Genomic DNA, 121,896 nt, shown 5'->3' on the forward strand with positions numbered 1-121,896 from the left:
AGTGTGAGCACACCCAACGGCTCCAAGTATCGCTCCACTTCTTCGATTAACCCCAAACGGCCCATATCTTCCCAATTAATTTGATAGGGAATGGCGAATTTTTGGCTCTTCAATTCTAGGAAACGCTTGCCTTCCTCGTCGGAGCGGATCTCGAAGGGTGCTTCATATTTCCTTGTGAGGGAACCCGGTGTGTTGGGTCCCACAACTGATGCACCGGAGGCGGTCTTCTTCTTTCCTCGGAGAGGTCTCGGAACGGGGGCGGATGCGGTGGCGGCGGACTTTCCTTTGCTTGCCCTTGAGGTTCCAGCCATGATAACTATAGGCAAAAGGGTGGTTAAATATGTGTTTAGGTTGAAGTTTGGTGGTGGTTTAGGTGGTGATAGGGGGTGGCCGAATTTTTACTTGAAGAGAGAAGAAGTTATGGTGTTTTGCTTGAAATGGAAAAGATGAAGGAAGAAGATGAAGTGTTGGGGTTTTTTAAAGATAGAAATTCAATTTTGAATTTTGAATATTCCTTGAAAATGACATTCCCTTTCTTGTGCTTTGTGTTTGATGTATCCAAGGGCCTAGAATGAACCACCTCACACCCCCATGTGCAAATGTTGGACCTAGGGAAGACAAAATTGGCAAAAAATTCGAAATTCAAATTCAGATTCTTCATGCTTCTCGATCGAGAAGCACCATTTAAACTAGCTTCTCGATCGAGAAGCTCCTTGAAGGAATTCCCTGCCAATTTTCCCTTATCTTCTCGATCGAGAAGCACCATTTAAACTAGCTTCTCGATCGAGAAGCTCCTTGAAGGAATTCCCTGCCAATTTTCCCTTATCTTCTCGATCGAGAAGCATAGGCAAAAATGGCTTCTCGATCGAGAAGCCCCTGATTTCTGCACAACTTCTTTCAAAACTTCAATAAGTCTTGTCCAATGCTTCCCAACTCAAATTAGCTCCGTGCTTTTCTATTTTCTACACATCAACAACATGAACACCCCGGCATTAAAGAGAACAAAAGATATAAACAAAACTAAACTAATTCAAAAATGAAAATTTCTCAAAGTAAATAACTAAAACGAAAGAAATAAGTAAAAATAAAGAAAATCTAACCGCTTGGGAATGCCTCCCAAGTGCGCTTGTTTTAAGTCAAAAGCTCGACCGTTCTTGCTTGTAGAACTCATGAGGCGGGGTCGAGATAACATTGTTCCCCCTTTTGATCCGTTAAAGGCCCCAAGTAAGGCTTGCAACGGTGTCCGTTGACCTTAAACGTTTCACCTCCTTGATTCTCCAACTCAATGGCACCATGATTCGCCACACTCCGAATCTTAAATGGTCCACTCCATCGGGACTTAAGCTTTCCCAGAAACAATCTTAACCTCGAATTATACACCAATACATACGTTCCAACTTCGAAAGTTTTAGGGGAAATGTGGGCATCGTGCCATCGCTTGGTCTTCTCCTTGTAAAGCTTTGCATTCTCATATGCCAAGAACCGGAATTCCTCCAATTCATTGAATTGCAACAAGCGTTTCTCCCCCGCCGCTTTTAGATCAAAATTCAACTTTTTAATCGCCCAATAGGCCCGGTACTCTAATTCCAAGGGTAGATGACATGCTTTCCCATACACAATGCGATAAGGGGTCATACCTAATGGCGTTTTGAATGCCGTGCGATATGCCCATAATGCATCGTCAAGCTTCAAACTCCAATCCTTGCGAGTCCCATTCACCGTCTTCTCCAATATCCGCTTCAACTCCCGGTTAGAGACCTCAACTTGCCCACTTGTTTGCGGATGATAGGGGGTAGCAACCCGGTGATACACATTGTACTTTTTCATTAATGCATCGAATTGCCGGTTGCAAAAATGAGATCCACCGTCGCTAATAATAACTCGTGGGGTACCAAACCGATTCATCAACCTCTTGAGGAACTTCAAAACTACCTTGGCGTCATTGGTAGGTAGAGCTTCCGCTTCCACCCATTTCGATACATAGCATACGCCAACTAAAATATATAAGTTCCCATGCGACATCGGAAAAGGACCCATGAAGTCAATCCCCCAAACATCAAAGATCTCTACCTCTTGCACGGAAGTCAACGGCATCTCATCCCTTTTAGAAATGTTCCCAACTGTTAGCAAAAATACTAACTTGTAGTAATCCGGAAATACGGAATCGATCCCACGAAGACAAGAGGTTTAAAGTGAGCGAACACGTAATTGGAAATTCAATTCGGAAAGCAACGATCAATTGAAGGTTCAAGTATCCAATTACTAACTAAGAATTAAACTAACGTGAAATTGCAATTTAAACAAGTAAAGAGAATTAATTATCAAGAATCTAATTCAATAAAAGGGGAATGTCAAGGAGTTAGTAATCCAACCTAGGTTATGCAATCATGATTGGTCAAGTGTAAACTACTAAGGACCGAGCGAGGCCTAAAACGTCATTCCCGCTCTCTCGAGCCTCAAGGAATGCCAAAACCGCTATCTAGTCATTCAATCACACCAAGCTCACTCTCGTGTTACAAGGCAAACTAAATCAATATCAAACGATTAATCAATCCGCTCCAAGGTCACCTAGGTTCAAACCCACTCTCGTGGAGCTCTAAAATCTAGGTTTTCTAACCTAAAGGTCGATCTAATCAACCACCTCTCGGTGCGTCAATCAAACTATGACATCGATTAAGGTAGCTAATCCTAATCAAGCAATGAGTAATAGGAAAGAAACAAAAGCATACAACACTAAGGACCAACCAATCAATCAAACCCCTAAATTATCATACTAACCCCCTAACAAAGGAAATTTAGCTACTCATATTTAGATTAACACAAACAATCAAGGAATGAGCAAAGTAGAACATTAAAGTAAGAAGAATTACCTTGATTAAATAAGTAGAACAGACAAACATAAAGATAATGAAGATTCACAATAAGTAGCTTGTAATAAAAATGAAGATCTTGTTATCATAAAGCAAATAAAACTTGCATCAAGCTCCAACAATGGAGGAATCTCCAAGGAGAAGATGGCTAATCTAAAAAAGGTAAAAACTAGAGAATAATCCAAAATGTCTACAACTTGTTGTATCCTAAAAAAGATAATGTGCTATTTATATGGGTTACAAATGAGGTAAACAAAGGACACCCTTCTAAGGAGTGTTGGGCCTAAAATAGAAATTGAGCCCTTGAGTTTTGTCTTGTCTCGAAATTCAAATTCTGAGCTTCTTTTTAAGGGGCTCGATCGAGCCATCCACTTAAGAGTGAGGGCTCGATCGAGCCTTATGCCTTGAAGAAACTTCTGGACAGCTTTGTTCATAGGGCTCGATCGAGCCTTCCTTCATAAGTGAAGGGCTCGATCGAGCCCCTCCTTTAAACGCCCATATCTTGCTCGTTTCTTCGCTCTTTCAACTCGCTCCTATTCCGATACTTGATTTCTTCATTCTTTAAGCCCAAAACACTTCGCATTGCTTCATTTTACCTGAAACACTAATACACAAAATAAGCACACCAATACGGGGAAAAAGCGCTTCAAAGTATACTAAAAACAAGCGAAAACAACTCCTAAACATAGGTGTAAAATGCACCTATCAAACCTCCTCACACTTACCCTTTGCTTGTCCCCAAGCAAGAAATGAATCTTACTAACAAAACAACATTAACAACCTTGGTGATTATGAACTCATGTCAACAACCGAACTCCCAATCAATGAAGACACAAAAACAATCAACTAGTATTATCAACCACAAGCGATGCAAACAAATGAGGAATGCAATTATAATGACATAGTCCAATGACATTGAGAATACTATCGATATGGCATCATGTCAAGCAATCTCAAAGTTACAATCATCTACGGGACATGCACACATTGGTCCACAAGAATTGGCAATTCATGGCATATTGTTCATAGACATCAAGCAAAAGCAATTTAATTCTCTCAAGATGGCACTCCAACACTCAAGTGTTTCGGGTAAACAATTAGGCTCACTACATGCGAAAATTCACCATAAGCTTGCTCTTAGTCCCGAACTCCACTATTTGATTCGGTAATCAACAACTATCATATGGACTTGTGTAAGGGTTGTAGCTTGGCTAGGGGTTAGGGGTAGGAAAATTTGGATAATTGGCTAAAACTTGACTTGAACAACTAACTTATTATGCACTTTTTGACCTAACTCAGATTTTCAACACTTGTAAATTTTTTTTTTCTTTTTTTTTTCTATTGCCTTTGTTTATTCTTTCTTTCTTTTCTTTTTCTTCATTTTTCCTCTTTTTTTTTTAATTTTTTATTTTCTTTTTCTTCTTGATATTTTTTTTATTCTTTCTTTCTTTTGATTTTCTTTTTCTCGAGGCAAATTCCTATTCTTTGAGCACTTTCACATTTTCTTCCTAATCATCAAGCTAGTGTCACAATCTTTCAAAATTAAGTTATTCAAATCAAATTTGGGTGTTTAAGAGGTAAAATGTTGAAGGATAATGGTGTATAATTGGTGTGTATCAAGGAAGGGTTTAGGCTCAAATGGTGAATTCTAAGGGTGAAGGGTAGGCTTTTAAAGTGGTCTTATCCGAAAATGGGGTTAGTCCTAATGCCATACTCATTTAGCTATTGACACTCAACCATATAGTCTCGAACGGACACCAAGCAAGTTCTAGGAATTAGCAAGCAAACGACACTCATCAAAAATAATTAGGCTCAATCAAACACTCAAATAAAGGTGGTGTCATGCCAAATACTTAATTCCTATGAACACATGCCAATCATGCTATCACATTTCAAAATGGCACCAATTTTTACAATTTAAAGCACATATCATGCATCCGCATTAAGTACCACGAAAATTGCCAAAATCACAACAGCCAACTAATTGAATTCACCCTAATCTCATTGAAACATGTCATACACATTGCATTTCATTAAGCAAGCATCAACATTTGATTGAATAAACTAGAAAACACACTTGATGACTTCATTGATCGGGAAATACATTAGTTGACAAATTCCAAAAATACACCAAGGCCACTAATCATGCTTTCAACAAACTAAAGCCAAAGATTTCGTGCTTAAGGTGACTCTAAACAACCCAAAATAAATAGCGCAAACACTAAAAACAACTAAAAAAAAAAAAACGAAAGCATAAAACATAAGAAAAACATAAAAGCAAGATACAATTTCACAACCAACCCTCCTCACACTATTTCTAGCTTAGTCCCGAAGCATGAAATAGAGAAAAAATAAAGCGTGAAATTGAATAAGAAAGAGTTGGAGAAATCAAATCTTGCTAATCGAATGTCGGGGGTTCCGGAGATGGTGTGGGCGAAGGGTAGCGTGGCCCGCCTTGGGCGTTGAGATAATCCCTCAATTTCTCCTCTTGCCTTCTTTGCCTAGCCCGAAGGTATTTCATCATATACCTTTGTTCCTTCATGAATTGGCGTTGTTCCGCCTCAAAGTCACTCGGGGCTTGTTGATGACTAGCTTGGGCTCCTTGGAACTCGGTGTCGGGCCAATTCTCCCATTCGGCACCTTGCTCTTCTCCGTGAGCGCTAGTCTCCGCTACACCCTTGTCTCTCCTCCGCACTTGTTCTTTTTGAGGCCTTTGCTTCGGCGCCTCAACTTCTTGCTCTTGTTCTTGCTCGGTGTCTTCTTCTTCATCACTCGGTGATGGAGGTCGAGCACCATGTCGACTCACATAAGCGGCTCTTCGATAGTAAGGCACAATTTCTCCTTTTTTGACATATGAAGCCGCCCGCAAGTGCTCCATGTTGATCATTTTCGGCTTTTCCCACTTGTAGTCACCGAATTCCAACGTCTCACTCTTTGCTAGCATAGTGACAAACCACCCAAAACCAATCTTCTTCGTACTTAGCTCGGGTATTTCACCAATATTGCGCATGAGCCTATACGCCGAATTAACTCGGTATGCTTCCACCTCCGGGTGTAACATGGCGTTGAAAGCCAAAAGATCCTCCTTAGCCAACTTGCTATATTCGTTTCGACCACAAAAAGTGTGACCGTACCATTTGAGGACTACCACATGTGCGGTATCCATCACTTCGTTGGTCTTGGAGGTGTTGGAGTTGTAATGATCCAACCCGGAGAGTTCCTTCCAAATGGCGTGCTCATCAAAACCGACCCCCGGAATGCATTTCAAACCTTCATTGCTCATTTTGAAATCCCATGTCAACTCATCCAATTCATAATGAGCTTGCCTTCCACCCAATCAAAACTCAAACTCGGTAAGCGATTCTCCACTTGTTTTCAAAGTTGTGAAAAACTCATAAACGAGAGCTTCACAATAGTCATGAGGGAGTTGTGCCAATTCAAGCAAGTCTAAGCGCCAAAGAAGCTTCTTCACCATAGCTTCAATCCCTAATTTCTTCATGGTTTCCCAATCAATTTGGAATGGCTTTGTAATACCTCTTGCTTTGAGTTTCTCATAGAGCAAGCCTTCCTCTCCGGAACGGATTTGAAAAGGTGCGTTGAAACGTCTTGTGAGAGATGCCGGAGTGTTAACCCCTACTTCTCTTGCTCCGGAGGCGGTAGTTTTCCGGCGAGAACGAATGGTGGAGGTGCGTGGAGCTTGTTCTTGAGGTGGTGGATTTTTAGCGGACTTGGATGATTGCCCAGATTTTCCCATTAGAAGAGTAAGGAAAAGGGTGTTTGAAAGCGTGGTTAGATTTAAGGTTCGCCGGAGGATGGTGGGGGTAAGGTGGTGGCCGAATTTTTTGAAGAAGAGGAGGAAAGCTATGGAGTTTTCTAAATGGGGTAAAAAGAGTGAGGAAGAAGATGAATGAATGTGGACATTTATGGCAAAAATGAGGGGGAAACACCTTTGATTTTGAATTTTGAATTTGAAAGATTAAGATGAAGCCACCTCACCCATCCATGTGATATGTGTTTTCTTTTAATGGCTTGAGATCATGCCACATCATCAATCCAAACCTCTATCTTTGAACCAATCAAAATAAAACAATCCCATTCTTCCTTAATTGGCTTGGCTCAATCGAGCCCTTGAATTTTAGTGGATGGCTCGATCGAGCCCTATGTGGGAAAAATTCCCTGCCTCCATTTACAAAGGGGGCTCGATCGAGCCCTTCACTTAAGAAGGAAGGCTCGATCGAGCCCTATGTGTAAAAGGGGGCAGAAAATTTTTCCTTTCCACTTGATTCCTACACACCAAAAACGAAACATACCCGGCATCAAATCGAACATAAATAACAAAAAGATTAACACAAAAACACAAGATTAAAAGCTAAGAACATAAAATAAAAGGTAGAAAATCGAACCTCTCGGGAATGCCTCCCGAGTGCGCTTGTTTAAAGTCGAAAGCTCGACTATCTCGCGGTGAATTCAAGTAGGAGTGGTGAAAGAAACTTCATCTTCCACCCGATTGATCAATGGCCCAAGATATGGCTTGCATCTTTGTCCGTTGACCTTGAAGGTCTCACCCTTAGAATTCTCCAATTCTACCGCACCGTGATTTGCCACGTTTCTGATTTTAAATGGGCCACTCCAACGGGACTTAAGCTTTCCCGGAAACAACCGCAAACGAGAGTTATAGAGAAGGACAAATGAACCAACCTTTAGCACCTTGGGGGCAATATGGGCGTCATGCCATTGCTTCGTTTTTTCTTTGTAAAGCTTGGCATTTTCATATGCCATGAATCGGAATTCATCCAACTCATTCAATTGAAGCAATCTCTTTTCCCCCGCCTTCTTGAAGTCAAAGTTTAACTTCTTAATAGCCCAATACGCTCTATGTTCAAGCTCTAGAGGAAGATGACACGCCTTCCCATAAACAATGCGGAATGGTGACATACCGAGTGGAGTCTTGTAGGCCGTCCGATATGCCCACAATGCGTCATCCAACTTCAAGGACCAATCTTTTCGGGATCCATTTACCGTTTTCTCCAAAATTCTTTTCAACTCACGGTTCGAAACCTCAACTTGGCCACTCGTTTGGGGGTGATAAGGTGTGGCGACCCGGTGATGCACATTATACTTCCTCATAAGAGCTTGAAATTGCCGATTGCAAAAATGCGAACCTCCGTCACTAATAACCACTCTAGGAGTCCCAAACCGATTCACTAGCCGCTTAAGAAAACTCAACACTACTTTAGCATCATTAGTGGGCAAAGCCTCCGCTTCTACCCATTTCGAAACATAATCCACACAGACCAAAATGTATTGGTTTTTGAATGAAACCGGAAATGGCCCCATGAAGTCTATACCCCATACATCAAATATCTCCACTTCTTGAACCGAAGTCAAAGGCATCTCATCTCTTTTCGAGATGTTGCCTACACGTTGGCACCGATCACAATGGTCAACAAACTCTTTGGCATCACGAAACAAAGTTGGCCAAAAGAACCCGCTCTCAAGCACTCTAGCGGCGGTTCTTGCCGAACCATAATGTCCGGTCTCATGACATGAACTCAAAATGGGCATCATTTCTCCCAAAGCCACACATCGTCTCAACATCCCATCCCCACATATTTTAAACAAGAAAGGTTCATCCCACAAGTACCTTTTAACATCGGATAAGAACTTCTTCTTTTTGTGAGATGTCAAATCCGGAGGCATGACTCCCGAGGAGAGGTAGTTTGCAAAATCGGCATACCATGGTGTCTCCACTTCCCGAATCATCATAAGCGTTTCGTCCGGAAACCGCTCATTAATCTCCACACCAATAGGAATTGGTTCCGGATTCTCGAATCTCGAAAGGTGATCCGCCACCACATTCTCCGTACCCTTCTTATCTCGGATTTCTACATCGAACTCTTGCATGAGAAGAATCCACCGAATAAGCCTAGGCTTTGCGTCTTGCTTAGTGAATAGATACCGTAAAGCGGCATGATCGGTGTATATGATGCATTTCGACCCAAGCAAGTATTGTCTAAACTTATCGAGAGCAAAGACAACCGCCAACATCTCCTTTTCGGTAGTAGTATAGTTGAGTTGTGCTCCCGCCATAGTTCTACTAGCGTAATAGATCACATGCACCCGCTTTTCCTTTCTTTGCCCCAACACGCAACCCAATGCTTGGTCACTAGCATCACACATTAGCTCAAAAGGCAAACTCCAATCCGGAGATGAAATAATGGGAGCGGTCACAAGTGCCGACTTTAGCTTCTCAAAAGCATCTTGGCAATCCCTTGTGAAGTCAAACGACGCATCTTTTACTAGCAAACTTGTCAAAGGTCGTGCGATAGATGAAAAATCCTTAATGAATCGCCGGTAGAAACCCGCGTGGCCCAAAAATGCCCGAACTCCTTTGACCGTAGTCGGAGCGACTAATTTTTCAATAACCGCCGTTTTTGCCCTATCCACTTCAATTCCCGCCTCCGATATCCTATGCCCGAGTACAATGCCTTCTTCCACCATAAAATGGCATTTTTCCCAATTTAGTACCAAGTTTGTCTCCACACATCTTGCTAAAACCCGCCTTAAGTTCGATAAGCAACCATCGAACGAATCGCCAAACACGGAGAAGTCATCCATGAACACCTCCATAATATCTTCAATCATATCGTTGAAGATTGAGGTCATACACCTTTGAAATGTGGCGGGTGCGTTGCATAGTCCGAAAGGCATTCGCCGGTATGCAAAGGTACCGTAGGGACATGTGAAGGTCGTCTTTTCTTGATCTTCCGGGAGGATTAATATTTGATTGTAACCCGAGTACCCATCAAGGAAACAATAAAACTTGTGTCCCGCTACCCTCTCTAACATTTGATCGATAAATGGTAACGGAAAGTGATCTTTTCGGGTTACCTCGTTGAGCTTCCGATAATCGATGCATACTCGCCAACCGGTTACCGTCCGTGTGGAGATTTACTCTCCTTTTTCATTCTCCACCATTGTCATACCGCCCTTTTTAGGAACACATTGAATGGGACTAACCCACTCACTATCCGAAATCGGATAGATTATTCCGGCGTCGAGGAGCTTGACGATCTCTTTGTGCACTACCTCCTTCATATTCGGATTCAATCTTCGTTGCCTTTGAGCCGACTTCTTTGACTCGTCCTCGAGATTAATCTTATGCATCACAATTTGAGGACTTATTCCTCGAATGTCGGAGATTTGCCAACCCATTGCTAACATGTGTTCTTTCACCACTTGCACAACCTTCCTTTCTTGATCCTTAGAGAGCTTGTTTGAGATGATTATCGGCAAGGTCTCATTTTCCCCAACAAAAGTATACCGGAGGTGTGGCGGAAGCGGCTTCATTTCAACCTTCGGGGGCAACTCCGAAGATGGTGGAGTCACACCATTGCTCTTGTTTAAACTTTCCGGCTTCGGTTCATCCTCTCTAGTATATTCATCATCCCCCGACTCGGAATGAAACGAGACTTGGGAAATGTGTTGAGAAAAAATTTCTGCCCCCTTTAACTCATGGGGCTCGATCGAGCCTTTCATTAAAAGGGAGGGCTCGATCGAGCCCTTAGTGTTAAAGGAAGCAGAGATTTTTTCCTTTGAGAAGCTTGCCAACTCAAAATTTTCAGAAATTTCCCCCTTTGCTTGATTCAACACTTGCACATTTTCTTGAAGTTGTTCTTGCACAATCTCTTCAATCAAGTCTATCCTCATGCAATCCTCCTCCTCGATGGCATTCCGCATCACTCTCTTCATATCAAACTCCACACTTTCCTCATCAATTCTCAAGGTGAGCTTGCCGGCATGAACATCGATGAGAGCACGCCCGGTGTTCATAAAAGGGCGACCAAGGATCATAGGACATTCTTTATCCACCGCATAGTCTAAGATCACAAAATCCACCGGAAAGATAAATTTATCCACTTTAACAAGTACGTCTTCCACTATCCCATACGGCTTTTTGAGAGAGTGATCGGCAAGTTGCAATACCATCGAGGTGCGCTTTACCGGTTGATCACCAAACAAAGACCTAAAAAGAAACAATGGCATCAAGTTAATACTTGCCCCAAGATCACACAAGCAATTTATAGCATTCATATTTCCTATAGTGCAAGGTATAGAAAAACTCCCTGGATCCTTAAGCTTTGTTGGTAGGGTGCTTTGGATTATGGAACTACAATTTTCCGTGAGCGGTATTGTCCCACCTTGCTCCCAACTACGCTTGTTCATAATTATATCTTTCAAGAATTTTGCATATTGGGGCATCTCCCTTAGTGCGTCCGCCAAGCTTAGATTAATTTGCAACTTCTTGAAAATCTCAAGGAACTTATGAAACTTTTCGTTCCCTTGAGCTTTCCTTAACCGGCTTGGGAATGGAACCGGTGGTACAAACGGTGGCGGCGGTGGTGGCCTCACATAGGGCTCTTCAACCTCGACAACCACTTCCTCACATTCCTTTGGCAACTCTTGACTTGAACTTGCTATGTCAATTACCACTTAAGGCTCATCCTCCTCGACAACTTGCCTCTTTCCATTGGCTTTCTCAAGGTTTCTCCCGCTTCGGAGCTCTACCGCCTTAACATGTTCTCTAGGGTTGTTCTCCGTAGTAGATGGCAATCCCCCTTGTGGTCTACCTTGAAGATTGATAGCAAGTTGAGAGATTTGAGTCTCAAGCATTTGATTAGTGGCGGCTTGATTCTTTTGAAGTTGCTTCATCTCTCTAAGCTCATCCATCAACTTAGCAAGCATATTCCCTTCATCCATGTTTCTTTGAGGTTGAAACCCGGGAGGATGTTGAGGTCTAGCACCCGCATTGTTGCCATGACCTTGATTGTGATGGTAATTTCCTTGTTGTTGGGGAGGTCTATTTCCACCTTGGAAGCTTGGACCCGCTTGATTAGGCCCTTGAGCATTGCCTTGTCCTTCTTGATTTCTCCACCCGAAGTTTGGATGATTCCTCCATCCGGGGTTGTAGGTGTTAGAGTAGGGGTCATTAGCTTGCCTTTGTCCCCCGATGTAGTTGACTTGCTCACATAAGGCTTGACCCGTAACTAAGCATTCTCCTCCCGAATGGCCAAAATCACCACAAAATTCACAACCTACTTGAACATAAGCCACCGGAGCGTTTCGTTGCATAGGAGCGACTTGTTTCTTGAGAGCATCCACTTGAGCTTGAAGCGAAGCATTTGCGGCTTTTATGGACTCCATCTCCCTCACTTGATCAAGAGTCATGAGTGACTTTTGAGTAGGTGGCGCTCTTCTTTCCATAGGACTCCAAGTACTACTAACCACGGCCAATTTCTCCACCAATTCAAGGGCTTCCTCATAGGTTTTTTGCATAAGTGAACCCCCCGAATCCGCATCGATAGTGGCTCGGGTAGTGACATTCGTCCCATCATAGAAGATTTGTATAACATGCTCTCTATTGAGCCGATGATGGGGTACACTTCGTTGTAAATCCTTAAACCGCTCCCATGCCTCATGAAGTGATTCTCCTTCAAATTGGACAAACTCAAGTATGTCTTTAGTCAACTTTGTAGTCTTGCCATGAGGGAAATATTTGTTAAGGAAGGCTTGAGCCAACTCCCTCCAATTGTGAATGGACTCATTAGGTAGAGAGTGCAACCAAATGCTAGCCTTGTCCCTCAAGGAAAAAGGGAACATCCGAAGTTTAATTTGGTCCGCCGTTATCCCATGAAGCTTGAATGTGTTTAGAACACCCAAAAACTTGGCGATATGCTCATTAGGATCCTCATGACTCAACCCAAAGAAGGCACAACGATTTTCCAAAAGTTGAATGGTACTTGGCTTGATCTCAAAAGTTGCCGCTTGAACCGGCATTGCGAAGCATCCAAAAGTTGCATTGTCCACATCCGGCAAGAAAAACTCACCCAAAGTTTGTCTTTGTTGGTTTGGCACTTGTGCGTGCGCTTGGGGTCGATCATCCCTTGGGTGGTCTTGTTGCCTTGGTCGGTTCACATTCCCTAATGGAGGAGCGGGTGGATATTGTTGTTCCCCTCCATCCATTAGAGGATTGAACCTCCCCTCTTCATCATAATTGTTTCCCTCGTTATTCATAACTTCGGGTATACGGGCTCTTCTTCTTACACCTCTTTCGTAGTTACCGAGGTTATCTTGGAACGGTTCTAGTGGTAGATTTGCTCGTCGCGTATTGTGCATACACAAAAATCAAATTCCCTACACAAACAACAACAAGAAAACCGAGTGTAAACCACGAAAGATAATTAATAACAATAAACCAAAAACAGAAAATAACGCTAACTCGACCGAATTTCACAATACTTTCAATCAATTAAACGCAACCTTGTCCCCGGCAACGGCGCCAAAAACTTGTTAGCAAAAATACTAACTTGTAGTAATCCGGAAATACGGAATCGATCCCACGAAGACAAGAGGTTTAAAGTGAGCGAACACGTAATTGGAAATTCAATTCGGAAAGCAACGATCAATTGAAGGTTCAAGTATCCAATTACTAACTAAGAATTAAACTAACGTGAAATTGCAATTTAAACAAGTAAAGAGAATTAATTATCAAGAATCTAATTCAATAAAAGGGGAATGTCAAGGAGTTAGTAATCCAACCTAGGTTATGCAATCATGATTGGTCAAGTGTAAACTACTAAGGACCGAGCGAGGCCTAAAACGTCATTCCCGCTCTCTCGAGCCTCAAGGAATGCCAAAACCGCTATCTAGTCATTCAATCACACCAAGCTCACTCTCGTGTTACAAGGCAAACTAAATCAATATCAAACGATTAATCAATCCGCTCCAAGGTCACCTAGGTTCAAACCCACTCTCGTGGAGCTCTAAAATCTAGGTTTTCTAACCTAAAGGTCGATCTAATCAACCACCTCTCGGTGCGTCAATCAAACTATGACATTGATTAAGGTAGCTAATCCTAATCAAGCAATGAGTAATAGGAAAGAAACAAAAGCATACAACACTAAGGACCAACCAATCAATCAAACCCCTAAATTATCATACTAACCCCCTAACAAAGGAAATTTAGCTACTAATATTTAGATTAACACAAACAATCAAGGAATGAGCAAAGTAGAACATTAAAGTAAGAAGAATTACCTTGATTAAATAAGTAGAACAGACAAACATAAAGATAATGAAGATTCACAATAAGTAGCTTGTAATAAAAATGAAGATCTTGTTATCATAAAGCAAATAAAACTTGCATCAAGCTCCAACAATGGAGGAATCTCCAAGGAGAAGATGGCTAATCTAAAAAAGGTAAAAACTAGAGAATAATCCAAAATGTCTACAACTTGTTGTACCCTAAAAAAGATAATGTGCTATTTATATGGGTTACAAATGAGGTAAACAAAGGACACCCTTCTAAGGAGTGTTGGGCCTAAAATAGAAATTGAGCCCTTGAGTTTTGTCTTGTCTCGAAATTCAAATTCTGAGCTTCTTTTTAAGGGGCTCGATCGAGCCATCCACTTAAGAGTGAGGGCTCGATCGAGCCTTATGCCTTGAAGAAACTTCTGGACAGCTTTGTTCATAGGGCTCGATCGAGCCTTCCTTCATAAGTGAAGGGCTCGATCGAGCCCCTCCTTTAAACGCCCATATCTTGCTCGTTTCTTCGCTCTTTCAACTCGCTCCTATTCCGATACTTGATTTCTTCATTCTTTAAGCCCAAAACACTTCGCATTGCTTCATTTTACCTGAAACACTAATACACAAAATAAGCACACCAATACGGGGAAAAAGCGCTTCAAAGTATACTAAAAACAAGCGAAAACAACTCCTAAACATAGGTGTAAAATGCACCTATCACCAACCCGTTGGCACCTATCACAATGGCTCGCAAAGTCCTTAGCATCACGGAATAAGGTAGGCCAAAAGAATCCGCTCTCCAACACCTTGGCGGCGGTCCTCGCCACCCCATAATGACCGGCATAATCGGATGTATGACAAGCCTCCAAGATGGGCATCATTTCCTTCAAAGCGACACAACGCCGCAACATTCCGTCTCCACACTCCTTAAACAAATACGGCTCATCCCAAAGAAACCTCTTAGCATCGGAAAGGAACTTCTTCCTTTGATGGTGCGTCAAATCCGGAGGCATTACCTTAGATGAAAGGAAGTTAGCAATGTCGGCATACCATGGAGTTTCCATTTCCCGGATTACCATAAGCGTTTCGTCCGGAAACCACTCGTTGATTTCCATACCGATAGGAATTGGCTCCGGATTCTCGAATCTTGACAAATGGTCCGCCACCACATTCTCCGTGCCCTTTTTATCCCGAATCTCGATGTCGAATTCTTGCATTAGGAGGATCCATCGGATTAGTCTTGGCTTGGCATCTTGCTTGGTAAAGAGGTATTTCAAAGCGGCATGGTCGGTGTAGATGATACACTTGGACCCAAGCAAGTATTGCCGAAATTTATCCAAAGCAAAAACTACCGCCAACATTTCCTTTTCGGTAGTGGTGTAGTTGAGTTGGGCCCCCGCCATTGTCCGGCTTGCATAATAGATCACATGCACTTTCTTATCCTTCCGTTGACCCAATACACATCCCAAGGCTTGATCGCTTGCATCACACATAAGCTCAAAAGGCAAGTTCCAATCCGGAGATGAAATAATAGGAGCGGTCACAAAGGCCTCCTTCAATTTCTCAAAAGCCTCTTGACACTCCTTGGTGAACTCAAATGGGGCATCCTTTACTAGCAAACTCGTTAATGGCCTCGCAATGGATGAGAAATCCTTGATGAACCGGCGATAGAAACCCGCATGGCCCAAAAATGCCCAGACTCCTTTAACCGTCACCGGAGCCACCAACTTCTCTATAACCTCCGTCTTTGCCCTATCTACCTCAATACCCGCTTCCGAGATTCTATGCCCGAGCACAATTCCCTCTTCTACCATGAAATGGCATTTCTCCCAATTAAGCACCAAGTTGGTCTCCTCACACCGTGCTAGAACACGCTCAAGATTTGCCAAACAACCATCAAACGAGTCACCAAAAACGGAAAAGTCGTCCATGAACACCTCCATTATATCTTCCACCATATCATTGAATATCGAGGTCATGCATCTTTGAAATGTGGCGGGTGCGTTGCATAAACCGAAGGGCATTCGTCGGTACGCAAAGGTACCATAGGGACATGTGAACGTTGTTTTCTCTTGGTCATCCGGAAAGATCAAGATTTGGTTGTAGCCGGAATATCCATCGAGAAAGCAATAGTACTTGTGACCCGCCACCCTTTCAAGCATTTGATCAATGAATGGTAGCGGGTAGTGGTCCTTCCGAGTCTCCGCGTTCAACCTTCGATAGTCAATACAAACTCTCCACCCGGTAACCGTTCGTGTAGAGATTTGTTCCCCTTTCTCGTTCTCCACTACCGTCATTCCTCCCTTCTTAGGTACACATTTAACCGGACTAACCCAACCACTATCGGAGATCGGATAAATAATCCCGGCATCTAGAAGCTTTACTATTTCCTTGTGCACAACCTCCTTCATATTAGGGTTCAATCTTCTTTGCCTTTGAGTACAATTCTTGGCTTCATCCTCAAGGTGGATCTTGTGCATCACCACTTGAGGACTTATGCCTCGAATGTCGGAAATTTGCCACCCCATGGCTAACACATGCCCTTTCACTACTTGCACAACCCTCTTCTCTTGTTCCGTAGAAAGCTTGTTGGAGATGATTATCGGTAAAGTTTCATTCTCCCCCACAAAAGTATACCGGAGATGAGCCGGAAGTGGCTTCATTTCAACAATTGGTGGTAACTCAGAGGATGGAGGAGTCACACCATCGTTCTTGCTCAAATTCTCCGGCTTAGGTTCATCATCTTCGGTGTATGCGTCACTAAGATCATCGGAATGGAAGACAACCTTTGAAACTTGCGTCATCTTCCCCCTTTCTGAGCTTCTCGATCGAGAAGTGGACTGGGAGTTGCTTCTCGATCGAGAAGCTCTTGGTTGGAAAACTCTGCCAATTTCACCTCTTCTTCTCGATCGAGAAGCAAGGTGTAATTGTGCTTCTCGATCGAGAAGCTCCTGGGCATAGGTGAAATTGTCAAATTTTTCCAACGTTCCCCGGTTGAATGCTTCCACGTTTTCCTCGACTTGATCCCTCACAACTTCATCTACCAAATCAACCCTCATGCACTCTTCTTCCTTGATGGTACTCCTCATTGCTTTCTTCATATCGAACTCAATCGTTTCCTCATCGATTCGCAAGGTCAATTTCCCACCATGCACATCAATCAAAGCTCTCCCGGTGTTCATAAAGGGCCGCCCTAAGATCATTGGGCATTCCTTATCCACCGCATAATCCAAGATCACAAAATCAACCGGGAATATGAACTTATCCACTTTCACAAGCACATCCTCAACAATCCCATACGGCCTCTTCAATGAGTGATCCGCTAGTTGGAGTACCATCGAGGTGCTCTTCACGGTTTGATCTCCACATAATTCCCTGAAAAGAGTTTGAGGCATAAGATTAATGCTAGCACCAAGATCACATAAGCAATTTATAGAACTCATAGTGCCAATAGTGCAAGGTATAGAAAAACTCCCTGGGTCCTTCAACTTAGCCGGTAGATCATTCAAAATGATTGAGCTACAAACTTCCGGAATGGGAACCGTTGCACCACTATCCCAACTCCGTTTGTTGGTAATGATATCCTTCAAGAATTTGGCATATTGCGGCATCTCTCGGAGTGCATCCGCCAAGCTAAGGTTAATTTGCAATTTCTTGAAAATCTCAAGGAACTTATGAAACTTTTCGTTCCCTTGAGCTTTCCTTAACCGGCTTGGAAATGGAACCGGTGGTACAAACGGTGGTGGCGGTGGCGGTCTCACATAAGGCTCTTCAACCTCAATAGCCACCTCCTCACGCTCCTTTGGTACTTCTTGGCTTGAGCTTGCTATATCAATCACAATTTGGGGTTCATCTTCCTCCACAACATGCTTCTTCCCATTTGCTTTCTCAAGGTTTCTCCCACTTCGGAGCTCTACCGCCTTAACATGTTCTCTAGGATTATTTTCCGTCGTGGATGGCAACCCTCCTTGAGTTCTACCTTGAAGTGAGATAGCCATTTGAGAAATTTGAGTTTCCAAATGGTGAATAGTGGAAGCTTGGTTCTTCTCCCTTTGCTCCATTTTTTCTAATTTCTCAAGCACCTTGACAAGCACATTTCCCTCATCCGTATTCCGTGGTTGTTGAAAACCGGGAGGATGTTGTGGTCTACCACCTGTTCCCATGGTTTGGGTTTCCTTGATAGTGACCTTGTTGTTGTGGAGACCTATTATTGCTTTGAAAGCTTGAACCCGCTTGATTAGACCCTTGAGCATTGCCTTGCCCCTCTTGATTTCTCCACCCGAAGTTTGGATGATTCCTCCACCCGGGATTGTAGGTGTTGGAATAAGGATCATTTGCTTGTCTTTGACCCCCGACATAGTTTACTTGCTCACTCAAAGCTTGCCCCGTAACTAGACATTCTCCCCCCGAATGGTTGAAATCACCACAAAACTCACATCCGACTTGAACATAAGCCACCGGAGCATTTCTAGGCGCAACTTGTTTTTTCAAAGCATCCAATTGTGCTTGGAGTGAAGCATTCTTTTCCTTGATGGCCTCCATCTCTCTAACTTGGTCAAGCGTCATTACCGACTTTTGACTAGCCGGTGCCTTTCTTTCCGTGGGCCCCCATGTGCTACTAACCATGGCCAACTTTTCTACCAACTCAAGAGCCTCTTCATACGTCTTTTGCATCAAAGACCCCCCCGAAGCCGCATCAATAGTGGCTCTAGTGGTGACATTCGTTGCATCATAGAAAATTTGAATCACATGCTCCTTGTTAAGCTTATGATGGGGAACACTCCTTTATAAATCCTTAAAACGCTCCCAAGCTTCATAGAGCGACTCCCCGTCGAATTGCACAAACTCAAGAATGTCTTTGGTTAGCTTTGTCGTCTTGCCATGTGGAAAGTATTTGTTAAGGAAAGCTTGAGCCAACTCCCGCCAAATATGGATCGATTCATTGGGTAGAGATTGAAGCCACAAACTAGCTTTATCCCTCAAAGAAAAAGGGAACATCCGGAGCTTAATTTGGTCCGCGGTTATCCCATGAAGCTTGAATGTGTTAAGGACCCCCAAGAACTTGGCTATATGGGCATTTGGGTCCTCATGCTTCAACCCAAAGAAAGCACAACGGTTCTCCAAGAGTTGGATAGTACTCGGCTTGATCTCAAAAGTTGCCGCTTGAACCGGCATAGCAAAACATCCAAACGTGGCATTATCCACATCCGGCAAGAAGAATTCGCCCAAAGTTTGCCTCTGTTGATTTTGCACTTGCGGTTGCACCCGAGGGCGAACTTCCCTTGGTCGCTCTTGTTGCCTTTGTTGATTCACATTCTCAAGTGGAGGAGGGGGTGGATATTGTTGTTCCCCTTCATCCACTAGAGGATGGAATCCTTCCTCTACCTTATAATCATGTCCGTCACCCTCCATAACTAAAGGAATCCGGGCTCTTCTTCTCACGCCTCTTTCGTAACTACCGAGATCCTCTTGAAAAGGTTCTAGTGGGAGATTAGCACGCCGTGTATTATGCATACACAAAGGGTAAATTCCTACACAAACAACGACAAGAGAACCGAGCGTAAATCACGAAAACGCAAGAACGAACAATAAAAGTAAAAACAGAAATTAACGCTAACTCGACCGAATTTCAAAATATTTTCAATCAATTAAACGCAACCTAGTCCCCGGCAACGGCGCCAAAAACTTGTTGACAAAAATGCTCACGCAATAATGCCAACTCGTAGTAATCCGGAAGTCGGATGTCGATCCCACGGAGACAAAGGGTTTAAAGTGAATGAAATTGACTTTGATTTTCAATTCGGAAAGCAAAGAGTAGTTGGATTCTTGATTAATAACAGCGGAACTAAAATTAAACAATCACTGATTAGACTAAGAAGCAATTAAGAATTAAACGACTAATTGATTAAAGGATTAAAAACAATAATTAAAAGCGCCTAAGGGTTGCTAATCATGCCATCGAGATTCCTAGGTAATAGGTCGGGTCAATGGGTGTTGGTTCGGGTCGAGCCATTCTAAGGTATCTAAATCCGCTCTCTCGAGCCGGAAATTGACGAATCGACAATTGATTAATGAGTCGAAATCCAAATCACTCTCGCACAAGTGGATGTCGACTACAACAATCAATCCGATTAATCCGCAAACTCAACAACCGCTAAATCCCTAAATCACTCTCGCGCATTTAGGTCTTAAGCTTATGCTTAACGAGGTCTATTCAATTAGCTTAACTCTCGTCCTCACTAATCAAACACAAATCATCAATTAAGGAGCTAACTTAATCCAAGCATTAAGATCATTAAACACAACAAAACCCTAACCCATACAACCCTAACCAATCATCTAACAATCATACATAGCAATCATAAACAACCCCTAGACTAGGAGTTTAGCTACTCATGATTAAAGTAAAAACAACAACTAAGCAATAGTAAATCAACATAATAAAAGTGAGATAGCTTACCTCAACTAACAATGAAGAACAATAAAACATGAACAAGATAATGAAGATTCAATAACTAAGCTTGTATTAAAGATGAATTTAAAACCCAAAATCTGGAAATAAAAGCTTCAAATCCTTAACAATGGAGGAATCTCCAAGAACAAGTCACACAAAACTAAGAGAATAAATGCTAGAGTAATAAATGTTGCTACAAAAAGAGGCTTGCCCTAAAATGTGACATAAGGTGTCCTAATATAGTAAAGCCCAAAAAAGGAAATAAAAAACATCCTATTACAAGCTTGTTTGTCCAAAAGTGGAAGTGGGCCAAGAGAGCACAAGACCCAAAACTGATTTGAAATGCTGAATTCTGGCCCTTCTCGATCGAGAAGCTTCATTTAAGTCACCTTCTCGATCGAGAAGCTTGATGTCCAAAAACTCTGCCGATTTTTGCTCTTCTTCTCGATCGAGAAGCAAGGTGTAATTGTGCTTCTCGATCGAGACCATGCAGGAGAAGGGCTTCTTTGATCTTTACTTCGCCCCTTGCTTCAATCCATCTCTCGACTTCCACATATCATCGATTCTTTGCTCTTTTGGACTCAAAACCCTTCACATACGCTCCGTTTATCCTGAAACACTAAAACACGTAATAAGCGATATAATCACTCGAAACATGCAACAAAAGTATACAAAGCGATGCGAAAGAGACTCGTAATATAGGAGTATTTTACTCCTATCACATTGTCATCGCTAAAAACTTCAAATTGAACCTGTAAAATAAACATAAAAACAAAATATTAGGTTTATATATTAATAATTAATTTATAGAAAATTAAAAAAAAATTAAAAAGGGGACGGGGAGGCATTTCTGCAGGCGGAAACGTCCTCGCCGGACGTTTCCACCGGTTTGGGCCGTCCTTGGTGGACGTCTTTGACAAGTTGGAACGTTCGCCAAGGACGTCACTGCACCTGCCGGACGCGATCCGGGGGCGTCCGGCAGGTGAAAACAGCGGAAAAAATTTCGAAAAACGAAAAAAAACGTAAATATTATCTCGGGAGAAGCCGAGAAATTTGTTTTCAGTTCTTGATACTCAAATCTACACGAATGTGAAGCGTTATCGGTCTTGTGATTTTGAGATTCGAATAGGTAGAGAGAATGTGTTTTTTTTCTGTTTTTGATAAAAGGGCAAAATTGTAAAAAATAGTGCGGTAATTAGTATAATTAGGGCAGTATTGAGTAGCACCCATGATTAATCCAACTCTCGAACTTATATCTTGAGATCAAATAGATCACCTATTTCTTTTTAGGTCAATTGTATTTTAAAATTTGCGTCTCAGAGCTAAATAAGCAATCTTCAATTTTTAATCAATTAGATTCCAAAATCTGTGTCTCAGGATGAAATAAATGACGCGCCGACGTATTCAGATTACGGTTATCTGACCTAAATTTAAAAGAGTTTGAGATCAAATCTGATAAAAAAAACTAAAAGTGATTTATCTGACTCCTCGCGAGATACAAGTTTTAGAATTTTTAAAAGAGTTAAAAATAATTTATTAATTTTAGAATACAAATTTAAAGACCAAATTCACCCTTGATCAAACTTAAAAGACGACGACATTAGGGTTTGAAAAGTCGTTGCATTGACTAAGGTTCTGTATGATAACAATGAGCTCAATGAAGGTGCTCAACTCCAAGTCACATAATAGAAAATTCAAAACATATCCAATTTTAAAATTAAAAATATCATGAAATTCAAAACTCGGAAAATTCAAAGACAGAAAATAAAAGATTAATAGTGTTAAATATTACAAAATTCATGCAAGACTCTTGGTTGACTGGTTTATAATAAATTACTTTTCCACAATTATAAGATAAGAATATATTTTTATAAGAAGGATACTAACAGAAAAGCATAATAAAATATTAACAGACGTCTTTAAATATATGAAATCAAAGGGACAATTCAATAGGATAGTTTTACCAAGTGCTTATAGTGGGAATTCAAAGGGACAATATATAAAATATTAACACATGTCTTTAAATCATGACTATCAGTATTTTCTTCTTCATATATTGGAAAAATAACAAAGGTTCAGTTTGGCTCCTGAATTTGGCATAAAGATCCATCAAAGCTAAATTCATTATTTTATAAAATAAATACTATGAGTTTGATATTTTAGCCCGTTTTATCCTTTCAGATGAAGTGTTCAAAAAAATTATAGTAGCATTTTACATATTGGAGCTGACGCGGCGGAATTTTTTTGGATAATTTAAAATTCAAAGAATAAAATGAACTAAAATATTAAAATTATAATGTTTTTGTTAAACCGTAAATTTGACATTAATGATCTTTTGTGTCATGTTCAGAGGATAAAAATGAACCTTTCTTGGATCAAATATATTACATGGAAAATCATCCTTGTTCCGATTTGTCACGAGTGTTTATCCCACGCAACTGTTGTGTCACGTCATTTTTACAATAAGTCAATGGAAATTTGCGATAGGGAATCTTTTAATTATCACTTATTTTTTTTATCATTAATTTTTCCTCATGGCCGATTAGTTTATTACACGAATGACATGGCGTAACGGTTGTACCCAATAATTATTCGTTTGTCACATATTCAAGTGTGAGAATATTTTAAAAAAGTCAATTTTAAAAATAATATCTAAGGTGGAGTTTTTTCTTTTGCCCCCTAAAAATAATAAATAAAAACTATATCCACCCAACGAGCAGTATAAACAAAAGGCTTGATTTTTTAAAAAAAACTCACCTTGCATTTTTTTTTCGTTTATACCCTGATCTTATAAAAACATCATTTGTACCCAATTTTGAATTTTTATGTTTCATCTCTACCCAAAAGTATTAAATTGTACTCTTTTCATTTAAAAAAGAGTTTAAAACAATCCTTCATTTTTAACTTATATACTAATTAGATATTAATGTTATTAATATTACAAAAATACCATCTTCTTCAAAAAATTAAAAATAATAATAATTTTTTAAAAAAATATTTCTGAATATTTCTGAATTTTTTTAATTTTTTTTTAATTTTTTTTAAATTATTTCCTACAAAAAGTTAAAAATAATAGTAAATTTTTTTAATTTTTTTTATTTTATAAAATTAAAAAAATTAATTAATTATTTGAATGTATTTGATTATTTTTTAAGTATAAGGATTTATTTGTATTTTTTAAAATATAAAAAAGTATGTTTTAAACTCTTTTTTAAATAAAAATAGTACAATTTAATGCTTTTGAGTAGGGATGAAACATAAAAACCCAAAATTGGGTACAAATGGTATTTTTATAAAGTCAGGGTATAAACGAAAAAAAAGTGCAAGATGAGGTTTTTTTAAGGAACTAAGCCTAAACAAAATTATAGTGTTAGAAGTTTTTTCTATTTCAATAGAAATAGCTCTGCATAGTTTTTTTTCCTCCAAATAGATCTGATCTACATAGGAGTGGGCAAAAATGTACCGGAGTCGAAAAATAAAACTAAACCGATAAATTTAGTTCGGTTTAATTTAGTTGAAATTATAGCAAAACTTTAGATGTTTTCAGTTTGATTTTGAGCTTAAAAAATTTCAGTTAGATTTTAACATAATAACCAAACCAACAATAATTAAATGGTACCAAAAAATTGACTAGATTGACCAATTTGGCTCAACTTTAAAATTACACTTTTTAAAAATTTAAATTTGATTTAATTTTATAAATAAAAAAATATTCAATTTGATTCGATTCGGTTTGAATCAAAAACAAAACCCCAGCACGATATGCAAAACCACAAAAATGTGAAGATAAATGTATTCTCTAAAGAAGTGTGATATACAGCAAAGATCTCACTGAAACTCACATCATCCTTTGCATCATTAACACAATTATTGAAACTTTAAAAGCATTTTCATGGATTCCACTAATGTTCCCCCTCTTTAATCTTTCTTTTTTCTACCACTTCTCTTGAAATTTTAGGAGAATATTAAGAATATTCCAGCAGAGATTCCTCAGAAAAATAATAGAATAAATAATTTCAAAAATCCTGAATTTTAGCGTCTTCGACAATTTAAATATAAATTTTTATTTTATCAATTTACAACGTTAAATATCATTTGTTTGTAATTTAAAAGACCAAACAATTTTTTTTTAAAAAAATTGATGTTTATGTAAGCAATTTTTTAGCATATATTGTTTGGCGTTTCAATTTGTAAAAATTCAAAAACTGATGTCCGATATATAAATAAAAATTATATAAATATTTTTTTATTATATTGATGCGTGGTCTATTATTTATAATATTAATCAACAAACATCTTACATATATAATTTTTTTAATAAAATGATGAAAAACAAAACCAAAAACAATATGTTAAAATAATAAATGCAAAAATAATTTTTACGTTCTAATAAAATTGTCCACTTTCACTTTTTTACACAGTTTAAAAAAACATAGTTAATATTATTGATGTTTACAAATTTAGATCAACTTTCATAAATATACCCTTATTTAATGATTGATAAAAATGAATACTTATAACAAATAGTTGATGAGTGGAGTATCATAGAATTATATAATATAGAAATATACATTATAAAAATTATCATTTTATAAGAAGTAAATAAGAGTTTAAGAATAAAAAAAATTGTAAAAGTGAATATTTATTGAGACAAAGAGAGTAGTATTGATAGAATGACAATTAATAATGATGTGTTCCTTGGTGTTAAAATTTAGCATGTGTTATAGAGCAGTTGGTATCAAATTAAGTTGACACGTAATATAACACATTCTAAATGTAGCATTAACTATAACATTGTATCAGAATCATATTTTAAAATTCAATACTAAATTATACTTATTGACATTCCATTTTAACGTTCCATTAGTGATGCTCTTAGGAATGTTTATCTTATACAACCGTTACACCACGTCATTTTACAACAAGTCAATGCGCATTTATGACAGGAAATCTTTTAATTGTTACTTATTTATTTTATCATTCAATTTCTCACATGATTTGCTATTGTTTTTTTACACGAATGACATGATAAAAGAGTTTGTAATGTACTATAATTTTCCTTCTCTTACATGTCACATCAAGTTTTATTAAAAACATTTCAAATTATTATTAAAAAAAATCAGATTTTGTTATATTCTAGTGAGATATTGCTAGAATCCCACATCAAACTATACTAGGGACAAAATAATCTCTAAAAATGATTATTTCACCACTCAAAATCTCTCAACACCCTACTGATTTAACAGAAAATATATATTTGTCACCTGTATTGGGGGGACTAAATTGTTGCTCGTGCTTGAGTTGGCTATTTATTCTCTCATTGTCGAAATCATAATGACCGAGTCTACCACATCATCCGTAGACTAAGCCACTCATAATGCAATATCATAATAATTATACAATAAATACAATCAAATCTTAATGGTGATATTACAATATTGCCATCATTTTAGTGAGGTGTTATATTATGACTGGTTCAATCTACGGATGACGTGGTAGACTCGGTCTACCTAAAAATTTCTCTTTGCGGAAAATGAGATGCTACAAAGTCAAGACTAAATCCTGGTCCTTACCATAATGGAATATAATGAAGCATTTCGAGAAAGTGATTGCCATTTTAGTTTGTGAAATCTTGACATTTCATACACTCTCACATTTTAATGTTTCTAATGATAATTGCATTTGAATTTTCATTCATGTCATTTCCACCATATAATTCTATCTACCATTATTGCCTCTACTGAAATTTACTCATAACAACCTTTCAAATTTTAAAAGGACAACAATTTTTAGGCTTAATTACTTAAAAACCACCCACCTTGAACTTTTTTTTCGTTTATACCATGACTTAGGAAAAAATTCATTTATACCCTGACGTATGTGTTTATGTTTCATCTCTACCCCGAGACACTAAATTAATCTCTTTTCATTTAAAAAAAAGTTTAAAATGATCCTTCATTTAGAGAAAAATTCATTTTTAATTAAACTTTAATTAGCTTAGGTAAAAAATGAAGAACTATTTTAAATTTTTTTCTTAATGAAAAGAGATTAATTTAGTGCCTCGCGGTAGAGGTGAAACATAAATACATACGTCAGGGTATAAATGAATTTTTTCCTAGGTCATGGTATAAACGAAAAAAAGTTCAATGTGGGTGGTTTTTAAGTAATTAAGCCCAATTTTTAAATCCATTAACTTTGATATTTAAATTTTAATAAGACCTTTCATTATATCTAATTTCAATTAAAGTCCTACAGTGAAAAACTGATAACCAAGACCCCTCCAATATCATCCCATTTTATTAGGATTTCAGATTAGGATTAAAGTTTAGGATTTCTGGCTTAGTAGAACAGTTCAACAAAGAAGCAATGGTAATCAATAATTCGAACAAAAATACAAGGCTTAAATGCTCCAAAAATCACGAACTTTCGCGTGTTTTTGGTATTTAACACAAACTTTTAATTTTGGCGTAAAAAAACATAAACTATCTAATTTTTGCAATAATAACACCGGTTGAGATTCCGGTATAAATCTGCTTATGTGGCACCGGATAATGCCATGTTATCCCAACAAGTGCCATGTATCTTTAAAAACAAACATGTGTCGTTTTTATTGGGCCCCCATCTTTTTTTTTTCCTGTCCAATTTCATCTTTTCTTTGAAAGGCCCAATTTTATAGGTTTCTCTTAAGGTTACTCCTCCATCACTGCCGCTGAACATACCACATCGCTGCCGTTGAACATACCACATCGATGCCTGAACCGTTGAACATCGCCGCCTTCTCCATATAACACCTCCTCCTTTGTCGTCCCGTTGCGTGTCAATTGCTCGCTACTTCCATCGAGAACGCCAAGCTTCTGCCGCTGTCAACCGTCTATTGCCGGAATGGGAGACATGCTTGGTGGTGGCTCGTGAAAAGCGCAAGTCACTGGAACAATGAAATTAAGAATTGGGTTTGGTTTTTCTTGTTGCTTTGATTCTTGCAACTGCTAAAGATTTTTTAGATTTTTTTCTTATTGCTTTGATTCTCGAGCAGAGCCGCCGGAAGAGAAGGCGGAGACGATGGAGGTGTCGGCTAGTAATTCTGAAATTGTTCTTGTGTCTAATTTTGAGCAATTTTATTTTTGTGGGTTATTTCCAATTTTGAGCAATTTTATTTTGTGGGTTATGTTCTTGTTTTTCCTGTGTCCAAACTCTTGTTTGTTTACTACTGCAATTTAGAATTTGAAAAAGAAATGAAAGAAAGCATGGAGGTTGGGAGGAGAAGTATCATCGGGGAAGAAGAGGAATAGGTGTGGGTAGAAGATGAATATAAAAAATGCAAAAATAATCCCTGTATTTTTAGATGTGTTTAATAAAGAAACAAATTTAAGATTCAAAACTACAACGTTTTGATGACAAGGATGAGTTCTGCCATGGGTTGAGACAACATGGCATTATTCGGTGCCACATAAGCAAATTCATACCGGAATCTCAACCGGTGTTATTATTGTAAAAATTAGATAGTTCATGTATTTTTACGCCAAAATTAAAAGTTCGTGTCAAATACCAAAAATACACGAAAGTTCGTGATTTTTGAAGCATTTAAGCCAAAATACAACGAATCATGCATTGAAGCAGAGAATGGGAATGTGTATACTTAAGGAACAACCGCCCCTACTATAAAAATACCCCAAAATTTTATCTTTTTTTGATTTTTTTTTCCGGCGAGGAGGGTTGGCCGACCCTCCCTAGTTCTGCCCCTGCTCATAGCAAGCATCATAGAGAAACAAGAAGGGAAGCACCGCCATTCAGCTGATTGATGGTTCGTTTCCTATAAGTTCACGGGATCAATCGGCCGTTAACTTCGTTGAATACATTGAGGCTAATGCCCTCATATGGGTTAAGAATATCATATCCCGGAGGAAAATGAACCATATAGTGGGCACAAAGGACCAGAGCAGATTGTGCACATTCCATAAAGACTACGAGCATATAGAAATTATTACAGTTTGTGTAATATGTGACAAACGATAGAGAGTCATATATTACACAAATTTACAGGGGCGAGAAAAAGAGGCATTTAGAATAAAATATCTCAGGTCAAACGTTTTCAACCCCACGTACACTTCGACCCCCCGGTTATAGCCTTTGGGCTAGAAAACAGATGACACATCTCGAAGCTGTGCAATGATGCCTTGTTGGTGAAGGAATCATAAACAATTATATGGTGAAGAAGTTACAGATAGACAAGGGAAGTATGCTCAATGTGATGGCTTGGGATAGAGTATGTCTAAATTAGAAAAAGGATTAGTTTAAACACGAACACGACACATTATTAATCGTGTTTGTGTGATACATTTATTATAAGGTTACACGACATGACATGTATAAATACATCTATACTTCTATCTGTATTATATATAAGAGTACGGAGGAGGAGGGGGAGGGGGACAAGCACATTTACGTTAATCATGTAGTTTTTAAGATTAACATGCCTACCTACGACCCATAATGCCAGGAACGATCAATAAAATAACCTATGCCAAGTGTTTTTGTAGGTATGCAAAATAGTTCCTGTCTTTCATTTGAATTCTCAATCTTTGCTTTATGAATTTACTTTTCAGCTAATTGTCCTGAAACAAAAATAAATTATCAAATAAAAATTGGCATTAGATGCGCATATGTTGAAATTTACAGTGACCAATGCGACTATTAAAATAATAGTTTGCCAATCTAATATATATTGGTTAAACTAGGGGCGGACCTAGGAAGAGTTTATGGTGGGCAATTGACCACTTTATTATTTAAAATCTTCAAAAAATATAAATATATAGGTTAATACTATAGTTTTTTTTTTAAATTTGAAGCATTGACCACCTTAAATTTTATATTTTGTCAATTTTGTTCATCTTATAAACTTTTGGTTGAACCTTGCCCGCCTTATAAGTGAATCAAACTCTGTCATATCATTGAACACTTCTACTGTGAATTTTTCGAAAACAATTAGCAGGATTACCAAATTTATTTATCGGTGTATTGGTTTTTTTGGTTTTCTCGTTGCAAAAACTAAACAAAACCTATATTTTTTATTCAGTTCTGTTTCCGCACGCCCTTGTAATTTCGGTAATTGTCTAATCTTATAGTCGAATCACAAAAAGACACGGTGAAGAATATCCATGATGCATGATTTAATTTTAACTGAGAATATCATTTTAGATTAATAACAGGTTAGAGTTTTGAAGGGCTTCGTTCGTGCAGAAGAGAAATTTACGGAAGCGGGATTATAAATCTTAACTGAAGAGACAACATGACATGATGAAGATCCAAAATCAAACAAGTTATGATATCTACTACAAAGTGTTGAGTGAATGAATAAACAGCACCTGCACAACATTAGCACGGCTAAAACGACTAATATTCAATGTTGGAAAATACAAGAAAATATATACGAGATGGTGGGTGTAAAAGGTGAAGCACATTTAAGCGGTAAGAGACGAGAAATTAAATATGGGGAAAATCAATTAAATGTTCTTTTTGCCAGCCTGCACGTTCCTGATGGAGTAAAACACGAGGACATTCTTAAACCTCAAATAATTCTACAAGAATAGGAAGAATGCATGAGAAATTTTGAACGTCAGTTACCTATCAATTCATGGTTCCTAGCAGAAATCCCGCTTTCTAGAATGCAGGCTTCCGTGAATGTTCTTATACTGGATTCGCAGCTAGAAAACAAGCCTGATCAAAAAGGAAACTGAGGCAATGAGGAGAACATAGGGAAGTTACAGTAATTTCTGGAAGAGAATTAACAGAAACCTTTGTATTCAAATAATTCTTGAAGATTTGCTTTTCTTTCCTAGTATTTTTTAAAAAGATCATTAGTATCTTGAATTGATTTAATTAGTTGCATTCTTCTCTCCCAGTATACTCATTCCTTTCACTTATATTGTTATGGCAGCGCTGCTCCGGAATCAATTACTGCTCACACTTTTAAAAGAGTCACTAGTTTCTTCTGTTTCTCATTCTAGTCAACCATATTGTAACCTCCAATTCTAAATAATGGCCCTAAGCCTCATAAATTATCAGGATAAAGACAATCCCGTATCAATCTCCCCACATCAGAAGCATAGTGAAATCACAGAACAATTATCATTATATAAACACTTTATTTATTATTTATATCACTAAAGTAAAAATAAATAAATAAATTGAGAAGGCGCCAATATTACCTACCTGATAACATGAGACCACAGATACGTTTTTCGATGTTTGAGGAAGCAAGTTTCACAACTTCTCCATCTATGTTTAGCCAACCTTTGGAGTGTAACCTAACCTTTTCATTTCATCATTCAATAATTGATATATTTCTACTGAATCATGATGCAACATATCACCAGCATGAAATTCATGAACTTGAGCTCCAAACTCAACCCAGCTACAGCCAGGGATCTTAGTGACACCCCGCTGTCTCATCAAAACCCTCATGTTTGCAGAGTCTTCCCATCTTTTTGAATTTGCATAAATTTTAGAAGAGATGATGTAGTTTCCAGAATTTGAAGGTTCCATGAGTAGGAGTAGTTTAATCACTCGTTCACTAATATCTACATTTTTGTACTTCTGACAGGCACCAAGTAAGGACCCAAGAATAATTTCATCTGGTTTTCCGGGCATCTTCTCAATGAAGTCCCAAGCTTCATAAAGAAGTCCTGTACGTGCCAAAAGATCAACCATACAAGAAAAATGCTCAATTTTTGGAACTAATCCAAATGATGATTTCATTGAATCAAAGAATTGGCGGCCCTCATTAACCAGTCCAGCATGCACACATGCAGAAAGTACACCTATAAATGTGATATCATTTGGCTGGGCAGTGCTATCAGTCAGCATGCGCCTGAATAGCGATAAGGCTTCCTGAGCTCTCCCATGAAATGCAAGAGCAGAAATCATAGCATTCCAAGAGACCTCATTCTTATGAGGCATATTTTCAAAAACTTTTAGAGCATTGTCTAAGTTCCCACACTTCGCAAACATATCAACTAACGCACTGGCAACATAAACATCCTTTTCAAAGCCTCTTTGTGATGCATATGTCTCAACCCATTTTCCGACATCAAGCGCTCCAATTGAGGCACACGCAGAAAGCACCCCAACCAATGTGATTTTATCTGGATTAATGCCTGCCTCTCTCATGACATTGAATAATATAATTGCCTCATTCGACGCTCCATTTTGTGCATACCTGTTACATTAATAGAGAAAAATATTAATGAATGGTCAAAGCATCCAACTCATGCACTTAGATGCATCAACTGATGTCCTTAAAGTTTAAGTACAGATGTGGATTCCTGGGTAAATCATTCATAAGCATATAAGATAACAATACTAATAAAGTAGCTGAAATCTCAAGGGTTTGAGGGAAACTTGTCATGAATTCAGAGCAGAAGGTATGAGCATGAAATATCTCCTGCTAAGTGTATCACAAAGTTGCATGATCTCAAAGATAGCTCAGAAAGAATGACTGGCCGAGTATTCAATCATTTTTTAAAACGATGAGCAATCACGTAATTAAGCTGAAAACACAGAAAACAGAGTTAACTACCCCGTGATCATGGCATTCCAAGTAACAATATCTTTCTTCGCCATTGCATCAAAGACTCTCCTAGCCGACAACAAATCCCCACACTTACAATACATCCCAATCAAAGCCGACCCAATATAAGAGTTCAACTCCACATTCCTCTCACTAACAAAACCCTCAATCCACCTCCCCAACATCAAATCTCCCAAGTCCCCACAAGCCCCAAGAACACTAACCAAACTCATCTCATCCGGCTCAAACCCGTCCTCCCTCATTTCCATAAACAGCCTCACAGCCTCTTGCCCAAACCCCATTTTCGAATACCCCGAAATAATAGAATTCCACGACACCAAATCCCTCTCAAGAATTTCATCAAACACCTTATACGCATAACCCAACTGACCACATTTCGCATACATAGTAATCAAAGAATGACTCACATGACTATCACTAACCAACCCCAACATAAACACAGTACAATGAGCAATCTGCCCATGATGTAAGGCACAAAGATTCCCACATGAAATGAACACGAATGGGAAAGTAAAATTGTCGGGTTTTACGCATAACGATCTCATTTGGTAATAAAATTGTATAGCTAAAGGGTAGTTTTTCCATGTGGTTGTTAAGCCTCTGATCATTATATTGAAAGAATAATCATTTGGGTTAGGAATTTGAGAAAAGAATAGAGAGGCATAAGTGAAATTTTTGAGGTTGATGATCTTGGGGAGAAAATAATTTGGTTTTTGAATTGAGTTTATTAACATTTGTGTGTGAATTTGTTGTAATGACTTTACAGAAGTGCATCTTTTAAGTAGGTTTAAGAGGGTTTGTGTTAGATTTGAAAGTTGGTTAGTGTTTGTAATGGCGATTTGGCGGGAAATCAGGTTTGAGTAATTTTTTGGTTTGAGCATTTTTGTTTTTGCTGTATCAATGGCAGTTACTTTCTTTTAAAGTGGATTTTAATTTAACTGAAAGATTACCGAGATTGATAGATTTTAAAAATATATAAAGTAATTTATAACGTTTTTTTGTCATACCCAACAGCTCATTTTATTTACATTCACAACCCTACCAATTGCTTTAACACTAAGATCTTGAATTTTGCCTTCTGTGTTCTTGATTCAATTATGATTATTGCGATGTTCTTTGACAAAAGGCCTGTCAATGTAAATGCAATTTTCCGTTACAGCGTTTTCCCTTGTACCATTTCAAAAGATCTCTGTGCCAACAGAAATCCAACAATCCTCATTATGTGATGTTGAGATAGACGACTTTCTTTGGAGGCAACAAGGGCAGATAAACACCGACAACAAAAACTGAGATCGCATGACCCATCATATAATATCATCAGGGCAGCGCTAGAAGCAAAGCTCAACTATAGAACGCATTCACCATATCAGTTCACAGCTTTATAAAGCAATACTATAACTAATGATGAGCCAGAAATCTTTGCAAACATGAATGACTTCAATGAAACCAGCTGATTCAAGAAGTTAAACTCCATAGATACATATCAACGAAAAACATAAACAAGAAACCTATCCTAAAAAAATACTATCAAACAATCAAAGAGCACAAAACTTACTAATGCCATTTCATTAAAATCCTAACACATACATATAGATTCGAAAAACTGTATCTATCTCCCACGAACCAAGTATGATGTTATACAGATAAAGATCAAAGCTTTTCTTAAGCTAATCTACTGATTTTTTTTCCACTGACGAGGACTCACCGCTCCGAGCCGAAGCTGATTACTGTCAAATCCCGGAATGTGGACCGCCCGCAAGCCAACATACCTTGTATTTGGTAATATCGGGATTTAAACTTGCGACCATGGCACCCGAATAGCTGAGGTTTAGACTACTAGACCAAATTCACACGGACAATCTACTAATCCATTTCTCATATAAAAGAAGAGAAAATGTTCTTTTTTAAATTATTCAATAACAATTATAAAGTAATCATCAATTATTATCAAAATCAAAGACATAAAACACTACAAATGGACCCAATTAAGTAAAAAATTCAATTCTGCATTTCGATTTCATCAGAAAGATAAAAGTAAATACAAATGGAATTCAGTACCAAATCAATTAATAATTCTTCTTCTTGTTATATCAAAAGACAAAAAACACAAAGATTTTAATAATTTCTGTTCCAATATATTTAATTTCTCAACTAATTAAAAAACACAACATCAATTAGTTAATCAACCTCCTTACAAGAACTTGCCCCATCAGATTTATGATCATGATTATGATCGTGATCATGATCATCGTCTTCATCGCTGTAATCCTCATCGAACGATTTTTCTTTGTGGAATATACAACACTTTTTAGAGCTTTTCTTTTGCATAAATTCGTTGTCTATCGTGTCGTCCTTCCAGGTAACCTTCTTTTCCCTCCGTTTCAATCGTAAAACTAGGGTTTGTGATTGCTGTGGAAGCTGATGCTGTTGTTGTTCGGCGTTGTTTTCTACGGTGACGGTGGTCGTCATGGTCGCCGATGAAGGCGTCGATGATGAAGAAGATGGTCTCATGGTGGAGATGTTGGTGGTCATTGGTCGAGACATTTTCGAAATTGGGAATTAGGGTTAACTGTAAATCGAATCGGTATTTTGTCAGCTAAAATATATTATTCGATTGAACCCTTTTAGACAACTAAAACAATCAGATAATAGAATTCTATTATTACAAAACAGATCCAAAATTCTTAAAAACATTCAAAATGAACCCTCTCTTAGTATATGAGAAAAGACAAAATATCAATTTCCTCCTTAAACTTATAACACTTCACTAAATAATCAAAAGTTAAATTGTTTAGTAAATTGATTTAATATTTCTATTTTGAAAATAAGGATTAAATATAAATTAATTCATAAATTTTATCATGTTTTGCAATTATATTATAAATCTTAAATCTCAATAATGTCATACATGAACTATTAATTTTTTTACAACTTGAAACGGGAACCTATTTTATGATAGAAAGTAATGATGTGGGTATTAAAATATTGTTGTTCTACTAACTATATTAGCTTTTTTATATTATTCACGGGAATAAATGTTCTAGTTAAGTTGTGTATATTTTCTGAGTTGAGATCCGAAAAATAAAGAGAACAAGTGAGATTAAACATTAGAGTAATTTTATAATTTTTTCAAGAAGGGAATTGCAAAACAAAAACTTTTTTTGGAATAATATAGTATTATCTAATTGGATTTAAAAATGAACAAAGGATCAATTCACCCCCTCAACTTGGCAAGAAATATTAAAAGAGTCATTTTGAACGGTTTTGGATCAAACAAATCCGCAATTATGTTAAAGTGCATCAAATCAGCCTCTCTCTCGTTTTTTTCTCACTCTCAACCTGTGTTTGAAACACACTCTCCTGATTAAAAGTCTAAAATAATCCCTATTATTTTAAATTTTATAAATTAATACCTATATATTAAAAAATTAAATTTTTGGGGGATCTGCTCCTTGCCGGAGGAGCTGAGGACTCCTCAAAAATTAAAAAAATTAATTCGAAAAAAATATTCTGGTGAAATAAATAAATCTGATGGCTGTTTCTGGTGGAAAATGAGGGTGGATTGATTTGGTTTTACAAAGTTTAGGGGGGGGGGGGTAATATTTTCACTCTCTTTAGATGTTTTTGATACGAAAATACAAATTGCGGGTTTGTTTGATCCAAAATTGCCCAAAATGATTTTTTTGATATTTCGTGCCAAGTTGAGGGGGTGAATTGATCCTTTATTCATTTAAAAATATTCCAAAAGAGAAGGGTATGGCTGATATTTGAGTACGAACTCAGGGGCAATAATGTAACCGAGCCGTCAAAAGAGGCTTCCAAATAGTCTTCTAAAGTGGACCAGGTTCTTGTCTATCTTTTACTTTATAGCCGACTTAAAGTTTTCTCTTTTGCTTTTCAACAATTCTTTCAAATAACAATAAAATTACCAAAATATTCATATTTTTCTTCATCTGCGTTAAAATCTTGTTCTTAAAGTGTGTTTGCAAGCTAAGAAGCACGTAAACTTCGTTAAAGTTGCGTTTCCTGTTTTGAAAACGTTTCGGAAACCGGAAACTCTTGGACACCCGTACGAAACATTTCGGGCCATTTCCGTAAATAATAAAAATTAAAAATTTGTAAAAAAAATAAAATTATTACCCACAAATAAAAAAATCTAACTAGTTACCCATAAATTTTACATTCGCATTGCCCACAATACATCAAATATACTTATTTGTGTTGAATTATATTATATTTTTTATATATTTATAAAATCTTAAATATTTAGTATATTAAAATGAATTATTTTGTTAATTATCATAAATATTTAGATAATATTTTTATATATATCCCTATATTTTTGTTATTTGCACGTTTCCCCCACGTTTCGTGTCCTTCATTTTGAAAAAAATTCGTTTCCCCGTGTCCGTTTCGTATCGTTTCCGTTTCCCGTTTCCGTTTCCGTGCTACCTAGTTTGCAAGTACATAAAGAAAATATATGTGATCATGCATGTAATCTCAAGGCGCATTATTAAAGTTTCGAAAGTACAACACTCTCTAATTCGCTCACACGAGAATGTTCTCATTAAATTCTCGCGTTAAAATGATCTTCTATATTCCTTTCGATGATTGGAAACTTCTATTAAATTTTCGTTCCAAACTAATGACTGATTGATCGAATTATTGTCGTAAGTTATTATTGTTTGATTATCTCTTGCTTGCTTCAAAATGTTAGATTGTAAATATTTGTTCAATCTCAAAACTAACATTGAGTTGTTGTTGCAAGACTTTTAAATTTCGTTGCATGTGTGATTCTACTCTTTAACAGATAAATTCAACTATATTGTCATAAATTATTAAACAATCAAACAAAAACTATACTCATTTACAAATTTCAAACATTATTGATGGATACCGAATCCTATTCTACTTATAATGGAGCCGAGTCGCAGGAGATCTATTCTCAGACGACACCTGACTCCCGCCCAAAGGGCCGAATCCACCGGATCCTCCTTGACCGAAATATATCATTCGACATCATAAAGACCGAATCCCTGAGGACTCGGACAAAGCACGTCGACCCCGGGATTCGGATAAGATCTCCAAGATCTACGCAATATTCGGAGTATCTGTCCTATTTGGATACAAACTCCAACTTAGGAAGATAGCCTCCAATTTAGGAAGACGAGACTATTTAGGAATATCTTCCTAAATAGGACTCCTGTCTGAATAAGGAAGGACACTCCTAATCAAGGTCAAACCCTACTAAATAGGAATCACTTTCCTACTACAACACTACTAGGTATGCAATCATCTACTATAAAAGGAGCTTGAGGTATGCCTAAACACACAACTTATAACAAATACAATTATTCTCCCTTAAGCCTAAATTGACTTAAGCATCGGAGAGCTAATCGGACAAACCGTCCGATTGGCCATCTACACTGTTTTGCAGGATTAATGCCGTCGAGATGCCAGAATCCATCAATTGGCGCCGTCTGTGGGAAAAGCTTAAACTCAACTTCAATTTGAATGAGCTTTTCTGAACTCAAATAAATTCTCATTGAAGGATGGCATCCGAGGGGACTAATCTAAAATAATAATCTAATCGATCGAAAGAGGCAGAAGCATCAAGAATTATTATTGATCAAATGATTGATTGACCAAGAAAAAAGAAAACGAGCGATCATATATTAAAAATGGAAGCAGGTTCATATTCGGCAAAATTGGAAAAAGATCACGCTGTTTGGCTGAATTGAGAGAATAATGAAGTAAAAGAAAAAGATGGATTGGCCAAGAAAAGAAGAAGCAGGCACGTCAATTGAATTAAATTGGTTGCCAAAAAGCATGATGATGGAAGCAGGTTTGGCCATGATTACAAAATTACAATGGCCATCTAATATTTTGGAAGCATATCAATTTGCTTGCTGGATGAGACAATGACTCGCTTGAGACGTTTATATCTCGCTTGAAACACCGCGATAAAAATTATATTCGGAATTGACGAATCAGAGATATTATCTTATTATCAAAGGAAGTTAAATCACGATAAGTCTTTCTTTCTTGAATCTATTTATTTTTCTTATCGGTTATTGATTTTGACTCCAAAATCAAAGAGAAAATAAAATATAGTTTAAATTTCACTTTATAAGACTTTAAGTATATTTTGTTTTTAAATTAAAATTTGATAAATAAATTATACGATTGGAAAAAGTATAAAAAAGAAAAAATTAAGCGGAACCCCAAGAGAAAAAAAAAGATAGATTCGGCCGAATCCTAAAGAGAGAGATTCGGCCGAATCCTAGAGAGAGATTCGGCCGAATCCTAGAGAGAGATTCGGCCGAATCCTAGAGAGAGATTCGGCCGAATCCTAAAGAGAGAGATTCGGCCGAATCCTAAAAACCCCAAGAGGGAAAAAAGAGATAGATTCGGCCGAATCCTAAAGAGATAGATTCGGCCGAACCCTAAAGAGATAGATTCGGCCGAATCCTAAAAAGAGATTCGGCCGAATACTAAAAAGAGAGATTCGGCCGAATCCTAAAAAAAGAGAGAGATTCGGCCGAATCCTAAAGAGAGAGATTCGGCCGAATCCTAAAGAGAGAGATTCGGTTGAATCCTAAAGAGAGATTCGGCCGAATCCTAAAAAGAGAGATTCGGCCGAATCCTGAAAACCCCAAGAGGGAAAAAAGAGATAGATTCAGCCGAATCCTAAAAAGATAGATTCGGCGGAATCCTAAAAAGAGATTCGGCCGAATCCTAAAAAGAGAGATTCGGCCGAATCCTAAAGAAAGAGATTCGGCCGAATCCTAAAGAGAGAGATTCGGCCGAATCCTGAAAACCCCAAGAGGAAAAAAAGATAGATTCGGCCGAATCCTAAAGAGAGAGATTCGGCCGAATCCTAGAGAGAGATTCGGCCGAATCCTAGAGAGAGATTCGGCCGAATCCTAGAGAGAGATTCGGCCGAATCCTAAAAACCCCAAGAGGGAAAAAAGAGATAGATTCGGCCGAATCCTAAAGAGATAGATTCGGCCGAATCCTAAAGAGATAGATTCGGCCGAATCCTAAAAAGAGATTCGGCCGAATACTAAAAAGAGAGATTCGGCCGAATCCTAAAAAAAGAGAGAGATTCGGCCGAATCCTAAAGAGAGAGATTCGGTTGAATCCTAAAGAGAGATTCGGCCGAATCCTAAAAAGAGAGATTCGGCCGAATCCTGAAAACCCCAAGAGGGAAAAAAGAGATAGATTCGGCCGAATCCTAAAAAGATAGATTCGGCCGAATCCTGGAAAAAAAAAAAAAAAAAAAAAAAAAAAAAACCCAAGAGGGAAGAAGAGACGAGATGTCCTAAATAACAGAAAACTAGGCGAACAACGCCCAACAAAAAGTAAAGAACGAAATGGATCGAGAGGCGAAAAGTGAAGCGACCCAAGACGCAAAGAAGGAGATGTTTCGAAAGACAAACCGAAGGCGAAACAAACATATAGATGAAGAAATGGTCCAAGAACCGAAGGTTAAGATGTCCCAGAAGGCAAAGGAAAAAATCAAAATTGAAGAAACGATCCAGAAACCAAAAATTAAAGATCAAAAAATTAGAGGAAACACCACCGGAAAAATAAAGAAGAAGGGCGTAATACCCCTAAAAACAACAAAGCAAACGAGGAAAACGGAAGGAATGAGGAAAACAAAGGCGAAACGCCAAAAAATCAGAGTATAGATTTACTCTAAAATAAAGGCGAAACGCCCAAAAACCAGAGTATAGAATTACTCTAAAAATAAAAGCAAAACGCCAAAAACAGAGTTTAGATTAACTCTAAAAGCGAAATATCAAAGATCAAAATCAACTCGAAGCAAAATAAAACGAAAGGCGAATCAACTAAATAAAGCACAATAAAGCGACAGACGAAAATGTCAAGTAATAGAGGAATGCGAAAGAAAGAAAAAACGCCGAAAAATAAGAGAAATGCGAAAGAAAGGCAAAATGCCAATCAATAGAGGAATGCAAAAGATCTCAAAACTGAAGACCGAGTCTAAAATGATTCAGGTAAAAATAAGGCCAAGTGCTCAAATAAAGGCGACTCGTCCAGAACAAAAGAAATAAGGCCATAGGCCCAAAGCAACAAATAAAAGGCAACTCACCAAAACCAGAGGAACAAATCTTAAAAAGGAAGGCAACCCGTCCGAAAATAATCAAAATCAAGGAAAATCGACGAAATAAATTGAAGACATGATCTCAAAAACGGGCATAAATACCCTTTGAGATTAGTGTATTTATGGAGGGGGTCGAAGGACTCATAACTCTATCAGTGAATTGCATGAAAGAAAACAAGAAGAAACACCTTGAAGAAAGATAAAGACGAACACAAAAAAGACAAAAAAAGAAATGAAATGAATATCGCCAAACAGGGATTCGCCGAAGAAGAAGGAACATAAAGAATAAAGAGGAATAAACAATAAACTTAAAATCACAAACAACGAAGATCAAAGTACTTGAAGACAAAAACACAGCAAACCAAATGGGAAATAATGAGCAATGCATTAAATAAAGAAAAGACTCAACCGAGTCCTAAACAAGAAAAGTTCAAAATCAAGAAGAAAAAAGAGAAACGCCGAAGGATGATATATTAGACAATCAAGATAAAGAAGAATCTATACGGATTCGCCATAATAAACAAAAGATGAAAAATGAAACAAGTCATGCAACAGTTTAAATATAAGGAAAATAAAAACAGACACTTGTCTTAAGTTCAAAAGCAACGAGGAATAGACGAACGATACGTGGAAGAAAGAAGAAAAATAGGAATCTTGCTGGAGAAGTAAAACGACTCGCCTCAAATAGAGCTGAAATACTCCAAGGCATAAAATACCATGACTTCAGCTCACTTGCGGGGGGGCTAATGATGGATACCGAATCCTATTCTACTTATAATGGAGCCGAGTCGCAGGAGATCTATTCTCAGACGACACCTGACTCCCGCCCAAAGGGCCGAATCCACCGGATCCTCCTTGACCGAAATATATCATTCGACATCATAAAGACCGAATCCCTGAGGACTCGGACAAAGCACGTCGACCCCGGGATTCGGATAAGATCTCCAAGATCTACGCAATATTCGGAGTATCTGTCCTATTTGGATACAAACTCCAACTTAGGAAGATAGCCTCCAATTTAGGAAGACGAGACTATTTAGGAATATCTTCCTAAATAGGACTCCTGTCTGAATAAGGAAGGACACTCCTAATCAAGGTCAAACCCTACTAAATAGGAATCACTTTCCTACTACAACACTACTAGGTATGCAATCATCTACTATAAAAGGAGCTTGAGGTATGCCTAAACACACAACTTATAACAAATACAATTATTCTCCCTTAAGCCTAAATTGACTTAAGCATCGGAGAGCTAATCGGACAAACCGTCCGATTGGCCATCTACACTGTTTTGCAGGATTAATGCCGTCGAGATGCCAGAATCCATCAATTATGAATTATTTGAACCAAAAATATTAGTATAAAATAATTTACCAATAAATTAAGACTATAGATTTTCTATTATTACAAATATAAAAATAAATTAATCTGATTCTTCTTACTTGGATAGTTAAACTGTCTTTTTTGCCAAATTGGAGAACTAAACTTCACTCACTACTCTATATATAATTCATAAAAATTTAATTTTTAAATTGTCTATTCTTATTTCTAAAACCAAAAGTTAAAAGAAAAATGATTATATTATTTAATATTTATACCAAAGCAACATTAAAATTTTATTTTTATTTTATATTGATGGGTAAAATTTAATTACGATAGTTGTTTACTTAATAGTTAGTTGCTCGTCGTAGATATTAAATTGTCTTTAAACCACTTGCCCTTACTAAAATCTGTAGCCAATAACTTCAGGAATGCATTTGGAGAATCTAGCTACTTGAGCTAGACCTCATTGGTTTTAGAGTGTTTATCCCACACAACGGATGTGCCACGTCATTTTTATAACAAGCCAATAATCATTTGCGATAGGGAATATTTATTTATTACTTATTTTTTTATTATTAAACATTTGCACATGGCTAACGCCTCATTGGTTTGTTACACGAATGACGTGGCGCAACCGTTGCGTTGTATAATTATTCTTGGTTTTATATGTAACTTGGCCTTAATTTAAAATCACTATTATATATACTCTAACCAAATGAGATTGAAAAAACTTATATTTAGTAAATTTTGTAATTAATTAAATATAAATATTGCTTAAAAAAATTAATCTTGTAAAGTTTATTGACACAAAACATATGTTATTAACTAAAATATAATTATACGTATATAAATTCAACATTTAGGTGAATACACCGAAAGCACCCAAAAAATTCCTATTATATGCTCATATAATTTAAAATATTTTGGATAATATGAAAGGAATAAAAAAGAACAGGGCACAAAAGCCAATGGCATTAATAGAAATAAAAGAGAAAGATGAGGGTCATTAATTACAAAGCTGTCCTATTCGATGCTTCCTAATCACATCTCTTGCATTCTCTTTTCTGTTAAATACTTTAAATTTTTAATGTTTTTTTTTTGTTTTCTTTATGTTTTTTTAGTTTGTTAGGTTTTTGACCGTTGCTTTACTTCCTTGTCTCTCTGTTTTTTGGTTACACTCACAGCTCTCTCTTCTCAGCCATTTTTATTCTCTGCCTCCTCCATTACCATCACCACCGCCACTCAACGGTAATAAATTTTCAAATTTCAACAGATTATACCTGACATTAAATTCTTTATTTGTTCTGTTCAAATTATTAGCTTCATTTAGTTCATATTTTATGATGTTGCTAATTGTATAAGTATATGAATTCTTAAACAAGATTGTATGTTAAAATATTTATTTTTAAAAATTTGGATGATTGTATATGGTTCATCTCATTTGCATGAATAATTTTAATTTTATATGATTATCAGTCAATATTTTGTTGCTCTTTTTGTATTTATTCAAACCTAACCTGCTTTAGATGATGATAATCAATACCTTTATCTTCTTTTCTTGTTCCTTTAAATTTCTTTTGCTTTTTTTTTTTGTCATAACTTATAGTATTAAATCATTACTTGTAAATATTTTTTCTATTATTGCTTACTTTTGTTGCTTTAATCATTGTAAAATTTTAATTTTCTGGTTCTGCAGCTGAAAAAAAATCGTAGTTATTTTATAAGTAATTTAGAAAAAAAAAAAATCGCAGTAGTTCTGTTATGTACAAAAGTAGAAGTATTTTTTCTGTTTACTTAAAACTAAAGAAAAGAATACAATTATCTCAATTGTTTTCTGAGTATGAAAGAGAAAAAAAATCATAAAAATGTACTTGGTTTCACATGAAATTCTTTTTTTGATCATGAAGTTCTTTGTTTATTTTCTTGGAACAGATTAAGCAGCAAAATACATATGAATTTAGACTTGGTGACATATTTTAAAGGGTATTGTTGTTTTGATTCAATAAACTGAAAAAAGTATGGGATGTTCTATGTCAAAGCTTGACGATGAAGAGGCAGTGCAGCTTTGTAAGGATCGGAAACGTTTCATTAAGCAAGCTGTTGAACATAGAGCGCGTTTTGCTACCGGACATTTAGCTTATATTCAGTCTATGAAGAGAGTTTCGGCCGCTCTTCGCGATTATATTGAAGGGGATGAGCCTAGAGAATTCTTGTTAGATTCGTTCATAACACCGCCTTTTACGCCGGTTAAGAAAACTAGTTCGGGATTTATCTCGATTTCTCCGAAATCATTCTCTCAACCGGCTATTCATTTGGGGCCCAATTCGACTTTGAAGGTGAATTACCTTAGGTCTGGTGGAAACCAGGCTGTTTCTGTCGAGGAAAGACCTCAATCTCCGGAAACAATCCGGTTGCAAGCTTATTCTCCAGTGCGTAATTATGGCTTTGATGGATATTATGGAATGCAATCATCACCAATGTATTCATCGTTCTTCTCTTACTCGCCAAACAACCGGCCTAATTTGCCTCCACCTTCGCCTCAAACTACGCAATGGGATGGATTTTGGAACCCGTTTTCTTCGTTAGACTCGTATAACTATTTTACTCGTAGTAGTCTTGATCATATGTTTATGGATGATGACATTAGAGGACTGAGGCAGGTTCGAGAGGAAGAAGGGATTCCCGACTTAGAAGACGAAACTGAACATGAAGAAATGGACAGTGAGGTAAATGCAACAGAAGGGCAACATAAGGTTAATGGTAGTAGTCATGCTGCTAGAGAAGAAGTGCTTGTAGAAGATGTTGATGAGGATGATGAAACAGATTGTGAAAGTGAATGCGAATGTGAATGTGAAAACATGGGACTACAATCGAAGGTAGAACTATCACGGGTACAAAATACAAGGCAAGTTGAAGTTGGCAATCAAGAAATGTCAATCGATAAAGGAGGAGAAGAAGGTAAAGCAGAAACACCGGCTTTTACTGTCTACGTAAACCGAAGGCCAACGAGCATGTCTGAAGTTATCAAGGATCTTGAAGAACAATTCACAATAGCTTGTAATTCAGCCAAGGAGGTTTCATCCTTGTTAGAGTCTAGCAAAGCTCTGTACTCATCAGCGTCAAACGAGCTCACAGGTTAGACAATTTTAAGCTTATGTTTTACATTATTCTGCCAGATTTAGGTTATGATACAATTACCATTATAACTACATTCGTTGAGTTCATGAAGGGATGAATTTTTTGTCAAGAATTTCTTATAGTTTGTATATTGAGACTGAAAACAATGCAGAACCTTGACGTTCTTCAGATCAATTCGTCCTTGCACGATTAAAAAGCAAATAGGGATTCGTTATTTATGGTATTATACGCGTAGATTTTGTAATAATAGCCATCTTAAATACTTTTGCCTGTTCTGGATATCAAATGAGATGTTTTTGCTCCTGCAGCTATGAAAATGCTGAACCCAGTAGCTTTGTTCCGCTCAGCTTCATCTCGCTCATCTTCGTCAAGATTCTTGATAAACTCCTCAAATTCTAGAGATGAAGGCTATGAAAGCAGCAGTGACTTCTCTGAGGAATCCTGCGTTCCCTCTGGCAGTCACCAATCGACGCTGGACAGATTATATGCCTGGGAGAAGAAACTTTACGAAGAAGTCAAGGTATGCTGCTATCTTATGTTGAAGAAATGAAAATTTGATTTAACCTATTCTCGTAAAAGACTATCGTTTCCCTGTTTCCTGTTTCAACATTTCCGGAAATGGAAATGAAATGTAGGACTCGAGAAGTTCCCATGCAACATACCTGTTACCCTTTCTGCCCGGCGATTTGGAACTTATATCAAATGTATTAACATATTCTTAGCGTAGAATTTGTTAAAACTTAACCTGATAATTAGAAATTGTTTGTTAAACAGTCGGGAGAAAGAGTTCGAATTGCATACGAGAAGAAACGTATGCAACTGAGGAACCAAGATATAAAGGGTGAGGATCCTTTCGTGGTGGACAAAACGAGACTAGCCATTAGAGACCTATACACACAGTTGCAAGTTTCTATACACTCAGCTGAAGCTGTTTCAAAGAGAATAGAAGCATTAAGAGATGAAGAATTGCAGCCTCAACTTTTGGAATTGATAAAAGGGTATACCACTCATCCCGGAAGAATTCATTATTCTCGACAAAGTTGAGCTTCAAAACCGTGTTTGAATCTTATTTTTTTTACACGATGCAGGTTATCAAGAATGTGGAAAGTAATGGCTGAATGCCATCAGTCACAAAGACAGACATTAGATGCAGCCAAGCTTCTACTAGCGGGGTTATCTTCAAAATTGGACGCGAAGAGGCGCTCTTCAATGTCAATTGCCAATCCTCAACGACTAGCCAGGTCAGCTTCCAATCTTGAGACTGAATTGAGGAACTGGAGAGCCTGCTTCGAGGCATGGATCACTTCTCAACGATCCTATGCACACGCACTAACTGGCTGGCTCCTTAGGTGTTTTAGGTCAGATACTGACACATCAAAACTGCCATTCTCTCCTCGTCGGTCTAACGGGACTTTTCCAATGTACGGACTTTGTATTCAATGGTCAAGATTTCTCGATGTGATCCAGGAGTTGCCAGTGCTTGATGGACTAGACTTTTTCTCTGCCGGGATGGGATCTCTCTATGCACAGCAGCTAAGAGATGATCCTACTAAAGCCAGCTCAAGGCGACATGGCGCTGGTTTGTTAAATGAATCCGGCTCAAATATGGAACTGGTCCAAGTAGGTGATGTAGAAGATGTAATGACTGCAGAAAAAATGGCTGAAGTTGCCATCAGAGTACTATGCGCTGGAATGTCGGTTGCTGCAAGTTCACTAACCGAGTTTTCGATTAGCTCTGCTGAGGGATACGCAGAACTCGTTAAGCAATGGGAGAATGTCAGATTGCCGCATAGTTCTGGCGCGATAAATAGGTAGCTTATGATACTCAATGGAAGATAGTTTTGATATGGATGACAATGTAATTATCTGTCATAGTACATTGGACAAAGGAATTATACAGCACTGCTTCTAGGGTGTGCATTCGGTTCAAACCAACCCTTACCGAAAAAATTTCTTCAAAACGGAACCAAACAGAAATCCAAATGAATTAGAAAACAGAATGCAAAAATTAATTAGTTAGAAAAAATATATTAAATTCTTGAAGCCAAAAGTTCCCTTATGAACACAGGGAACATCATATGATATCATTTGGCTTCAATTGTGATTATTTTGAAGAGAAAAAAAAAACGTCTCAATGAAATAATATCCAGTTTTGATCCTTGTAATTTTGAGTGTTTTGTTTTAATTCTCAAACTTTATATTTTCAGAATAATATAGAAAAAAATCTCTCTCTAAGGGTTCTTATATCATCTATTAAGAGAAAGCTTATACATAAAGTGGAACTAGAGAGCTATTTAGGGATAGTTAGTTTATTCTTTTTATAATCTTTTAGCTAATACTAAATGAACTTGCGGACATAACCTATTAAAATTACCTATTAAACTAACTTAATTAAAATTAGGTCAATTTTATTATTTTGAAACCCTGTTATATCACATTATTTTAAAAAAATTATTAACCTCGTATTAAGGATTCAAAAAATGGATCAAATTGAAAATACTTTTTACATCAGAACTAAAATGTAAACTGACAAAAAGTTGCAGAATTAAAATTTGATTTTTTTATAATCATTTTTCTGTTCGAGTTAAAGTAAAAATTGACGTTACACATGACTTTGCTGTTATAAACTTATAACTCCCATGGACTGTGAATGAAAATTATTCAAAAAGAAAACATCCACTTGATGCCGTTTATCGTTACCAGGCCATTGATGAGGGAAGATATTAACACAACTCATAGGAATAATGCCTTTTTCAGTCATAACCATAGTCTTCACTATCATCGCCCACCTCGTCGTCGGACAAATTACGTCCTCCGATAACAGAAAGAAAAAGTAGTATCGCAACTGCCTGAGCTGCCACAAAGAATTTTGCCCTTCTTTTAAATGTTTTCTCCTCTTCTGTCTTTTCCTTCTTCGCTTTTCTCCTCGGCTTTGAACCTAATAACAAAAGATGTCGGCATTACTTCAAAATAAATGCAACTCGAAAAGTTGAAAAGTTGAATATGTCTTACCAGAATTTGAAGGACCTCTCCTCGGAGTTGATGAAGAGTCTGATTGGAGTGGTGGGGCAGAAGAAGATGAGCTCGCTTCCAAGAAATTTGTCTTCAGTTTTTCAGCATATGTTACGAGATTAGCATGCTCTACAAGCGCATGCCGAAGAACTGATGTTTCCTAATACCATAGAATTTCATGGATCAGCCTTATTTGGTAACTAGACTTCATAAAAAATATAAAACCACTAAACTTTTAATATTTTTAATTTGAGGGTCACTGCTATCAAATTCCTATCAGTTCGACGAAACACGAATTACTCATATTTGTAAAATTAATAACATAACTTACTTGCCTGCAAAACTGAAGTTCTAGTTTTGAACGTATTAAAACTACAGTTCAATAATATGACACAGACACAAATGCAATATGCTTCTAAGTACAATGATCAAGAAGAAACTCACCAAGTAATTCCTCTAGAAAACATTTGACAATCGCAATAATAAATCATTTTGTAAATGATTAAGTTTCACATCTGGACTATTATATCATTTACGACAGTTTATAAAAGAAAACAGAAACATTGAACACATAATTACAGGTTAACTTTCATGGTTGCTTTTTCATTCCAATTGTCGATTTAGTAAACATTTGAGAAATTGGGAAAAATGCATAGGATATGGCTATAAATTGAACATCGCAGCTGCTACAAAATATCACAAGCATAGCTGCCAATGCTGTTCTTAAATATAAGTCCATTGAATAAACAATAGATATAGACGCCCAACTTATACGCCTCTTCTATGATCTACACTACAAAACACTCAAATTATCTTCATTCAAAAATCCCAATTAGTTATTCTTTCTTAAGATGAAGCTCTCTCTCCAAAGACAACCTCCTCTAAATAATATTAAGAAACAAGGATTAAAGTTAACACAATAAAGCTATCATGCATCATTTAACATCAGAAACTGATACCACCTTGGAAACCCTTAATAAGTCGAAGTCGTCAAGAAGCGAGGACAACAATGTGCCAATGTTATCACATTTGCACAGGCAAAACTTACCAAAAAGATCAATTAGCTCCGGTTAATGGCACGGCCTAGGGTTGATTGTTGGGCTTCTGTTAATTTCCTTCTGTAAATTCATGTATTATACATTCTTTGACAAATTTTGTACTCCATAGATAGGACTCCTATTCTATTAAGTCCAATATCTAGATGAAATAACTCCGTAGATGTGCAAAGTAGAATGCTTCAATAAGTGACAAGCAAAGCTTAATCTCAATTTTCATGGACAATGATCAACATTAAACTTCATGATTGGGTTAGTTCTAATTTTGCAGTACCTGATTTTGATCGTATTTCTATTTCTATACACAAATGGGTCCAATTAGTTAGTTCATCCAACAACAGAAGCCATTCATTAAGATGATATTTAATGGACATTCAAAAGGTTTGAGCTTATTTTTAGTGGAATTGATCATGTAATGATCCAATATCCAAACAGAGCTTCTAAAAAAATAATTACAAAATTTGTGAAGGAACTCACAGGTAAAGCTTGAAGAGTGAAAAGCACATGCGCTAGGAACAATGCGTCCAAACTTGACGGCCTACATGAAAGTAACAATAGAATTAGGAGTGTCACAGGAAAAATTTAAACCTAAACTTTAAATGATAATAGATATACAGAAATTAAGATAAAATGTCCAGAAGAGTCACCGATTCTCAAAAAGAAACTCATCTTCCCCTAATCTGGTTGACAACGCGGCATATGCAATTTTTGCTCTCTTATAAATCTGTCCACAACCGACATATACATGTATGAGTATTATCCCGAATAAATAAATAAATTTAAGGAGACAGATTATGGAAGACTAAGGTTTATTGTCTCTCAAGTGCATGATTTTCAACTCCGGTGCACATACGAAAACTATAACATATGCCTGGGTGTAAGAGTGAACATGTGAAGGTAGGATGAGTTTATGCAAAAATCCTAAGCTTGCCAAAGGAAGGTCAATAATAAAGGCCAACCTCTTCTTCCCTTCGTTCTGCATTTTCTTTTGTTATCCCAAGTCGCTGCTTAACAGTATATACTTGCTTAGCAAACAGAGCTTTCCCTATTACCCAAGGAAGGTCAGAATAATAAATCTTGACAGCAGAACTGCCACCAGAGCCCAACCAGAGATCATATGTGATTGCATCAGCCAGCCATGAGCTAACCATTGCTTCCATTGATACCCATTCTGGAACTGAGCAGAATTCGGAGTCCAAGTTAGCTACACCATCTTCCTTTAGACGTTGAATAACCCCGCCATTTTCATTATTGTAGGCCACATAAGTACCACATTCAACATACGGAATTTGATCTGGCATAAAAGGCAGAAAAGAGTATGATTTTTATGTTGACACTATGTATATCAATAATCAAATATGCAAACATTTTCTCATAAACACACAGTCACTAGCATATAATGTATATTTGAAGTTGACACTAAATCTCTTCCATGATTTTTATCTTTAGAGATTAAATAATCCACGCTTCAGGGTATCAATTTTATCTACTCCCTTAAATTTTAAGATTCATGCCTTAAGTTATCAATTATATCTAATACCAAAGTAGAAATCATTACTCATCATCCGTAGACTAATTCTTGTATCATATGACATATACAAGAGATATCTTTTCAGCTATCAATCTGACCATACCAGACATAAGAATTTTCTTAAGGTTGACTAAACGTCTCACCATCGTCCACTTCTATTTTTAACCCACTGGCATTGCAAATAGTGCTTGTTGTATCCTTTATGTTGGATAAATTGCAATTAGAAAAAATAGTTCTAACTAAACAAACTAGACAATAAACCGTTCATGAACTTGCTCGGGATTGTTTCTGTCGCTCAAAGCAAGTTTTGTAACTTCAGCTAAAAAAATCAACCATCTTAATGGACAGCATTAGTATCAATACTTAACAACTCAATCCAATAAATGCACAACTGGGTAACTCTATTTTCATTAGAAACTAACTTATCAAACAGCTAAAATTTGCAGTTATTAACACACAAAAAGAAACACTAAAAAAATAACTAGACTAACAAAAAGATTAAAATTTGAAAGAGGCCAAAAAGCAAACCTGAATCAGGGTAAGTAGAATTGAAGTCGAATCGAAAAGGGAAGCGAGCTAACTTGAGATAGATGTAAACAGGTAAGCAAATTGGGCAAGCGGTTGGTAATCCAAAATAGGGTTTTCTAGCAACAAGACTGTACTCTTCTCTCTCTTGTGATTCTTCCATTTCCTTTTAATTGCAGAGTTCTGCTTCCGAATTTTGATCTGTGTTAGGGTTTTGGTTGAAAGTTTTTATTTTTTATTTCTTGTCTTTCAGGTCATGTTAAAAGGTCACACTCATTCTTTTAGTGCTTCAACTTTTATAATTTTCAACCAAGTCACTAACATTTTTAGTAAATTTTAAAATTAGGAGTATTACATTTAAAATGTTTTAAATGTCTCAAGATTATATCTTCTAGGGTTACGCAGCTAAATCACCATCCGTCATTTCCCAAACAACTCCACTGTTCCACTACGTTAGATCAGTAGGAGCAAGAAATCCAGTCACAACGTCGGAAAAACACTAGAATTACAACAAAAACAGACTCATCGACGGCAGCCGCGCTCTAGCCTGCCCTAGCCATGACGCCGGAGGAAGTAGAGCGGAAGCTCAAGAAAGAAGAGAAGGCTAGAGAGAAAGAAGCCAAGAAGCAAAAAGCAGCTGAGAAAGCTGCTAAATTCAAGGTTTTAATTTAAAATCACTAGCTTTTTTTTATTGTTAATTCAGTCTTGGCCGATTAAATTCTTGTTAATTTATAATTATTGGTGCTGCTATAATTTACAGGAACCACAAGAGTCTAGCAAGAAGAAGAAGAATGCCAGCGCCAGGCGAGACGCCTCGACCGATGAGAATCAGGAGGATTACATTGACCCTCACACTCCTTTAGGGGAGAAGAAAAAACTTTCGGCTCAAATGGCCAAGCAATACTCTCCGAATTCCGTGGAGAAGTCGTAAGTTCTTCAATGCTGTTGTTTTTATTTTTGAAATGTTTTTGCTGCTCAAATGATGACTCTTGTTATTAAATTAAATCGTGTTAGATGGTATGATTGGTGGGCGAAATCTGATTACTTTAAAGCTGATGCAAAGAGCTCTAAACCGCCATTTACTATTGTTCTTCCACCTCCAAATGTGACTGGGGCCTTACACATAGGCCATGCTCTCACTGCTGCTGTAGAGGTATAGCAATGTGTTTCTTTATTCCTACATTGTTTTTCCTTCTGCATAACCTATGACCTCGTATAATAAACAGGATACAATTATTCGATGGAAGCGAATGTCTGGATATAATACCTTGTGGATACCTGGTGTCGACCATGCTGGGATAGCAACACAGGTAATAGTTTGTAAGTTGTTACAATTCGCTTCTCCTAGATACATTTTATAGCCAGTAAGGATAGAATGTAATACCTTTATGATTGTCAGGTGGTTGTGGAGAAGAAGTTAATGCGTGAACGTGGTTTAACCAGACATGACGTTGGTCGTGAGAATTTTGTTGCTGAAGTGAGTTATTTGAGCTTTTTTTTCCTTTACTAATGCTCAGCTTATTGATAGCTACATATATTTTGTTAAAGCTTCCCTGCATTCTCCTTTCTCATATCATCTTTGATATTCTTTTTAAAAGGTTTGGAAATGGAAAGAGGAGTATGGGGGCACCATACTTGGACAGTTGAGAAGGTTAGGTGCCTCTCTTGATTGGTCTCGTGAGTGTTTTACAATGGATGAGCAAAGATCAAAGGCTGTGATAGAGGAATTTGTCAGGTTATACAAGGAAGGTCTCATCTATAGGTATGCTTCATATGACACATTATGTTATCCATCCATAATTGAAGAAATAACATTCCCCTTTTCTGGAAATGAATTTCTGTCCTTTTACCGGCCATGTGACTGATACATTGTATTCAGATCAAGTGTGTGGTTATGATTCAATGCTGAGACTACTTAAAAGCATCCTACCTAGCCATTCTATGATGTTTAGAAAAAGCTAAGGGTTGGAGCCTTTTTCTTTAAGATAAAATCTATGTGTTTGGTTCAGTTGATAAACTTGGTCATTGATATATTTGCTGCTTGAAAACAAATAACCATAGAGGCTGTAGATTTAAATTGATAGTAAAATTAAATAAAAATAGACGATAAAAGTGCTTTTTGACTACCAATTTAATATACTAAGGATTGAATTGCTGTTTATGTTCTGTTTTGTGATCGGAATTGTTCTTAGGATCCTTTATTAATACAATGTGCAGGGATCTTCGATTGGTGAATTGGGATTGCACATTACGAACCGCTATATCTGAAATTGAGGTAAGCTGTTAATATAATTGGTATTTTGTTGACTGTTTGGTATTGTATTGATTATTCTTGTACTCACCTGAATATTTTTTGGTTGTAGGTGGATTATACTGACATCAAAGAAAGGACACTGTTGAAGGTTCCTGGGTATGAAAAGCCTGTGGAATTTGGCCTTTTAACCTCATTTGCTTACCCTCTGGAGGGAGGATTAGGTGAAATTGTTGTTGCCACTACTAGAATAGAAACAATGCTTGGTGATACTGCTATTGCTGTACATCCTGATGACAAAAGGTACAGTCATCTGCATGGAAAATTTGCAATTCATCCATTTAATGGTAGAAAACTCCCAATAGTTTGCGATGCGGTTCTTGTTGATCCCAATTTTGGGACTGGTGCTGTCAAGGTAAGTATGTGATTCTCTAAGTTTAGTTTATTTATATCACCTTTTGCTAAGTCAGTATCCAATATTCTATTGTTTTCTGCAGATCACTCCAGCACATGACCCAAATGATTTCGAGGTTGGGAAACGACACAATCTTGAATTTATCAATATCTTTACTGATGACGGTAAGATTAATAGTAATGGTGGTTCTAATTTCACTGGGATGCCACGTTTTAAGGCCCGTGAAGAAGTGACCAAAGCATTGCAGGAAAAGGTACTTACTACCTTCAGTCATAGGCATTAATTCATATTCAAGATATCTTTCTGAATAAGACCAGTTGCTCCCTGTTGCTTCTCTTCTCTCCATAGGGCATACATGGAGACAGATACATCTTTAACTACATGCACAGCTATAGTCAGTGTTATGTAGAAAAATATCTCTGCTGTAAAAACGTAGCAGATAGACCGAGCTTTTCATGGTGAAGGCCCTTATAGGAATAATGTTCTATCAGATATAATCAAACAAATTTTAAAGTATGTTTTGCAAATGCAATTTTCCCAGTGGTTTGCAGCAATTCTTGTCTCTCCCGTTACCCCACCACCCACCCTCCCTTCCTTTATGTTGGTTATTATGTATTAGATAATATCTGTTTCTTTTTTTATCTTACGGAACATCTTATTTCTTCTAATTTTAAATTAAGTACTTGTATTAATCTTATGCAATATCTTCTTTCTTCTACCTTTCAATGAAGTACTTGTAATTCTTGCTTGCAGGATTTATATAGGGGTGCTAAAAACAATGAGATGCGACTTGGCTGTTGTTCAAGAAGTAATGATGTCATAGAGCCAATGATAAAGCCCCAATGGTATGTTGACTGCAGTACTATAGCAAAACAGGCTCTTGATGCAGCTATTGATGGCGAGAATCCAAAGCTTGAATTCATTCCAAAACAATATTTGGCCGAATGGAAAAGGTTCTCTTACTTCTATCCCTTAAAATCTTCATGTAGAGCAAGAAAATGATCACTTTGAATTGCGGGATAGAGCACAACAAAACCAATATTGATAGCTCACATAGAGATACCTTAATGCGCATTGCCCCAGCACACTGCTAAGTGTTGCTGCGTGTATGTGTTTTAATTGAAGATCTTGGGGAATTGAACTAATTACGATTTAAACTATAGATGTAACAGTACAGGCATCTGTTTGATTTTTTTTTACTTTCATATATAATCTGAAAGTACTTTTTTTGTAGAAAACTTTAGGCATAAGGAATCTTATCGCTCCATGAACTCTATCTGGTCTGCTCTGCTTGTGCTTTTCATGACATTATATCGATGATTAGTAGGTGAAAGTAGATATTCTAGAGTGTTGATTGATTCTCTATACAATAAAGGAAGATTGCCTTTCAGATTTTCTGTTTACATCTACTTGTTTAATCGTGGACCTGTTCTGATACCATTTTTGAAGATATTCCTTAAAATTCTGTGATTGCTTTTATATTTTATAACATTGTTTCTTTAAAATAGTATTTATGTCGAGGAAATGTGCATCTTAGCTTAATATCATTTTCTGCTTTCTTTTGCATCTTTTAACATATGCAGTTATCTCCGGAAGTTTCTTGCCAACGGTTTATTTTATCATGCTGTTTCCTTTGTTACTTGATTGTGTCAGTATTGATATGTCTGTAAAGTATCACAGGTGGCTTGAGAATATACGTGATTGGTGCATATCGAGGCAGCTCTGGTGGGGTCACCAAATTCCTGCATGGTATGTTACACTAGATGATGATGAATTGAAGGAACTCGGTGCCTACAAGGATCATTGGGTAGTTGGTAGAGATGAGAAAGAGGCTCTAGCGGAGGCCAGCTTGAGATTTTCTGGAAAAAAGTTTAAGATGATTCAAGATCCTGATGTTCTTGACACCTGGTTTTCTTCTGGTCTATTTCCGTTGTCTGTACTGGGTTGGCCAGATGATACTGAGGACTTGAAAACATTTTACCCAACTTCTGTACTTGAAACTGGGCATGACATTCTATTTTTCTGGGTTGCTCGGATGGTGATGTTAGGAATTACACTGGGAGGTGATGTGCCATTTAGGAAGGTGAGCATATTCTCATCCAAAAATTGCATTTGACCACTTTAGTTATTTTTCTTGTTGATATTGGATGTATTGTTTCTGTCCAGGTTTATTTACATCCAATGATTCGCGATGCACATGGCCGTAAGATGTCCAAGTCCTTGGGAAATGTTATCGACCCTCTTGAAGTGATAAATGGGATAACCCTTGAAGGCCTTCACAAGAGACTGGGGGAAGGTAACTTGGATCCAAATGAGCTTGCTGTTGCAAAAGACGGACAGAAGAAAGACTTTCCTAATGGTATAGCTGAATGTGGTGCAGATGCTCTCCGATTTGCTCTTGTTACTTATACAGCTCAGGTTGATGTTTCTTCTTATCAGTATATTCATAATTTACTGCTTTAGTGCCTTTATTCCCCTCTAATCTCTTATTGATGATGTTGCATTGTTACTTCTTTTCAGTCTGATAAAATAAATTTGGACATTCAAAGAGTTGTTGGATATCGTCAATGGTGTAATAAATTGTGGAATGCTGTTCGGTTTGCTATGAGTAAACTTGATGTTGATTATTCACCACCACAGAGTCAACATATAGAAGCTTTGCCTTTTAGCTGCAAGTGGATACTTTCAGTTCTCAACAAATCCATATCCAGAACCGTTTCGGCAATGGACTCATACGAGTTTTCAGATGCTGCCAGCACAGTGTATTCATGGTGGCAATATCAATTTTGTGATGTTTTCATTGAAGTAATCAAGCCTTATTTTGTTAGGGATAATCCAGAATTTTCCTTTGCAAATAAATCTGCACAAGACATACTTTGGGTCTGTTTGGACAATGGCTTGCGATTGCTTCATCCATTTATGCCCTTTGTTACTGAGGAATTATGGCAACGTCTTCCACAAGCTACACACCAAATAAGAAAAGACTCTATTATGATATCTGAATATCCATCAGCTGTAGAAGTAAGTCATACTTTTGCAATTCTACTGAGAAATTTTGGGTCTCAGTAGTCTTAATTTTATTATTTAAGTGCTGTTGGCTAATGACCTTGGCACAAGGACCTCATTATTTCCAAAACATTTTGTTGTCATAAATAATTTGGCGCTGTTGAATCTAATTGAAGTCTAGATGGATGTCATCATCAATTCGAAGTTTGATAGTTAATAAGTTTTATGCAACTAAATATACTCCCTTTTCTCTCTATAGGCCTGGACAAATGAACAGGTTGAATACGAAATGGATCTCATTGAGTCTACCGTGAAGAGTGTAAGGTCTCTGAGAGGTGAGGTGCTTGGCAAACAGAAGAATGAAAGGTAATTGTTAAAAATAATTATGTTATGCATGCAACTTGGTTTACTGTATTGCGTTTTCTTGAATCAATATTGCTTACTTGCAATTGTGGGTTGTGTTTCCATCTGCCATTTCCCTGTTTATGCTGCGTACATATAGCTGTTTTCTCCTTGTGTAAATCAAAAAGGAAAACTTTTTTCATTTCTACATAGTGCAATTGCATTAAAAAGGACGTCACCAGTGCCTAAGGTGCGGCTAGTTTGCTTGATATTCATTTAAAACTTGGAAGAAAGATTATTCATGTTTGACGTGAGCACATTTAATACCAGGCCATTATACCTGCATCATTTTTTTAAAATTATCCCTGAATAAGTCAAACTTTTGAATGGTTTTTAAGGTGACATAAGGATCATTCTTTTATATAGGAAATATATTTTGGAAACTGTCTTGCACATTTTCTTCATATGTTTGAAAAGACTAATATCTTTTTTGTGTTTATTTGTTTTTGCAGATTACCAGCTTTTGCATTTTGCCAAAGTGATGCAGTAGCAGAAGTTATTAGTGGCCATGAATTGGAAATCTTAACTCTTGCATCCTTATCTTCTATACAGGTACGCTAATAAGTTGCAACTTTCCGGGTCTTAGTTTATTTTTCTACTTGCTCCTCTTTGTTTGTGTTTATTTCTCTTCTGATGCTATTGACTTGTAAAGCAACTTTTATGCAAATTTGATTCAATTGGAGATGTATAGTGTTCCAAATTTTAGCTTGTAAAAGTGAATTTTGCTAGGAAAGTAGAAATTTTGGTGTGTTGACGGTCTGACTTGTTTGAGAAGTTATGTACAGGAAGACCCTGAATCATACTTTCTAAAGTTGGGAGACTTACAATAATCTCCATTATACTAGCTTGATTTTTATCACTAGGACCATTTGCATAAAAATAAAATTCTAACACTGTAATCCACAAATGACATGGCAGTTTAAGCTTTAAGACTTAATATTATCTAACTTGTGCTATACTTTATTGTGGTTCTCAAAATTCTTACTCTCGATATCCGGGAGTTTGAACTTCTTAGTGGTGCATGTATGATTTTTAGCCTCTTATTCTTGGTATAGTATAAATAAACACGATTTCAATAAAATTTCTTCTTTCCAAATCGAGTATATACTGGATATCAAATAAATTATTTTACTCTCTCTGAGCTCTTGTTTTTTCTTACTTTTGGCTTATTTATTGCAACTACTCTTGAATAGGTGGTCTATAGTTTTTCACACAGATTTATAAATGTGACGTTATTTATTTAGATCAAGAAATTAGAAATTTCCATAGACTTCTGAAATGTATTAGATTTAAATTTTAATAATTTATGAGTTATTTTTATTAATATCAGCCAACTCCTTCAAACTCTTCAATTCTATATTGATTTTTGCAATTTTCACAAAACCCTCTTGGGTAGCGGTCGTCCATAACGTTAGCCGTTTTATTCCAGATAGCAATTATGCCAGAGAGTATTACTATGGAGAAAATCTCTGGATTGTACAACTTGGATTAGATTGATAATAATTGAGGTGCTGAAACCAATCACATATTCCTTTTTTTTATTACTGAAAAAATGAGACCTCTGGCCCTAGAATGCCATTCTATACTTATAAACAACTTGATCTCTGTGCTTTATCACCAATTTTTTCCATTATGTTTCTTAAATCATTTAGCTTTATATTTTTTTTTTCAACACTCCTACCCTTTTTTATTTTTCTTGTTTGTTAAGACTATCTTGTGGTCCTAAAATTTGTCTTCTTCTTCTGCCAGTGGTACCTATATAATTTGGTGTATATGAGTTGCTGTCTATATTCTCAACCATCTTTAAGATATAACTTGTTTCTGAAAATGTTTATGTAACTTAATTCTGGTGTATTTTTTGTCTTGTAATCCTAATTGAATGAAAGGACCTATAGCCTGGACCGAGTCTTTTGGTATTGACTATCTCTGTCAGATTATTCTTAACATATCATTAGAAGTTCGCATTTTCGTAATTTTATGGACTTAACTTGTAAAGCACTTTACTTACTGGTCTCTCAGGAATTGATGATTTGCTGATCTAATTTCCGAGAAGATCTTAGTATTCTATCCCTATTGACATGTTGAAATCTAGGATATGTTGAGTGTCGCCAAATATCTGCATGTTGTGCAATACTAAGCTGTTTTTTTTATGGTGGTTGGTACAATGCAATATTGATAGTATTGAAAGTTGTACGCCTTTTCTCTAGCTACATCTCATTTCCTATTATCTTTTTATTTTACAATAATCATTTTGAATATATAAAAAATTTCAGGTATTAGTGAGTGGGAGAGATGCTCCTCCAGCTGGATGTGCATTTGAGAATGTGAATGAGAATTTGAAGGTCTATATTCAGGCTCAGGGAAAAGTTGATAGAGAAGCAGAGCTTTTAAAAGTCAGAAACCAACTCGAAGAGAAGCAAAAGTAAGTCTTTGACTTCTCAATTAAGAATCGCTGGTTGTTTCTCTTTTCTCCTAATTTATAGTAATTTATATTATATTATTATATTTTGCAGGCAATATGAAAAATTGGAGAAGAAGGTGAATGCGTCGGGCTACAAAGAAAAAGTGCCTGGTAATATTCAAGAACAGGACATGGCAAAGCTGACCACACTTCTTCAAGAACTCGATTTCTTCAAAAACGAGAGCTCTCGAATTGAAAATGAGATTAAGAAAGAGGGTAACTAGTTTAAAGGCCAAACCCATTTCCAAGTCCTGCACTTGGGAAGTTTTTTAGTTGCCGTCTCTATACAAAATGGTACTCGAGGTCTTGTGCTTGGCATTTTTTCTCTCCCCAAGTCCTTAGGTGGTAAATTGCACTGAAAAATATCCAGTTTGGTTCTTGGATATTTTATTTTTGTTGATGAGATACTTGTAGTTTATTCTTAACAATTAAATACTATTGATCAAATTTTTTATTTATATCAATTGAGTTTATGAAGAATTTAGACAGATTTTCTTCAGTTGATTCGGCTTCTTTTGCTGATTATATCCTTGTTTCTCTTGCAGCTACTTTTTTTACAATAGGAAAAGAACCAAGTTTTATGGAAGAGTAGTGAATCAATTATCAAAAATACACTACTAGCATTTAAATAAAAAATTGGATAATACAAAACTTTTCACATATCCTGAATCAAATATCATGAATATACTTGTAACAAGTGAACTATTACACAACTGTGTTTATAAAATTTGTCAATTAGAAAAGAAAAAAATCTAAACATTAGCATTCTTGTGGAAGCAAAAGATGTGGACACCTTTTTTCTTAAACTTGGCATTTGAAGCCATTATCAACAAAATATCCCATTAAAACAGTAGCGAAGCAACTACTGCATTTGTAGCGAATCATTTATTATGCATACTTTTGCAGCTACTGACCCAAATTTCATAATCGATTCACTAGCTTAAATGAGTTATACGTGGTGACACATATAACTCATTTGAATTTCGTATTGTATTTTGTTGACCCTAATCGAGCCAATAAAGTGGATGCACAACTCCTTAACCCGTTTTGATACCCATATTTTTATACATGTTAATTTAATGAGATAAATGTAATATATGTTGGCGTTTTTATAATACTACTATTGCTTTATATTTCACTCGCTCGTAAATTAATATGTTATTACATGTGTGTTATATTTTATTTAGTATAAAATTAAAATATTAATTGATCATCAATTACTTTTTCTCTATAATTTTGATGTATTGTGTATTAGTAGACGAGCTCACTGCTGAATGCTATTGAAAACAAACATGTGAGTTCTTCGAAACGACAATTTATATAAAAAAAATGAAAATCGTTGTTTAAATGGAATCTAAACACAGGCATACCGTCTTCTTCAAGTACAAGCTTAAAATTTTGTGCCAAAACCTTCAAATCATAACAGATTCGCTCTTAATTTTGTATAATCTTTTCCGAGCAATGATTTCCCCAATTTCTAACCTAGGAGAGAAGTAAAGAAAACTTAACCACCCTTATACAACACTCGATAACTCACTTTCTTTCCAAATAGCATGTTGTGTAAATCCAGTAAAGAGGGGAAAACAAGGCAAATTGTCAAGTTCAAAATGTTTTTTTTATCAAAGCCATTTCTTAAATGATCTTTTTGCACCAAATTTAAAAGGCAAGATGAACCTTAACTGCTTTAACTTCATAGATCAGTCAGACAGTATAAAAGTGAAACCACAATTCATTATGCACTCATAGTTCACTTCATTACTAGCAGCAAAATCAAAAACACTCAACAGAAAAGGCTGACACAGAAGAAGATCGAAGGCACCTGACAACCATAAACATAAGCAACGCATATATATAGGGGATATGATTACGTAAACTGACGAGAAATATAACATTGGAATCTTTTAGAAGCTTTTCATCATATAATAACAAAGAGTTCTCAAATCGAAAAAAATCTAATTCACTGAATCTAGCAAAAGAACCCAAGTGACAAAACTCAGATCAAAATAAAGATAGCAATAGCTGAAAATATTACTCTAATCAAAGAGAGAGAATCCCAAATCATCATCACTTTCCTCAGCTGGCTCTTCTTTCTTTGCTTCCTCAGCAGGTGCTTCAGCTGCAGCCGCTGCTCCGCCTCCTGAAGCTGCTGCTGCACCTCCTGCTGCAGCAAAACCTCCACCACTACCACCACCAATAATCACCTGCACCACATAAAGCCAACACATTTAATATCATCTCACACAAAACAAAACAAAACCAACCCAAACACATCAACAGTCTAAAATAACTCATTTGATGCAAACGGGTATCCATCAAACATAAGCTATATATATGTACTACATTATCACAAAACTAATGCCCAAGTATATAAAATATCCATTACATAATATGGTGTTCATCAACAATCAACGTGTCCCGTTTCGGAACCATTTCGAACACGAAATGTTATATTTTACATAGAAACTTTAAAATAACATTGTTTCACCATATCAATGTGCAAGTGTCCCGTTTTCCCATGTACATGCTGCCTAAATCTATCATTTGTACAAATATGGGCAATGTTTTGTTTCCCAACAATCAAATTAACTAAAAGCATCCAATTGGCAAATTAAAAGGCCCAAATGAAAAACCAATCCTAACAGTAAACTTTTTTAAATTCAATCAAATCAACTAAAAGCACAATTAAACTACAGTTATTAATGCTTACATACAGAAAATAAATGAGAGTGAAATAGTAGACCTGAAAAACGGCAGACTTGGGAGTGATCATTGAGAAAGATGACTGAACGCCGCCGGAAGAGTCGGTAGCAGAAGCAGACTGGACAAGCTTCCTCTGGAGATCGTAGGAGTCGGAGGCGGAGGCCTCTAGGTCACCGCCGGATAGCTGCTTGGCGGACCACTCGGTACCTGAGAGTTTGCATACGAATGTAAAGACTCCCATCGTTTGTTGGCTTGTGATTGTGAATCTGATTAGGTTAACAAAGGTACGAGATGATGGCTTCTTCAAAGGTTTTGTTATGTCTGTAAAATTTATATTTACACTGCAACCCTAGGGTTTCTTTCTTTTTTAGTTGACAGTTTTGTCCTTGTATGAATACTGTAATTCCACTATTGCCCTCCGATGGTAGGAAGAAATTCACTTGAGGTGTTGGAACTTTTCGATTGCTATGTTTTTTAGTGTTTGAACTCTTTTTATGTTCATTTTGGTGTCGCAACTCGTTCTTGACTCGCTATCAAAAAATAAAAATATTAGTTTATTTTAGGTAGACCTGTTCATGGGACTGGTTATTTGGTCCTCCTGCCCAGGTTCGTTCCTCTAGGGTCGGACTTGGACACTTATTATGTGTCTCAAGCTCGGCCCGAGCTCATTGGCTTCCATCTTTTTATAATTTTTACGAAATTAAAATTCGGCATGAGCCCGAATTTGTAGAATGTAAGGATCGGATTTGGGTAGAAAATACGAAATCCGAACTGGATTCAGACTGGGTTTGGATTACATAAAAATTAATAAACCCGTCAAAACCGTCCCAAGCCAGTCCATAAAATATGTCTACTTTTAGATCCTTCAAATTTTGACAACCTTACAATTTAATTCTAAATAAATTTCAATTCGATCCAAATCTTTAAATATTAGGATGTCGATAAACATCGTTCTACCGTTTGTTTAACGAATTATTTAAACTTTCGTTTATATATATTTGTTAAATAAATGTGTATTTGGATGGCTCATATTGTAACTACAAAGTCCACTTATTATTATTTGTCTAAAGAATGGCTCATTTCCTTCATGGGGTGGTCATTCTTTTATATATTTATATATTGTTATCTCTGGCAAAAAAAAAACATTGTTTGAAAGTTAATCTATGTAAAATAGCTATATAAGGTAGTTTAATAGGTAATCAAATCGAAAATTTAGAGTTCAATACTCTATCAAGACTTAGGCGATTTCCCAAAACAAGAAAGAACATTATTTTAGCAAAATGTTATACGCATTTGAAAGAGAAAAGAGCATAAAGAAACTAAAATAATAAATAACTGAAAAATATATTATTAAATTGAGAAAAGAAAAATTAATCCGTTTTATTAAAAAACTCCAAATCTGTCAAACTCGTTCCGTAAAATTCTTCCGAAAGAATCGAATCCAAAAATATGAGACACGATAGCAACAACATCAGCAAGAGTAATAATATCGTGACCCAAGACGATATAAAATCATTAGATAAATAATCTTTGAAGTTTATTTTATAAAATAAAATTTAATGACTAAAGTTGAGAAAACTAAAAATTATAAGGACCTAAAATTAGATGTTATTTTGGGTTAGAAACCTACTATATCCGGAGTAAAGGCACCAAAACGTTAGATATGCAAAAGTTCAAACACCAAAACAATAATTCTCTCTTTCGGAACAAACTTAAAAACCTTGTATGGTAGTAGGATACAACGTTTTTCTGTAATCAATCCTGTAACAAGATTTCAAGGTAACTCACCTTTATGTCTTCTGCTCAAATTTTAATTAATTTTTGTGTTTTCAATTGTTTTACTCTGTTTTTTTTTAAGATTCTGAAAAACTTAGTAATCAGAAAACAAAATTATCTTGTTTTCTTGATGATCACTGCTTTTTGATTTTTTTTTATAGCCCAATTTCACTCAAAAAAATAATAGTCAGTGGGTATTAATTTCTATTGAGATGAGAATTAGATTCAAGAGATAATCTATAATGGCTTATCTGTACCAATTAGCCATTGTGGAATTGTAATCGATGCTAAAGAGAATTTATATTGAGACTAAATCTAATTTTATATTTTCTTTGTACTACCCGAGTCCGATTCAATTTTCTCAATTAATCTATCAAGTTTGAGCTCTAAAAGTGTAGCTCAATTTAGTTTTATTAGAGTTATAGAGACGAGTCGAGTTCGACTTTGACAGTATGTGGTCTCAACTTATCTCGATTGTATCCATGATTTCAGTTTCTATGTGTGCTATATTAGTTTGGCCATTTCACCTATGGCTATTGTGAAGCTTGCATTTTTTTCGCGTATGTGGAGGTAACTCACGTTCCAGTAGTAGCAGCATGTAATTTTATTATAATGGGTTTTTTTAATCTTGTTGTGTGAGAAAGATGAAAATTTTATGGAGGCATGTTAATTTAGTATATGTTTTAAAGCTAAACTTTCTGTTTAATTGAAGATATGAACTATAAAAAGAGTTTTCATTGTTGCTACTGCTTATGCTTTGTATACCAGCCACTATTCCTTGTGGTTTCTGGTTTTTGTTGAATTATATAATATTCTTACCACGTTTGTATGAAAATTAGTTGATACAACTTTTGCTTCTTCCATCTATAGTTGGTAAAATTATAAATAATGCAAGTGAGAGATATAGATAGAGACACGGAGAAAGCAGGGAACCCTCAATTAGAAAATCTTGACTTTTTATCAATTGATGGTCTTAGTTGGTGGACTATGCTTCCTGGGCTTCTTTTGCTTATTCCTCAATCGGTTGTCAACTTGTTTTTTGTGTTTCCGAGGTGCTTAATTTTTTATGTATACTTAGATGATACAGTTTGCAACTCTCGCAACTTGGAAAATGGTTATTGTTTATGTTATTGAACTCAAAAGATTTATAAATGATTATTTTGGTTAATAGAAGTCTCCCTTATTTTGATTTACTGAGATAATTGAGTGTTAAACTTGTTTTCTTTCTTGAGGTTTTGGAGGCACGTAGTATGTTTGACAGTATCAGCATGAGAATAAAACTTCCAATTGTTTAATGAACTTTATGATCATGCTTACTTATTCCCTTCCATTCTACAGCTTGCTTGAAGATCAGCACTCTGTTGTGTGTTTTATGGCGTTTATGAGAGGAGAGCCGTTAGTGGCGAAGCTGGCTACAGTCGCCAAGTACGTTGTATTACCAGGAACTATGGTGGCGGCCCTGATATATTCTCCACCTCGATATGGTTCCTCATCCAAAGACAACAAATCCCCTAAATGAGACCCAATCCGAATCCTCCTTCCTTGCTCTCGGTTCGTTTTTCATTTTCTTTTTAAATTTCTCGTTCTAATAGGATCTTCACTTCTCTTTCTCACTAGTGAATTTACAGTTTGATTGAATAGGTGATATATATGATTAAATCACAAAAATCGAAGATCTGGCTTTTCTTTAAATGTTAAAATGACTTGTATCTTTTTAACTTTGATGGCTTGATGAATCACAATTTTCTTATCATTCAGATAAAACTGTCCTTGTTAAGTAGATTATGAAGTTGAGTAATTCTGGAGATGGGCAACCGATCAAACTTTTAAAATGTTACTGTGATAATCGCTTGCTTTTGTTCCTTGTTACTTAAATTCTATAGTGTTCAAGACTCCGTTTCTAGCTATGCCTTTACTTGCTAATCACAACATTTAGATATCTTTTAGTTTATTTTATTTCAAGGCTGAGCTTACTTTCTCCTTTGGAGTAGACTAGGTATTGCCTCACTTCTTGTGTAAGGCTCTAATGAAAAGGTAGGCATTCAAGCATTCCCGGTTGTGTAGCTAAACAGGAGGGTGGCATTGCAAGTTCTGTTGTGATTTTTGGAAAAATGACTGCTTGGTTACATAGACATCGCAGTATTTATAACCGAGTAGTTGGTATAAGCTTGTTAGTTGTCACTTGAGTTAGGCACTTATCAAACACCAAACATAGAAAAAATTGGTTGTTTTTCTTTTATTTTTATGCAAATTTGTTTTCCAAAGCAGGTAAGTTTTTCAGTAAAGAAATGTTGGAACTGCAGTTTCTCATATGTCGTATAAACTTTGCTAAGATCAACCTGAAATGGTATTTTGGTGCAGGGGCAGCTTTGATGTGATTTCGCATGTAATAATGCTCGACTCAGGCAGGACCTTGTCTTTCGGTTTCCTTGAGTAGCTGTTTGCTGGTGAAAGTATGCTATTGTTATTTTCTTTTGCTAGAACTTTGAGCTGTATATTTTTCTTCTCATAACTTGCTCACTCACTGTACTACATCAATGCTCTGCCCTCATTAATCATATGGCTTAGTTTTTGGAATACAATTTTGAGCTCAATTATTCTCGATTGCGGTCTTTCTACAGGCATGTTTAATTTAGTTGTTGGAAATTATCAAAAGACTAAATAATTCTTTTTAAAAATGAAATAAGCTAAAATTCAAATTTACACGCAAATGCTCTCTAAAAACAGAATAATACATAACGGAAAATTCATAGTTTCAACTTTTTTATGTTAACTAATGCAAAAGCCTTCAAAATCCTACTCCAAATTTAATTTGGCTATAAGGAGTTAAATAATATATCAAGATCATTATTATTAGAGTTTCATTCATCAATCAAATTAACTTGTTCAAAATACAAATTGAATTAGTCACAATGAACTACTTGCCAAGCTAATTTAATAAACAAACTGCTCATTTGATACCACAAGTAGCATATATTTAAACCTTTAAGCAAGTCTGGTAGAGTTTCTGCATTTTTTTTTTCTGCCTCTTCTCCAACCGCTCTTCAAGATCGTTCGCTAATTTATGACTACTCTTCATCGATGGTACCAACCCGAGTTATTTCTGCGACACCTCTCAATTACAAAGCTAGCAAAGGTGGGAACACCGGGAAAATCAGAGCTAAGAGAACCCTTAACTTGCTTCAAAACTTCAGTCCAGAATGAATGGCTACCACTCCCCCGACCATGTTTTCATACTCAACTTTCTGAAACCCTGCATCTGCTATCATTGAAGCAAATTTGTCCTGCATTCATGAGTAAGAACACATCATAGAATAACCATATTGAGCAAAAGTGACTCCAACATATTATCCATATCACCTTATTAGAATAATCTATAACGAGTGTACTATGTTGCACACTGAAACTGAAAACGGCGAAACAAGTATTTTTACATGGATAGATTATAAATTTAAAAGTTTCAGAATTTCAAAGGCGTTTCCGGTAACAAAATGCCTAGTAGGACTCGACAAGTTCTCATGCAACATAGACGAGGTAATTCATTTGTCAGATAGACTTGCAGGATTTTGCATTTAGGGTGGGAAGACGACGCATCAGAGATGCTGAACTTCAAAAGCTAGCCAAGTTTAACAATTTTTCGGGAGAGTGAAAACGTAAGAACGATGTTTTCAGATGCACAGAAATCATGTGCTGTATTTTCCAATTAGCCAACAAAGTGGTTAATTTGTTCAGACTGATGTTCGAACTTATGTAATGATGGAAGTAAAAGATAATATTGAGTTGAAACATATGAAAGAACAGTAACATAACTGAGTAAGTACCTCTAGTTATAAGTTGTCTAAACACAGAACTAACAGAAATAAATTTGATAACAAAGACTTCTGGGTCATGTTCTTTCACCCCAGCACAAGGGACTTGCTATTATTCACGCTTCATCTAGACAGAATACATATTAAATGCACAACAGAACAGCGATTTGCTTATACAATGAATTTTCAATAAAGCAATTTTTAATTCTTCCATCTTTAGTGGCATGTAAATTCAAAATCCACCAGTTACTATCATAATTACTGTACATTTTTATAGTGACGAATAAAATAAAATGACAAATGTTTAGGAAAAAGATACTTCAACTGTATTTCAGAGAAATTGCATAGGGACCAAGGTATCACCTGAGGTGGAAATCGACGTATACTCTCAACTAAGTATTGATACGATCCTCGGTCACCCGCAACCAGCTCTCCTAGGGCTGGAATTACTGAGAATGAATAATATTCATACCTGTAAGAGAATAGAAGCAACCCTTGAAAACAGATTAAGAAAACAGAAAACCAGGATAATGTAGCTAATACATCAATAAATAGATAATTTTCAACACCAACTCGATATACACATACACCTCATGGCACAACACCCATTTACCAGATTTTTAAAACCAGAGGAAACTGGCTGATTAAATCGGCGATCAGACCAGTCTTGGTGGGGTTACTGATATTAACAAGAAAACTACCATATGGTAAATAAGTTGGCAAAAATACTTAAAAACCCCCCACCTTTGACTTTGTTTTCAATTGCACCACCATGTAGGAGAATTTTCAATTATACCCTATTTAGGGTTTTCAGTTTTTGTCTGTACCCCAATTGACTAAAATGACCTCTTTTTATTTAGAAAAAAGTTTAAATTAATCCTTCATATACTAATTTATTTGTTTTTTTCAAATGGAAAAAATAATGATACAATCCCTCTACTTAGTTGGTTTTAATAATTTTATCATTAAATTAATTAAATTATCAATTTTTTTTATTTTGGGGTACAGATGAAAACTGAAAACCCTAAATAGGGTGCAATTGAGAATTCTCCTAGGTGGTGGTGGAATTGAAAAAAAGTTCAAAGGTGGGGGAGTTTTCAGTATTTTTGCCAAATAAGTTTAAATAATTGCCAAGGATGTGAACCTGATGTCACTTAATTGTGCCAAGAATACTTACAATTCTTTAAATACCGGGACTTCCACATGGCTCAATTCAAGGCAAAGAAATCTCCCCCCTCTTTTCAATACCCTAACAAGCAAAAATAACAAAGCTTGCATAATAATTTTTCAGGACAATAAATATGAGATAAAAAAGAAAGTTTCTAAAACAAGAATAAACTGAATAACCAATATTTCAACAGAGGAATATAAATACCAAAATTCAGAACAAAAGACATTCTACATCTTTTTAACCACACTGAAAATGTATTCATATTGACAACAGGCAGCAGCACAGTTGCATTTGATGTATAGGGTTAGTATTTTAACAGAATAAGAAGAAATTAAAGCTCCAACATATATTCCATGATCAAAGATATTTAATTTCTGAAATATCTCATTGGAGAATAGATATTAAGATTCTCACAACAAACAGTAAACCCCATGTTGTGTAACTAGCACAGCAATCATTACTCCTAAATAAGACCGAGTGCTATTGCATATTGTTATTTTAAATAGAATTGTATTTTTTAATTTACCCGTAAATTAAGTAGGATTTCTAATAAAAACGAAAATAAAAGACATTAAAACCCAAAACATTTCAACAAAGTACATTTCAACGAATGTGGAAAATAACAAGTTACCTTCAAATCCCTATAACTATAGATAAATAATAAAGCTCCAGCTAATTGAATTCATCAGGTCCAAATCTTAGTTCCCTATGACTGAATAAAACAAATTTACGCTATGGCTAAGTGATTTAAATAAATTAATCAAATTGAACAGGAAAAACTTTATAAGCGCCAAACTAACTTTATACTAAAACAACAAAAGAAAGTTTGCTCATTATTTTTCTGTATTGAGGGCTTCTCAGCTGCATCAGCATTCATGGTAATACATTCATTACTAATCATCCAAAACACATATCTTAGCTTGGCATTTCAAGTCCCATACCCTTTCTCATCCATAAGACACTGATCAAGACAAACTAATACATAATTTTTTTTTCCAACTATCGGTCCTATACATTCACCAAATAGAGGTAATAAAAAAATTCTAAAGCTGCATGTGTATACTTTGTCAGATAATTAAAAATTCACTAAATTTGGCCAAAAAAAACTTGTCTAATAACACAAACTATGCTTAATCTCCTCTCTGAGATCAACTTGGTACTACTAACATGTTACTTTACATGATCCTCTTCAAGAAATGCAACAAGGTGCAATAAATCCACATACCTAATTTAATGCACTGTCATCTTGTATCCATGTAAAATCAAGACAAAAAATGCATATGTGAAACCCATATGAATGAAGGAGGAAAAGGAACCCACTGGTTACTCGAAAATGTTCTTTGTTAGGGAGATTGGTCCTTAACTTGATAAACATTATGTAAACCAATTGGATTTTGCCAAAGGACAAGCTAAGAAATTATATGCATACCTATGAGCTTCAGCAAGAACTTTCTCTATATGTGTAACATTCCTAATTCCAAATGCAATTGTGTAACCATCCATTGAATTATCTGGAAAATTCAAGGCCTCAGCATCTCCTTCGACCCATACAAGAGATTTATCTTCTCTAAAACCTACAAATGGAAAACAAATAAACAAATTCCCTCAAGCAATATTTAGAATTACTCAACGGATTCTCAAAATAGCTATGCAGATTATATTTAACCTCTCTCTATCGAACGCTTTCTGCCAACATTCAGCATGTTTGGGTTGATGTCACATACATAGATCTGAGTTTCTTCTTGTAAATGATCATTCTGAGGATCTTGAACTGCTTTATATCTGATGCTGTTTACAGTTTCTAATATCCTAAAAGCTATATCCCCTGAATTAGAAACAGTCAAAAAAATTAGGATCTATCATTTTCCAACTCTCAGTTCTAAAGTAAGAAGTCCATGACTTACAAACAATTTTTTTAGTTTACATTGTATAATTGAACACTCAAACCTATAGTAAGGGGAAAGAAAGAATGTGATTTCAATTAAATTTTAAAAAATGCATCCATAATCACCCCTTTTTAAAGAACAACTATAAAACTAGCATGGAGAATTCTTCACTCATACCAGTAAATTTAAATACCATTAAGAAAAGTACCCAAACAAAGAAATCTTACCTCCTAAAAATCTCATTCAAGTTTTATAAACACTAGCTGCATCATCAATCATTTATTTTGAGCATCAATTTTTCCACTTCAAGTCATAACCTTCCTTAATGCAGCCGATAATTTTTTTTGTTTTTAAAGTGTAGTAACTACTTTGAAAGGAATGATTAGGTAGGTAAGTTCAAATCGGAAGAATTCAGATTCAGATTCATTTAAAATGCATCTATGGAAGTTAAAAGGAGAAAAATTTCAGCGCCATACAAAGAATTTCTTTGATAAAATGCTCGAGGTCTGGTCAACATCAAATAAGGAATAATATTGCCTCATTGATACCCATCAGAGCTCAAATTCCTATGAAAAGGAGATTTAATGAAAGCCGGAGACATACATATTCATACAAGTGTGTCTATGCATACACCCGCAGCTTTAAGAAACAACCTTGAAGGAAAAACTATGGATTTTACTCCAAAACAATTTTGAATGCCACCATAAGAATTACAATATTCAGCTTTGAATTTTAAAGTTGTTCTCTGTTCAAGAATATCATATGCCAAGTTTCTAGTCCATAAAAAAAGAACACGAGACAGAATCATGAATAACAAAGGGGTACCTACCTGTCCCACCAGCCACGTCGATATGCTTCATCCCAGGAAATGGATTTAGTTTCGAGACCAATCTGAACGATACCACATACAACACATGTAAGCATGAAGGCAAAGTAAGGTAAGGTCTCTATAGCGAAAATTTAAACAGTTACTAAAAACACCCTCAGCAACTAACCTGTCCTTCCACAATCTATGCAATCCACCGCTCATTAGATCATTCATACGATCATAATTCGAGGCAACATTGCTGAACACATTACTAACCATTCGACTTTTTTCTTCTTCCCTTACCTCTTTAAACCCTGGACATTATATCCAATATGTTAATTCAATCTAATATCTGTCAATATGAAAAAACAGGCACTTCAATTTTGACATTAAATCAGCTTAATTAAAAAAATGAAATTGACAGTATAACCAAACAAAATTGGAATGAATTGAACTCAAATCTAAAATCAAGAACTCGGCTAATAAAAAGGACTAGAGTGAAAGTACCAAAACTTGTAGCGTGCGAATGTAATTCAGCAGCTGAAGAAAGCATATAAAAGCATTTGCGACCGCCAAACTTCCTGCTTGCCGATCTCAGCGCCATGGTTGCTGCTAAGTGTAAGAATACCAGCAAATAAAATCACGTAATTTTGTTAAAATTGGAGGTGGCAGATAAGTGATTTTTGGCGGTTTGAGTTTTACTATTTAGGTTTGGGTAGATTTTGGGTTGGGTAAATTTTAGAGTGATTTTGGGTTGGACGAGTTGGGTCAAGAAATCCAAAACTTGAAAACCTTTATTTTGGTTCGGTTTGGCTTGATCAATTTGAAATTATAAAACATTAGTCTTTTTGGTTCAGTTCAATTTGGTTTTTAAAAAAAGTAAAAAAGCTCAGTTTGGTTCAATTTGTAATTATAAAAAAAAAAAAAAAAATTGGTTCAGCTCGGTTTGCCTTTGAAAAACAAAGAAACTTTTGATTTGGTCTGATTCCATATTAATTGCTAAAAGTTTGACACAGAAATTTGCAAGTGTTTGATATTCATTATCGGTGTTCTTTTACTTTAGCTTCCATAATTTGTCTTGCCAAATGATCTTCAAGTCGTGATGCGACGTTTTAAATATTGTACTCAAATCGCTATAAACTGAAATAGTTAGAATCTACTATTACAAACAACCCTAAAATAAAGCATACAAAAAAACAAAGTAAATGTATATTTTCCTTTCGGAATCCATAAATTTTTAAAATTCCAATCGACTATTCATTTGCAGAAGATCATTAAGATCGTGTAGGACATGAAGTAATAAAAGTGATTATGATTACAAATTGCTTTAATATTTATTTTCTTTTTACCCCTTCTCTTTACAAGAAATTTGCACCCTCTCCAAACAGTAATGAAGCCTCATTGAAACTGATTCAAAACCAACTCTAAAGGACTTCTGCAATGAGTTTTTCAGTAAGAGCTTTTGAAAGTCCCATCACCGTGTCGGTACTGCCCACCTGCAAATATCAAAATTTGCGTTGTCGTTAGAAAGAGAGCAAATGTAGAATTCTGCAGACTACAGGAAGAAAATAAAATGTTCCAACTGGGGACATTGCATTTTTGCTTTAGACCAGACAGATCAAAATCAACTAGATTGGCTCTAATCATGAACTTGATGTTAGGTGTTACATGATGCTCGAGTACATCATAATCCCAGATTACGCCTACTATAATGGTAGTGTGAAATTAAGCAAAGATATCTAAACTAGAGAGTAAGAAACAGCTACCACTTTTTCGACACACGGTGATATAAGTGGGTGCTCAAGCATGAGACCTCCTGCAACATTGAACGTAATTCCATCTTCAATCTGAGAAGAACTCACCATCATAAGACGGATATATTAGCGATAATTAGAAAAAAGTTACTTGCCATCATATCAAATGGAGAGTGATTTTTGTAAAGTGTACCAGAGTATCGATGACGTCTTCAGGTATCTCACGGAAATAAACCTGCATGCACCACCAGAATCAATATTGTTTTTCAAATATATATGCATCCTATGGTCATATACTTGTATCAAAAGTGTGAGAATTAACTTTATATACAGAATTCACACGGCTGGCTGGAGGTGTTGTAAATTAATTTACATTGGACTGAAATCAATATTAATATTGGACTAACATCCAAAATTAGAGGGACTTGAAAAATAACAAAACGTGTAAATGGTCATATGGGTTAAACATCTAAATATACACGAAGAAACTAAGTAGAGAAACTCCGTTTTCATATCTCAAAATGTGATCATTCAGATAACATAACCAGAAATACTAAAAGTAGAATAAAAAGTCATGATATAATAATAACCACAAAGATTGTCTAATTTCAAATAAACATAACGAGTTTCACTTAATTCTTAAAACTGCATAATAAACTTAACTCCAGTGCCGCTGTATATAAAGAGTATCAAGAGAATGAAAACAAAAACCAAATCCCAATAACTGGCGGCATAAGAATAATAGTGAGTTAGCAACAAAATAAATATCAGATTTCTGTCATTCGGATTGTTTCGTCCTCTACTGGATGTCATAGAGATTGCTAAACCGAAATTCATATATTCAAAGAATCAATTATCTAACATTCTAGAATCAGATCATGTGATCTTAAACTGAAATTGCTAGCGTAAGAAAATAGTACCTCTGCCCTCTCCCATGCTCCTTTGCTTTTGCCGGTAGAAAGGTTAGTTACTAGTATAGATCCTACAACAGCTCCATGATCACTAGAATAACCTGCAAGGACATGGCTGTTAAACCAGTTTGAAACATGTAACAAAAGGAATAGAAAAAACCATTTCCGCCAACCTTTGATGAAATATCGTGCTTCTTCCTTGCTGGTTGGCTTTTCTCTCACTGTTCCTTTATAAATCACCACCTAAAATCGGTAAGAATGAGAATTAGAAATCAAGGGAAAACGTTTACTTGCCAATATAAAAATAATTGACAAATGGCAATCATGTTTGCTAGTGTTTTGTGTTTAAAAGGTTAACATGTCCGCTCTTCTAGCTTAAGTGAGGTCGCGGGTTCTAACCGTACTCATGTATGCAGCCGTTTAAAACTTGGGGCCAGAGCTTTGCCTCCCGCAAGGGACCTACCCGGCTCGAATGGGGATTAGTCTGAATGTGGAAGGCTTAAAGGTGCCGTTTCATAGTTGGAATCCGTTCAGGACACCTCATGATCAAATCATCAAAAAAAAAAGGTTAACATGTCCTATTAAGGCCAAATTCAAAAAGAAAAAAGAAACCATGATCATTTCATTTGTGCAATCATTTTTATTTTATTGACTGTGCCAATTGAAGTCATAAAATTCACATTACTTGTGGTCAAATTGAATGTAGGAATGCCATAAAGTACAAATGCAACGTATGTCATACAGTCGAGTGATTAAAAAGTGCTTTTTTTCCAGCTTGCAAATAAAAAACAAACCCCCTTTCCCTTTAAAAAAACAATGTCGAATTTCAAAGGGGAAAAAGTATAATAAAAATTTGTAAATCATCATGCAGACAGATAATAATAAGAGAAATTCCTTTTCCAAATGATCTTCCTGAACAGACTCTAGGTGCATAGTAACTACCCTACTACATTAAAGTAGTCACAATGGTTACCCTGCGTAATATTTACACAAAATTAAAGAGGCACTAAAGTTTTAAATTTTGTTTGGTCATTTTCCTGTTTATTGACTACAGGACACATATAAACACTAAAAAAAGATATAGGCTATGATAAATATAAATAAGAATTCAGTATTCAAATCAGCAAAGTTAAGAATTTCTTGACTGTGGATATCATTGGGAGGAGCTATGTGGGACCTCAAAGGGCTCTGTAGCTTAATCCATTTTTGTTTACTGATGTTTTTATTACTTTGGCCCTCCCAAATTAGCTTTAACGAATCGTCATCTTGTTTCACATGACATTTATACACCAATAAAAATGATAAACAAGAGAAATAATCACAAAAAGCTATTTGACTTGAGATTTATTGATAAACAGATCAGCAGTGAAGCACATGGATTTTCTTGCGCTGTTTGAGAAGAGCCTAACTCGAGTAAGTGGCACATTTATGTGTTGATTAAAGGCTACCATTTTCTAGTTATATAAATTTGCCAACTGTGAATTAGTCCAACAAACCCTTTAAATGATGCGGGAAGAAAAAAATTAGAGTTCCATACTTAACCTTTTATTTGATTTTAATGTTTTTCTATACAGATTTCTTATATGCATTATTTAGTATAGGAATAGCCAGTCACTGAATGTAATAAAGTAGTTCTAACTTTGCTAACACTTCCGTTTTGAAGGCAGAAGAGTTCTAGCAACAATTTTTTATATACAAGTCTTCAAAAGTAAGCAAGTTACATGTACAGTAGGACTAACGAGATATAGGACATACTGTGTCTGCTGTAATCAGCAAGGTTGTAGGGGAATTCACTTCCAACTGAGCCATAGTTTGGAGCCTTGCTACAATAGCATCTGCCTAGGAATAAAACAAAAAATTACAATAAAGGATAAAAGTATGTTAATGATTATAACAATTATAGGGCATGAATTTAATAGAACATGCTAAAATATTGTGCAACATAAGTTGCATCACAAGATCAATTTAAACCATTGAGACACTATTACTTAAAAAGACACGTGTTTTCCCTTATACTATTACTTTCATCATGAAAGCACAAACTCGATGCAGAAAGTACACGAGTAAAACAAACATTCTGGCTAAATGACTATGGTAGGCTTAAGTTGCAACTTATATAGTTTTTTCAAGGATGTTAATCAAATTTTAAATTGAGATTCATTAATAAAATAAAAAGGAATCATTGGTATAGAAATCCAACCTTTGCCTGAGCCAAAGCCATAACCAATTCCTCAGGCGTATCTCTCCTTATGCTCTTTTCATCTATATCTGCAGTCTAAACTGATTAACCATTAAATTTTCAACTTCAAATGACCACATGAAAAAAATATAAAGGGTACAGAGAACACATGCACACACGTGCACATAAACTGATGAAATAAGCTGCTTAAGAATATACCACGATTGAGAATTCATATCCCATCTCGGCTAGAATTTGTCGCCTTGCCATGGACGATGAACCCAAAATTATCTGTCAATAACATACAGTCAACTAAATAAGCAACTCGGGATTTTGATCATCGATAAAAGAAACTGCTGACCGATTCAATTTATAAAATCCAATTGTAACCAAGCAATCCAGAACTCCAAAATATCATTTACAAATTTACAATCTATTAACAAATTGATTGATAAAGCAAATTCAGGCAGTGATAGATTAATAATATAAACAAATTTGCTAACCTTGACATTTTGAAAATCTACATGATTCCGATATTCCGAAAAGCCTTGAGTGTGAATAGAATCTGTAGTACTCCCACATCTGCAATCAACTACATTTGCTACCTTATGTGCAAGTTTTAGTGGCTGGTGTGACATCAATAAAACAAGCAACATGGTTTAGTTTAGCCTAACTCCATCCCTAATTCTCCATTAAAAAGCATCAACATCACTAATTAAGCGAAAAGAACAGAAAACTTAACATAATTATATGATACCAAACCTGAATTGGGGATTTGCACATATCAATTTGATGACTGTCTTTGAAGCTCCATTTCTTTCTTATGAATGCTAAAGAAACAAGCGGTGGTCTTGAAATAGTAGCGAAAGAAGCAAGACGCAACATCACGGCGGAGACACGCTTGTTACGGTGCTGACCACCACGTCCCGACGCTCTGTCAGATTTCTATTTTTCAGTTACTGTTCAAAAAAACATAAAAGAAAAGAGAAAAGAGGCCAAAACGACGTCGTAGAACGCTCTTATCTTATCTGTTTAAGCACTTGTAGCTCAACAACAGTAATTTTTTAACCTCATTGCTTATCAAATGCTTAAACCCTAGGTATCTGTAAACTCTGATTTATTGCTACTTCAATTACTCATTCATTACTATAATTTGATGATAATTTTGTTTTTCAGGTGTACAATTCATCTCAATGTTCAGAAGCAGCAATATCGTGTCGCGAATTTTCGAGCGCCAAATTCGGACTCCTCCTCCGGCCACCTCTGTAATTCTCTTCGTTTTTAATACCATAGCTTTATGTTGCCCTAGTAATGCACCTGTGATTGTTTGCTATGTTAGTTTGTGTACATTTAATTGAACTATGCCTCAACTCCAGCTCTGAATCATGAGGTGGCGTGGTTACAGGTTCATTCTGCTCGTCAATTTTATGAGAATTTAGTCCCCAGTCACACCATTTATGATGTTGAGTCCCCGGACCATTCGTTCCGCAAATTCACTGATGATGGTCACTACCTCATTACTTTTAGTAGAAATCACCAGGAGCTTGTTGTTTATAGGCCGAAATGGCTTTCCTATTCTTGTAAAGGTGAAGATTGTTGTCTTCCCGATAGATCAAAGAGGTTTGATAGCTTCTTTACGCAACTTTACGTTGTTTCGCTTGCTTCCGCTAATGAGGTTATATGTAAAGATTTCTTTCTTTATGTGGAGAGTTTACGATTCGGTCTTTTTGCTACTTCTACTGCTCAATTTCATGAAACGCCTGCCGTTGGAGGCGCTATACCGGGAGTCCCGTCCATTGAAAAGATCACTTTTCATCTTTTGAGGTGTGTCTTTCTATTCTGTTTACATCAGCTGTGGCGTGATTTCTTTTCGTGTATTAAGTTTGTTTTCTTTCCTCTTATTTGTATAATTAGATTGGAAGATGGGGTAATTCTGGATGAGAAGGCTTTTCAGAATGATTTTATTAACCTTGCCCACAACATGGGTGTCTTCTTGTATGATGATTTACTGGCAGTCGTGTCACTTCGTTACCAAACTATACACATTCTCCAAATTAGAGAATCCGGTAATCTTGTCAATGTGCGTGCTATTGGTGCATTTTGCCGTGAAGATGATGAGCTTTTTCTCAATTCCAGTGCTCAGGCAAGTAGAGTTTCTTTTAATTCTTTTGATAAGACTTGATACTGCCATTGCATTTTAGCCCTTTGGCAGAGGTAAAATTAGTCAATCTCCTTGTTGGTATTTGGCCCAACACCTATGATGCACATAAACCCTTAGGAAGCTTTCCTTAAATGTTTCCGAAATTGTAAAAAAACTCATGAAATATTAAGTCGTTTTATGTAAATAATAAAATTAGATACCCCATTCCGATTAGAGAACTCGTTTCCTTAATAAACAAAAAAATTTAAGGAATTACATATAAACAAATAAAATCTAATCAGGTACCCACAAACCATATGATTTACATGATCTATGTAATCCACAAAAAAGAAGTTATTTCTATTCCTAAAAACACTCTTATATTAATTCCATATTATTATTTATTATGAATTTAAATTTGATTATATTCGATTAGTTTATTTGAATGGAAATTTATTTTTTTATAATTAAAATTTAATGTATAATTTTTTAATTATTTTTAATTTTTATAAATATACCCATATATTTTTATTAATTACACGTTTTCCTTTGTTTCTTATATTTTGAAAAAAGTTGTTTCACCATTTTTGTTTCAATTTCCGTTTCTAAACATTGGAAACATAATTTTTTTTTAAAAAAAAAATGAGAAAAACCAAGAGGTAGCAGCTAGTTATTTTTTTGCATGTTTTTGATAAATAATGACCCTTCAAGCTATCCACTCCACTTACAAAATGAAATTCTTATGAGGCTGCTTTGGAAATCAATCAACATTTTCATATAGTGTATGCAATTGCACATGTTTTAACAAGCATGAGACACTCACTTATTGGAATATTTGGCCGATGGAAGATTAGGTTTGGTGATCATGGAACTGACAGCTGATCAATGAACTATTAATTGCAGTACATGGCAACCCTTGACAAAAGTAAAATGCATCAACCATCTCAGAATCATCTTGAAAATAGTGTGCATGATACCCAACCAGGTTCAGACAATTCTTTCCTGAGTGGCATCAAGCAACGGTTGCTTTCTTTCATTTTCAGAGGGATATGGAATGAAGACAAAAATAAAGACGTGGTTGGTTATTTGACTTTTCAAATCTTGATTTTCTTTCACTTTTCAAAGAATATTTTGACACTCCATTTGATTCATTAAGAGATTTCAACTGAAAATCTTCAGTCTCAAGGACACTCTTAAAATAAGAGATCTGAAATTGGTAGTACACAAGTTCTCCTGTGATTGATTAGATTAAAGAACCTAGATTAGGCTGGTGAAGGTGGACCGTGGATGGAGACTTTATTTAAATGAATTTAATTATTTGTTAAAAAGTTGAAAGGCATGCAGTTACTTGTTTTATGTTACAGTTATTTGCTTTCGAAGTTTGTCCTTCCAATTCTGTAAATTTCAATATTGTGATAGTACTTGTTTTTAACTTGTTTGGTGAACCTAATAAATGACAGTTGCTAAATATCTCGGAATTGCTTTTACCGAGTTAAATATTTTTGCACTTACTGAACTAATTTTTTTTTTTTTGCCAAAACGGTTAGCAATGTTTCATTTATATTTTAGTAACCGGAATTGTATTTTTCCATTTATGGAAGGTTACCCAATCAACTCCGGCCGATAATTGCCTATGTGGCCGACGGGATTGCCTGCGTGGTAAAGTTGGACTCCCAACAACCTGTCACCTATATAGGCAATTACAGGCTGAAATTGATCGAGTAATTTTTCGTTGTTGGAAAATGGAAGTTTGGTTATCAAAATGTAATAAATGAAACGTTGGTAACCGTTTTGTAAAAAGTGTATAGCTACGAAACTGGAAAAATATTTAATCCTTTATTTACTCAGAGAGACTCACTACTTTAATTGCACTGCTTTCCTCCATCAGAGAGTCCAATGCTTGAAGAAGAAGTTCTATTTCCATTTTCAAGATTATGTTGACTTGATTATTTGGAAGGTGCGGTAACAAATACCTAGTGAGTTTTTAAAATTGTTTGTGGACATGAAGTTCAACTATTTATTTGTAAATGACCCTTGAACAGGTACAATTCTTGGATCGGCATCACCTGCTTATCAAGTTTGGTAGTGTAGATGGAGGGGTAAGACTGTTTTTGTGTACTGCTTATTAATGATGTTTACATGGGTGTGATATTCTTCAATTAGATAGAGCCATATGTAAATTTACGGTCTAATTAACGTCTCTATAGGGCACACCAAAAAAGGAAAAAAGATGTGCACTAGTCCATTCTGATAAGAAAAAGGGTTAGATTTCAACAAAGATGCGTCAGTCTATTTCCAAAAGGATACATACAGGAGCAAGAGATATCTCCTGCACAGGAAAACAAATTTACGTAAGGATATCTATCTCTAAGACTGTTACGAACAAGCTTCCTCTTCATTTCGATCTCTTCGACTTCTAAAAACTAATATAGTCAGGGATATCAACCAATAGGAGATGGCTCATAAATCTATAGGAGATAATGCATCCCTTAAATGTATTATTCCCCCATTTATCCCAGATGAACCAAGAAAACTTTTCTGTTTAATTGTTTAAGCATTTGTGATGGAGAACATGTCTATGAATTCTATTATGCGTATGCTTGAGTTGTAAATAGCGGAAGCTAACTTTAGATTTGAAGTGTTAGGTCTGAAATTAAGAGAAATAAAGAAACAATAAATAGTTTTTTTTAGGAATCACACCTAGACTTAGGAATCACACCTCAGGAAAAGAAAAGGGGATTAATTCGCACCTAATCGAATTGCTCGATATGGACTTTTTAGATAACGGAAATGCTTTTTGAAATGCTTCAGGTATCAAGAAGTGCGGATCACCAACCCTCATTCTTTACTGTATATAACATGGATACAACTGAAGTTGTCGCTTTTTACCAGGTATATACTTGTAAGTCGTAGTTGTTTTGCTATATCTCATCAATGAACTTTTCACAGTTTTCCAATATTGGTCATCTATCTCATACAGAATTCAGAAGATGAGCTTTATCTCTTGTTTGAGCAGTTTTCTAACCATTTCTATGCAACATCAAGAAATTCATTGTACATGAATTTCATATCTTCCCATTCAAACAATATTCACGCTTTTGAGCAACTACGGTCCATCAAGATTAAAGCTAGCAATTATTCATCGGTAAATTCTCATCTCATGAACTTCCTTTGGGGAATTAGTTACGGCAAAATGTGTCTTTTTCTAGTTTATACGCAAAAGTGTCTTCTTATTCAGAGTACTTTAATATGCTAATGAATTATTGCAGTTTGTGAAGAAGATGTTGGCTTCTTTGCCTTTTAATTGTCAATCATTGTGTCCTTCTCCCTATTTCGACCAATCTCTATTCCGGTTTGATGACAAGGTTTGATTCAGAAACTATCAAAATTTCTTTTTGTTGTTTATATGTACTATAGTCTATATATGTGTAGCAATTATACTTGTTACTTCTGTTCATTTTGCGTTAAGCATGCACATTAATTGGATTAGGATCCAGCAAATATAACTTTCATTTTTTTCTTTTATTAATTGGATCAGAGATCCAAATATGAGCATAACCCATTTTTACTTTTGTATCACCATGTAAACATGTAGTAATCTTTTGAGGCTTTCATGTGATTTTTTTTTCTCAATTATGTCGGTGACTTTTATGCTTAGTTAAGCGATTGATCATCATATATCATTCCTGTCTCTTTTGTTTTGTTAATTTCTTTCTATGTATTAGTTGCTTAGATTTGACTCCAACAATTTAAAAGTGCTAATTTCTAAGTATGCTAGAGAGAAATTGTCTCATTGTTTTTCATTTTTATTTAGGATTCAAGAAGAAAGAGCAAGGAAAATAATATAAGTTTAAATTTTAGCAGTTTAACAAAGATAGTGATCGACTCTTGGTTACCATTAAAAAAAAGCTTATCCTCTAGAAAAAAACCCCCCACCTTTTAGCACCAATTCGTTTGCACCCTCATGTTGTAAAACCACCAAATATACCCAAATTACGACCTTTCACTTTCAATTGCACCCTCAAAAATCAAAATCCACACCTTTTGGTTTCAATTACACCCTTAAGCATTAAATTGACCTTTTTCCGGTACTTCAAATTTTTATAAATATTCTAAATGATCCTCATAGTTATAATTAAAACAAAAAAACCATCTTTCTTAAATTTTAAAAAATTAATAATTGTTTTAATTAAATATAAATCAATTAAATATATTAACAAAAAAGCCATTAAAAAAACAAGACAAATAGAGGAAGGATGCAAAATTATACAAAAGAAAGCAACAGAATATGTTAGATATTGACATAAAGTCTTAAGAGGACATTGGATTATCCCAAGTCATGCATCCTACTCCTTTCCAAAGAGTGATAGGACAAAATTGAAAAGAAGTTTAGAGATTTGAGAGAAATAGAAAAAGCTTTGAATATATCTTGAAAATGACTAGATTAAGGATTTTTTTGTCTTCTTTTAGCCACTGTTGGAATATATTTTATGCGTGTTTGCTAATTAAACTTATATCGTCGGTTTACCTTTGATCATTCCGTTGTTGTAGCTTATATCCGCAACTGACCGACATAGACCTTCGACAGACCATCCCATCAAATTCATTTCTAGACGACAACCATATACACTCAAATTCAAGATCAAACCAGGTAAAGAAACATGATTGTAGTGGATAGTTGAGAATTTGATCTAAATGTGCCCTGTTTTCCCTTTAGGTCCTGAAGCCGGAAGTATCGATGGTCGAAGTAGAAAGGTTTCGTCGTTTCTTTTTCATCCTTTTTTGCCCATAGCTCTCTCCATTCAACAGACGTTGTTCTTGCAGCCTTCAGTCAATATCCACTTTAGAGGATGAAGTTTGCATTCTGGACATTGAGATGATCGCAAGTCTGTTTCTTTAGTTCTCTCTCAGAAACCTTAGGTATGTATGAGGGAATTTATATATCAAAGATGTCGAAAACAATGTAATTAATGTGTACTAGAGCATAGTGTGGCATAACCAAATCTTTTCCCACTTCCAAATGTATTACTTTTTCTTCTAAGTGAAGAAATTTATGACAGGAAAAAGCTTGTATTTGTCTTTGATATTGTTCCGGTTATGTTAAAAATCACGGAATATTAATTAAATGATATCTGACTGTGACCTTCCTATGAACGATTCTCCTGTTATTTTAGCTGATGGGTCGGAATCTTATATTGACGAATCTAGAATGATTAATCCAATATTTGTATTACTTTTGTCATCTATTCTTAGTTTACCTCGGTTATCTTTTAACTTAATTTATGTTAATGAACTGACACATACTCTCAATTGTCGTGCTTTATTTTCTCTTCGAGATCTTATAACAGAGAAGATTATTGGTAGGAGACATGAAAAATACCAAACTCAATAGCTTCGACTGCAATTATCATTCATTTTGAAGCATATTGTCAGATGGATTATCCTTCTCTCCATTTGCCAAACATTTTTTTTAGAGTTTTTTAAGTACTGTCTTCTTTAAATTGCAAGTCTTATCACTTTACAAATTCTTTTAAATTAATATACTCTCGTTTTGGGTCCTTGTGCAATTAATGCGAAAGCCGCATTGAAATATTTTTTTCATTGTTATTGATGACTATTCTCAAATGGCATGGTTATTATTATTTTAATTTGTATGCTGAAATCCAAACTCAATTTAGCATGTTCATGCAAATTTTGAAAAGTAACAATGACAAAGTATATAAGAAATTTTTTAAATTTATATGGTAAATCGTGATTTAGATACTAATTTACTTGATATTAACAAATTTATCTGCATGAAGACTGACTTATTGGATGTAAATAAGTGTTTTCTGTTAAAATTGATCTTGATAACTCTATTGCTAAATTAAAAGCTTGATTTATTGCTAAAGGCTATGCTCAAACATGCGAATTAGATTATTTTGATACATTTTCATCTATTTCTAAACTTGCATCTAACACGAAGGCCATCAAGGCGATGCTTTAACTTGTAGCAAAGACTAGGGGTGATGACCTAGTAGAAAAGGTCCCTATAAGCGTCACTCGTGTTTTAGAGAAAGAAAGAGATTTCAGACTTAAGCGAGATTAAAGATTGTAAGATATGGATTTTTGCAGGGGTTGGAAGGGGAAAATTGAAATTTTTTTGTTTGCATATGATATTCGGCGATAAAATATGTAAATTTAATGCCAAATTAGCTCAGGTCCACTGATACAATGTTTAATATGTATATGATGATGGATTCACCACTCAATGAGAAACATGGCAATGATCAGTGATTTTTTGTTTTTTAATTTTGATTTTTTTTATTTCATTTGACTGCAGAACGGTTCATGATGAGAAGGATGAGACTGTGGAGCAAAAGAAAAGCAGCACAAAAGAAAACGGAGAAATAATCTGAAAAATAAATAAATTTTATTAATATTAATAGAAAATATACTTTTTATAAATTCATTTTATACAGAACAAATTATACATGTGCGAAAACAATTCAAAAATATAAAATTGCCCATAATTTTTGAAATATTCTATGCCAAATTGAGAGGTGAATTTGACCCTTTTGTTAAAAAAACTTATGTACCAATAAAATCCATAAAATCAATTTAATTAAATGACAACATTAGAAGGAGTAAGCCCCACCATTTAGGTTTTAAATGGCAAAGCTTGAAAATGGGCGGTCACCGACCCCTTCTCTCTTTCCCTTTCCACACAAATCGGAACTCAGCCCCTCCCTCTTCTCCATCACCAATCAACCATTCTTTAGTTTCATTTCTAATTTTTTTTACTTTTTTTTCCAAACACTAAAAAATTAATTACTATATTTTAACTAAAAATAAAAAATTAGATTTTTTTATGCATAAACAACTTTCTGATTTCTACAAAAAAATAAAAAATAAATAATGCAAAAGATTCTTTATTTGATTATAGCAAAGAACAACAAATTCTACCTGTAAAAGATTGATGCTAGGGCATACGGACTTATAGAAACAAAAAAAAGTACATCAACTTTCTTTATGCACTATTATTTATTCGGCAACGCAAACACTTCATTCAATCAGCCCGTGATATTTTAGAAATATTTCAAATATAAAATTTCATTTTTATATAAAAGTTCTTAAAATAATCCCGTTTTGCCGTGTTTGAGCGTCGCATTTTGTCGTGTTTGAACGTCTTGTTTCTCCGTGTCCGTGCTGGCTATTAGTTTTTAATTATCTTTAAACAATGGTTTAGAGAAAATTACATCCAAATAAGAAACAGCTCAGAAGAAGTAATGATGAAAGGTTGTTGAATTCTTTAATCTCTTAACAAATAAAGATTAATAATAAAATTACGTTTTAAAAATAAAATTCCATAAAAAGACCAGTCAAAGAACAACAAAAAACAACAAAAACTGCAACTAAAAAGCACAACTGTAGAAAGAAAAAAAAACAGTAAAATTACATCATTTTTTTAAGAAAAAAAATTATCTTTCTTAGAATTTCATACATTACAAACAAATTTAAACACAACCCACATTTTCAATTGGATTAGAATCCTCAAATTTAATCAATAATTTATGACATAAAAAAATTGGAAAAAATTTAACAGCTTGAATACTGTTGTTCTTGTGGGGTGGCTGGCTGCTTTGGCTTTGTTGCCTGTTAGTGATAAGCACGCCTGGCAGCTCATCATTCCCTCCAACTCCCTTCTTCTTCTCCTTCTCTTTCTCTCTCTAGCTTTTTCTCTCTCTAAAAAAACCATTTCCTATTCTTTCTCTCTCTACCCTTTTACTTTCTCTCTCTAAAAAACTTTCTTTCTTTTGCTGTCACCACCTTTTCTCTGATCAAATTTGAATACATTATGCAAATTTTTGGTTTTTTTAATTTGGTTTCGTAATTTTGGCAGCTAGATTGGATCTGGGTATCTTGTAATTAAGGTATTATTGTCATCTCCAATTTATCAGGTACTTTTTGTTTTGTTTAATTTGATGTTTTTGAGCATCTGGGTGTTTTGTTTTTGGATTAAAGGTGTGTTCTTTGCTAAATTCGATGAATTTATAGCAAGTGGGGACGATTGAATTGTTATTGGAATTAGTAAAGTTTTATTCTTTTATAGTTTGTTTTCTGTCTGAATGTTTGATCTGATTTTCAGACAGTTTTTTTGTTGTTGTTGAATTGTGATTTTGATCCGTGTTTGTGTTTTTAGCTTGAATTAAATGATCAAGCTTAAAATTTTGTGATCTTTGTCTTAATTTCAGTGTAAAATTATTGAATTTTTCGAGGTGAATAGTGTTATTATAGGATTTCAATGTTGCATACACCGAGAAATAATCTGGTTTTAGAATTTTTGGGTTTCCAACAAGATTATGTATTTAATACTATAGTTCCTCATTCTTTGGAAACCTTATTATCCCTGAATATTTTTTTCTTGTTTCTGATAATTGGCTTTGCTATCTAGCTGGGTTCATTGATTTTAGTTAACTGCATTTTCTTGGCTTCTCAGTGTTTTTGCAGATTATGTTAAAAAGAAGTATCTTCTGCTGATTGTTGTATATATAGTTTTTCTTTATTGACGTCACAAAGTGTGTTAATTGAAGCATTTTTTAAACTAATTTAAGGTTGTACTTAGAAGGGGAAATTAATTAGATATAGCTGAAGATTTGAGTTGTTACTGATTGGCATTTATTAGAGATTGAATTCTGACCACTTTGTCGTCGAATTCCTTTTTTAGATTAAGTTTTATTTCCAAAAACACGCAGCAGGCAGAATTTCCTTATCCGATTGCATTAGCTGGCCAGCTGATAGGGAGCCTAATATATTTGGCAAGGAATTAGTTTTGTCGGTTCACAAAAGCACCATTGGAATGATATAACTTCATTACCAAATTCGTGGTTCTCAAAGTCATAGTTTCGTTTAGATGTTTGCGTTATGCATTCACATCGAATAACTTCAGCGACAAACTAATGCTACCTAACCAGTGACGACGAATGACAGCTGGCATCATGCAGATTCGTTTATGCAATTGCGTTAGATCTCCTGCTGATAGTCTATGAAATTTGACAAGGAATTAGTTTCGTCAGCTCACAAAAGCATTACTGGAATGGTTCACCTACTTACCAAAATTATGCGATTCTTGATTAAAATAGTTTCTTTTAGGTGTTTGCATAATCTACCCTAATGATATTTGCATCGGAGAACTTCAGCAGCGACTTAATGCTGCTAATGACCATCAATAACTACTGGAGTTTTATCGGAATCTTTTTGTCGAGTAAAAGATAATGGATATGGATCCTATTCTTCAACTTTCTATACGGTAATGATATGTGTGGCGACTCGTAATTTTTTTGGGTTGGCAGTAGGTAGTGAATTCAGGAAAAGATGTAGAGGCGATGTTTGCGAGACACATTTGAAAGAGATTGTGGGCAATATCTCATAGAAAATTTTGATGGTAAAATAAGAAACTAACTGCGAAGAAATGGTATAACTTTAATTTAGATGTTTAATTCTGGAATTAGAGTAGGGGACTTTTCCTTAGAGGAGTATTATGCTACATAAGCTCTTCTGCTGATGAGATAGTTTAAGACGTTTTGGAGACTCTTAACAAATGATTTCTAGTAAATTATTTCCTTTGGAAAAATCTTATGTTGCGCTGTATAAATGCTGGGAGATGACATAACATCATGTTAAATGCACATATTTGTGGTAATTCAAGTTTTTTGACCAAGTTCTTTGTTACAAGGAGTAGAGTCATGTTTAATTGCCAAAATAAGCTCAACAACATTGATCAAAGTCCTGAGAATCTGAGGAATATTTTGAGAATTACTTGGTTTTGATTAGATTATTATGGGCATGATGTGTGCTTATATTTGATACTTGTTAGTCTTGTGTTATAGGTCATGTTATATTTCTATTTGTTAACCAAAAGTTTCTGACTATCATTTTCTATGTATTATGTGGAGTTATTTCTTGGAACTATTTGTTTATTGCTTTCTATAGTATATCACCGTATCTTATTTTTACAATTTACTTAATTAATGCACCTTTTCTGTTTCAGGGAAATCTTTTTTCTGTATTCAAGAGAACATATAGAAATTGAAATAATTGAATTGCAGAGACAATATGGCTGTTTCGATGAGAGATTTGGATCCAGCTTTCCAGGGAGCTGGACAGAAAGCGTATCCTTAATATATATACATAATCTTTATGCTATTATTTCCCTATGAGTTACTTGATATTTTCTTTTGAAGTGGTTTGAATAGCCATCTAATGTTGCATATTATATTTCTCCTCTGGCGACTTCTGGAACTTGAATATTCCTACTTCTGAAAGTAAGATTAGACACACTATTATTAATTGATCTCCTCATATAATACTATCCTTGACCAATATACAGCGGAATAGAAGTATGGCGTATTGAAAATTTTCGTCCTGTTGTTGTGCCAAAGTCTTCTCATGGAAAATTTTTCATGGGCGACTCCTATGTCATTTTGAAGGTTAGTGGCGTGTTTCCTGTTCTCCATGTCTTCTATGCATAAATGCAATACTTGGCTCCAAAACAAATTGGTTTCATGTCATCAGCCTAGCCTAATCATATGTCGGGTTTGGATCGAGTCCGACGAGACCTTACTCTTTTATATAAGTCCGAAATGTGGTCTGGTTCATTTCGGGTTTATTTTTCATTATCCAAGCCCACCCATAATTGAATTTTGTTGCGGGCTCGGGCTGACCTTTTCCAGACTTACTGAAAGTTTTGCTTAAAACTAAAAATCTAATATCGTCTGTTTAATGTGCGGTCCAGCCGGATTTAGTATTAAACTTTCGTGTCCAAGTCTGACTAAGCTGAGCAGGTGCTCATACCCATGCACAGGTCTATGTTATATAGACCTGATGTTTGGTCTTTAGTATAATAAGTGGGAGCTCTCTCCACTGCTGGTGGCTGGATCTGAAGAGTCTTATTCTACTGGACACACCTCAGACTATATGAGAATGAGTGTGGATTTCTGTATTCTTTTTAATTATTACTATAAATAAAAAGTACAGATTTTGGATGTAATTGGAATATTTTAAGCGATTATTAAAAAAAGAACTCCATCCCTCCATTTATATGTGATTTTGAGAGTAACTAAGCAACAAAACTAAATGTTATTTTTCATTTTTTTTAAATCATAAAATAGAATGTCCTGTAAATGATATAACTGTTGAACTAAATTTTATTCATATTTGTTTCCTTTGCAGACAACTGCCCTAAAAAGTGGAGTCTTACGCCATGATATCCACTATTGGTTGGGTAAAGATACCTCTCAGGTAAGTCTCTATTATAAGTTTTGATGTTTATCTATCTTACTAGTATCATTCTAGTCACAACTCTTTTAATATAGGATGAAGCAGGTGTAGCTGCCATCAAAACAGTGGAACTGGATGCAGCCCTTGGAGGTCGTGCTGTACAGTATCGTGAAGTTCAGGGCCATGAAACTGAGAAGTTTCTATCTTATTTTAAACCATGTATCATACCTCAAGAAGGAGGGGTTACTTCTGGATTTAAACATGTCGAGGCTGAACAACACCAAACACGCTTATTTGTCTGCAAAGGGAAACATGTTGTCCATGTAAAAGAGGCAAGTCGATGAACTTCCCAATTGATGAATGATTTCTATCAATGACCATCATGTATATTTCGTCATTTTCAAGGTTTCAATTTTGCCTCCATTATAGGTTCCTTTTGCTCGATCTTCCCTCAACCATGATGATATTTTTATTCTAGACACAAAGTCGAAAATATTTCAATTTAATGGTTCTAATTCATCCATCCAAGAGAGAGCTAAAGCTTTAGAAGTAGTCCAATATATCAAGGATACTTATCATGACGGAAAATGCGAAGTTGCTGCCATTGGTAAGTTATAATAGGAAGCCAAAAATTACTTTTGAGGTTCTTTCAGTACTCTGCATTTTTGTAAGACATAATTAGTGTTGTATTTCACGTAGAGGATGGAAAGCTGATGGCTGATGCTGAAACTGGTGAATTCTGGGGTTTCTTTGGTGGTTTTGCTCCACTTCCTAGGAAAACAACCACTGACGATGATAAGACTGCCGATTCTCATACTCCTAAGTTGTCTTGGTAAAGCTCTCGTGTTTATTTGCCCTTCTACCGTCTATAATTTAATGTTCCTTTATGGTAGAATGCCAAAGTGATGGCTAAAATTTTGTTTTCTGGATTTTAAGCTGTATTTGAATTAAAATAATCAAATCCCTTGATGTGCTTGGCTGAATGTGTTATCCTTTCTAGTGTTGATAAGGGCAAGGCGGAACCTGTTGAGGCAGATTCATTGACAAGGGAATTGCTAAACACAAATAAGTGCTATATTCTTGATTGTGGATTGGAAGTGTTTGTCTGGATGGGTAGAAATACTTCACTTGATGATAGGAAGACTGCAAGTGGATGCACAGAGGTACTGTTTCATTTCGTTCACATTCAATATGGACGTCCATGATTGTTGCTTTCATACATTCTCGGTTGTTTACACTTATTGTCACACTGATCAGGAGTTGGTCCGAGGAGCTGATCGGCCAAAGTCTCAAATTATTCGTGTAATTGAGGGATTTGAGACAGTGATGTTTCGGTCAAAGTTTGAATCATGGCCCCAGACAGTTGATGTAGCAGTATCTGAGGATGGTAGAGGCAAAGTTGCAGGTCTGTTGCTAATATTTTTGGGTTGAATATCCTTTGCATAAAGATTTTCTTACTTAAGGACACATAGTAATCGTCTAATAATGGTATTATAAATTGTGATAGCATTTCATTCTTACTAATTTTTACAAGCTCTGATTCCTATTGTTTCTTGGTGATTCTGCAGCACTTCTAAAACGGCAGGGAGTCAATGTTAAGGGCCTAATGAAAGCTGCTCCTGCAAAGGAAGAACCTCAACCGCATATTGATGTCACAGGCAATTTACAGGTGCTACATGCATTTTTGCTATTTCTATTAACTTCTAGTTTCGGAGTTGATTCTAGGCATGGCAGATGACTGTGTTCTTGTTTTTTTACTCATTTTTGTAACTCATAAAGCAGACAGAAATATCAAGAGCTTTTTATTTAATGAGGGATTAAGGATTTTCTTCTTAAATTTCTATACAAGTTCTCTGTTACATATACGCTTCCCTTGGATCAAACGTCCATTATTCTCATCTCTTGCGTTTATAAATGGCAAGGTAAAGCAGGCAAAGTGGTACATGAATAGATTGCAGAAGCAAGGTGTTCCATCTGGAGGACATGTAGAACATAAGAAACAGAATTTTGCTACAACCAATTCTGACCAGTGTAAACAATAGTAGGGAACTGAAAAATAAATATATACACACACTTATACGTAAGGCCAGCCCTCTTTCTGAAAGGGCTTAAAGATTCTGGATATATTAAAGAACTGAAGATCAATTAGTGGTATATAGGAGAAGTTTTACTTTAAATAACCAGTAAGCTATTACAGGGAGAACAAATAACCATAGAACTGCATATGCTGTGGGTTTCAGTTTTAGCAGCAAATGCATCTGAAAATACTTTAAATCTTTGTTATGTGCCTTTCTATTTGTCTGGAACATACAAGTACATATTACATCATAAATTATAATATCTAAATAGCACCAGGATCATATTGCTAATTACATGTACAATCTCGGACACACAGGTGTGGCGTGTGGATGGACAAAAAAAGGTTCTCCTTCAAGCTTCGGATCAGTCAAAGTTTTACAGCGGTGATTGCCATATCTTTCAATATTCATACCCAGGCGAAGATAAGGAGGAATATCTTGTAGGAACATGGTTTGGGAAGAAGAGCATTGAGGTAATCTTCTACTAAACTTTTAGCTTTCTTCTCTTACCCCTATGCCTGTCCTGAAAGAGGCTAGGAGAGTCTGAAAGATCCTTTTCTTGATTGCTAATGATTAAACTGACTTTATGGCTTTCTTTATATGGAAGCACTACTGTAGTGTCCAGAACTTGCAGGAAAAAAATTGGTGACATCTATGTCTTATGCTTTCATTTTACCTTGTATTTCTTTCACCTTTTCTGGATAACTACTTTGGGGGCTGGGTCTCGTGAATGCCAATTTTTTGTGATGTTCCTTGCATATTTTGATGTCAATTATCTTGACACTTCTGTATAACAACAGTCTTCGTTTACTGGGTTCAACTTACCCTATTGTGCTCCTCTCTCCAGCATTGCCTTTATTTCTTGATAAGGACAATTTAATATTTCTTTTCTATCTCTAGATGTGGAACTCTCTGATTGTAATGCCAACATGGTTCTTTTTATTTTGTTCAGTTGCTCAGTATCATTGAATCATTCATTTTGACATCTCCTGCTAAATTCAAGGAATGAAGTTCTCCACAAAAGTTGTGCAATTTATCGAACTATCTTCTGGCAATGAGCATATTTTCCATCACGGATCAACATAATGTTTTCTTGGCATAAGCTTAATGTGTTTGTCTTTTTGAGTATTTTCCATGCCCTTGTTTTTAGTTTCCTTTTTACAGTTTCTGCTGGAATCAGAATTATGAGTCGTCTGCAGGATGCAATTCTTTGCTTGTTGATAACAGAAATACTATGGCACCCACACACATAACTAACAACGTATCTTTACAGACCAAGAACTACGAGATTGCCCCTTTCATTTTGGGGCGCCGGAAATAATTCAATGATATGCTGTTCCTTTATGTCATGTTTTTGAAGCTGTAGATCTGCTAGTAAATGTGGTTACATGATTATTAGCTTGTCTCACTGATTATGGCAATCTCATCTAATGATAGGACGATAGAGCTTCTGCCATTTCACTGGCCAGCAAGATGGTTGAGTCATTGAAGTTTCTTCCTGCACAGGTGGTTATATCGTGCCGTTTATTGCTGCTTTTATACTATTTTTTCTACATTTTATTTTCTTGTACCACTTTCTAATCCTGTTTCACTACATTGTTTTCTTAGGCTCGCATCTATGAAGGAAATGAACCAATCCAGTTCTTTTCAATCTTCCAGAGCTTCATCGTTTTCAAGGTTAGTCTTATTTGAAAATAACGTAAGGAGATTCACTAATCCTTTCTGGTTTAGTGTTAACCTTCTCCAAACTCATTACTTATCAACTAATTTAAAGTTTATCAGGGTGGTGTTAGCACTGGGTACAAGAATTATACTGCAGAGAACTCACTACCAGATGAGACATACAAAGAGAGTGGTCTTGCTTTATTCAGGGTTCAGGGTTCTGGACCAGATAATATGCAAGCAATACAAGTTGAGCCGGTATGTCACAAAGTTAATAAGATGATGTGTGCCATTTGCTTCAAAACATGCACGCAACGTGTATTTTGCTATTTTTCATCATTTTAGAAGCACCAAAGGATTTTCTTTTTAACATATAGTATGCATAAAATCTGTCTACAAAAATCCGCAATGCCTTTCTGATTGCAATCTAGATTATGATCTTATGCTACATGTTGAATGTAAATGCTATCTCCCTTTTGTTGGTCCATTTTATTGTGTATATGAGATGGAATTTTCTTTTATACTTTTTAGATAGTTTCTATTTTAATTCCTTGCACTTTATCAGGTTGCAACGTCTCTAAATTCCTCTTACTGTTACATATTGCACAATGACTCTACTATCTTTACCTGGTCTGGGAACCTTACAACTGCAGACGACCAGGAACTTGTGGAAAGGCAGCTGGATCTGATAAAGGTTTGCGGGATCTTCTTAATTATTTCCATAACTAGTTTGATTTAGCATATATAAATTTCTCATCATGTTATTTTTCACTAAACTTCTATTATATTCTATCCTGAATTACTAATTTATTGTATGCCTACAAATGTTCTGCAGCCAAATTTACAATCCAAGGCACAAAAAGAAGGTTCAGAGTCTGAGCAATTTTGGGATTTATTGGGGGGTAAATCTGAATACCCCAGTCAAAAAATTGCAAGGGAAGCTGAAAGTGATCCTCACCTTTTCTCATGCATCTTCTCAAAGGGTAAGAAGTTCCTCTTTTCCGTTGCTAGGATCATTCATTTACCTTATAAATCTGTTTTTATTTTTGTGTAAATTTAACATTCTGACTCCCGTCGTTTGCCTTTCTCACATGGGCCAATTTCTGCCAAATGCATCTGATCTGCAGGAAATCTGAAGGTGTGTGTATTCTAGTTTATCTTATTCTCATCTACTATACCCTAGTTATTGTTGTAAAGTTGTTCTCGTTTTGGTTTTCTGTACACCCGCCACTTATGTGCATTCTAATCTTTCACGGTTTTGGAAGAAAATTTGCTTGAGATGCTCATCTATCTATCTATATCTATACTATATATAAAAGCACGGATGGGGGGGACAGGCAAATTTACTGAATAATCCTTTTCAGTTTACTACTAAATAAAGGTTTTATAGTCATTAACTAAGTAATTATTTAATTAATCACTATTATAATTAAAGTCCTAATTAGAATAGGTAGCTAAATTATCTCTAATTTTGTTTTTAGTATGTAAAAAATAACTAAATTGTCTCCAAATTAGTAGGAATACCTATCTTTTAGTTTGATTGAACTACAAAATTAAAACATTGTATTTGGTCAATATATTATTATTTAAATTTTAATCTTATTATTTTTAAAGATATTATTAACAAAATTAATTTAATTATTTAATTATGGTTATTATAAAACTAGAAGAATAAATTGATTATGAAAAAAAAATTAATAAATGAATATATTATATTTACTTTTACAAAAATTCTTAACTAATTTAATATTAATTATAAATAAAAAAATTGATATGATTATAATAAATTTACTAAGTATATTGACGAGTTACGTTACGAGCCATGTGCATAGCACGTAATGCGAAACTAGTTATTATAATATTCCTTATTGCATTAGGTTATCTTTTTATTAGTATTATTATTGTTTCAGATTTTTTGTTACAGTACATTATTGAAATGATGCTAAATATGTAAAAAAATATCTGCTTGTAACTTTGTGCTTTTGACTTATTGCAGGTGACTGAAATATACAACTTCACCCAGGATGATTTAATGACTGAAGATATATTTGTCTTGGATTGCCACTCTGAGATCTTTGTCTGGGTAGGGCAACAAGTTGACTCCAAGAACAGAGTGCACGCTTTGACTATTGGAGAGGTAAGCTTTTAGCTGTTACTGGAAGGCTTCTGTTATGGGCTGTGTGTGTACTGTGTAGTACCATTACTATTTTGGTCCGATCATGATGGTCATTTGTAGGGGCGTGCGTAAAGCAAATAGCCGAAATAAACCGATAAATTCGGTTTGGTTCGGGTTTGAAATTATAATAAATTTCGGTTTCAGTTCAGTTCAGTTTTGAGAGTAAAAGTTTCATTTTATTTTTAGTTCAAATGATTGAAAAACTGAACCGAACCAACAAAAACAGAACACACTGGTTTGTCTGAAATATTTAATTTCTTTAAGAAAATCTGTTCTGTTCGATTTGGTTGGAAAAATGCACACCCCTAATCATTGTGTTGACCTTGGATGCTGCTAACCTAGTTATGTCATTTAAGTTCTTAATCGTTAATGACACCGAGGTTACTACTGGCTATTAGTTTATTATGATTTGCAGTAAGTACATGTAATTATCTATATTGACTTTTTCATATGGCACACTATCAACAGAAATTTCTTGAGAAGGATTTTCTGTTAGAAAAGCTATCTAGTGAAGCTTCAATATACATTGTTATGGAAGGGAGTGAGCCAACTTTCTTCACACGTTTCTTTTCATGGGACTCTGCAAAATCTTCTGTAAGCTGGGTTTAATTTGTAATTATTATAAACAGTTTGTACGGCTTAACATTTTTTATAATCGATCTTCTAATTATTTTCATTTGGATGCAGATGCATGGAAACTCATTCCAAAGGAAACTTGCAATTGTCAGAAATGGAGGTGCACCAATTCAAGAAGTAAGAGGCATTTCTACTGGTTTTGAAGTTTTTCAGGATAATAAGCACTAGTTTTCTGCATGATAAGTTTAACTTTTGATGTATGGAAATAAAAAAAAAAACTATTTCTTACAGCCATCAGAACTTAATATATCTTGCGATTATTCCCGGATGCAACAATCTTTAAACATGTTTGTTAATCCGAATCCATAGATAGCGTCTCCCCCACCATTCAGTTTAACATCTGTTTCTGATTGTGTCAATAATACATTATCAGAAACCGAAACGGAGAACACCTGTATCATATGGAGGACGATCATCTAGTGTGCCAGATAAATCACAGCGTTCCAGAAGCATGTCTTTCAGCCCCGATCGAGTTCGTGTGAGGGGCAGATCACCAGCTTTCAATGCACTAGCTGCTACTTTTGAGAGCCCTAATACAAGAAACCTTTCAACCCCACCAACGGTTAGAAAGATTTTTCCAAAATCTGCGAGCCCTGATTCGGAAAGTCTGGCTTCCAAATCCGCAGCTATAGCAGCACTTACTGCATCTTTTGAACAACCACCACCAGCACGGCAGGTTATCATGCCCCGGTCTGTCAAAGGTATTTATTTTTTAAATAAATTGCTCAACTCCACTTGTCCTGGTGTTTAAATCTTCTGTGACACATGTTCTGAGTGTAGCGAGCTCTCCGTCACCGGTACCAACTCCTGGGAAATCGACACCTGAGACAAATAACAAGGAGAATTCTTTGGGTGGAAGAATAGGGTCTCTCACCATAAAAGAAGATATCAAAGAGGGCGAAGCTGAAGATGAGGAGGGGCTCCCAATACATCCATATGAGCGCCTTAAAATTAACGCGGAAGATCCTGTTAGTGATATTGATGTGACAAAGCGAGAGGTAAACTATAACCAATTAATAATGCTTCATCTTGAGCATTCATTATTGGATTATACTCAGATTTTTCTGTTTAATGCGTGCAGACTTACCTCTCATCAGCAGAGTTCAAGGAGAAATTTGGAATGACAAAAGATGCCTTCTATAAGACGCCAAAATGGAAACAGAACAAGCTTAAAATGGCCCTGCAATTGTTCTGAGCCTCCTTCATACCTATGCTTTTCCTTTAGCTCCCTACAGCCGGGGAAGAAAGCTTATCTGCAAATCTGTATAAATTCTTCCTTGAAACAGTTTATGATCCTTAAATTAGTTTACCATCCGATAGGGTGTCAAAACAAGTTGATGGGTCGTGTTCGTGTTGTGTTGACGCACTCAATATCTTCTTTTTACCAAACATATGCGGATCCCAATCACGATCTTATAATAAAAAAAGACATGATTAGGATCCACACGAACATGACCCATTTATTAATGTGTTCAACATGAACACGATATAAAATTAAAAGGGTTCTGCATGTCAGCACATATAACTTGTTTAGGTTGGTCATACAAGTACGGTTATTTACTTCAAATGGGTCGAACATGGATCAGACAAAAAGAGTTTACTTAACCCATTTATTTAAATAGATTGCATATGAGTCATAAAACACGATACTTTTAACTCATTTATTTGCATGAATTAAACATTGATCACATAGACACAATTTATGCTACATAATTATTTAATTAGCTACACGTATAACATGCTTCGTTAAATAATTCATATATTTGAATGATTAAATTAATTTTTTAAAATTATAAAAAAATAACGCAGGCTGATAAGAAAAAGTTATATAGATTTACGTGTCAACCTGAGGCACGACATGTTTTAATCCGTCTTACAAATGAGTTGACCGATTTATGATACGAATACGTATAATCTCCAACCTAGATCATTAGCTTTTTTTGTATTTGACGGCTTGTGTTCGCGTGTCACAGCCCCACAATCCAACATGCTAATTGTTTAATTTCATCTGTTCCTGCAGTGGGTGAGCTCAGTTTCTCTGAAGTGAAAGGGACAGCACCAGTGCATTTTTAGCTGCTTCTGTTCCCAGGAAGATTCAGTTTCTCTTTGATTAATGGACAAACCAGAGATATATTTTCTCCATTTTTTTTCCTTTTCTTCTTCTGTCGGGTGGTTTGAACGTGTCGCTCTATTAACTGTTACCCCCTTTTTTGATTGAGTTAGCTGCTTTGTTGTTATTCTTTATGACCACAGATTTGTTGCGAGCTTGAATTTTCGGTTTTCATTTTTTTCATTGAAGAAAAAAAAGGAATTTTATTTATGTAGTGATTAGGTGATTGAGAATGCAGACAGTTTAGGATTGTATTCTACAAGTTGAGGATGAAAAGTGTGTATAGAAGAGTGTAAAAATGACTCATTTGTTTTGAAATAAGAGTGTGTCTGCCTTTATTTTTTTATTGGCTAATTTCAGGTTCATTTTTGAAGATGCAGCATTGTTCACTATCAGGAGAGTCGTATTTAGCCATGAAATTTCTTGTTCTGATCATATTTCATAGCAAACACTATGCCATATGCATTATTAATTCCCCCTCTTCCGACTCGAATTCAATTGCTTTAATGTTTTTTCCTTTTTGATTCATTTGAACTGGCATCTTTGAATTGGTTTGTGGATTAGTATATACTCCCTGCGAACTTGTGCACGGTTCATTTCATTTACGGAGTGCAAAGTTCTACCCGCGAACTTGTTAACCATTTCATTTATGGAGCGCAAAGTTCATCCCAGAAAATTTTCGTAATTTGAAGTTTGCTTCCGCAAGCTAAGTGGTAGAGCTGGCCATGGCCGGAGAAATGAACAATTCCTGTAGCAGCAAGCAAGCTACACTTTATAACTCTTCGAAGCTATATTTTTTTGATCTTAGATTTAGTTAGGATGTCCCAAAATGTTAGGATTCTAGCTCTAGCATTGATTCCAAATCGAAATCTTAGAACAAATTATTTTGTTTGTATATCATTAAAACTCGTCCGGAAAACGTAACCCTCAGCGTATTTTTCTTCCATAGGGGCTTATTACACTAAGGCGCAATGGATTATTATCGGAAACATGCTCAAAACTGGAAATAAAGTTGGAATAGGAGGTCAAAGTCGGGGGGATTTTGAGTGATTAGGCCATTTTTGTAAAGGGGTAATTCAAAACAACTCATGACATTTTCGTATTTGATAATTTTAATACAAACTTTTAAATTTGATAATTTTAAATACAAACTATTGATTTGTTGTAGTTCTCAATGCTAAACACTTCTCTTATAAAAATGTTGATAAGGATGACGAAACAATGGTATAGTAATAGATATTATAGTGTCCACATCAATTTTTTTATCAAAAATTACATGATATTTTAAATTATACAAAATTAATAGTTCGTATTTTAAATTGTTAAAATTAAAAGTTCGTGTTATGTTTATAATGGATATTTAAATGAGGAAATTACACACACCACCGTTAAACACATAAATAATCTCACTAATACAACTGGGCATGGCTCGCCACAAAAATACGACATTCTTCTTCTTCATTTCTTTTTCACGTTCTTATTTGATGTTTTTACCGCTCAATATATTGAAATGTACAGCTTCTTTTTTCTAGGTAACATGTTATTCTCAACACGGTCTTTTTCTTCCTTTAATGGCCTGCCATTACTTGGCCATTGTTGGTAGAAGTAATCTGCTAGTTTTTGAGTTCGCTTGGAGTAAACGACAACGTCGAGATTGTTGAGAGTGACGATGATGAAATCGGTGAATCTGACAGTCGAATATTTAATCAAATCTCTTTCGTCTGTTCTAAACATGAGATAGCTCACCAAGTGTTTGTTGTTTTATCCAAGTGAAGCTTTGAGCTTATTTTGATTGGTGCTACTTTTTCTTTGGTTTTGATACTGATGGGTGTGTGCCATTTAGAAATTAATGATGATTATTGTGCAGAGTTGAGTGATTTGTACTATTTAAGGAGAGTTTTGTGAATTTGAATTGTAATTATTTATCAATGCTATTAAAAGTATGAGCCATAAAGAATTTGTTTGTTCAGGTGATAAAGAGGGTGGGCTAAGTTTGTGTGTAGTCGGGCCTTTTAAATTCCATGTCACTTTTTTTATGAATAAAATTCCATGTCACTTGCACAAAAACAAGGACATCGTTCTAAATTATTTCTGGAAAATGGATCAAAATTCCACTATATGATTGATTGCTACGGACGCGCTGATAATGTTGAAATGGCTTTCAACTTGTATGACGGTGCTAGAATTGAGAGATGGCTTTTGTTTATTTGCTAATTTGGTGTTCCTGCTCAAACTGCAACCTACTTCAATGATGCCCAGAAGCAAGTTACCAAGGATTGATATGGTTGATGGGAATTGTCTCTTAACAAAAAAAGATTGTGTACTGCATACTTCATTTAATAAATCTATTCATTTTTTTATTTGTAAATATTCGTAGTTTGCTATTGGATTACTCTTAGTTTACTAATAACATAATTATTTTTTAGTAAATTATAATAAACTAATAGTAAATTTTTGTTGAGTAATTAATAGTAAATAAAGTGAAACTAGTTTCATACATATTTTATAATAGTGATAGTAAACTTAATAAAATAGTATATTATAGCTTTATAATTCTGAAACTCAGATTTTAAGCCAATCCAACATGAAATGACTGAAAGTATAGTAGACCATTAATAAACTGTTAGTGAACTTATAATAAAATAGATATTTAGTAAACCGTTAGTAATCTGTTAGTAAACTGAAACGGTATTAAATTAATAGTAAACTTATTTCTATTGCAAAATAAAAGTAATAAAATCGAAACTAATTTAGTACGTTTTTTATAATAACGTTGGTAAACTGATAGTAAACTAAATATTTTATAATTTGAAAGTAAAAAATAGTAAATTAATTGAAACTAATTCAGTTATAAAGTTGAAACTAATTCAGTATATTTTTTATACTATTGTTGGTAAACTGATAGTAAATTAAGTAATATTTCATTTTAATATTTTATGATTTAAAAATAAAAAATAGTAATTTATTTTTTAAGTAAACCGATAGTCGACCTTAGTAATTTGTTAGTGAACTAATAGTAAACATATATTTAGTAAACCGTTAGTAAACCAATAATAAATTAATAGTATACTTATTTTTATTTTAAATAAAAGTAATAAAGTTGTAACTAATTTAGTATATTTTTTTATACTATTGTTGGTAAACTGATAGTAAATTAAGTAATAATTCATTTTAACATTTTATGATTAAAAAATAAAAATAGTAGTTTATTTTTTAAGTAAATCGATAATACACCCTTAGTAAACTGTTAGTGAACTAATAGTAAACAAATGTTTAGTAAACCATTAGTAAATCGATAATAAATTAATAATAAATTTATTTTTACTGTAAAATAAAAGTAATAAAGTTGAAACTAATTTAGTATATTTTTTATATTATTGTTGATAAACTGATAGTGAACTAGGTAATAATTCATTTTAATATTTTATGATTTAAAAATAAAAAAATAGTAATTTATTTTTTTAAAAACCCGACAGTAGACCCTTAATAAACTGTTAGTGAACTAATAGTAAATATATGGTAAACTTGTTTTGTACTGAATGAAATTTTAAAATGGTTTATTATGTCAAAACAATAAAAAATCTATGGCAGTCTTGTTTATCTTTCTAACCACCAAAGTTGATGAATAGAGAGGGAAAATGCATAATTATGAGAGTTTAAGTTTAGGAATCAAGAGTTGCAATAGTAAAATTAATATGAAAGCATGCTCACATCAATGATTTGAATATGTTATTTCTCAATTTACCCAGTAGTAAACCGATAGTAATCTAATAGAAAATTATTTTTTAGTAAACTAAAAAAAATTTGGGCTTCTTACTCAAATAACCAACATTTATCTTTGATTTACTTTTATACCAACACATATTTGACATTTTAAAACTATCATGCAAGGGAGAAATTATTACTTTTATACCATCCATATAAATAGAACCCTAATAACACAAATCTTCATAATTACAATTATTTTCTCTCTCCTCAAATTTCTCTCTCCTTTCTCTTTCAATTCACCTTTCACACAAATTTCAGATTTGTTTTTCGCAACAATCCGCCTCCGCCGTTCCATTTTTGCCGTTTTATCTCCGTCGTTTTGCCTCCACCGTTCCACCATCTTTCTTTTATCATTTTGATTTCAGATCTGAAGTTTTTAATTTTTTTTTTAATTTTTAGATCTGTAATTTGTTTATTTTTACTGTTGTTTTCACCATTAAACATGTATAAAGATTATTTTTAAAGAATCTAATACTCATTTCATGTAATGTAGAATAATTTTGTGATTTTATGGAATAAAATTCTGTTATTTCTGCCTTTTTCTTGTGTTTCTGCGTTTTTTTTTATTCTGCAGAACGATTTGTTGATGATGATTGATTGCTGAATTATTGTAATGTTACAGTGTTGTTGATTTTATGTTGACTTTATGTTGATATCAACTGATTTTTTTTATTGTTACATTGACAACTAAGATAACATTGTCTGTGAAATAAACTAAAAAAATTAAATTAAATTAAATTGAGACTAGATAATGATATGGTAGCACAAGGGAAGAAGACATATAATGATGTTGCATTATTGTAATGTTACAATGTTGATGTGGTGTTGATTTTCGGTTGATATTTTGTTGATTTTAGCATCAGTGAAGAAGACAATAATGATATTAAATTATTGTAATGTTACAATGTTTATCTTATGTTGATATAGTGTTGACATGGTGTTGATTTTGGTATAGGTAAAAAATATAAATAATGATTTTGAATTATTATAATATTACAAATTTAAATTTATGTTGATACTATGTTGATTTTGTGTTGGTATTTTAGATTGGAAAAATATTTGATTATTTTAATGTTGATTTTATATTGATATATATAAAAAATAAAAGAGGTATTTCTATTAAATAGCACCACCTTTAGCGTTTTTTGCAATTTAAGCACATACTACATAGTGTCTCAATTGTTAGCCCAAACTTTCCAATCCTTTTAATTATTAGCACAGGTCGTATTTACGGCATCTGAAATCCCACGTGGCTCGCCGGATTGCCTCGTCAACGCCAGCGTGGCCTTCTTTATGCGACGTCGTTTTGGATTATTCCTACCAAATAACACGAACTACCATTTTGTCTCAAATATTAGCACAACCTTTCAAATATTTTTACATTTTAGCCTAAAACCTGTTTCCGGCTATTGGAATCCAATGTGCACATTTAAGAATAATTAGTGTCGTTTCACGTGTTTCACACGTGGCTCGCAGTGTGACTCGTCAAATTATTAAATAATATTTAAAATAATAGTTAATTAGGAATAGTTTATCATATATAATACTTTGAATGATTAATTTAATAGTTTAACATTTTAAATTGATAATAAAATTTTATAATTATAAAGAATTTAAATAAAAAAATCAAATAATAATTAAAATATTAATTTATTAGAAGTAGTTTACCTTATTTAGAATTTTATATGATTTACATATAATTAAAATAGTAATTATTAACTCTAAATTAGCTTAGCATAATAGTTTATTTTAGTTAGTACTCTTTTTCTAATAATTATCTCAATATAGACTAAACAGGTTTTAGGCTAAAATATAAAAATATTTGAAAGGTTATGCTAATATTTGAGACAAAATGGTAGTTCGTGCTATTTAGTAGGAATAATCCAAAACGACGTCGCTAAAGAAAGCCACGCTGGCGCTGATGAGGCAATCCGGCGAGCCACGTGGGATTTCAGATGCCGGAAATGCGATCTGTGCTAATAATTAAAAGGATTGGAAAGTTTGAGCTAACAATTGAGACACTTTGTAGTATGTGCTTTAATTGCAAAAAACGCTAAAGATGGTGCTATTTAATAGGAATACCCCAAAATAAAATATATAATAAATAATAAATTTTGATTAATTATTAGCAAAAATAAAGGTAAATAAATATTAAAAATAAAAATTAGTGTTAAAAAAGATTTACAAAATTAATACTATCCAGTTTATTAAATGTTGTTGATATTATGTTGAGATTGTGTTGATATTAAAACTGACAAAAATGTCAACAATAAATAATGTACACATGTTGATTTTATATTGATTTTGTGTTGATTTTGAGTTGATATTTGATTAATTTTAATGACAAATAGTATACACATGTTGATTTTATGTTGATTTTGTGTTGATCTTCAATTAATTTTAGGGATATGTGCATGTTAATTTTAGGTTGACATCAAGTTGATTTTGCGTTGATTTTGATTAATATAGCTTAAATAATTGTACATCAATAAAATTCAACATTGATTTTATAATAAAGTTTGTACGTAGAACATAATATAAGGAGCAAAAAAACCAACCAAATTTCAAAAATGCCGAAATGAATTTAGTACATTCTAATAAAATAACACTCTAGAAAATGAAAGTTATAAAAAAATGGCTGAATACCAATAGCATATGTTTATGTAGGGAATTTCAGAACGTTTATCGAGAAAAAAACACAAAGAGATCAATCATTCAAACAAATATGTGCACTCCACATTCCATCCTGTTGCTTTTCAAATAAACATCTATTCCGCAAACTTACAGGAGGCATTTATTTCATAGACAATATTATCTTGTTTGTCAATGTTAAAATTAAAAAAATTAGTTAATATCAACATAATATCAACATAAAATCAACAACACTGTAACATTACAGTAATTCAGCAATCAATCATCATCTACAAATCGTTCTGCAGAATAAAAAAATGCAGAAATATAACAAAACACAAAAAAATGCAGAGTTAACAGAATTTTATTACATAAAATCACAAAATTATTCTACATAACATGAAATAAGTATTAAATTCTTTGAAAATACTCTTTATACATGTTTAATGGTGAATAAACAGTAAAAGATAAACAAATTACAGATCTGAAAATGAAAAAATAAAGAACAAAAAATTTCAGATCTAAAATCAAAAATAGAAAAGAAAGATGGCGCGGGGAGACAAAGGTGGAACGACGGAGATGGAATAGCAAAAAACAGAACGGCGGAGGCGGAACGGCGGAAGCGAAGGAATAAGAACGTGGAGAAACCCTGCTGGACTCATGGAGAAGAAGAAGGAGCCGCCAAAATTCAAGAGAAAAAGAAGGAACAATAGAAAAGTAAGAATTCAAAGAAATTAGGTTACAATTTTAATTTTGGATGGTATGAAATGTAAACTTTGGCTTTGGACTGTATAAAAGTAAACTTGAGCCAATTTTCAGTATATTGGATAAAAAGCCCAAGAAATTTTATGATAAGCACATGATAAATTTGTGGTAAACTAAATTTAAAAGATTGAAATTTTTAAATTAAAAATTAATTTCAGACATTTAATAACCTTGATGTTAAACCCTAAAATAATTAATTTAATAACTATTTGTATTTGAAATATACTAAATTATATACACCTGCTCATGCTGGGGGTGCATTGAAGAGGTTTAAGACATCTGATGTAGCATCTTACTCATGCGAATGAAGTGTAGGCATCCATTTTTACATTTTCCACAAAAAAGTATATGGAAATAAGAAGATCCATGTATTTGGCTAACCAAAGATATAAGCCTAATGTTTATTTCCAGACTTGATGCATTAACTGAGTATTTGAATTAGAAGCATGAACAATTGAACATAGCCATTTTGTCAGGTTACTCTTTACCATTACGGTCTGTCACCACTCCCCTAATAAAAAAAAGTGCATGGAAAATTTTAAGTTATTGATCACTCCAACATCCATAACTTCTTATGAAGCTGAATTAAAATTGAATCAATTAGTTCCAAAATCGACTTCAGATCCGCTCGCACCATCAATGAATTCGAATTGGCCATCTGCGGTTTCCTAATTTTCATCAGGGTTCGTGTTATTCTTGCCTGTTTCGTCTAGGTCTTTTGTGTCGACACCCACCCTTTGGTTTTTGTCCGCTATTGGGAATCTCAGGTCGCGTCTAAACATGGTTCAGATTTAAGATTTTGCAGCAATGAGTTACCAAGACACTATGGCTGCACTACAAAATCAAGCACAATTCTTAATTTGGGAAGATCAAATTGAATCTGTCAATTTGAAAAATGAGTGCAACAGTAAAGTGGCAACAGAAACAATGGCAGGTGAAGGAGAGCCAAGTGAACTAAGTAATTGCTTGGGTAAAATGAATAAGTCGTATTTTTTAAAATAAAAAGTTTATTTCTGCAACAGATTTTGGTCAAACAGTAAATTTTAATTAATTTTAGTCAATAGGTGTTGTTGAGAATATTTTGGTGTTTTATAGGTATTTGTCTAAAAATCCCTATTTAAATTACAAAAATTTGTAGTTGACATCTAGCTTTATCCTTTGTTTTTTGTTTTATTGTCGTCCTTTTAATTATTCGAGTTAGAGATAATATATTAAACTTCACTTCAAAATGGTCACTTGAAGCATATAGCCAAGTAATACATTGCTAATGAGGAACAAAACACAAACAAAATGATAAAAAATGGCTTAATAGATATACCACTAACTACCCATGTGATCAGCTAAATTGCTTTGTATATGTATATTTAACTGAAGTTTAACATATCCTTCAACATAGCTGCGCGGGCATTCGATCGGTTCGGTTAAAATCAAACTAAAGTTTCTAAAACTTATCTACCGAATATTTAAAACCAAACTAAATACATTAGAAATTTGGTTAAAACCAAAAATGACACAAAAATAATCAAAATCAAAAAAATTCGTTTTCTTTATCGGTTCGGTTATCAAACTGACCGAACTCATATTTTTTGCCGAGTCGAACTGATCCAATGTCATCGGTTTGATCTGTCGGATATGCACAACATAATTCATAATTAACATGCCGCAAGCAGTCAAATATATCAATCAATTTCCTAAACTACTACGAGAACATGCAAATATTAAATTCATGTTAATATGAGCACAACTCACCGCCTTTTTGCCTTCAAAATATCATAATTAGTTGGTATAGATGCTGGAGAATATGTATAAATTAGTATTGATTGGGAGTGTGAAATATAATAGGCATATAAGTTTGCTGGTTAAATTAATATATCCAAAACTACAATGAAACTGATATATATATCTGAATAAAAGTTGCACCAATTTTGTAGAGAAATTCAATATTTTGGTTTATTTATCTCAATTCAGAAAATACAAAATTGTTATGACATGAAATCTGCAACATTGTGAAACAGGCATAATTTGAAACCTAATATTACTTGAATTTTTTTTACCAATATTAACCAGAATCAAAATATAAAATAATGCAATTCAATAGTAAATTATTTTTAGCCAAGAACTTATTACTTTAAATAGTTAATGTTTTTTTTTTTGATAAGATAATAAATTTGACTTTTTATCATTTATATTGAGATAACACGAGCCGGAAATCTAAATATTACCCGACTTAGAAAAATCTGAATATAATCTGAAATGACGAAAATTAATATTATACGAAACTGAAACGACAACAAAATATAATCTGAATACAATCCGTAACCATTTCTGTGCACAATTTAGCTACATGCAACTAGAATATGCTAATGTATTACTAGTAGTTTATTTTAATGTTGAAGAATAATGGGTCTAAAACAGCAGTTTAAAGTAAGATATTAGCTCATAGATTTGAATATTTAAAGAGATTACTGTGTAAGAGAACATGCGAGCAATCAGAAAACACCAAGTGTCGCCTTAATCCAGACTGTAATTGCAATCATAATTGTGCAATCATTGTCTCTTTTTGATTTCTGTGTATAAATAGTCTTTACTTTTTAATCAAAATCTATAACATTATACAAAAAAAAAAATTACATGATGAAAACTCAAAATAGGTTCTTGATTGTTGTTCTATCAATACTTTTTGTTTCAACTTGTGTTTCTGCTCAACTTACCGCTAATTATTACAGTAAAACATGTCCTAATGTCGAATCAATAGTTCGTTCTGCTGTTCTGAAGAAGTTTCAGCAAACTTTTGTTACTGTTCCTGCTACTCTCAGATTGTTCTTCCATGATTGCTTTGTCCGGGTTTGTATTTTACCATTTTTTCCTTAAATCTTGCTCCCATCACAAATTTAAGTAGTACTATAAGGTCATATAAAATCTGTCAATTTTCAATATGATATTATGCCGATAAATAACTCTCTCTCCGTCTCATATTTAGGAGTTTCATTTCCTTTTACATGAAAATTAAGAAAACATTTGAAAATATTTTAAAAATAAAAATCAAACTTGTCAAATGGAACATTCCAAAACGGCAAATGAGACTTCTAAACCGGGACGGAGGGAATATATATTATTAGGATATGCTACTACATCAGTCCCTGTATTAGGCCCCGTATTAGTTGTTATCTTGCGTTAAGCTTAGCTTACATAGATATATACTTGAAATATGCTATTACCAGTTATTACATCAACTTCTTTTTACCTGAGAAATTTGAAATTTTTAGTAATATTTTGACATATACGATTGAAGGTTTAATAATGAATTGAAACATAAGATAAATTTGGTAAGTAATTGATCTAGATGGTACACAAATTATCTTTTTTTATATAATTTGGTGATCAAATTTTAATTTTTTACCAATTTGATCACTAAATTTTATTTTTATTTCACAGGCCAAAATATGTATACATAACATAGCAATAAAAGTTTACTTTTCTTATTCTGAAAACTTGTCAATTAAGTATATATCAATGGATTAATTCCTAAAAAAATCACGAACTTTACACGAAATTTCATTTTAATCATGACCTTTAAAAGTTGCCATTTAAAGGCACGAATTTTCATATTGTTTCAAATTCATCATTTCAGTGTATTTTTATTGACTAAATTCTTCATTAAACCATTAATGAAAGACCCAAGTTATTAATCCACATCAAATCTTATTATCTTTCAGTTAGAGTATCTATGATTAGGAATTTTTAGTCAGATAAAATACACCGAATTTTACTTTGGTGATAGATTTGAAATAAAATGAAAGTTTGTGCTTTTAAATGACAACTTTTAAAGGTCATAATTAAAATGAAACTCTGTGTAAAGTTCGTGATTTTTTTAGGAATTAACCTTATATCAATATATATTATGATATAGGGATGTGATGCATCGGTGTTGCTAGCATCACCTAGTAACAGTGCGGAGAAGGATCATCCAGATAATCTTTCACTGGCCGGAGACGGGTTCGACACGGTGGTGAAGGCTAAAGCTGCGGTGGATAGTGTTCCTCAATGCAAGAACAAAGTTTCATGTGCTGATATTCTAGCTCTTGCTACTAGGGATGTCATCAACTTGGTATATATATTCATGCTAAAATCTTAACTTTCCAATTTGCTTATATTTCTTTTGTTAGCATATATATAAGTTATTATATAATAAGGAGTAGTCACACATTTTCTATACGACATTCAATTTAATTAGCATGATTTACACTAGCTTCGTAATGAAATGGAAAATTCAGAATAATTAAATGAAAAGAATGTACAATTTTGACTAAAAAAATAAGGGAAACTAATTTTTTTTCTATCGACAATTTTAGTTCATTTGTCATATATATATAATGATTTTTAAATTTTTTCAGTTAGGTTCTTCATTATTTTAACTCACAACTCGTCTAGAGCTAATGTTTCATAATGGTGTATGTCTGTGTATTTATTTATCCTACTTTCTAAAACGTCACGTCAGTTCCAAATGGGTGATAAGTATATTTGACAACACTCAAAATGTTGGATCAAACATTGGATGATTTTATATAAGGTAATGAGAAACACAAATTGTTATTTATTAGACATTTTAGAATTTGAATTTTCTATGATCATTCATTTTTTGTCATGTGTCTTCCAATCCAGTTACATCAACTCAAAAAAAAAAACATTTGAAAATTTATGAGCGAGTTTAATAAAGACATTCAATAAAAATTTAGCAACTTAACTGTAATACATTTAAATAGTTGAGTGACTCAAAAGTTCAATAAATGAAGGGTCATTTAGTCTATGAAGTTGCGACTCTGATCAATTAAGAACAATACTTTTATATTTAAATCAGTTAAATACAAAGTTGAATTACCTAGTCCTTAAATATATTTATATTGGATAATTTTATCTTAATCTGATCAAAAAAATAGAAACAATAGTACTTAATTAGTTGATCAAAATAACTGAGAGTGAGTTATCTTAACTCCGAATCACAAATTTAAAAACCGAATTTTCCCTTTCCGCAAAGTTGCAGGTATAAATATATTAATACCTGCAACTTAGTATAATTTATAATTGCAGGCAGGGGGACCATTTTATGGAGTTGAATTGGGAAGGCGTGACGGGAGAATTTCAACAAAAGCTGGCGTTCAACGGAAACTACCCGGCCCTCACTTTAATTTAACTCAGTTAAATTCCCTCTTTGCTTCTCATTCTCTTTCTCAGACTGACATGATTGCTTTATCAGGTAGTATCTTTTTTATATTACTGTTTGCACTCTAGATCAACAATTTTACAACTTTTAGATATATTTATTGTATCAGTTTTTATAAATTCAAATAATAATTAGCTTTTATTTTATATTAAAAAAACTAACTTCTAAAAGGTAGGCGTGTTCGGAATGGTGTTAATCGGACCTGGTATTTTTATATGAAAGTTCAAATTTATTTTTATGATTTGAATCTGGTTCATAAATTAAATTTATGCGGATTTGGACATATGATCTTTTTTCAAACCTATGTGAAAATTTAACTAAAATCACAATTTTAAGCTCATTTGTAAACAAAAAAAAACTACTATATTTTAATTCGAGTTTTCAAATTGGATTTAGTTGAAAAATCAGTTATTCGAATTCGATTGGGATCACTTTAATAATAGTTTTAAGGAATTAAAATGGATCAATTTTAATAAAGTAAAGGGACTCAATCTCTATGATTAATAAATTGAAAAGGTAAGGATTTAATATCAACAAACATTATAGGACCCTAAAAATTGACTGCCATATTAATAAATATAGGACTAATCACCAAAAAATGCATGATGTTTAATAAAAGAGTTAATTGCAAATTAAATCACGAACTTTATATAATTACAACACGAATTTTGAGGCTTCGCAATACCGTGACTTTTTAATTATTTGCAATCAATCTTTTGATTTTTATTAGGTTCTATGCAATTAGCCACAACAGTTCTATACAACCGGATTGTACGAGATTATAAAAAGAAAAAAAAATCAAAAGTCACATATAATATTGCAAAAACTAATAAAATATAGTTAATTAATTAAATTATAAATTTTTACTAAAGTCAAGTATGTTTTTAGTAATTAATCCATTAATTGTTGAATGAAATTTACAGGTGCACATACACTTGGATTCTCTCATTGCAGCCGATTCTCAAAAAGAATCTACAATTACACCCCTAAAAACAGAATCGATCCAACACTCAATTTCCAATACGCAATTCAACTCAGACAAATGTGTCCTACACGAGTTGACTCACGAATCGCCATTAACATGGACCCAACAACACCACAATTATTCGACAATGCTTACTTCAAAAACCTTCAGCAAGGAAAAGGATTGTTCACATCCGATCAGATTCTGTATACTGATCCGAGATCGAGACCGACTGTTAATCTCTTTGCTTCCAACAATGTCGCCTTTCAAAATGCTTTTATTTCCGCCATTCAAAAGCTCGGCCGAGTCGGGGTCTTGACGGGAACAAAAGGCGAAATCAGGAATGACTGTAGCCGTATAAACTAGAAATTTTAGACTATTTTTTTTAGCAAAGGGTCATCTCGGTTTCTAAATTTGTATGTCGGGATCAATTAAGTCACAATTAATTATTTTAAATAAGTAAAGATCATTGTCTCCATTTTTAGGTCAATTAAGTCTCAAATTGTAAAAGAAACGCGATGATCTAATTTTTAGACTTAATCATTTAAAAATAGAGAGTATTGTTTTAATTGATCCAAAAAATAAAATGTTGTTTTTAATAGATTGAAATAGCTAAGTGTAAATTAATTGAGTATGATGCACAATTTGATTCTTATTTATTTAGATAACTTTCTGTTAAGTTTTTTATTTTATTTTTTTCATTTAGAACCAATAAAATCTTAGCTTAATTAGGATAGAAAGTTCGTGTGCTTCTTGCTAAAGACTGTCTTTTTTGTAATTTGGAAATAAATTAAAATGTAAATTTTTAATCGTCGACTGGTTGATGATACTCATAATTTCGTTTATCAAAGTGTTTGAATTCTCTCAATCGTGACTCTAAAACAGCGTAATAGGCTTGAGCAACATTTAAAGAAATTAGAAAATTAAATATTCATTTTATCACTCCAATTTGACATAATAAATTAAATAAGATCAAATTCGTAGTTTGGACAAAAACACTAAAAAAATTAATGTTTTAACTCATTTTACAATTTCATCTGAAGTGACATAAAATGATTGGAGCGTTATATATAAACGGAAATTGAGATAGTGGGAAATTATTGGACAATTTAGAACTGAAAGGATAAAACGAGTAAAAACTTATATTTTGAAAACATGTTTGTCCAAAACCATAAATTTATTCTTATCTGGTCTTTAACGCAAAGTCTGAGAGGGGAAATTTTTTTTTATTGAAAAATAAAGAATTAAATTTTTTCAAACCTAGTGTTTGCTTGAATTGAAAAATATTGTTTAGAAACTAATATAATATTATAGTTATTTCACTAATTAATTCACATATTTTATTGTCTTATTGTTTTTTAACAATTAGCATCTGCTCGATAAAAAAATTGAACAAAGGGTCAATTCACCCCCTCAACTTGACATGAAATATTAAAAGAGTCATTTTGAAGGCTTTTAGTTAAACTAATCCGCAATTTACGTTTTTGTATCAAAAATACCTAAAAAGAGTAGAGATATCACCTCCCTAAGCTATGTAAAACCAGATCAATTCAATTTTCCATTTCCACCGGAAACCGCTCCATTCCACCGCCAACTGCCATCCACCGAAAACCGCTATCAGAATATTTTTTCTCACCAGAATTTTTTTTCATCAAATATATGTTCCCGTCTGCCGGAACAGACCTATATGGGTCTACTCTTCTCTGCCAGAGCATATCAAGATGGGTACCTACTCCCAGTCTGTCGGAGCAGACGCATCTGGTCTGCTCCTCTTCATCGTGAAGAGGAGTAGTCCGTCGGAGCATGCCTATCTGGATCTGCTCCCGTCCGCCAAAGCAGATCTAGATGGGTTTGCCGAGTATATATGCCCCCTTCGCCAGAGCAGACCCACCCTTCGCAGCGGTGGCTGCCGCAAATTTTTTTCCGGCAGTGGTAGTCGATAGCGGCGTATGATGATAAAAAAGAACAACAAAATTCATAAATTTGATAAAGTTTTTTTTTTTTTGGAAAATCATTAAGGACTAATTTAGAAAATCAAAAAAATATTAGGAATTATTTTAAACTTTTTACTAATTCTTTTATGGAGAGTGCGTTTCAAACGCGGGTTGAGATTTGGTAAGGATAAAAAAAGAGCTGATTTGATGTATTTTAACATAGTTGCGGATCTGTTTGACTTAAAATCCTCTAAAATGACCGTTTTTGATATTTATCTCATGGTACTTCTTAAAGAAATAGGATCGAACAAGCATTAACGGTTAACCCAAGAGTTGAGCGGTGAAAGTCATTTTTTATCTCCTGCCAACCTCGAATTCAATCCCATAGTGTTTCTCTTGGCTAAAGATACGGATTTAGCCCCTCATATTAAGCTTCAATTTTACTTTTTGATGAAATATTAAGCTTAACTTTTACTTTAGAACTCTAATATTATAAGAAAAGATTAAATTAAATTATCTTTTAACATATTGTTTATTTTATTTTACTCCCGCCAATGTGGATGAAACTTGCCATGCATATGGCATTATATATATAAAAATCAGTGGACTACATGGTACATGGATGATATATAAATATCTAGTAAATAAACATCTAGTACATAAACACTTCATCCATATCATCAAAAGTATATCAAAATTATAACAAATCAATTTAAACCAATTCAACCAAAACAAATTAAATATTCTGTCTGAATAATTAACGATTTTATATATACTATTCATTTTTTACGTGTATATATACAAATACAAATATAAATATATATTATCAGTTGAAAACGTAAATTAAATGGTACATTTTTTTATAATGTTAGAATCGAATTTAATAGGAACAAAAAAAAATATTAAAGTCTATAGTCAAATCTAAGCCTAACACTAGCATATTTAACCCAAAAATACATTTTCCCTCATCCACCTTATTTTGTAGTCAAATATAGTTTTTTTAACTTTTATTTTTGGTGGATTATATAATGTGCATGAACTTAAATTGTGACGCAATGCACATTTGGAAACATTAGATTAGTGCCCAATGACATATATGCAACTAGCAAAGGTAACAATATATAGGACGTACCAAATTAAAAAGTCATTAAGTTATCATGAAATGAAATTTCATCACTGTATAAATGCAGATAATGAGTTTTTTTAGAACGGTAAAGTTATTTTTGGTATATATTAATTCTATAAAATTTAATTATAAAATTGAGTGACTTAAAAGAGAATATGAATTTGTATATTCAAAACTGTATTTTGTCAAATTTAAAATGAATAAACAATTTTAACAATTTGGTTTAATAATTTTATAATGGCAAAGTAATCAACAATTTTAACTTTTTTACCCAATAAACCACGATCTTTAAATCTTATCAGTTTCATTCATCATCTTTTAAATTTTTACCAAAAACACTCATGAGTTATTTGGAGCTGATGTGACACAAGTAGGATAAATTTTATAAACAAATAATATATATTGCGCCACATTAACTCAACATGAGTTATCCATATTTGGCAAAGATATGAAAGATGACGGACCAACCGGCAAGATTAAAAAACCGTGATGTATTTGACAAGAATATTAAAATTGTAATAGATATATTCATTTTGTCTTTTATAATTATATTAAAGAATGATCAAACTGATACAAAATAAAGTACAATTTAATCATTTATTAGATTAATGTGGTCACTAAAATGATAAAATGATAAGAGTTTAAAATTTACCAAAAAAATTATTAAAAAAAAGATGGAAAATTAAGATACAGAATGAATATCAGAAATATGATCAAGTAGTACTCCTGTTTATACTTAAACTTTGGAACAGCCAATGCGGCTGTTTTCTATCTTGATCGAACATTGTCGCCGTACTAGAGCTACTCATCGGAGTTGTCGGAGTACCACTGAGTTCCGATTTAATTGACGCCGGCGAATCAAGCGGTTCTTGAACATGATATGTTGATGATTTCTTGCACTTGCTGCCTCCTATGCTTAACGTCAACTCTACTTCACTTTCCTCGCCGGAGCACTTGCACGCACCGTCGTTACTTCTTTTAGTTCCGATCAGTTGTCGGCATGATGAACTAGTCGTCCGGCGGTCGTGATCGACGGTGCCGCTAATAGAAGTTGATATCTCTTCTTCTGTAGGTCTATTATTAGGTCTAATTTCAAGATCAAATCCTCTCGTGATTATTCGCATGGTCCCGCCGGAGCAGCTGCCGGTTCTTTCTCTTGGACTTGGAACATCTCTTGTATTCTGAAGGTTAAAATTGTAGTAAGATATGGTTTGTTGTGTTGTCAAGTTCGGTTTCCGGTTAGTGAACTGATCGGAATTTGTAATTTCTGATGAACTGTTTATTGGATTGAGTGATGTTTTAGGGTTATTTTGCTTCTTCTGCAAGTCTTCCATTAATAGCTTTTGAATATTGTACAGCCTGTGAAGCTCCCTAACCTGCAATGTGGCATTTCTTAAATTCCAAACTTATGTAAATTAAAAATAACAAAATTATTACTACTATATAGATAATAAAATCACTTTGACAATATTTCATTTTTATTTTATCAAAAAAAAATCACTTTGACAAAAGGTTCCTTTTGCCCTTTGAATTTCTTATAAAAACCAAATAAAATTAAATTCGTAGTTTTAGAAAACACGCATCCTTTAATTGGATATTTTAACTTCTTTCACCTCCTCCTCATATGAGGTAACAGGAAATAATTGGAACTAAAGGATAAAACGAGTCAAAATATGAAATTTGAGGGTGATTTTTTTCTCAATTTATATTTTATATCAAGTTCAAATAGCTAGAAAAATGAACCTCTGGTAAAGTTTTGAATTTCAGTACTTATTGAACATGACATCAAAGTTGTTATATTTAATTCTTTTACCAGCTAAATTATTTATATAATACAAGATAAAATGAGTATATACTTGAACAATCTTAGAATTTAATAGCATCCACATTCATAGATGTGTTGGAAACAATAAAATTATAATTAGCGTTTCACATAAAGATCCCAATTTTAATAGAATTTAAAAAGGTGAACATAAATTACCTGGTGTTGGAAGATATCTTCTTGGATCTGCATTGTGTTTTTGATGATATCTAGGTTGTTTTTGTGGGGCATTCTGCTGTCAATTTGGAAGTTGCAATTCATCTTTTTAAAGGTTGAAGGTGGTGCTAGAACATCAATACCATTTGCTAGTTTAGTTCCCATCCCTGTAAATTAAATGGTTTCACACTCATATTTCCATTAATGTAATAATCTATAGCTACAGAAAGAAAGAGAAGACAAGCAAATAAAAACTATAGTATATAAAAAAATATGTGTTAGGACATGATAATGAGTATAGTTGACCAAATGTTCATTAATCTTGAGAACCAATCATGTGCAAGAGATTCAATTTAAGATTTAAAGTTTAGTAGTGTGTAAACTTTTCTAAATCTATTTTTAAGTGTCGGAATCTTTTAAAAATTTATTAAATAGAGTGTATTTTATGACCGTTTTCGCGATTAAAAAATAAAAACTCTATACTTGCTTATATTTCACTTTGGTATTATTAAGAAATAATGATAATAGATAAATAATATATATATATAGTGAACTTAAATTTGATTGTTAGCACAGTGATCATAATCTCGTTAAAAGCATTTTTGTTGTATACTTTTAAAAAGTTTAACCGCTAATTTAAAAGAAATAAATTGTGGTAAAGAACAAATTTAGAGAAGTCTACACATCATCAATAAAAAAAATCCCCATTTAAATAATTTTATGAAACTTTTTTAAAGTAAAACTAAGATGCAAGAAAGCTATCCTAACACATGTAATAACAAGATTTATTTTTGTTGAGCTCATAGATATATGTGTCAATATAACTAACTAAATGATCCCCTTCAAAACTTTATAGATTCCCTTTCTTGATGCAATTATTACAATGGCAAACTAATTGTTAACTGACCATGTCTTGAGAAATGGTCAATAAACAAAACAAAAAGGAGAATTTTTTTTAGTAGAATTTGAAGAAAGAGAATTAGAAATGGAGGGACAAAAAGAAGTGTTTAAAGTTGCATTGGGAGGGATGAAAGAGAAGCTAGAGAATGAAGATGGATATAAAGTGAAAATGGATAACTAATATGGGTTGTGGGTCTCTCTATCTCTCACTCTCATCACTACATAACAATAGTAGTCTTCATCTTCACCAATATTAATTTGTCTACAAAACAAAATAATACATCTCCACTTCTTTATGTTTCTTCTAAACACAACCCTAATTCTATCACATCCCTACTACAATCAAGACTATATTATATCATAATCTTTAAAATAGAGGATAACTATTTTATTCTTTAAATATAACTATTTGCAGAAACGAAAGCACATGAAGTTTGGACTATAATAGATTTTAACCCGGGTTGAAGTATAATTTATAGTAAAAACCGGAACAAGAGTAAAATTCAATCCGAGCTGTCAGAAGAACGAAAATGAACTAGATAGTAAAATGAGATTTAGTCCAAACTAACAAAAGATTTTTGATTCCGCTATCGATTTTTGATTCCATATGTATACATTCTACAAACTAAATATGACCTCAGTTGACCATCAATTATCGACTAGAGTAGAGTTGGTGGCCGTTCTTTTGACCGTCAATTATCGATTTTTTATTACTATTATATTCTTTTACGATTATTTGTTAATAATATCAACCGTTCATTTTTTGATTATTAGCTGTTTTTTCTCACTCGTCACTCTATGACACTATTCTTAATATCCTTTCCATAATCAACAACTAAAAATGAAAAAAATATATGCATGAAAATTAAGTACGCCATTTGAAGCAAGGACATGTTGAATTGGATTAGGTTATATGCCTATTAATAACCAAAGAAATCAGAAAGAAAAATATCAAAGATTGCAAATCCTTACCAAAAACTCAAGAAACAAAAACAAGAAAACCAACAAATAAAATTATCTAATTACCTGCAACAAGAAGTGGCCGATTCGGAAACTTTCAGGACGAAAACTTTCTTGACGATATTCATTTATGGCATAAGAAGAAGACGACGACGAAGAAGAAGAAGCTAACATTCTCATGAGCTTCCATAACTCATATTTTTAGGGAAAGGAATTGGATACGGAGCAACCGAAGCAGTAGTGAATGAAGAGCAGCAAGAACAATATTATCTGTCTATCTATATATGACAGCAAAGAATTAGTTTCTTTTTTTCTCTATTCCTATTTTACTTACACAAACAACAAAGCAAATTTGTTTCTTAAAATATATATAATCATGCTCTTAATAATTCAAGCTTGACAGGCTGTGTAGGAAGCAAGCAAGAAATATTAAAAAAGTTTGGACTATAAAATAATACTATATATGCATTGTGTGAGAGAGTGTTATTATATATATTTTACATATCCTTAATTTTAATCCCTTTTTGTTCATCTACCAAATATGGTAAGGGCATTCTTGGGGTAAAAAACATTAGGGATTATTAGACTTTAACCTAATTTTAAATAGCCCTAATACCTTAAAAAAACCAAACTTTTAGCCATTTTTCAATTCTACCCATATGTTGAAAACCGGTCAATTTTATCCTATTTTGAATTTTATCATTTCAATTATACTCCAATTTTTTACTTAATTAATGATGAATCATTCAATTTAGTAATAAAAGTAAATTTATTTCTATTCAAAAAAATACAAATAAGTTCTTTATTTGTAAAAACTAACAAAAAATTATAATTAAATTAAAACTAATTTAAATTTTTAATTAGTTTAAGTAAATAAATTTTAAACACGTACAATTAATATATGTAGACATGGAGAACGTTTTTGAATTTTTTTTCAAATGAGAAAAAAAAACGTCAATTTAATATTTCATAGTACAATTGAAACACAAAAATATGAAATATGGTAAAATTGACCAGTTTTCAACGTTAGGATAGAATCAAAAAAGGGCTAAAAGGTCAGCGTTTTTTTAAGGTATTAGGCCTTTTCAATAGGTATTTGAGATTTATTTTTTTTCTTAAAAATATTGGACTTTAATTTGTTGATCACCAATTGCATGCAAGTGAGTGTTAGCTCAGTTGGGCACGCTCTATCCGCAGAGGATGTGGGTTCGACCCACCCCTCTGCCAGCCAGTGGGTTGAAAAAAATAAATTTCCTAACACTAAAACTAACATGTAATCTAGTGTAATTCTATCTTTGGTAAAAAAAAATGTCGATCGCCCGTTATTATTTTTGTCACGACTCGATTTTACAGTTCGTGACCGACGCAAGGGTATGGATATGGTCGTACCAAAATCTATAGCAAGTCTCGTGGATAAACAATCAAACATATAAACCTGCAGAAAACACTGCTCGGGAGCAACCGAGGTTCCAAACTAAGTCTAGTAGTTTTATATAGCAATAATAACAATTTAAATATCTGAAATGCTCGGTTAAGACCCGAGACTTCAACAGTATGTACCATATATAAAACAATATAATTCAAAAAAACATGCCAACAACATAAAGAATTTAGTCGGACTAATCAGACAATTCAACATAAGATAACCAAATTAATAATAAACTAGTTCTACTGGGATTTAAGAGTTTTAAAACAGTTGACTTGTTTAAATAACATAAAAACCTCTGAGAAATCAAAGAATCGGAGATGACCCACAGCTCTCAAATCATAAAGCTGAAATATTGCGAAAACAACGGGATCAGATATATTGAGATGAGTTCGTACAACAATTTATATTTATTAAGTGAAAACCTTTTAAAATCTCAAATCACTTTTATACTAATATATATAACATTATGGAAATACTGTATTAAAATGATCTCAGCGTAAGTGCGACGTGTCGTCACACTGAATCCCAGAATGGACGGGAACAAATCCTCGTCAATTCCGGTGCACACAGTCTTGGTACAAGGCTATCGAGTATCTCGTTTCAACCCAGATCCATTATGGCTTAAAACAGTTCGCAAACATTTATATATATATATGAAAATACCCAATTTACTAAAGAAAGAGGTAAATACCGATATACACTCACTGCTTGCTAATCCACGTGAATCCAAGCAAGCAACTAACCCTGCGCAGATTCCGAAGCACGAGCAGACGACGGATCTAGAAGCAAGGTACATGTTAAAAACCAAACAAACACCTAACTCTAGAAATATTAGACATCATATAGGACTAGCATCAAACCACGACCATACTACAAGCCAAATTACATATACATCCAACCAATTCAATAGCCAGTTAAGCTTAGATGAGTTTTGTTTTAAAACAATCCAGAGTACGCTATTAAATTTAAATAGCACCTTTTAAAATCAAAGAAATCTCAGAGTAATGCGTTAAATATCAACTTATACTCAACACAACATGTCGGGCGACACAAGTCTAACCCGACCCAAACGTATACCAGTGTAAAAACCAAAATCCTTTAATAAAACTAAAGTCATTTGAAAACAACAACTCAACCCATAGCTTAACATGCCATAACCATAAAAAGCATTAAGCCATAAAATTTGCCTAACACTTGACAAGTTCCACTCAAAATATACATCACTTAAATAAGCCACCTTAAATGAAATTAAAAAGATTACAATCACTTCTAATCATTTAATTTCAGATCTAAAATAACAACTTAAACAACAGGTAAATAATGGCCAAAACTTAACATAACTTGTAAGCCAATTCACCAATTATTACCCAACAATCCACAATCAAACTAACTTCTTTTATATGTCAAAAACAATTTACAAAATATATTTTCAGCCTTTAATAAAATGATTCAAACCACCCTAAGTAGGCAACATAATATTGGCCAAAACATCGATTAAGCCACCAATCGAATAAGCACTCAAAGTAAACGTTTTAATTATTTAAATCAATCATTTGAAAATATTTCTAGCCATATTAAACAACTCAAAACAGCGATTTAATCTTCTCAAAACCACAACTAACATCATACTTAAACTTAGCCAAATATTTCAAACCATCCAAAGTATTAGCAATCTTTCAAAGCTAAATCCAACGCATAAAGGTTATTTCCAGATTTTAGTAATGTTTAGAAAATTGAATTATAATACAAGAATAATTACGATTTAACATAACTTCGAATCCACAATCTACAAGAGATGAAGTTTTTTTCCGGGGTAGCATAACATCATCTTTCCAGCTCTCGAATGACGACTCCAAATATGACGTGATAACAATCGATCAATCAAAATTTTTCTATCGATAATTTGTTGCTTTGTAGTAGTA

At 34.4% G+C, this 121,896-nt stretch overlaps 13 protein-coding genes and 1 pseudogene across 19 annotated transcripts; 6 read left to right on the forward strand and 8 right to left on the reverse strand.

Moving 5' to 3' along the window:
* Positions 1-8,967: 8,967 nt before the first annotated feature.
* On the reverse strand, positions 8,968-12,530 carry LOC126668781 (uncharacterized; annotated as a pseudogene).
* Positions 12,531-29,539: 17,009 nt separating this feature from the next.
* On the reverse strand, positions 29,540-32,928 carry LOC126666950 (pentatricopeptide repeat-containing protein At2g34400). Of its 2 annotated transcripts, XM_050359879.2 has the most exons (4): positions 31,985-32,928; positions 30,619-31,624; positions 30,031-30,123; positions 29,540-29,771 (listed from the first exon to the last, which is right to left on the reverse strand). In XM_050359879.2, exons 1-2 carry the CDS (start codon positions 32,875-32,877, stop codon positions 30,691-30,693), a joined length of 1,827 nt encoding a protein of 608 aa, XP_050215836.1. In that variant the 5' UTR covers positions 32,878-32,928; the 3' UTR covers positions 29,540-29,771; positions 30,031-30,123; positions 30,619-30,690. The 2 variants fall into 2 exon arrangements, with proteins under 2 accessions (XP_050215836.1, XP_050215835.1); XM_050359878.1 differs by lacking the exon at positions 29,540-29,771 and having other exon boundaries at positions 29,890-30,123.
* A 1,118-nt stretch (positions 32,929-34,046) lies between these two features.
* LOC126669304 (protein phosphatase 1 regulatory subunit INH3) lies at positions 34,047-34,646 on the reverse strand. The gene has a single exon (XM_050362747.2). It carries the CDS (start codon positions 34,538-34,540, stop codon positions 34,175-34,177), a length of 366 nt encoding a protein of 121 aa, XP_050218704.1. The 5' UTR covers positions 34,541-34,646; the 3' UTR covers positions 34,047-34,174.
* Positions 34,647-42,565: 7,919 nt separating this feature from the next.
* Positions 42,566-46,498, forward strand: LOC126669990 (nitrate regulatory gene2 protein-like). 2 transcript variants are annotated; one of them, XM_050363644.2, is made up of 6 exons: positions 42,566-42,695; positions 43,380-44,582; positions 44,894-45,105; positions 45,360-45,583; positions 45,674-45,826; positions 45,935-46,498. In XM_050363644.2, exons 2-6 carry the CDS (start codon positions 43,466-43,468, stop codon positions 46,398-46,400), a joined length of 2,172 nt encoding a protein of 723 aa, XP_050219601.1. In that variant the 5' UTR covers positions 42,566-42,695; positions 43,380-43,465; the 3' UTR covers positions 46,401-46,498. The 2 variants fall into 2 exon arrangements, with proteins under 2 accessions (XP_050219601.1, XP_050219600.1); XM_050363643.2 differs by having other exon boundaries at positions 42,567-42,695; positions 45,674-46,498.
* A 624-nt stretch (positions 46,499-47,122) lies between these two features.
* Positions 47,123-50,976, reverse strand: LOC126669787 (mitochondrial outer membrane import complex protein METAXIN). The gene is made up of 6 exons (XM_050363343.2): positions 50,712-50,976; positions 49,612-49,946; positions 49,300-49,376; positions 49,130-49,190; positions 47,598-47,757; positions 47,123-47,523 (listed from the first exon to the last, which is right to left on the reverse strand). The coding sequence occupies exons 1-6, from the start codon at positions 50,869-50,871 to the stop codon at positions 47,339-47,341; spliced, it is 978 nt and encodes a 325-aa protein (XP_050219300.1). The 5' UTR covers positions 50,872-50,976; the 3' UTR covers positions 47,123-47,338.
* Positions 50,977-51,060: 84 nt separating this feature from the next.
* On the forward strand, positions 51,061-59,731 carry LOC126669785 (valine--tRNA ligase, mitochondrial 1). The gene is made up of 17 exons (XM_050363342.2): positions 51,061-51,368; positions 51,469-51,635; positions 51,723-51,861; positions 51,935-52,018; positions 52,108-52,185; positions 52,307-52,470; positions 52,926-52,983; positions 53,072-53,374; positions 53,457-53,627; positions 54,128-54,327; positions 55,055-55,457; positions 55,541-55,792; positions 55,895-56,395; positions 56,640-56,746; positions 57,235-57,334; positions 59,056-59,204; positions 59,296-59,731. The coding sequence occupies exons 1-17, from the start codon at positions 51,267-51,269 to the stop codon at positions 59,465-59,467; spliced, it is 3,150 nt and encodes a 1,049-aa protein (XP_050219299.1). The 5' UTR covers positions 51,061-51,266; the 3' UTR covers positions 59,468-59,731.
* Positions 59,732-61,078: 1,347 nt separating this feature from the next.
* Positions 61,079-62,260, reverse strand: LOC126669788 (60S acidic ribosomal protein P3). Its single transcript, XM_050363344.2, has 2 exons — positions 61,984-62,260; positions 61,079-61,444 (listed from the first exon to the last, which is right to left on the reverse strand). The coding sequence occupies exons 1-2, from the start codon at positions 62,182-62,184 to the stop codon at positions 61,277-61,279; spliced, it is 369 nt and encodes a 122-aa protein (XP_050219301.1). The 5' UTR covers positions 62,185-62,260; the 3' UTR covers positions 61,079-61,276.
* Positions 62,261-63,610: 1,350 nt separating this feature from the next.
* Positions 63,611-66,301, forward strand: LOC126670755 (uncharacterized). Of its 3 annotated transcripts, none has more exons than XR_007638787.2 (3): positions 63,611-63,722; positions 65,058-65,270; positions 66,081-66,301. XR_007638787.2 is itself a non-coding variant. In XM_050364576.2 (3 exons), exons 1-2 carry the CDS (start codon positions 64,608-64,610, stop codon positions 65,236-65,238), a joined length of 345 nt encoding a protein of 114 aa, XP_050220533.1. In that variant the 5' UTR covers positions 64,407-64,607; the 3' UTR covers positions 65,239-65,270; positions 66,081-66,301. The 3 variants fall into 3 exon arrangements, 1 of the variants encoding a protein (XP_050220533.1); XR_007638788.2 differs by lacking the exon at positions 63,611-63,722 and adding an exon at positions 63,907-64,289; XM_050364576.2 differs by lacking the exon at positions 63,611-63,722 and adding an exon at positions 64,407-64,771.
* Positions 66,302-66,545: 244 nt separating this feature from the next.
* LOC126670191 (2-methoxy-6-polyprenyl-1,4-benzoquinol methylase, mitochondrial) lies at positions 66,546-72,192 on the reverse strand. Its single transcript, XM_050363858.2, has 8 exons — positions 71,901-72,192; positions 71,581-71,707; positions 71,415-71,476; positions 70,366-70,524; positions 70,129-70,273; positions 68,706-68,777; positions 67,892-68,000; positions 66,546-67,003 (listed from the first exon to the last, which is right to left on the reverse strand). The coding sequence occupies exons 1-8, from the start codon at positions 71,995-71,997 to the stop codon at positions 66,902-66,904; spliced, it is 873 nt and encodes a 290-aa protein (XP_050219815.1). The 5' UTR covers positions 71,998-72,192; the 3' UTR covers positions 66,546-66,901.
* A 391-nt stretch (positions 72,193-72,583) lies between these two features.
* LOC126667589 (uncharacterized) lies at positions 72,584-77,219 on the reverse strand. Its single transcript, XM_050360592.2, has 10 exons — positions 77,000-77,219; positions 76,741-76,863; positions 76,457-76,528; positions 76,259-76,333; positions 75,814-75,897; positions 74,232-74,301; positions 74,068-74,159; positions 73,341-73,382; positions 73,160-73,240; positions 72,584-72,889 (listed from the first exon to the last, which is right to left on the reverse strand). The coding sequence occupies exons 1-10, from the start codon at positions 77,120-77,122 to the stop codon at positions 72,818-72,820; spliced, it is 834 nt and encodes a 277-aa protein (XP_050216549.1). The 5' UTR covers positions 77,123-77,219; the 3' UTR covers positions 72,584-72,817.
* Positions 77,220-77,248: 29 nt separating this feature from the next.
* On the forward strand, positions 77,249-83,531 carry LOC126667588 (light-mediated development protein DET1). Of its 2 annotated transcripts, XM_050360591.2 has the most exons (12): positions 77,249-77,336; positions 77,414-77,502; positions 77,643-78,061; positions 78,152-78,380; positions 79,281-79,454; positions 80,266-80,334; positions 80,420-80,476; positions 81,189-81,269; positions 81,358-81,522; positions 81,647-81,742; positions 82,929-83,028; positions 83,095-83,531. In XM_050360591.2, exons 2-12 carry the CDS (start codon positions 77,431-77,433, stop codon positions 83,229-83,231), a joined length of 1,599 nt encoding a protein of 532 aa, XP_050216548.1. In that variant the 5' UTR covers positions 77,249-77,336; positions 77,414-77,430; the 3' UTR covers positions 83,232-83,531. The 2 variants fall into 2 exon arrangements, with proteins under 2 accessions (XP_050216548.1, XP_050216547.1); XM_050360590.2 differs by lacking the exon at positions 77,249-77,336 and having other exon boundaries at positions 77,352-77,502; positions 77,614-78,061.
* Positions 83,532-85,861: 2,330 nt separating this feature from the next.
* Positions 85,862-98,644, forward strand: LOC126667578 (villin-4). 2 transcript variants are annotated; one of them, XM_050360568.2, is made up of 24 exons: positions 85,862-86,317; positions 88,408-88,528; positions 88,747-88,846; positions 89,589-89,657; positions 89,732-89,968; positions 90,066-90,243; positions 90,336-90,468; positions 90,637-90,799; positions 90,894-91,041; positions 91,205-91,305; positions 92,032-92,187; positions 93,152-93,220; positions 93,323-93,391; positions 93,497-93,634; positions 93,942-94,070; positions 94,212-94,359; positions 94,504-94,514; positions 95,373-95,513; positions 96,021-96,146; positions 96,240-96,305; positions 96,562-96,889; positions 96,969-97,186; positions 97,270-97,451; positions 98,209-98,644. In XM_050360568.2, the coding sequence occupies exons 2-23, from the start codon at positions 88,473-88,475 to the stop codon at positions 97,381-97,383; spliced, it is 2,898 nt and encodes a 965-aa protein (XP_050216525.1). In that variant the 5' UTR covers positions 85,862-86,317; positions 88,408-88,472; the 3' UTR covers positions 97,384-97,451; positions 98,209-98,644. The 2 variants fall into 2 exon arrangements, with proteins under 2 accessions (XP_050216525.1, XP_055960514.1); XM_056104539.1 differs by having other exon boundaries at positions 85,862-86,290.
* Positions 98,645-108,057: 9,413 nt separating this feature from the next.
* Positions 108,058-112,306, forward strand: LOC126667094 (peroxidase 16). The gene is made up of 4 exons (XM_050360062.1): positions 108,058-108,306; positions 109,373-109,570; positions 110,551-110,716; positions 111,607-112,306. The coding sequence occupies exons 1-4, from the start codon at positions 108,094-108,096 to the stop codon at positions 112,011-112,013; spliced, it is 984 nt and encodes a 327-aa protein (XP_050216019.1). The 5' UTR covers positions 108,058-108,093; the 3' UTR covers positions 112,014-112,306.
* A 2,979-nt stretch (positions 112,307-115,285) lies between these two features.
* Positions 115,286-118,930, reverse strand: LOC126667193 (uncharacterized). Its single transcript, XM_050360156.2, has 3 exons — positions 118,612-118,930; positions 116,689-116,852; positions 115,286-116,083 (listed from the first exon to the last, which is right to left on the reverse strand). The coding sequence occupies exons 2-3, from the start codon at positions 116,848-116,850 to the stop codon at positions 115,421-115,423; spliced, it is 825 nt and encodes a 274-aa protein (XP_050216113.1). The 5' UTR covers positions 116,851-116,852; positions 118,612-118,930; the 3' UTR covers positions 115,286-115,420.
* Positions 118,931-121,896: the final 2,966 nt, after the last annotated feature.

This window comes from Mercurialis annua, linkage group LG2 (assembly GCF_937616625.2).
Source record: "Mercurialis annua linkage group LG2, ddMerAnnu1.2, whole genome shotgun sequence".
Taxonomy (NCBI): Eukaryota; Viridiplantae; Streptophyta; class Magnoliopsida; order Malpighiales; family Euphorbiaceae; genus Mercurialis; species Mercurialis annua.

What these genes read in the sequence shown, in the direction of transcription:
- LOC126666950 (XM_050359879.2), bottom strand. Translation starts at nt 32,877, where the DNA reads ATGCTCAAACCAAAAAATTACTCAAACCTGATTTCCCGCCAAATCGCC. An exon ending in TGGAATGCCATGATCACGGG is followed by an intron (nt 31,625 to 31,984) that starts GTAGTTAACTCT and finishes TTAATGTAACAG; the next exon opens with GTATGCACAAAATGGAGCGT.
- LOC126669304 (XM_050362747.2), bottom strand. Translation starts at nt 34,540, where the DNA reads ATGTCTCGACCAATGACCACCAACATCTCCACCATGAGACCATCTTCT.
- LOC126669990 (XM_050363643.2), top strand. Translation starts at nt 43,466, where the DNA reads ATGGGATGTTCTATGTCAAAGCTTGACGATGAAGAGGCAGTGCAGCTT. An exon ending in AGCGTCAAACGAGCTCACAG is followed by an intron (nt 44,583 to 44,893) that starts GTTAGACAATTT and finishes TTGCTCCTGCAG; the next exon opens with CTATGAAAATGCTGAACCCA. An exon ending in AACTTTACGAAGAAGTCAAG is followed by an intron (nt 45,106 to 45,359) that starts GTATGCTGCTAT and finishes TTTGTTAAACAG; the next exon opens with TCGGGAGAAAGAGTTCGAAT.
- LOC126669787 (XM_050363343.2), bottom strand. Translation starts at nt 50,871, where the DNA reads ATGGAAGAATCACAAGAGAGAGAAGAGTACAGTCTTGTTGCTAGAAAA. An exon ending in TTCTACTTACCCTGATTCAG is followed by an intron (nt 49,947 to 50,711) that starts GTTTGCTTTTTG and finishes CTTTTATGCCAG; the next exon opens with ATCAAATTCCGTATGTTGAA. An exon ending in TCACTCTTCAAGCTTTACCT is followed by an intron (nt 47,758 to 49,129) that starts GTGAGTTCCTTC and finishes CTATGGTATTAG; the next exon opens with GAAACATCAGTTCTTCGGCA.
- LOC126669785 (XM_050363342.2), top strand. Translation starts at nt 51,267, where the DNA reads ATGACGCCGGAGGAAGTAGAGCGGAAGCTCAAGAAAGAAGAGAAGGCT. An exon ending in TATTTGGCCGAATGGAAAAG is followed by an intron (nt 54,328 to 55,054) that starts GTTCTCTTACTT and finishes AAAGTATCACAG; the next exon opens with GTGGCTTGAGAATATACGTG. An exon ending in AATATCCATCAGCTGTAGAA is followed by an intron (nt 56,396 to 56,639) that starts GTAAGTCATACT and finishes TTCTCTCTATAG; the next exon opens with GCCTGGACAAATGAACAGGT.
- LOC126669788 (XM_050363344.2), bottom strand. Translation starts at nt 62,184, where the DNA reads ATGGGAGTCTTTACATTCGTATGCAAACTCTCAGGTACCGAGTGGTCC. An exon ending in CCAAGTCTGCCGTTTTTCAG is followed by an intron (nt 61,445 to 61,983) that starts GTCTACTATTTC and finishes TATGTGGTGCAG; the next exon opens with GTGATTATTGGTGGTGGTAG.
- LOC126670755 (XM_050364576.2), top strand. Translation starts at nt 64,608, where the DNA reads ATGCAAGTGAGAGATATAGATAGAGACACGGAGAAAGCAGGGAACCCT. An exon ending in TTGTTTTTTGTGTTTCCGAG is followed by an intron (nt 64,772 to 65,057) that starts GTGCTTAATTTT and finishes TCCATTCTACAG; the next exon opens with CTTGCTTGAAGATCAGCACT.
- LOC126670191 (XM_050363858.2), bottom strand. Translation starts at nt 71,997, where the DNA reads ATGGCGCTGAGATCGGCAAGCAGGAAGTTTGGCGGTCGCAAATGCTTT. An exon ending in TTCGCACGCTACAAGTTTTG is followed by an intron (nt 71,708 to 71,900) that starts GTACTTTCACTC and finishes TATAATGTCCAG; the next exon opens with GGTTTAAAGAGGTAAGGGAA. An exon ending in CATAGATTGTGGAAGGACAG is followed by an intron (nt 71,477 to 71,580) that starts GTTAGTTGCTGA and finishes GGTATCGTTCAG; the next exon opens with ATTGGTCTCGAAACTAAATC.
- LOC126667589 (XM_050360592.2), bottom strand. Translation starts at nt 77,122, where the DNA reads ATGTTGCGTCTTGCTTCTTTCGCTACTATTTCAAGACCACCGCTTGTT. An exon ending in TAGATTTTCAAAATGTCAAG is followed by an intron (nt 76,529 to 76,740) that starts GTTAGCAAATTT and finishes TGTTATTGACAG; the next exon opens with ATAATTTTGGGTTCATCGTC. An exon ending in GAGCATGGGAGAGGGCAGAG is followed by an intron (nt 73,383 to 74,067) that starts GTACTATTTTCT and finishes TGGTGCATGCAG; the next exon opens with GTTTATTTCCGTGAGATACC.
- LOC126667588 (XM_050360590.2), top strand. Translation starts at nt 77,394, where the DNA reads ATGATAATTTTGTTTTTCAGGTGTACAATTCATCTCAATGTTCAGAAG. An exon ending in AAGACAAAAATAAAGACGTG is followed by an intron (nt 79,455 to 80,265) that starts GTTGGTTATTTG and finishes TTCCTCCATCAG; the next exon opens with AGAGTCCAATGCTTGAAGAA. An exon ending in AAGCTAGCAATTATTCATCG is followed by an intron (nt 81,523 to 81,646) that starts GTAAATTCTCAT and finishes GAATTATTGCAG; the next exon opens with TTTGTGAAGAAGATGTTGGC.
- LOC126667578 (XM_050360568.2), top strand. Translation starts at nt 88,473, where the DNA reads ATGGCTGTTTCGATGAGAGATTTGGATCCAGCTTTCCAGGGAGCTGGA. An exon ending in CTGCAAGTGGATGCACAGAG is followed by an intron (nt 90,800 to 90,893) that starts GTACTGTTTCAT and finishes CACACTGATCAG; the next exon opens with GAGTTGGTCCGAGGAGCTGA. An exon ending in AAGCAATACAAGTTGAGCCG is followed by an intron (nt 93,635 to 93,941) that starts GTATGTCACAAA and finishes GCACTTTATCAG; the next exon opens with GTTGCAACGTCTCTAAATTC.
- LOC126667094 (XM_050360062.1), top strand. Translation starts at nt 108,094, where the DNA reads ATGATGAAAACTCAAAATAGGTTCTTGATTGTTGTTCTATCAATACTT. An exon ending in TCCATGATTGCTTTGTCCGG is followed by an intron (nt 108,307 to 109,372) that starts GTTTGTATTTTA and finishes ATTATGATATAG; the next exon opens with GGATGTGATGCATCGGTGTT. An exon ending in TGACATGATTGCTTTATCAG is followed by an intron (nt 110,717 to 111,606) that starts GTAGTATCTTTT and finishes TGAAATTTACAG; the next exon opens with GTGCACATACACTTGGATTC.
- LOC126667193 (XM_050360156.2), bottom strand. Translation starts at nt 116,850, where the DNA reads ATGGGAACTAAACTAGCAAATGGTATTGATGTTCTAGCACCACCTTCA. An exon ending in AAGATATCTTCCAACACCAG is followed by an intron (nt 116,084 to 116,688) that starts GTAATTTATGTT and finishes GCCACATTGCAG; the next exon opens with GTTAGGGAGCTTCACAGGCT.